The sequence below is a fragment of the Athene noctua genome, chromosome 8 (assembly GCF_965140245.1).
Source record: "Athene noctua chromosome 8, bAthNoc1.hap1.1, whole genome shotgun sequence".
In the NCBI taxonomy this organism is placed as follows: Eukaryota; Metazoa; Chordata; class Aves; order Strigiformes; family Strigidae; genus Athene; species Athene noctua.
Window position 1 is genome coordinate 12876010 of NC_134044.1, and position 120133 is coordinate 12996142.

General features: G+C 36.6%; 3 protein-coding genes across 17 annotated transcripts; 2 read left to right on the plus strand and 1 right to left on the minus strand.

The window, feature by feature from the left end:
- Positions 1 to 763: 763 nt before the first annotated feature.
- Positions 764 to 42599, minus strand: ATR (ATR checkpoint kinase). 4 transcript variants are annotated; one of them, XM_074912236.1, is made up of 47 exons: positions 42465 to 42599; positions 41411 to 41502; positions 39935 to 40078; positions 38459 to 39348; positions 37275 to 37459; positions 35820 to 36014; positions 35376 to 35602; positions 34420 to 34572; positions 34075 to 34273; positions 33219 to 33478; positions 32622 to 32812; positions 32416 to 32516; positions 31920 to 32091; positions 31115 to 31282; positions 30034 to 30228; positions 29504 to 29689; positions 28990 to 29082; positions 27402 to 27532; positions 27067 to 27210; positions 25811 to 25904; positions 24952 to 25077; positions 23285 to 23491; positions 22964 to 23077; positions 21894 to 22009; positions 20855 to 20975; positions 19775 to 19912; positions 18486 to 18693; positions 17887 to 18065; positions 16834 to 16998; positions 15532 to 15623; positions 14836 to 14927; positions 14264 to 14441; positions 12904 to 13080; positions 12348 to 12507; positions 11620 to 11799; positions 10146 to 10288; positions 9627 to 9724; positions 8425 to 8657; positions 7542 to 7676; positions 6772 to 6972; positions 6312 to 6455; positions 5419 to 5569; positions 4399 to 4555; positions 4114 to 4267; positions 3036 to 3187; positions 2683 to 2788; positions 764 to 1353 (listed from the first exon to the last, which is right to left on the minus strand). In XM_074912236.1, exons 1-47 carry the CDS (start codon positions 42521 to 42523, stop codon positions 1180 to 1182), a joined length of 7980 nt encoding a protein of 2659 aa, XP_074768337.1. In that variant the 5' UTR covers positions 42524 to 42599; the 3' UTR covers positions 764 to 1179. The 4 variants fall into 4 exon arrangements, 3 of the variants coding, with proteins under 3 accessions (XP_074768337.1, XP_074768339.1, XP_074768340.1); XM_074912238.1 differs by lacking the exon at positions 35820 to 36014 and having other exon boundaries at positions 37302 to 37459; XR_012634056.1 differs by lacking the exons at positions 764 to 1353; positions 3036 to 3187 and adding an exon at positions 3259 to 3343 and having other exon boundaries at positions 2682 to 2788.
- Positions 42600 to 43286: 687 nt separating this feature from the next.
- On the plus strand, positions 43287 to 93369 carry PLS1 (plastin 1). 4 transcript variants are annotated; one of them, XM_074912070.1, is made up of 17 exons: positions 43287 to 43410; positions 66410 to 66518; positions 70479 to 70642; positions 71914 to 72043; positions 73735 to 73867; positions 74802 to 74883; positions 76200 to 76365; positions 76466 to 76608; positions 78099 to 78194; positions 79730 to 79925; positions 81631 to 81651; positions 84975 to 85053; positions 86134 to 86248; positions 87891 to 88024; positions 88987 to 89110; positions 91616 to 91740; positions 92205 to 93369. In XM_074912070.1, the coding sequence occupies exons 2-17, from the start codon at positions 66449 to 66451 to the stop codon at positions 92338 to 92340; spliced, it is 1914 nt and encodes a 637-aa protein (XP_074768171.1). In that variant the 5' UTR covers positions 43287 to 43410; positions 66410 to 66448; the 3' UTR covers positions 92341 to 93369. The 4 variants fall into 4 exon arrangements, with proteins under 4 accessions (XP_074768171.1, XP_074768174.1, XP_074768173.1 ...); XM_074912072.1 differs by lacking the exon at positions 43287 to 43410 and adding an exon at positions 52183 to 52203; XM_074912071.1 differs by lacking the exon at positions 43287 to 43410 and adding an exon at positions 52450 to 52825.
- A 1465-nt stretch (positions 93370 to 94834) lies between these two features.
- On the plus strand, positions 94835 to 118049 carry TRPC1 (transient receptor potential cation channel subfamily C member 1). Of its 9 annotated transcripts, none has more exons than XR_012634019.1 (13): positions 94839 to 95203; positions 96896 to 97050; positions 98283 to 98384; positions 99246 to 99448; positions 100857 to 100988; positions 102290 to 102485; positions 104161 to 104497; positions 107912 to 108051; positions 110027 to 110170; positions 114040 to 114215; positions 114375 to 114576; positions 115110 to 115906; positions 116122 to 116234. XR_012634019.1 is itself a non-coding variant. In XM_074911638.1 (13 exons), the coding sequence occupies exons 1-13, from the start codon at positions 95068 to 95070 to the stop codon at positions 116347 to 116349; spliced, it is 2346 nt and encodes a 781-aa protein (XP_074767739.1). In that variant the 5' UTR covers positions 94841 to 95067; the 3' UTR covers positions 116350 to 118049. The 9 variants fall into 9 exon arrangements, 8 of the variants coding, with proteins under 8 accessions (XP_074767743.1, XP_074767742.1, XP_074767741.1 ...); XM_074911638.1 differs by having other exon boundaries at positions 94841 to 95203; positions 115110 to 115304; positions 116122 to 118049; XM_074911642.1 differs by lacking the exon at positions 116122 to 116234 and having other exon boundaries at positions 94835 to 95203; positions 115241 to 115333.
- The last annotated feature ends 2084 nt before the right edge of the window (positions 118050 to 120133 follow it).

A 120133-nucleotide genomic window follows, 5' to 3' on the forward strand; every position in this document is an offset into this window, starting at 1 on the left:
TAGTTCCCCAGAAAAATGAAACCACTCTAACTAGTTGTAAACTCATGATCTAGATTTAGTCTCTAAAACGTCTGGGGTTCAGCTGAACTAAAACTTGAGTCTTATGCCACAGCACTGTGATCAAAAACTAAGGGTATGGTTGGTCAGTCAGCAGAAACAAAAACACTGTACAAAAATTCTCATATTTTACTGTAGGGTAAAAAAAAGTTTAATTTTGGTCTCCTCACTCCTTTCACTCCAGTTCGGAGGCCTAGAGAAGCAAGCATTACTGTAAGTTAGTATATGCCCTCTAAAGATACTTTATTTCTACTCTTGTCAATGTCAAAACACTTTTTCTGAAATAGTCTGAAAAACATTCACTGTAGCCACATTTTTACAAGGGAGGTAAGAGACCGCCTGTCCAAAACACTCAGGAGCTTGAATGTGTTGTACGCTGCAGTCAGAGTGCAGGCAGACCCTGCACTGCTGTTACAGCCATATTGGCAGGGTCCTCTAACACACAGCTTTGTGTCATTTCCTTCACCAGGGTTTCTTAGCACAGGGGGTAAGGGCTAAGGAAACATTTTCAGAACACTGTCATACTTAACCAGTTTCTTAATGGTAAGATTTAAGATCCCACCTGCTTTTCTAGACATAGCCAGGCCATACAGAAGAAAGCCAAAGGAAACCAAAATTCAAGGTCTACTGCTGAAAAGAAATACTAATTATTTTTAGAAAGCCCTTCTGAACTAGAAGTAGAAAAAGTTGATAGAGCCACTTTATATCATATTGGTATAAAAACTTTAATGTAATTTTCTAGTCTGCAAGTAAGCTGAATGAGAAAAACCTTTACAAAAAGATACAATGCTTTATAGAATGCATTCTTTCAACAATGGAAAGTTTTCATATACAGTAAGAAACTTTTAGAGACTTGCACAGTCTAATTTGTAAGCAATTCCTATGTACTATCTTCTGTATGTATACAAAACATGTCATAACATCTTACACATCTGCAAGTGCATTCATAACATACTTGCAAGTGTATTGTATATTTTACATAGATTTCAGGTTGATGTAAGACTGTTCTGCTGCTCACAATCAGAAATCAACAGAAGTGACCAGTCATCACTGATTAATACCTTCTCAAGAATATTAAAGCTAGATCACTTGCAACTGGTATCATTCCAACATGAAAAAATGTTACATATATGGAGCCCAGCCCATATACATCTGGCAGAGGAGGTTGTCATCACTTGCTTCTTGAATAAGGTAATGAACATGCCCTTCAATAGATAAGGGTAATCCTTTTATTCTGTTTCTAGTCTTAATGACACCTTGCAGCCGTTGTTCTATATCAAGGACATGGGTTTTGGCCTAGAAACAAAGAAAAAAAAAATGAACTTCCACTTCTGAAAATAAATAAGTATTTTTTAGGATGTGTTTGAAATCTGTATGCTCATTTAATACAAAACCCAAACATCTGCGCTAGTTACTCTGAGAGTAAAGGATACTCATATTTTAAAATCATTCTTTAAAATGGATAGATTATTGCTCCAGTTAACTGTTGCCTTACATTTTTACAGATCAAAATTTATCAGAGAAGACTGAACAAGCTATGCAAATGTACTTGAAAAAGTTAGAATGCTTTATTTCATACAATTGCTTGCAAATAAATGCAAAATTTTCCTAGCCTTTTTCTTGGAGTTCTGGATAAAATTAAAGAAGTTAACTAGCCTGGAAAATTTAGGCTAAAATGATGAACAACTGAAAATGAATAAGTCTAGTAACAGGTTTTGCTGAGCAACTCAAAATGAGCTGTTCTGAGGCCCACAAGAGTAGCTAGTTCATATCAATTATATTCACACATTTTCTTTTAAAGCTCAAGCATAACATTGGCACCCATCCAGGAAAAAGTTAACATATACAGCTACGTGGGTGGTCTTGTAACTAAAATGTTATGTAGACACAGCCTGGTTAGTAATTATTTGAAGACCAGGAGATTTTCTGTGCTCAAGTTTCTTGTAATATAGCTTCAGTACTGTAGTTTTTCCTCATCTTAGTTGCTGTGTTTATCAGTGCTCCCTAAGTTTTATCTGCTATTACACATATTTATTTTCATGAAACATTCCTTTTAAAGCAAAAAGAGACAAAACAGAATTTTTGCAAAGAGGAAAGAGAATAAATATTAGAAGTTGTGCAAGCTATATTTTGGATGAACAATATAGTATTTATCAGCAGCGACAAAAGAAACAGTACATATGAAATCTTAATTTTAACCAAGTATTTCTTGCCACGTAACAAGGCACGTATTTTTTCAATACTAAACATCCAGTCATGAAAAGCACACAAATACGCATGGAAAGGACTCCAGATGTAAATCTGGAGGACTGTGCAACAGTCAGAGTGAGGGGTAGCAAGAGTCTCACCTACTCTATTGCTTCTGTTGAAGTTGTCCTTGATTTAGTAACACTAATAAGAGAATTATGGGCTCTATTTTGTTTAGTTCTTTAGTAGATAAGTTACATTTTCTATCAATAAAAATAGTCTCTTTATGGGCTCTTTATGAACACAGAGATTAATCAGGAAGAAACAATTGAAAGAAAAAAACAAAGACAGCTAACGTTTCAATTAGAAAATATAACTTGAAACAATAATGGACATTTGACATTTGAATACCTTATGCTCCACTTGTTTTAAACTAACCTTTTCATTGACAACTTCTCCAGTTTCGTTCACCTGCGCTCTTGTGTTCCCTTTAACAGGTTTACTCCATTCCACGAGAGGATCATGGAGAAAAGTCTTTAAGACACTAAAATTAAAAATAGAAAAAGGATAAAATACATATAATACATTTAATTTTCAAAACAAGAACACTGACAGGAGTCTAAAGATAGTGCTGAATATTTATACCGTTTTATATTTAACTGCATGTCATAGTAAGACTGAGCTGCATGCTAGGCATATGCTGGAACTGGCATATTCACCAGCAGTTACTGTTTCAAATGTTTAGGCTACAAACAGCTTTTTCAGAGTCTGTAGCAAAACAGTTGCCATACCTCATTAGAGGCTCCCTTTGATCACGCATAAGCCTCATTGTGACTTCACAAGCTCTTCGGAAGAGACCTTCTGTTCCCATTGGACCCATTCCATTAACCATGTTGTGAGTGAGACGAAAAGGAACGATTTCCGGAACTTCAAAAGTTTCTCCCTTTACATTAATAAAAAAAGGGTATGCCCTAAGCATTTTAAATATTATTGAACTAAAAGGGTAACATTTACCTTGTTTTTTGCTTTTTACCCATCTTTGTCAGTGACAATTTCCTAGCTGACAAGAGACGTGTGCTCAGATCACAGTCCTTTTCAGCTGTTAAAGGGAAATTACAATGAATAAAGGATACCAATATCCAAAATATCCTCTTTTTCCCTGTTTTAATACACTAACACAGGGTATAAAATTTTGTTCTAAATATATATTTCTGGTCTGCAGACTCATGCAGAATGCTAACTTTTCTGTTATAATATGCAAGTTAATTACCAAAATAATTCTTTTTAAGCTAACAGTTATGTAGGACAATTTAGGGTTCCTCAAAAGAAAACAGGAGAAATTAACGAACAATCTCTCTATCTTGTTATCTGAATTAAAAAGGAGACATGTTCCACACCAAAAGCATCTTTCAGGAGAAACACCAAAACTCCAAATCCAACTCTGGCCATGATCTTTGATGTTTATTTTTACAGAACCAACAGAATTTTTGTGCTGCATTTGTGTAATAAAAGTGAAGAAACTTCACAGCAGCAAAATTCTGAATGTAGCAATTACAGATTTGTTTGGAGGGTGATAGTGGAGAGAATCACAAAATACAAACACTCCAAAATTTGGGCTATTTCAGCGTATCCACATCAACTCACCTGATACTGGCTAAATCAAAAAGCTGGCTTGCATTAATGCAGTATACAAGACAATCACGCACTCTACATATCCCAGACTGTTGCATATAAATAAGAAACAAAGTGAGAGAGATAACACAACAGGCATGCTAAAGTAAAAAAAGTGAAAAAATCCCAAGACAATAGAATTTTATAACTTACATGCATGTAAAATAAAAAGGAAGTTCAGCAAGTGGCATTTCTCACCTTATTGAAAAGGCAGTTGAAATCCACGTGCACACATTCACCAGTCAAAGAATCAAACAGGATGTTTTCACCATGACGGTCTCCTAGACCAAGTATGTAACCTACCATTGACATAACTGCAACGGAACGACAATAGGCTGACCTACTGTTGTACCTGTGGAAATAAGAATCAGATATGTCAAAGTCACTTCCTCGTGTTACCTGTCTTTACTCAGTAGTATCATTAATGTTTAGTGAAATACACAAAGTAGATACTCTCGACCAAGCCCAATCCCAGACACTCACCATGAAGTAGGATCAGGAAATGTTCTAAGAAACCATTCATGAAAGAGAGGAGGATGACGAGGCAGAAGGACTTCTTTGAACATTTTCAGCTTTTCAGACAAAGGTGCTGACTTCGGAAGCATATGCTGACGCAATTCTTTTCCAGTCATGTAGATACCTGTAATAGACCTCCTCGATTGAACATTTGCTTTGCCTAAATAACAAGCCTTACATGTACTATTACAATATGGTATTTCAGAGAAGATAAATCTCTCCATGAAGTTGAAATAAATGAACAAATGGAAAATAACCCATAGAACATGTTGGTGGCAGGGTACTAGAAAGTAAATTAAAAAATCATAATGTTAACTGAAAGGGAAGACCTGGCAAACAAGACATCATTTTTACCAAACACCATGGGGTGGAGTGGGGGAACACATACACACAAAACCACCCCCACCCTCACACAGCCATTCATTATACTCAGCTGAGATGTCTGGAGTTCCAGACATTATGTACAGATAATGTGTGAAATTTTCCCCCCAAATTTTATTGCACTGACCAGAAAGTTTCTTTGTTAACAAGAAATTCAAAAGAAATCTGGTCTTTACCCTGGAAAGTTGCTGGACCTTCAACCTTGATTCAATTATAAATCATCTTAATTATCTCACACAAATGTAACAGATTAAAAGCAAGAGATCAAATCTAATGAAAACATGCAGTCTTTCCCATCATTCAATGCCGCACAAATTCCCATGCTGCTGGCACTGCTTCTGAAATGATTTACAGCATTGTACAAAGTATGCATTAAGATGAAGGTGTTATAATTTCTCACAGCCACCTTACTTATTACAAGCACCAATTCTCTCCCATTTAAAAGTCTACCACACATACAAGTAATAAGATACTGCAGACAGTTAAAAATACACGACTGCATCTTCCTAGAATTTAGTCTGACCCTTGCTGTTTGTTTCATTAATTATTAAGATACAAGTCCTTTACAAAAATAAAATATCACTACAGTCTAATACATTTCTTTACCTTTCTCCTTATAAAGTTTTATCAGGATATTTCTTAAACCAGCAGTATTGTTCACCCATTCAATTATGCCACATTCATCATTTAATGGAATAACTGCGTAGGTTCGAATATGGAGCTCTCGCCTACGTGACTCTGCATCTTTTCTTAAGCACTATTCACAAAAGAAGAACAAGATTAACAGATAACATAGATAGGATCAAAATGTATCAATAACATTAACCGTTCTATCTACTTTCCCATCAAATGACTTAGAAGTTAAAATTCTAAGCTTCACTATCTGCAATAGGTCAAATGCAAGAAAAGTGTTTATCTGTTCTTCAAAGTCAATTAAAAAAGAGAATTTTGTAATAAAATAGTCGAGCTGCATAATTTGTACATGGCTTAACCCCTTAAAAGCAGTATTTGAAATAAGTGTTCTAGTGTTTCAGAGATGCTATCATTTCATTTAACCTCATGGAAAACACGGTACCTTAACCTTAAGCATATTGTTGAGAAACAAAATATAACTAAAATAACAAGTATGGCAACACATTTAGTATGAAAAGATTAATTTATCTATCTCTCCTTAAAAGTATTAGAAAATCCTGAATGAGGAACATGAAGCATGACAGCAGGAAGTTTGCTGTTGTTTATTTACTGTAAACAACCTTTCCTGTAGATTTTTGCTGGAATAAGCAATTGTTTTGGCAAAATGTTGATTTAGTTATCATTTTCACAAGTATATGAGAAGTTATACAGTATTAATTGCTATTGACTTCCGCTGAAATAAGATATTTTGCAACACTATTCTTCTAGTAAGCTTTATCTCAAGGCAAGTTGTTTTTTTTGTTTGATGTTCAGCATTTCATTCTGATCAGCAAGTATATTGCCTCTGATTGTCTAACTCATCAAACCTTATTAATAAGGGAGTTGAATTCCATGAGCCGACAGTCTTTTCTTAGGTCATCTTTTGGCTTACACATCATAATGTAAGATTTCCCATCTGAACCTTTTAAGGTGATCTTTTTTGGTTTTTGAAGTGAGGCAAGAATTTCCACCTAAGGAAAAAATTAAATTCTTTATTAACACCTCTATCAGTTTGTACAATATAAAGTCTCTAAGTCTAATAAACCACTGCAACCAATCATGTTAGCACTTCCATGGTGCTACAGCATATCAACCTCAAGCCAAATCATAATCTAAGTACCAAGAGGCCATATCTGTCTCAGGGTGTTATGACAGAAGCCACTCATTTTCCACAAAAGTAATTATTACATTTCTTACTCACTACTCCATTTCTAGGGAACTAAGATGTATTTGCAGCTACAGTTGTTTAACATGAAGTTTAAAATGAGGTGCCAACTAGATGCTTACCGTATCATCAAAGCCTGCAATGTAGGCCCAGCAGCCCGGAAAAGGGTCATGGTTAGCATGTGTACCAGGAATTGAAGGAAGAGTTGGTATCATTACAGATTGTAAAGGAATGAGAATTTCACTAAATGTGTGCTCTTCTACTAATCTCTTAAGTGTTTTGAAATGAATATTCATGCTTAATGTTGAGCTGTTTCCATCAACCTTGAAAAAAAGTTGTTCAAAAGTTAACCGTAAGTACTTAAAATATTACTGTTATTTCACATTAACTAATGAACAGAATTGACTAATAAATGCTTAGGGAAATAAGAATTTCAAACCAAATGGGAGTGGTCAAATATATCCGGCATTTATGGCACATGTATTTTTCACTCAATGTCAATACAGAATAATGAAATAATTTATTTGGTCTTACCTTTATTATCAAGTTCATTTATTCATGAAAACACAACCAACATATTTTTATAGTGAAACTTTGTGAAAGTTACTGAGCAAGAATCATACAAGCAAACACAAAACAATGTAAAAAGCCCATCCACTGTGAAATATACCATTATGTACTGAAATGTTTTACAATGTGCTCAATTTAGAGCTATTCCCTATTTTTTTTAATAAATATTTTTATTAAGGTTAAAAAAGAATAAATTTACAAGTCAGTGTAATTTCTGTTAAATTGCAATAATGAATTGGCTAATAAAAGATATCAGAAGCTTTTATATAGCATTTCTGAATAATCCTATTACATGCATTAAGTTGTTTAATTGTGTAAGTACCGTTTTGTTGCATAGTTCTAATAGCTTATCTGTAAGGCGTGTTGCGTCTCCAATAAATTTTCCTAAAGATTCCTTCATGTGAATAGCTTTGTTTAGAATTTCCTTACATCTGTTGACACGCATAGGGTAAGAGGACTGTAAATAGAGGAAAGTTAAAATGTATTACACAACAGTCAAATCAAGTAAAGAATCCTAAAAAGCCCCACAGTAATTAATATATTATTTTCTCTACTTACTGCTTGTCATATTTAATATCTGGAGAAGGATCTTCTCCAACTGCAATTTGGTACCTGAACAAGTACTGAATTGGTCCAGTGCAGGGGGGTGTCTGGAGGGGCAATTCTTGGGAGTCCCACAACAATATTCAAAAATATGCCAGTGTACCCTGAATGTTATTTCACCAGCCTTAAAGAAATAGTACGCACCATGCTTTCCAATTTGCATTGGAGTGACCTTACTACCAGGTAAGTATTAGGACTAGTGGTATATCTATCTCATTTTAATCAAGGCACAAGGTTGATTATTTGACTATAAAACTGCAAGTACTATTACAATTACTAAACCCAGCAAAATCTCTTGTCCATAACTATCCAATTAATCAGTAATTTGTTATTCAAATTTCCTTTCCTAATACATCATACAAGTCAGGACACATGTTAGCATTCTATTTTGGAACACTTAAACTGCAATATCTTAACTTTAGACTACAATAATATCTTTTGCAGTGATAGCACTGATACCCTGTTCTACAACAGTATCACAGCAACTGAAACTCTCAATTACTTCTTGTCATCTTAAAGTAAAAGATGTTATATTCACATTTCTGTCTGATGAAAACAGTTTTACAAACTTAATAAAGGTGCAGATATACTTATCAAGGTACCTTGGACACAGCAGTCATCATCCACATTGCTTGCTGTGGATAGGCTAAAAAAACTTTAGCAACAATCACCATCAGAACTGCGAAGACTTCATCATGAGAATGGCAGATTCGGGAGATTAACTGAGAAAAAGCTGTCAGAAACTGGTAAGGTGCCAGGTGATTTGTGTGCTCTGTAATCACCTTATTTATTTTAGCTAAATCATTTTTCATTTGAACACGTTCTGAACGACTTGCTGAAAAACACAAGAGGACAAGATGATGTTTCTTTTTTCCAATCTGAAATGTAAAGTAATTTAAAAGAAGCCTACAGAAACATATTTTGTTGGTAATTTTTCATAAGCCAAAAAAAAAAAAAAAAAAATCAAGGAAAAGTTTCTACTGTAAAGTTTAAAATAAACACAGCATACAATGACTTCATATGCTATTTAACTAACCAGAATAACAGGAAATAAACAATCACAGACAACAGGAACATGGAACAGACAATATCAGAAAAGCTCTCCTTGTACTCTTAAAATATCTCTTATTCCTCTCAAGTAATGCAATAGCATAGAACAAACCAAAAACACTCCATGTATTTCTCTGGTAAAAAGATTCCAACGTTCTTTAGTGGAGAGGAAATGAAGAAAGTCTTTACAAGGGATGAAATTGGCACACCTGTGCATATCTCTGCCCCTGCAGACCCAGCATGTTTGCAATTTTCATTTGTACAAAAATCTTTCACCCAAAAATGCATCTATGGTAGTAGTTTCACATGCCTCGATGCTGCCTACAGGTTTTCCCCCTAGTTAAATGTCAGTAAAATTCCTTCAGCAACTGGAACCAAGGCAAATTGGAAAAAAGCCCCAAAGCCTAACACTTTACTATAGTAAGTGCATACAAACCCAACACTCATCGCTCATGAGGCATCTTAAAAGAGGTGACAGGTGACATAAAAGGATTTTCCCTAAATCTGTTTATCAACTTAAGTTACCTGAGGAACAATGCTATCTCATGATTTTTTTTTTTAAGTCCATTATAATAATTAATACTCCCCCGCATATTAACATCCTGTAATTTAAAAGAATAATATTACTTTATTGTTTCCATATAAACTCAGGCAGTAAGTCTAAACAAAGAACTGCAAGTATACTTCACTGCTCTTTCAATCATATATTCAGAAGTATGACACAGGAAGTATGTACTGAGAAATTATGTTCTACCTTTATCACATTCATATGCTTTTGCTCCGAAGTCCAGCCATAAAGATAGCATTCTTGGCATTGACTGATAGATGAACTGGTTTCCATACTGTAGAGACCTATGATTACATGTTTAAATCACGGCATGTTAGTAATAGGTATTAAAACATTACAAATTTTATATCCTTAATTGTTTCACATTCCGTTCTGGACTTCAGAAATTTCTGTTCAGCATTTTAATATATCTACAACAACTAAAACCTTACTTATATACAAGGGGTTTGTTTTTATTAAATCAAATCTGCATATGAAATAATTAACTATCTTAGACAAAACAGACAATTGCTTAGTCAAAAGTCAGAAGAAAAATTAATTAGGTATGAAACCAAAAAGAAAGCATGCTGTATTTTGATTTACAATACTGCGTAGAAATTTCACTGAGTCTGAATTGTAGAAAGAAAATATATTCCTATAAAATGCTTTTTCAGTATAATAGTCATCCTTCTACAGAAACTAAGCAAAGTTCCCCTAGAGTCTAACCTCCCAAAATGATGAACTATGTATCTAATCAGATCTCCTTGTTTTTCCATCTTATTGTCAGTTACCATCGGCATTAATTTATCATAGTATTTAGCAAGATAGAAATGTCCATCTTCCCATTCTGGCAAGAAAATCGTAACATCCTGCAACAAAATCAAAGAGAGAGAATTATTTTTGAGAAGATGCTGAATTTCAAATAAAAAAATAAAACAATAATAAATAAAAAGATTCTCAAGAAACAAGAACTTCGTATTAGTTACCTTTGTGCAAAGTACATGCAAAAAAAAGAATTAATTGTAACTTTGTAATTCAAAAAAACTATAATTTGTCCCAAGATAAATGCATGTACAAACTAGAAATCCATTTTTAAAATATCTTTCGGATTTGGAGACAGCAAGATAATTCAAGACAGGATTATATGGATTTCCTCAACTAGGCAAGAGTATAGTTTCATTGAAAATACTACAATCAAGTTCCCAATCTTGATAAACTCAATACTGGGTTTCTTTTAGGTTTTTGAAAAGTGAAACAGCAGGATGTTAACAGTTGGACTTGATGATCTTAAAAGGTCCTTTCCAGCCTAAATGATTCTGTTTTTCACACTTCTGTTTTCCTTCTAAATAATGATATTTAAAAAAATTGTGTGATATATATTAGAAAAAATAACTTGGCAAGCAGCATGTCCATTCTCTAATAATACTGGCTTGTTTACAGTGCCAATATTTAGACAGCATTAGTATTTTAATATAATCCACCAAAATTTCATTACGTGCCATAATTCGAGCTGTCATTTCATTTGATATATCTGTTAAATTTTTCTCTAAATTACTGTTACAGAAGTATTTTCACTAATAAGACAGCAGTATAAATTTGGATAGGAGACATACTGCTTCTAAGGAAGCATAAAGATCCAACAGCTACTGGTTTAGCAGGCAGTGTGTTAATCAGTGCCAAAACAGTTTTTCACTGGCATAGCAAGATGAGGCAGCGTAGTGCCGTGTTGTTGAAGAAAACCATACCAGTTGTCCCTTTTTCTAGTTCTTCAGAGACTATTAGCATATTTAAAGCATGCTTGCAAGTCACTACCAAAGAGAAGTAACGCTGAGGAGTAATGCAATGTGTCATCAAGTTACCTCACTGCCTAGAGCAGCCCACATTTTAGTGAGGTATTCTAGTTTGTGCATGCATAAGAAAAAAACATGCTCCTATAATTTGTTTTTTTAAAAGAGTTATATTAGGTATTCTTAGCTCCCACTGTTGGGCACTGTAGGCTTCCCTGTATTGACATGTTATATTAAAGCTAATTCAGAGAGTTAAATCTTTACAAGAACAACTACTTCCTTTCTATGCATTGATACAGTATTTAATCCCACTGATGTTATCCTTGGTTGAAATCATCAGGAGCATTACAGCAGCTAACTTGGATTATTATTACTCAAAGTAGTGTCTTGTTAACACCAGTATGTGAAATTACCTTATACTTTTTCATAACTGCATTGCTTTCAAAGTTAGCAGTTTCTTCCATAAATCTGCCCACTAGCAGCATTGCCCGGCCATGGATGAGCTGATTTTTGCTATTGCACAGTGCTTTATTTTCAGGGAAACATAACTCAACCCCCTTCTGAAGAACAATGAGTGCTTGATGAACCTCACCCTAAGGGAAAGAGGAAAACATTTTATATACTTTAAATAAGAGAGATGTAAAACTTCCATCTTACAGCTGTTATTAAGGCAAAGCTATGTCCCCGAGTGTGTTCTAGGCCATTCCAGCTGTGGTAACAGATTATTACTAACTTCAGATGCTTCTCATATTCTGTTGTCATCTCAGCATTATTGTCCCTTAAGGTTTACCACAATAATTGCTCCCATGTTTGCTGCCTGCCTCTATTAGTTAAAAAGACACAAGTTAAGGAAAAGTCTACTATTAAGGTGATTTAAATTCGCCTGGGCTGCTTTGACAGAGGCAGGTAATCCACCAGTTGTATACAAGGCTGCCAGAAAAGTCAATGGATATAGAAAAGGGCTGACTAGCAGCTGGAGGTAAAAACTTCTTGTGGCTCAACTGCAGTCACAACATGTTAATAGTCCCAGTTGACATATTTTGTTTTACATATACTGACTGTGTGCCTTTTTTTCTTGAAGAAGACTAAAGTTTATTTTCTTACGTGTAAGAAAGTAAGCTCCATTTTTTATTTTCTTTACCTTGGACCAGAGCCACTTTGCTCTTTCTACATAAAGTTCTGAGAGCGTAGATTCCCCAGCATTCAGAAGAGCATTATACGCAGTCTGGTGATGACCAGCTTTTCTTGCGACTCTAGCACTCTGGAGCCAACACTGACCAACGAGTTCACTGTAATCCTGGCTGCAGAGATATTTTTGCAGAAAATGAAAGATTTCAGTCCTGAATGGTACTTTACAATCTGAAGTAAATATCACAATGTATTGAAACACACAAAAAAATTCTCAGTAAGCTATATAATACTATAACCATCACTTAAAATTATTTGTAATACATCTGTCTCACCTTCTTTCTATTTAGACCTAGAAACAAATATTCCTTCCCCCTGTTTCTCTCTTGTCTTTCCTACAGACACCACTTTTCCCTTCTATTTTGAAGGTACACAATATTGGAGAGGACTGCTTTTGTCTACAACATACATTTCCAGAGTTTTATCTTCTCTCTTCTAACACACATATGGAAAACCAGAATATTACTGAGATTATAACATAAACAGACAAGAAATAGTCATGTTCTCACCTTTTACCGAGACTAAGCAAAGCCCTTCTCACTGCTAAGATGGGTTCTTTTGCTCTGTAAGAGTTTTGGGTCATTTCAATACGAGCACACCAATTCAGGGAATCTCTACTGTGGTCACCATCTGGTTGCTGAAACATTGGTCCAATACTATGTTCCAACTCACACAGCATATGCAACCTGTGTTAGTGAAATAAAGGAAAAAAACTGTTGAAAATTGGTTGCTGTGTGAGATATATGCAACTTTGATAAACCTTTTGCCATTTTCTTTCTAAAAGCTGGCCATGTAAGTACTTCCAATAGTAAGACTTTTTAAGGCAAAAATGAAGCAAACCCACTCAAGATCAAGGATTTGTAAACTGATTAGTCATTTTTCTCACTCTTCCTTTGCCAAGCAGCTGAACGCTGAGACAATGAAGAGCACTTTGGGGAGGAAGTCAATCTTTAGAAAGCGTATTTCTGTCCATTACTTTTAGCAATAACTCTTCAGAAAGTCTGATATTTTGAACAAATATCATTTTAGAGGCAATACACTGTTACTTAAACACCTCCTTTACAAAAAAGTTACTCTGTTTATTTAAGAACATGACTATTATTAACTTTCATTGTAAAGTTGCAAAGCTGAGAGCTTGTAAATGCCTAAGTTCTCACTGGCAGAGCTCATGTGTAGTGGGTATATCTGACAGAGAAACAGTAACTGAAGGCTTCCAAGTAGCCCAGATAAATGGCTAAATCAAGCTATTTTGAAACACTTCTTAATATTCAAACTCTCTTTCCTGAATAAAATAACACCGCAAAAATTAACATCACAAATAGAATTAAGAAATAATTAATATATACTTCAACTAACTAATTTCATGCAGTATCTTGCCATAAGAATGCATTTACAGTGCAGAGGAAGTATTAAGCCTTTTTCCTTAAAAAAGGCTACTTACTTTTTAATCTACTACAGCCAACTTCAATTTTTACTGCTCTTTGTTGATAAAAGAAGGGGGTGCTTTTAGACCACCATATAGATTAAAAGCAATGCTGTTTAGTTAATGGAGTTACTGGCCTATATGTACTACTTTAAGCATGGAATTAAATAGTTGATTTTTATTACCTGAAGTTTACATAAACTTGCTTGCTGATTTTTGAAAGATTATGCTCAACAGTTTCACTGTGAATATTTTTCGTGGGGGATAAATATAAACTCCCAATCAATCAAAGGTTTCCAGTTGTCTGAGTATTTTAAAAAATTTTAAAAAGAGGTGACAGAAAATGCACATCAGTACCATTTATTGTGGAAACAGAAAATTCTTGCTGCTGCATACTTGACTATGTGATTTCTGGATTTTAGAAGAGTGACATGAAAATCAGAAACCTGATAATGTGCTCGTATCCTCGCTGATAAGATCCTCTTTCAAAGCTTGCTGCTGAAAGGGGTACAATCTGTTCTGCTCGAACAACCTTGAGTGTTTCATAAAAAGCTGCTTCATTTTTCTTCTTGGCTGATAATAATAAATGTCCTAGTCTGACACTCCACGTAGTGGACTTCACATCTTTGGGGAGAAAAAAAAGCATCTCAAACTCTTTCTTTAAGCAGCTTAATCTGAACATACTAATTTGTCTTAACATACTACTGGAAAATAAGTTTCTCAGCACTAATTAATTGAATTTTAGAAGGATTGTATATTTCCACCCCACAATCCAACCGCCTACAAACCCAGAAGCAATTTGGCCTTACACTTGTTTGAAATTTCTACTTGAAAACTACACAGTTTACCACCAAATACATTTACAAAATCTGGAAGACTGTCAGAACCAACCTCTTAGTAAAAACCAAGACCAAAAAAATGACAGTAGCTGCCCCTTGATTCAAGATGATTAGACTAAAACACACACTTGTTCAGAAATGTAAGGAAGTATTCATATTTTGTTATCATAACAACTTACCTGAAGCCAAATAATTTTCCAGTAAATCCCATCGTGACAGTTTCCAGGCTGCTTCCACTCTGTAAGTGTTCAATTCAGAAATCCATTCAGACCTATTAAAAGAAAACAAAGACAATAAATTTTGTACTGAACTAATTTTATTTTTTCCTTTCCCCCTTCAGTATATGTTAGTTCCTACATTATATCAGCAATATTCCTTATATGAAATTTCTCTCACTTGAAAAGAAGCAAGGTAAGCTTCCTCCTAATAAGACTCAATAAAACCAAAGGATATGCATTGATAACAAATAATAGCTGTACAACACAATCCCACAAATTCATTTTCCAAGTAGCATATTTAACTTCTATAGCACATTTTAAAAATTACCTCTTCCAATTCATTTATCTTATTAGACTACAGAATAGCTATAGAACCAGAAACATACAAGACAATAAATGAAAGATTCTGTTTAACAAATTAAAGCATATATCAATGCTGCACATGATGCAGACAAGAAGTACTAGCATTTCTGGAAGTCTTGAAATAAATAACCTATAGACAAAAACCTTCAAGTTTTCTACCTTCATATTGCTAATTGGATACGCTTGCTAAGCCTCAAATGCTTGATAATGCACAAAAAATGGCTACTGAGACACAGGTGTAACACAAGACCTTCATATTACTCAAATAAACATTGTATTAGATGCTCACAGTACCTGTTTGCAAGCACTCCATTGACCTGAGTGATTACAGTAGATAACTGACCAAGGCCTAACATGGATTTCACTACACCATGATAATGAATAATCTAGAAATAAGGGAAAAGAAAAAAAAACAACAAAAAGAAATATTGAAAAACCCACACACATACACTAATGAAATTCATGGCAGTATGAGGGAGGAAATACATCCATTTGGATGCTTTTTAGAATATGAAAAGTCATAACCAATTGCACCATAAGCTAAACGAATGTTGAAAATTAAAAAACCTCTATGATTACCAAAGAACTATGATCACCATCAGCAATTTTTGAAAAACACTTCACCACAAATATAGTTTGATGTTAATTTATTAATACTCATATCAAAGTTGTGAATAAAATTTCATTTAAAGAAATTAGTAACAAGAAGAAAAAAGTCACAGGAAGGAAACAGCTCCAGAAACCAAAGCAATTTCACTCTTCATAAAAATGTTTTCCATACTCTGGGAATGAAGTAGGGCCTCTAAAACACTTTAGTTACTGTACCTGTTGTGAACTGTGCTAGATAAGCTCTGCTTCATAGGGAAGGGCAAGAAACCATAGGGATATCCTAGGCTAGGAAACTTTTTACCAATTTCCATTAAAAGAGTATTTCAAATACAGAAAGAGTAATACATGTCTTCAACTTTCTTTTGGCATTTATCATCACATCTCTGGATATTCACTTTGGTATATGAAAAGAATGATGGTTTTCCAGTACTGCTCGCTTTACAGTACCTTATACTTCTACGTTCCAAATAAAGGAAGGGGAATGGAAGACAAATAATTTCAAGTTTTCTTTAATTGATTTCCTTTTGATCTTACATGATGAACATTTTCCCTGGACATCAATAATGAAAAATAGTAAGTCAGAATTACTTTGAATAAAACCTATGGTAACTTGCCTTAATAGTTCTCTTGGCATGTACCAATACTGACTGATACTTAAGCAATCCAGTTTCAGGCCTTCCCAGACAAAGGCTGAACTTTAAATGGTAAGCTGTCCTAGCAAAAACCTGGGCATAAGCATCCAACTATTAACCTAAGCCTTCAAATTACAGTATAAACCCAGTAAGAGATTCGTTTCAGTTCATAAGACACTTCCAATAGCAATAATTATTCAGCAACTGCCACAGTAAACTCTAATGTTCCCATTTTACTTAAACATTCTGAACAGGCAATTTCAGCTTAGTCTTTAGCTAGTGAAGAAGATTAAAAAAATAATAATTATACGTATTTTTTATAAAAATAAATGTAAAGAGTTCGTCTTGTATTTACCTGATCAGGTTCCAGTTGGATAGCCCTATCATAACAGGCTGTCGCATCTCTTAACAAGCCAATACTTTCATGTTCAAGGATTTGTTCTTTGAGAGATGGTTCTGCTTTCCGAATTGCACTCACCCCAGCTACTCCATCTGGCTCATGCATAGCAGCATACAATTTCTTTATTCAGGCAGAATTGGAAACGTACATTAAGAACATCTCCAAGACAACAAAAGAATACATTTTATATATAACATGCTCCGAATCACACATCTTGAAAATGGAGAATGAACTACTCTGTAGGACTTCTTGTCATTAAGCTTTCATGGAAGATGTCAGTTTTGCTGCGCTACTTCCAAAGTGGAGCCCTACTTTTGCTTAGCATACTGTAATGATCCCATAGTATAGGAAGAATAAGAAACAATAACACATCGTCAACCTGAAATAATCTGTATAAAGGGCAAAATAAATATCCTATTATTTCACGATAAAAATGTATAATGAAGCTGCAGATTACTTAAGATGGAAAAGAAACATACTAAGGTTTTCAAATTTGAAATGTTACTGAGGAGTATAAACCATAAAGAACTACAAACAGGCTCATCCCAGTTTAAAATACGTTTTGGAAATAATTTAAATAATTTTAAACACCCTTAGCATTAGCACTTTTTCTACTTTAGAACAAGACACTTAGCTTTCCTTCAAATGTGTTTTGTCGCTTTTTTTTTTTAATTATAGTTGACTGTGTTTTCTCTGACAAAAGGCACAGAATTAACTAAAAGCAATAAATGCTATACTTGTAACAAACCCAAATTTAACTGTTTTCAGGATTCTACAATCTTTTATTATACACCAGATATTTACTCCTTCCTTTTCATAGAAGGAGCATAACAAGCAAGAGGAAGTACTAAGTGTTGCTTAAAGACAGATGACTAAACACTTGTATCCAATACCAAAAGCCTAACTGCATCTTTTCTTCTCATTTCAGAGAAGAATTTGACAAAGCTTTATTCATCTATGTCTATTTTCATTTTAAAATAAAATAAAAAACAAAAAGAACTTCAGAACCTGAAGAAATCCAAGATGTTCCTGAATATTTTGTTTCTTCTCTGTAATGAATGATTCAAAGTGCATCACAGCCCTTGTGTAAGCCTTGGAGCGAAAGGAAGCCACAGCTAGTGTATCCTGAGGTATGAGGTCTAGAAAACGTGTCACATTTTGATATTCTCCATAGTCCTCACTCGATGCTATAGAAAAAAAAGACATTTTTAAAAGTCTGTCCACTGAGGTTTCATTTATAAGAATTACCTTATGCATCAAATTAGTTCATTTCACAATTTAATGAGATATTCTTATTAATTCAATATCACATTTTTCTGTCAACAATAATTTATTTAAAACAATCCTGGGTGAACTTCCTGCATCTTGTAAGACTGCATAGAATATGTTAACCTTTAGAAAACTAACAAGAGAATAACATGTAATTTTAAAATTTTGAATCTGTATTTTTTACAATAGGCATTCAAAACAATGCATTTGGGGTGGGAAGGGGTATAAATCACAATACAATAGTAAGAAAACATAAAGCAGACTAAAATGAAGTGGCAAATTTAAATACTTATTTGAAAAATGTAAATGCCACTTGAAATAAAATAAGCATCACTCACTTTTTAGATCACCTCTGTCTTTGCTAGACTTGCCAGTATTTTTCTCAGCCATAAGTATTTGAAACTTATGTCTAGACCACTGAGTTAGATGATCAAGCATGGAGAACACGGTCTGTGTGCTCAGCTGACTTAGATCAGATGCACTATCTTCAAGTCTCCTGGTAGACTGGTCATCGTGTTTCAGAACAGCCATAATCTCCACATAAACCTACACAAACATTAATATGATAAAAGACAGAAGTACCAAACAGGCATCGAAACAGTAGGAAACAGTAATTAACACAAAAATCACACTAAAATACTATATATTCTAATTGTATATTTTACTAATTTTCAGCTTATGATCTTGAGAGGAAAAAAATGACAAACCAAGAGCAGTAGTTGTCAGGAGAGTCTGCACAGGGAGAAAGTCTTTGAAAAGCAAACCCTTGGATTCAGAATAACTATCATGGTTACTGGAATTTTAGGTTTCAAGATACAATGAATGCTACTGCACTTATGCTGCAAATACAATACTTCAAGGTTTGATAAAGTCAATTTATCTACTGGCTACCAGATCACAGATCTACTTTTTTGTTATATTTAAGTAAATGCCATGATGAAAGACCTGCTTCCTGTTTGTTTTAGTCAACAGAATATGTTAACATAATTAACAGATGCTTATTGTGGATGTACTTTGTTCACACAAGAAAACTCATCACACCCCTCTACACATGCACAATGTTTAAACACAGATACCTTAGCTGTGAAATTTCAAATTAATAAAATATAAGTTGCATTTTTCAGCCTCTTCAACTGCTGCTAAAGCAAACTGAAGAAGACTGGATGATTCTTTTCCCTCCTATCCCTGTTTTGTTACAAGACATCTATGAATCCTGCTCCGCATAAACCTCATAGCCAAACAGTTTTTCCACTTAAATTGTTAAGTGTATGCAAGAGAGAGAAAAAATTATGGGTCCGAATTCTTGGAAGCATACAAGTTCAATTTATTCCTTGTTTGTGTTGCACTCTCTTCCTCTTTGTACCACTGCAGCTCTTGATGTTACTGCAGCCATAATTAACTGCATAATATCTCATCCTAGGTCCTGCTGAAGAAATAGATGGAAAACCACAGAAAAGCAATTCAGCACAAACTTGTATGAGTATATTCAAAACCCTGGCAGAAAACTTACACAGGAAAAGGAGTTTAACACCTATGCAATTTGTTCATGTAGGTCTACAGTGAATCCACAGAATTGAACAGCTCCTGAACATTCCAAAGAAGAACACGACCATCTTATACATCTCACCTCTTGTTGATCATTTTGACTGCATCCCAACAAAACATAGACAAGGATGTGTGGAAGCAGATAAATTGTCACTTTATAGTCATTCTTCATCATAATACTGCAGCAATCAAAAACTTTTCTGGCAAGATCATGTCGCACCTATTTCCAAGAGAAGCATCATTACAAAAGTGCAAATTCCTGAACAATTAATAAGTATCTTTTTATTGACAAATACAATTATTTGACAGAATTTGTAAGATACATGTCTCCTACAAGAAGTTCAGCAGACTTATACCTGCAACAGGGATGCCAGATGGCAGCTTCTATTACATGTATCTATTGCTGATACCACAAAAAGACAGGCAAGCATTGTTAACGTGTTCCACTTTTCCATGTTTTCTACACCACTGTGAAATTGCACTGGCCATAAAGAAAAACTTAAGGCCAAGAGTCTACTACTGCACTCAGCCTCTCTTCTGCCCTTAAAAGCCTGTTGTCTACTACTGCACTCAACCTCTCTTCTGCCTTTAAAAGCCTGCAAAAAGTAGGAAATTATGAAGACACTAAATTCTTATGTCTGAAACAGAAAGAGGACAGTGTAGCTACTGAGTTCATGTGATTAAATTCACTTCTTAAGTCGTTGATTTAGAAGTTAAATTTTCAGTGGGTCACTTCTATGTTGGAAAGGAGAAAAGAGAGGAAGAAAGAGACAAGTGCTTTTTATGTGCCGGGACTGTGGCGCTATGGGGAAATGAAAGAAATCTTTCAGAAACTGAGAAGGTAAATGTGAAGTTTTCCAGTATTTCAAACACTTTTCAGAAGCATTTGTCAGTGCCTTCAGATATACAAGAGTCTCTGGTCAAGGGCAAACTTTCTAGACTTTTGGCTTTGACACTACCTGTGAAACATAACCAAGAAGCAACGATGCTGGGGAAGGGAAGGTGCATGGTTACCTTGATGATCCAAGAAGTAGGGATGTGCTTTAACAGGCCTATAGCAAAGAGGCATCTTTTCCCCCATCCATCCCTGACTTTCAGAAACCAAAATGTGGTTCAAGAACTGTTGTGTACATCAATACAGAGAGCAGATTTAGTCTCTTACCTTTGTTATAAGATAACCTGCCCAAGTTGCTGACCATTCAGCAAAATTATCCCCTAATTTGCTCAAGTAAATTGGCTTCTTCATCTTAGACCAGTTTACAGCCTTTTGAGAACTCTTGTACCTGTAATTTTAAAATGCCCATTTAATAAAACTAACTTCTTTATTTAATATAGTAAAAACCAATAGCGTATCGTTAACTATGAAGTTCCCTAACTGGAACCATATTAGGTTTCATCTTCTGAATCTTTTAAAAAAGGATTAAGAAAATATTTTCAGTAGTCAATATATTTTATTTTAGAGCTTATTAAAATGAAACATGAAATACAAAGAACCTAACACATTCCTAGAATTTTAAAGTACACCTCAAAGTGCTGTTCTAATCAGTTTTAAGAAATGCAGTTTGATTAATATTTGAGTACTATGTTTGTGACAGCAGAACCCCAAAACAAATACGAAAGCCAAAAAATGCCAAAATATTTGTTTTCTAAATAGGTCAAACTTATCACAGATGACCATGACTGTCTTCATGAGGGAACAGAAAGGAAAATGTAGATTATTTCAAATTAAAGTGCATATTCATTTGAAGTTTTCTTCACATTATTCTTATCATTGATTCAACAAAATGAAAAGTGAAAAATAAAGCTCAATGAGCTCCTCCTACTTCTATAAAGGGTAGCAGTAAAGGAATATTAATGGATTTGAGTACAAACTCAAATCCTAGTGAGAGTTTGTACAGAGGAAAGAAAACAGAAACAAAAGCTTCAAGCCGTTGTATGAGACAATGCTCTAGGGACAAACAGGCATATCTGTGCAAAGTATGAGCTCAGAATTTTGCCTGTTTGATTTATAAAGAATTATATTCAAGGAAGTGCTAATTCAGTTTTACACAGAAAGACCTTATTTGAATTTTCTATGTACACATAACACTCTTCACAGAAGAATAACAACCACAAAACCAAATGAAGTTATTGCTAGCCTGGAGAAAAACAAGAGTTTTTTAAAGCTGTAACGAAAAGAAATTGCTAAAGTTGTCATATACCGTGTATTTAAGTGAGGTTCCAAAATCTCCTGCACATGCTCAGGAAACCTCCTCCAAAGCCTGGAGCCTGGGCAGTCAGTGTTTGTCTCTCTACAGTCATAGATAGACAATAACTCCTGAAAAGGCATGGTTTACATCATCAAGTTAGCACTGAAAACATTTCATGACCACAATAGTAACAAAAACTGGTATATATATAGAAGTAACGAGATAGAAGTTACAGAATGTTTAATTCATCATTATAACTGCAAAACAGTCAACACTGTTCATCCCCTATTACTAGACAGTGTTGATTTCAACAAACTATTTATTCCCAAGATTCTCCACTTGGTGTTTGGACCATGATATCTCTTATTTTTCATATCTGCCAATAAATCAGGCTTATAAGTTAGTCTGATCCCTTCTTGTGCATAAGCTCATGAAGTTTTCTTATTCTGCTAACTATATGGGGCCACTTATTTTATTCTGGAACAAAAAAGTGTCCCAAAGTTTTCACAAACATATTAAACAACAACAACAACAACAACAACAAAAACCCCAAACCAAATGACAACAAAAAACCCCAACCACCAGCCAAATCAGCTTAGAGCTGGCAAACCAGCTTGGGGTTGGTAAACCAGCACAGAAGACTATAGAGCCTGAAAACAAGGGTGGGCTCCCCTTCAGTTGTTTCTTAAAAGTGTAAGCATTGAACTCCTAGGAATACTTACTCCTTTTTATTTCTGCCTATGGAATCAGCACCATTTCTAAGTCAGTCTCAGGATTACTCCTTGTATGGACTGGTAAGTTACCTCTGAAACATGAGATCTCTCCTAAAATATCATGACATAAAAGCAAACAAATCTGCCTTTATTTGACAACTCCCCAGAATTCAATGTGAGCACTGAGGAGTTCAAAAAATAAAAAATCACTACCCTGAATAACCTTTTACTTAGTAATATAAAGCTGCATAGGATGTAGTTTCAAATACTTCAACATGTACTTCAAAATGGACATTTATACTGTATAATTCTAAATTCAATGTGATAGAAAACTGTGAAGAAAAACTAGGATCTAACCAAGTATCTTACCTGAATTGCATATGCTGCAGAATCCTGAGCACGAACATTATCAGCATAAGCAAGGAATGCTCTGGTCAGTTCCATTAATAATCCATAAGCAAAATTTGGATCCTCCACACCAGCCTCAGTCACAAACAGAAGGTCAGTTTTATTAAAACTGAATAACAGCTGTATCTTTAATATCTAAATAATCACTTTGAAACCTGACTCTAAACTATTGAGAAAGCAAGTATAAATTTTCAAAGAGTCTAAAGATAAGATGTTCCCTATTCTCAATTACTTTTAAAATACCCTTAATGCTAAGTGAAACACTACAACACCACTTCTTACCACAAATGTAAAATGTTTTCCTTGAGTTTCACTTGTTGAAAAATCGAGCCTGCCAGGATCTATGGCTCCCAGTTCACCCAAACATTCTCCACAAAGTAGTCGGGCTTGAGAATTTGCATCTTGGCAGCCAATTAGAAGTACAGTTACCAACTGGGAAATGACTGGCTCCACAGTTTCACTGTCTGTTACATACTTAATCAATTTTTCCTAGGAAGTTGAAAAATAAAGATGAGTTATTAAACAACCATGTTTGTGGTAAATAATCTCAGAAATTTGCCATCTGCGACTCACCCTTAGTTTGTACTTTATTTGCCCATGACTTTGGATTTGTGATTCAAATACTGTCATTTTGTAACTGTAGCCCAATTGTCCTAAACTGTTTTTACCCTAAGAAGGATTAAATAAATGAGTAACAGTGAGGGATTTGGGCCTCAATTAATAACACTGTCATGGCCAATACTACATTTCATTATCACACACCTCTCTACTAAATTTTCTTTCTTTGTCTTACCAAGAGCCTCTCCTTTTCTAAATTATCTTTTTCACTTATCTGTTCCTTTTCTTCAGACGTTCTGATACTTCCTCTCAATTTCTTTCATGCAGCTGTTGTCATACCTTCTAGTTTCACTGCCATTTGTACCCTTATGATTCCCCATTTGTTGGCCATTTCTTCGCTCTCAGTCCTACAAAGCCCACGCTTTCAAGTCCTTTAAACAATGCCCATCATTTTATTGGATGACCTTCCTTCTTCATTTTGGCCCAGTGTTCATTCCCCAGATCCACATTTAGTCCAAATATAGAAAAATCTTTTTTGTTGATCATGCGAAAATGTTTGCCATTGTTATGTTTAATGAAAACTGAAACAACAGCCTACATAAAAAATACAGGTAGTTCCATGAGCTGTGGAACTAATTAAGCTTGATTTGCTTCAATTATTTTGCTAGACTTCTAAGCAAGGCATGGCAAGATTTTGCTGACCTGAGCTGCAAGAATTACTGACCGGCCAGGAATATACACAATGATTGTTGTTTTACGTAGGATTTTTTTAAACTTCTGACTGAAGAGTGTCCCATAGTCTCATAGCTACTAAGGGGACAATTTTAATTTTTTTTTTTAATAGGTCAGATACACAGATTTGGAAAGCAGTATCTGCAATTTGTACACTATTTGAAAATAATCAATGGATTCAAATTTTTGAGGGTGGAAGGCAAAGAAGGAAGAGGAAAAAATAATTAAAGCTGTGAGGTGGTCACACACATGTTAATTCTTTCAGGTATTACACTCACACACAAAAAATGCTCACTTTAATGTATTAGTCTCCTGATGCAAAAGTCATACATGTTCTAACAGAGAAAAGCCCACACACCAGACTGCTGAAATAGACTTTAGACACATCTTTTCTCAGCGTTGAAGAAAAGGTAAGAAATGTACCACCAGCCTTGCTGAATCACCATCACACAGATTTGGAGAATTTGAAAGTCCTATTACAAAGAGACATGATGAAAGAGAATCCCTTCTCCCCATTATATTAAGCAACAGATAGCTTAATAAATCGAGGAGAATAACACAGTTCATGTGAACACCCAGCAACAGTTAGGAGTTTCAGATTATTGGTCCAGATGCTACTTCGATTTATTTTTAATTCTGCTGAAGGAGGTTTTCTATACCTGATTTCTATACAGTGTTTCTTTCAGACTGGTAAGTGCGTGAATACGAACATCCACATTCTCATGCTGAATAGCTCTCATAGACAGCTGCAGTGTTGTCTGCAAGTCAGTGCTTTTGGAGGATTCCTGAACAAGACATGACATAAGAAGTTCAAGTGAAGTATAACAGGAACAAGGTTAAGCAGCATTTCAAAGAACACAAGTGAGAACACATATGGACAACTATCTTTCTCACTATATTCTTGCCTTTACCTATATACCAATGTCTTCCAGTCTGTTTTTTTAAAATATTATCCTCAAAAAGGTGCTATATTTATGCTTTTGTGATCATGTAAATAAAATTTATTAAATCAGAAGAAAAGGCTTTGCTTTGAGCACCTAATTATCTAAAATCAATTTTTACTTTTGTTACCTCATTCCCACTAAATAACTGCTGCTTCCCATCTGAGTGCAACCTAACCATTCTGAGAGCAAACAAAAGAAATTGAGTACTCCTAAAAATAGACATATTTTGTTGCTTTTAAAGAGAATACAGAAGAGGGATCAAATTGAAAGTAGCTTCTCTGGTAACACAATCATTGTCATAGCCAATACTACTGATTTATAATCTCTTTAGCTTCAAAAAGATCAAAAGTCAGTGTCCAGGAGATGCTACAGAAACAAGCATGTTAAACATAAGCATATTTTTGTTCTAAAAAAGAATCAGGACCTGTTTCAAAGCATTCCTGCAATACAAATTCTGTTTTGCTGGAGACAGGTAAATACTATTTCCCTAATGATAAACTTGACATGTTTTCCTTACTTGTCATGAATTCATTTGATGCACTGAAAATAAAACAATAAATAAAAGAAGCTATACCTTTCTGTATTCCTGAAGGACAACTTGAATTTCTTTTAGTTCTGGGAGGTCAGGCAGAAAATATATTTCATGCAAAAACTCTCGTACTGCATCCCTAAGTTACAAAAAATATATTGCAAAGAAAAAAGGAAAGCAATAAAATATATCAACTAAAAGAATAAAGGCTTGTAAAGCAGAGAAAAGTAAATTCCATTAATTTTTAATCTAATTAAGTATACATATTAAACAATTTGTTGCTCTCATTACTCAACTAAGCCACAGGTATTTCTCCTCTATACTTCAGATTACTTTGTCTTTTAAAGGCAGTTCTTTCCAAAGCTTTCAAAGTTGCTTCTTCTCTATCAGGATTTGCAATCCTTATTTTGGGCCCTGGATTAAGAATGGTGAGAATAATCCCATTTGAAGTGAATACAGTTCCAGTTTTCCATATAAGAAAAAGACCCCACAAAACCAAAAAAAGAATTCTGTGTTCCTAACATGAAGGAATCTTTCAGTTTCACTACTGTAAGCTTCTATGAAAGCCTTATTATTTCTATTGTCACCTTTAAGTTTGAATACTGTTGGTATGATCAGCGCAAGAAAAATGAAAACCCAACAAAAGTAATTAAGATATCAGCTATCACCATTCCTTAAAAAAAAAAAAAATTAGAAGTTTAAGCTGCAAAACATAAGATGAAAAAGAACTGACTCAACATGGTCTTCAAAGAGGTTAAGTAACAAAAATGTCAGTCTTTTGTATTAGACTTTGATCTTCAGTTGTGACCACTTGTGAAGAGGATGTATGACATCTTACTCAACATTAAATTCTGTGCACTGCATAACTCTAATTATCAAATGGAACAAATAAAGAACTTATTTCCTCCCCGTTTTCAACGCTATACACTTCTCTCTAGCTTAGAGCAAAGGTTAGCAATCAGTTATTCTGTGTGCTCTGTAGAGGGAAGTCATTTTTCGTACGAGCAGAAAAAATGCAGTATCAGAAAACCTGGCAGGTGTGTCTGAATGGGGTGTACCTTGGCCATAGCATCATATATTTTTACAAGAATGATATAAAAACACCTTTTCAGATGAGGTTATCACTTGTCAAATTTGAAAATGTCATTGCAATTTAGTGAAGTAGGAATTCAATAGAACAACATACTGTTTTGCAGAAAAATAAGTTCTCCCATCTCAGTTCTGGACAACTTTAATTTAGGGTTATCCCCATTCTTATTGCAGGATTTAATCCACATAACTGAAAATATTTTGTACAGTACCTGTTCTCAACTATGAGAAAGTAAAACACTGCTGTAGTTTCCTTGGGCTGGATATGTATAAGGGGCAATAATGCTACTATCACATGACTAAGCAAGGACCCAAGGTATGAATGGTCCAGACTTCGGACGAAACAATCCCAGGCTCTAAACAAGAAAAGACAACAAAACAACAGTAATTAATGATTCTTCTCTACATAAAGACATTTTAACAGAGTCATGAAAAGCATTTTAAGTTATTTCAGCTCTGTGGTTTAGACTGTTGTCTAAAAAAAAAGAAGCGTATTGAAGGACAGAAATAGCAGGTATGTCACTGTTTGGGTACACTATCAGTTCACCTGCAACACAGTTCTGGAAAGTCATCCTTGTATCTTAGAGCTGTTCTTAGTGTAGTCATCATCTTCACTCTTACTGAACTGATGTGTTTGGGACCCATGAGCTTCATTAAGGACATAAGACTGTTTAAAGCCTAGACAGAGAGAAAAGTCATTTTAGTGTATTAGATACTCAGTAAAACATACACAAACCACATTTTCTAATAAAACCTGGCTTAAGAAATCATACTACATAAGACATCAAATTCGGTTTGATGTTGCAATAAAGGATTTGTGCATTAAAGGAAAAGAGAATGAAAGGGAATCTTTAATGACATTATTGTAACGAAAAGTCATTATTTACACTGTTGACAGATTGACGAGGGAAGAACTGTGAACCTAAAGGAGGTAACGGTTATAGAAGTCTGTTATACCAAATGATTGACTGTATGTCCAGAGGTTTAGAAGCTAAAAATAGCAGGTTTTGGAAATATAAACAAATAAACTTGCATTTAAAAAACCCCAAACCAACAGAACACCAACAACAGAATTGACATACACCTTCTGGCAGAAATGATTGGTAAACCTCAGGGAACAGGTAATAGCTCAGTTGTCAGTGGGACTGACAAAACACAGAAGAGGAAATAATGAGATGCAGAAAAAGCAGGAGATATTTCAGTCACAGTAACACTGGACCAAACAAGGTAGTACAATGGCCAGCGTGACAGATCAGTAACACAAAAAGAAACCTGAGCTTGAGGAAAGGTCACAAAGGGGAAATGCACCACCACCAAAAAACAGAACAAGAAAAGATAGAAATAGCAGGTGCAGCAGAAGAAATGCTATACAGATGAAGAAATTCAGAAAGCGTGAAGATATAGGACTATGAAAATGAAATCATCTCAATGTGACTATCAGAGAAGCAAAAAGCTTGAATTAAGACCAGAGAAAATGCAGTCCACTGATGTAAGGGTTATATACATTCTACCACCGAAAAATTCCCTACAGAAATCATCTGCACTACCTCTGTGAGGTGGCTAGAAGGCCTGTCCTGTGGTCAGAAGCACTGCCTCAGTAGAGCAGAACTTTCAGACTCTGTCTCAAGTTGTGAGCTCTAATTTCTCTAAATCCCCTCTACAGTAAAAGCTGAAAGGAGCTATTCTGTGAGAAGCAAAACCAATAATGTCTGGCTTCTTTTAGATTTCATCTTATTTTCTTTAGCTTTCCTTATGGTGTCCTTACAACTCCATTCCCTGCAGTAACTGCAGTTTTCTCCCGCATTCCCTCATCCTCCACTTTCTTTTACACATATAAAACATACACTTGAATTCCTCCTCTGTAATTACTTGTGGATTGATTTGTTACATATACCATATATGCCATGTCTGACCAAAACATATACACTAGCTGACCATTAAAGAAACAGAACAAAAACTTTAGAGCTTACACAGAAGTCCAACCCACAGTGAGACCATCAGTTTTCAAGAATCATGTCTGAAGTTTAATATCTTTGAGACTTCAGTGACCATAGCACAGTCACATGAATAAGTCTATATTATTAAAATAGCTCTTGCTTATCTTTGTTTTAATATTCAAAATTAAGTTTACGCACCATTTTTTTATCCTCAATGCCAACACTGGAACTCAGTAACTGCATGTTAAAAAAAGCCAAGATACCAAGCAATTTAGGTTGCAGATAATCAGCCTGTGGAGGGAAAAAGCAAAACAAAAAAAATGTCAACAAATCATCTTATTATTAACACATTCCTAAACTTAAGTAATTAAAAAGGAAGTATGAAATGCTAATTCTGAAAGCCAAATGAGAAGAATCCCAAATATATGCACTGCTCCTTAAGAAATATCAGTGTTATGAAAGACATCCCTATTAGGCTGTAGGATTTTTTGTCCTGGTAGGAATTTGATATGTGTGTGCACAATGTTTGAGGGGAGGGGGTTTATGCATACTTGGTACATATCTCCCTATTACAGAAACAATATGAAATGTCAGCCTTTCCTCCACTTTTTGCCTCAGATAAGAGATGTTCAGAGAACATCAAATTGTCTTCACTGTCAGACTGGAGAAAAAAAAAAAATTATCGAACAAAACTGAACATGAAAATCCTTACCATTTGTTCAGGTGATGTTATTTCTCTAGGTCCCTGATAGGGATCATCATGAGATGCAAATGAAGCCAATATTGACAAACCATTGAAGACTTGTTGATAGTGTTCTCCTATACGCAGCAATAATTCGTTATGCAGTCCCTGGTAGTCCTGTCTCAGCAAGCTGCCCAGTTCTATCTCAGTTTCATTCTATAATCAAATAGCAAAGAGACACCAAATCTTCATTCCACCACAATAAAACTAGCACACTGAGACAGGAGACACTGGACCCTGGTTAATTTACCATAGAAATCCAAAAGAAGAAGCTTACAATCAGCTCAATGTTAGATAAACCAAGTTTTTTGGTTTGCAAGCTATCTTACAACAGTTCCTCAGGGCCAACAGAACAAATTATAAACAACAAGAACAGCAAAATTTCTGCATATAGAATTTTCCCACGTATGTTTTACAATACTATAACTTAAAGCAGAAAGCTCACTATTCATCAACTGTTGCTCCAACTCTGCATGTATAATAGAGCAAATGGAATTTACCTTGAGGTAATGAAGTGCCCGCTTAAGCTCATCCTTGGAGCAGGAACAGACCAAATGGGAGAAGATGTATTTGAAGTTATTGATTAAAATCTCTCTTCGGTTTACATTCAGCTGTTTTGCTATGGTTCGAATAAGTGTGGAGGCTGCAGGACTAGCCTTGGCTGCGAGGTCAGGAAGTAAAACTTGTAGGGTCCTCTGGTAAATTAAGAACAACACTTAATGGAAAAAGAAAAAAAACAAAAAACCCCTCCAAAACCCCAGGGTTTGACTCTGTTCTATGTGTGTCGGTACAACACCACACATACGTACGACCATAGGTATGCATAAAGAACAGATTTAATAAGATGGAAATACCTAGTAAAAATACAGATAAAATAAAAATAATTACTTAAGGAGGTGCTTCATCTAATCAGTACTGAGAAACATGCAAACAAAATAGTGAGCAAGCATTTTTTGTGTCAATCCAGATTCTCCACAAAAGGAAATCTTAAAAGGAAAAATAACACCAAAAACCACAACAAAAAACAACACACCCACACACAACAGCACTCCTCCGACCTATCAGTCAACTAGAACACTGCTTACTTAATGGCTGTGCATTTCTCATCTACCAACAAGCAAAATATGAGTATGAAGCTACTTAGGCTGCAAGTAAAAGAGTATCTAAGTAGATCAAAAGGTCTATCCACGGAACAATAGCTTTCTTCATTTGAAACAAGAAAGCAGACACCATGCCAAAACTATGCCTTACAAAGGAATCCTCCACATGCAGTAAACCATTAATATAGATATACTCAGTGAGTACTCTAGACCTTCGTTAGTTCACCATCTGTCATACTTGAATTAGCACTATAGCTATCACTAACTCCTTGATAAAACTGCTCCTCTGTATTTGAGCTCCCAGTTGCAGCAACCGCAAAGTATTCTATATTATAACAAACAATAGCAACTACAGAGAAGAAAAAAACTCAGATCTGTGACATTCACAGAAAAACTGTGGACTAAAATGAAAATGCACAAGCACTCCCCCCTCAGCCCTCCCCCCCAAAAAATCAAAAGTATAAAGGACTGACCAACTTACTGAGAGAAAGCGATTTAGATCTGGAAAATCAAATACATTGGCGATCTCAGATAACATGTCCAGAGCCATTTCTCTCTGGTGAGCAGCTGTTTGTTTCTGTAGCTCATTACCCTGGCACGGAGCACTCAATACTGCCATCTGGCTGGAGTGCAGGGATTCCACTAGAAACTAACCATGAAGAAACATTTAGTGCTATTTTTCCCTTTTTCACTCCCTAAAAATAAACACAAGAGTTTCACTCCTCTTTCTATGCATCTGTTTTTACTTTCTCATTTATTGTACATAGATCTATGATTATTACTTTGCTATAGAACTGGATTATCATCCACTTGATAACTGCATTTAATTTTGCAACCCTGGATTCAGGTATTGCATTATTTTAAAAAATATTCAAAATTAGAAGTCTGCTTTTGACAATTTTCTTTTAAACAGAACTTCTGTCTTTGGGTAATGGGTGTAGCAAACAAACAAATCAATCATGTCAGTATTATGCCTGTAAAGCACTGACTTCAATTCTCATTTTAAATCATAGCCTCTTGTCTCAATGGTACCACACAATGCAAGAAATTGTACAGTTCCTCTATTTCAGAATGACAGCTACTACGGGATAACAAAGAAAAACAATACTGTTGAGGGGAGAAGATTATGAAAATCTTCTTTGATTCTTTCCTGAACCCTTGTGGAGGTGTTTTGTTTTTTAAATCCAGTGAGATTTCACCTTGTAAAACATGTTGAATACCATTTTCAAAATACACCAAAAGAACCTAAACATGTCTTTCTAAACTACCAATTGTTTTCTTTTTACCTGACAGATAGGCTTCTTGTACTGACTGAAAAAAGCTTGCAGTTTTATGGACTTTGCTGCTGCAAGGGATCGAATTTCTGTGTATGCTGCTCCAGCCACAGAAGCTGACTTGGACAACAAACAGTGTAATAAATGCAAGAGTGCAAATGGTACCAAATCTCCTTTTGATGCCCTTACAAAGTAAGCAGAAGAAAAAGAATTAAAAAGGAAAAAAGAATAGTTGCATTAATAAAATAACTTAAGAATATACAATTACCACAATGCAAAATGACTCATCATTGTATTTGCATAGCTTATCTCTATTTCCTATGACAGGGCAGAAGAAAATGAGAAATATTCCATACGAATCAACATCTTAGTACAGTTGCAAAGGACTCTGGACAAAGGCTGAGCTTGAAATAAGTAATTTAATCTTACATTTACACTTGTACAAAAAAGTTACTTTGCATCACAAACTGACACTACTTTACAATTTTCAAGATACTATCAAAAATACCTTCCAATATCTCCTGTTGTGAGAATCAAAGTATCTTTAAGGTCATTATTCTGTGATATTTTGGCATTTGTATAGGCTTCTTTCATCCTTGAAACAAACAGCTGGAACACACGAAAACGAAACAAAAAAATAATTTTAGTGTGACATTAGTGAAACAAAACCCACAGTAAGTTAGGAAAAACAACAAAAAAGAAATATAAATCCACCTCTTTTATAAATCCTTCTTCAGAGTCTAAGGATTCTAGTATGTTCTTTATGCAGTCACTGAAAGCCACTCTCACATCTTTGTCTGGATCTTCCATTAGATTTAATAAAGACCCAACAAGAATCTTCACACTGGACTCATCAGTGTTAAAATCCAGATGTTTGCAAAGATGAGGTATATTTTCTATAAATGCTGGTTGGCGTGGGTTGGAGGACAACAGAGAAAGATTTTTTTAACACTTGTTAAAAATCTATTGAAGTATACAGAACAGTGATGCAAGTAAGCCATAGAGCTTAATTTTTTTATCAAAAGAGTAAATATTGTCAAACCATCAAAGCTATTCAAAATTCAGATTTTATCAAGTATTACATTTCTAGATATAGCCATAGACCTCAATTAAGCCAAGGTACTTTAAAAAGAATATCAATGACAACATCAAACATTAGTAGTGATATCAACTGAAATACGTATTTCAAGCACTATTCTATCTATTAAAAGAAAAACAATATAGAAAAAGAGGTATGGAGAAAGGTACAGTAGTAGTGACTTAGTACCTCATACAGAAGTGCAAAATGTTAATAAAGGTAAAGTCACATACCTAGCTTTACTGAACTGGATACTTTGTTCTTGAGGAGAATAAGAAATGGCTTGAAAACACAGGCTTGCACAGAACAAGTTTTTTCACCAGCAGAAGTCACAGTAAGGCTGCTACATAAAATATCGTAAGTAACATGCTTAATAGCAGGGTCTGCTAAGGAAGGCTGTACACTGAATGTACCAGAAAGACAGCAAGATAATTTCCCAATTATAGCAGCACAAGCCTCCTTGACTAGCTCAGACTCATCTTTGATTTGATTTCTGAAATGGGAACAAAAATGAAACCATATTAATAGATCGTTTGCCTAGAAATGTATATTTCTGCATTGTTTGAATTCTCTAACTATATTGAAGGTACTACGAGAACAATTTAAGGATCTGTTTCACTAAATTATCTTTTTCCTTTTCAGATTACCTACAAGTTCTATTAAATGTCTGAAGCAGCACTGGGCATGGTGATACAACATGCTGGGCTGGCATGTTATAAAGTAACTGACAACTATAGGAAAGAAGACATCAAGATGTATATACAAAAGGCAGAGAAATTGGAAAGATTTAAAGAGACATATGGACAAATACCATTTAAGATATCTCCTTTCCCCTCCTCAGTTTAAATTTGTTACTTAGAAATGGTATCTTCAACTAGAGAAGTAACTTGTACACTCACATGGTAAGTGAACACTATTCTGTCATACAGACATTGTCACACCAATCCTGTTGATATCTAACAATTTCTGAAATTGAGATCTAGCAAATTTTGGATGAAATAGAAACAAATCTTTATTTCTGTGCTTATACTAAATTTCTTATTCTCCATTTTTCTTGCATGGAGACAGAAAAGCAGCATTAATACATACAAAAGAGCTTCAGGAATCATACTGCAGGACTGCACACTTGGTGGATGAAGCAGGAGGGAGAATCCTTTGACACAAGTAGCCCGAATTACTTCATGGGGACTTTGCAGTGCCCAATGATAAATGGATTTTCTCCAATCCAGATGAACGTTGCTTGGGAACAGAGACAGAAGGAACACACAGTGTGACTGACTTTGGGGTGCTAAAGGGAAAAAACAAAATAAAGCAGATACTTACTTGATTTACACTTTTGATATCCTCAATCAAGATAAGAAGGCCAAGAAAATAATTTTACTTTACAAGAATCATTCCATAGATATTTGGTTTTATATACTTTAACATACTTACAGAAACTCTGTGCAGTTTTTTGACTCAGAACTAGAGCATCAAACCCAAAAGCAGATGGCTTAAAAGAAGAATCATCAGGATGGCTGTAAATCCAGGGCAGAGACAGCAATCCACATAAATTACCAAGAATTTGATCACTCAGGGGAATTTTCACTAGGGGGAAAAATCAAAATGAAACAAACCAACCAAAAACCTCATACTTTTACAGCTCTGTATAGCTCATAAAACAGATGCACATTTTATGGTCTTAATTTGTTACAAAATGTTATTTTTCTATCAACAAATATTAGTATCACTATTCCCACATGCTGGATATCCTACATTTCAGGCATATCATAATAAATTACCTAGTGCTACATCAAAATAACCTAAAAATTTCATTAAACAGTTGACAGCGTGTAATACACCAGCAGCAGAATTAACACAACTTCTCTGGATTTGTACAAAGCCTCTCAGGTGGACTTTGGGATGCCTAGTAAGCTGAACTTGTAAAGCTTCAGTCTTAGTAGAGTCTGTCCTCCATCCTACTAGCTACTTTGAAAAAAATCCACGCAAGTACTTAGTATTTTGGTATGCTTCCTGAATGCCACATTTGCTGAAGCTGGTCAGAGACAGTTAAACAGATACTGTAAGGCATGCTGCCTCTCTGTGTGTGAAAATGAAAACTGCTAAAGTTAATTTCTTCCTTATGCATATTCACTACCCCCGTGTAGTCTCTTGTTAAGATAAAAATCAATAGTATAAAGACTAGCAAATCATGTTCAAAAAGGAATGGAAAGGAAGCTCTCTAATCAGAGAAGAATGCTTTTTTTAATTTAACCTTTTTTGTACAGAAATTTGAGTTCTGACACAAGATCTATAATTTCAGTACCTCTACCACAACAGACCAATTTAGTCAGATGCATTCCTAATTCACAAATCCAATAAAAGACATGCTAGTTTAAAGGATTTCTCACCTTGTGCATACAGCAAAGCATCAAAGATTTTCACTGTTCTGTCAATTACTTGTTCTAGGTTAACAATCTGTGTTGCAGCCTCTAACAGGTTTCTGCAGACTTTCACTACACTTGTGATAAAATCAGAGGAAATCCATGTGAAGTGTATATTCACCAATGAATCTGAGGAGCTTGGAGCATTCTTAAATATCTCAGAGTTACATGGATGATTTACTTTCTGATCTGTGCTGTTAAAACATAAATCATATGATCAATACAACAGACTATAAACATTTAATATTGTATTGCTTTTAAGCAAAGTTACTACGAAAATGTACTTCTTCAAAACACACAAGACTTATCCAACACTTGTCCTAATACATGGACAAGCATTCAAGTAATCTACACAAATCATAATAACAGTTACAAGAAATTACTGCTCTCAGTTTCACCTTGGTACCTTACCTGGTAGATTTTGTCGGGGGAGAACAATGAACTATGCACAAAGCAGCTAGTCGCAAAATTACAGCAATCCCTTCTACAGTCTGAAGAATATCCGCTGTCAGAATGTCTTTCTCAAGGATAAGTATTAAGGATGCAGCTTTCTTCGTGATGGCATTCCATAGAGTGCTCTTCAATGTCATGTTTACAGGATTAAGTCTGTAATTTGATCATATTATTTTCTAACACATTTTTTTTTTCCAGAAAAAAATAAATTATAGCAAAACCAGAGCTAATCCATGTTGGATACAGGATTTAAAAAATACCAAATGAATCTTTAGCTTAAATGTGGCCTTTGGGAGAACAAGCTACTAACTCTGAAGTTAAGTATGATGGAAAATCAGACTTATCTGAAAGGCTGTAAAGGTGTAACACTATAATCCTCGTAAGGCCATGGTGACCAGGCTGGTTCCTGATAATTATAACAAGGCAAACATTACACCCATCTTCAAGAAAGGAAAAATAGAGGATTCAAAGAACTGTAGGTCAGCCAGCCTAACCCCAGCCCCTGGGAAGGCTATGGAAAAAGTTTCCTTGAACTCATTTCGAGCCACATAAGGGACAAGAAGGTGACTGACAACAGCCAGCACCAAGGGTAAATCATGCCAGACTAACTTGATGCCTTTCTACAATGAGACAGGTAGCTCTGTGGATAAAAGGAGAGCTGCTTATTTGGAGGACCTCAACTGGCTGGAAAACTAGGCTGACAAGAACTTCACAAAGATCAACAGAGACATATGAGAAGTCCTGCAACTGGCACAAAACCCCCCCCGTGGAATAGAACAGGCTGAGGGCTGACTGTTTAGCAAGCAGCTTTGGAGAAAATGACCTGGTGGACTTGTGGAAAAGTTGAATGTAAGAGCAATGTGACCTTATTGCAAAGAAGGTCAACAACATACTTGGCTGTATTATCAAGAGTGAAGGCTGATTGTGATCCCACACCTGGAATACAGCATGCTGGATCCAGTTCTGAGTGCCCAAATACAAGAAAGAGACCAACATCCTGGTACAAGTCCAAGACAATCAGGGAGCTGAAGCACAGCACAAGCAGAGGCTGAGAGAACTGGCTTTGTTCATCTGAGAACAACCTGACTTTAACTAGACCTGCTTTACACATCTAGTGCAACAGCTTAGCCACATATGCTATTCTGTCCTTCTGTATGTATTTGCTCAGCTTTTCTGGTTTTAGTCTGTAAAAATGCAAAACGTTTGCACTGAACATACTAAAAATACAGTCTCTTTAACTAAAGTTTGGCTTTAAAATAATTTGTAGGTTCTGATCCGTCAAAATATTGTTTACATCTTTTCCCAGAAGATCTTCATGTGGCTGTTATGAAGAAACTGCCTCAAATAAGTTATAATTTGTTATTATTTACTAGCCAAATTACTATACAAGTAGCTACTGAGTGAGTGTCATACATTACTGGTTTAGATGACTTTGGATGCTTTGTTGGCAGGCTTAGTCGTCGTCTTTTCTCTGGAACTTCATCACTGCTGCTGCTCCACCCATCAGTATCAGAAGTATCTACCTGGTTCTGATGAAGCTCCTGAAAGATTTCTTCTGTTTGTGTTTTTAATGCTGTGTAAAGTGGACTCAACAGATACTGGGATGGACAAACAAAGGTACCATGATGTATGCTATGCCTTACTTCTCAAAGACATGATATTATTGTTTCTGACTTAAAATACAAAATTCCAAAATATTATGGTAACAGATTCTTAAAAATCTTTCTGTTCAAAAACCTTAATCACAAGATTAAAGCTCTCATAAGCAATGGAGTTTCCTGTATTCCAGCCAGAGAGAATGCAGCTTGTATAGCTGTTTCCCAGTTCTTGCCATAATACCTTGCTCTACCAAAGTCATCCAGACACACTAAGTTTAAGAGACAATACCATAAGCATGTGGGTCTATGGGGTAGAGAGAACACTCAACATATCAATACCTCATTATTAACACCTCATTATGGTTTTAAACTAAAGGAGGCTAATTTAGATTGGACATAAGGAAGAAAGGTTTTACGATGAGGGTGGTGAAACACGGGAACAGGTTGCACAGAAAGGTGGTAGATGCCTCATCCCTGGAAACATTCAAGGCCAGGTTGGACAGGGCTCTGAGCAACATGATCTGCTTGAACATGTCCTTGCTCGTTGCAGGGGGGTGCACAAGATGACCTTTAAAGGTCCCTTCCAACCAAAACTATTCTATGACCCTATTTTAATTCAAATCTTTCTGTCTGCCTGTCCCCAACAAATATGACTAAAAGCATAAGATTATAAAGTAAGAGCAGATCAGATGAAGGGAAATTACTTGTAAAGCTGCCCTTATATGAGCATACTCTGTGCTTTACCCCCATTTTATACTACGATTACAGACCTGTCTGCCTGCATAGCTTCTCAATAGTTTAATACATGTAAAAAACACAGGGTCCAGCTACATGCAACTAAAGAACTCTGACCTGTACAAGTATATGAAACAGTTGAGAAACAATGACTATCAAATTATGCAACTAAAACCAACATTTCTTTGATTTTCTTCTTTGCACAGATGTAGGCTTTTGTACGCGACCTATTCACACAAACAAGAGTTTTTAAAATTAACCTACCTCTTGTTCTTCCTGAGTTCCAAGCACATCCACAAAAATTCTGCATATGGCACTGATACGGACTTTTCTTACTTGTAAGGCAGACTCATAGCCAGTTGGAACAAACTCCAGAAAATATTGCAGTATATGGCAAAAAGCAGCTTTCAGCTTTTCGGACTGAAGACACCTAAACACATCACCTTCAAACAGTGCACAGAGTTTCTCTAGTAGCATATTCAAGTAGACAGGTTCAATATGTTTGTAAGAATCTGCTTCAAAAGGCAACAATGTCCTCACCAACAGTAACAGTGGTTCTCCAAAGAGTTCTGATTCTTCAGTATCCATTTCAAGTGCTGACTGTAAAATTCCAAAAAAGACTGTGAAGAAAACACTGGCCAGCTGTTCCGGAGGTCCTCCTAAATGAATTAATTTTACCAAAAACTTCACTGCCAAAGGTTTAACTTTCAGACTGCCATACTCCAACAGAGAGCAGCCTATCCCCCAGAGAATAATATCTTGTCTTACAAAAAACACATCTGCAACAATATCTGTCAGAACAGACATTAATATAACTTCTAAACATTCTACATTGGGCATACCCATCAGCTGTAATGGTGCCAATCTTAAATACCCAACATTGTCACTTGTATTGCTTGAAAATCTCTTTACAGTCACTGGCCAGACCAGTCCGTCTCCCCAGAGATGCTTTTGTGCATCTCTTTCATGTAGGAAGATTAAGTCTTGGAAAAGCTGTAGCAAGTCTTTCGTTAGTACTTCAAAAATGGAGCAACTTTTCATTTTAAACAGGAAAAGTAATGAGCAAATGACGTCACAAATATTCTTGTACAACGTGTGGCAGTTTGGAGTTGCAGCAATTCGGAGAAGCCTTGTTATGATCCAGTTACTAAATTCTAGGACAATAAAAAAAGAAAGAGTGAACAGAAAATTATTAAGATAAAACCCAAAACCTCCTACTACGAGCAGCCCTTGAGAGCAGGCTGCTCATCAGTAAAACAAAGGAAAACTCCTTGAGATAAATGCATGTTGGCTCAGTAAACAGAGAGCCTTCACAGAGACATTCCTTCAGCAGATCTTATTGAAAAAGAGGAAAATGGGAGGGTGGGGTGGGGAAAGACAGACATTTTACACTGGGTAGTTCCAGACATTTTCCTCTGTTGAAAAAAACTCTCAGGCAATGAAAAACCTTCAGGCAATTAATATGTGTACAGGATACACCTCATCAACATGAACCAGGTAATATCACCAAACAATGATAATGAATAAGGTCAAACTCTGTCCTGATAAATTTCCATTATCAAAAGTGCAAGTCAATTCAAAATATTAAAAGTCTATCTTAATATTCCCTTACTTATAAATATGTAACGCTGATCTTACAAACCTGCCTTTTCCCTTTTTTGTTCTCTTCTAATAGCATTTTCACAAAATTTAAATCCTGAAAATACCAAGCTTCAAGATAAACACTTTCAACAAACTCACCAATGCAACTGCATTCGGTTTCCTCCTGATTTCCATCCACATTTACAAACATAAGCGGGGAAGATTTCATTATGTGTTGAATAAAATCAAGCAACATTACAGAACTTGGCTGTGAATCTGATTTCTTAATCAGTTCCAAAGCAACTTTAAAAAAATAAAAAAAGAGAAGACATATTTCTGAGTTAGCATTGCAGTAAATCAACTTCACAAATTTTGTTCACACCTAAAGAGAAAAAAAGAAATTTTTAATGTAACATACTATGATATGGTATTAAACCTGTATAATTATCAATGGGAGTGTGCTTTATTAATGCATGAAGATGATTTTGTGCATATTGTAAACCCTCTATGTGACACCAAATTGTACGAAGAAACATGTACATTAGCTTAAAATTATTCATTAACACTATATGCATTAACATTTATTATTATATCCAACTGGTTGATGAGTGAAGACTATCGAATAGTTAATATTTTAATTTTTAATTACACAAATTTCCCTAGGTTTATGATCTTGGAAGAAAAAAAACCTCTAAGAATTGTTTTAAATCTCCAAGAAATAAAAATTTTTAAACGGTCAGTTCAGCTTCCCGAATCAGAAAGTTTAGCAAAATACTAAACATACCTAATGCTGCTGTATAGCTCCATTGAAACAGGTACCTGAATCACATCAGATTTATCCAAATTCCACAGAGTTAGTTAGCACAAGAGGAAAACCATCTCAGATTCAGATAGCAATTAACCAGCAAAGTTACATGGTAATGATAAAATGCAACACTTATGTAGTCAAAAGCAGATTGGCTTTTTGTTTTTATTTTTATAACCTTGCCTCTCAGGGCTCTAAGAGAATTAACAAGCACATCATCTATAGAGTAACATGGGTATGATAGTTAAGTTGATCAATTCACTAGGCAAAATACCGGTCTGAGACAGCTACATGAAATTATACCATTACTGTGATTCTCCTTGATGCAAATGTACAGATAACTACAAATTATAATTTTGTAGTATATGTATTTCATACTTACCAAAATGTTCTTAAATTACTGTAATAATTGGAACCTCAACATGACTTAAGGAGTACTAAAATAAGGTTTTGTTAGAATTCTAAAATTAAGAATAAAGTTGTTTACATGAAAGTATTTCAATTATGAAAGACCCCATGAGTATTAAGACTTGCAAGCTATATTATTTGATGAACAATCACATTACATGATACTCCTGATTTTCCGTGTTGTGAGCATTCATATCCACACAAGCCTGCACTGCATTTCCCCCACTTTTTTTTTCTTAAGTTTCTTCACATCATAATAGCAAATACTTCACCATGAAAGTTATTAAAAACCAAGTCATAAATGGTATTGCATTCAACTACTAAATCTGTGTTGAAGTAAGAGTTGTAACATTTTCTTTGGCAGGAAATACTTAAAGCATGAAGCAGATAATAGTTTTAAAAGATAAGGATGTAATACTTACCAACATCTACATCTGTAAGAATTCTGTCAATAAACTGGCAGAGTATTTGTCTTGGTTTCTGCACAACTGTATTGTAGTCTTCTGGACTAGCACTAGAAGTATATTATTTTGACATTATCCATTTTAAAATGCAAAATACTTATTTGAAGCCTATCTCAACAATAAAATGTTAAATGTTGACTTTTTTCTTCTAGAAGTCTTCAAAAAGAAATACAAATTGATTTCTCATTTTAATGACCAGCATATTGCCTGTTCCTCTGCCTCCTTATTCTTCAGAAGTACAAAGTTTTATGAAGTGAAGATAATTTAATTTTGTTATGCAATTATGTTTGATATATATTAAATCCACATCTGGCAGACTAAGGGATTTATCTGCATGCTACCAACAAGTAACAACAAAGCTTTAGTGAAGAAAAAAAAAAAAAAGAACACGTTTCACTTCTGGAATTAACCAAAATGATTCAACAGATTAGTTACCGATACCTTGGGTAAAAGGTATAAATAGCAACTGCTGAGGTGACTAAGATATAATCTAGCACTCCTCAGGTCAAGTCTTCAACGTACAATAGTACCACCATGTCAACTACCTGCCTACCACAAAATAAAGCTACAGTCTTGATGCTCCCATTAAAACTTTAGAGCAAAACATTTTCAAGGTCGTTTAATTCTCAGCAAAACCACACTACAAACACAACAGAAGCCCCCAGGACGCTGGGTGCTATGCAGGCCAACACACCTCTCCCATCAGGTTCTACCAGCACCACCAGCGAGGTGGGGAGCAACCCTGGCAGGTGTCGGGAGGGGAAGGCAGCCAGGATGCGGGGAAGGCGGCCAGGATGCGGGGAAGGCGGCCAGGATGCGGGGAAGGCGGCCAGGATGCGGGGAAGGCGGCCGCCCAGGCCCGGGAGACCTCTCAGAGCGCGGGGGAAGGCCTCCCCCCACTTTACCACCTCCCCACACCACACATGATGCCGAGGCCGGGCGCGCTTCCCGCAGCGCAACCCCCCACCCCGCCCACAGAGGCTCTAGGAGGCGCAGGCCGGGTCCGTCCTACCTGGCCAGCTCCCGCAGCGCCGGGATCATGGAGGCCATCTCCAGGCCCTGCTCGGCCATGGCTCCCGCTTTGAAACAGGCCGCGCGCGCCGCCGAGGCGGGAACAGCGCGACGGCGGCCGGCAGGAGCCAACACCGCCCCGATGTCGAGCGGCGGCTGCGCTCCCCAGCGGCGCTGCTGAAGTTTAACCGCTTCGTCACCAGACGGCGGCTCTGTGCTCGAGTTCTACCGGCCTCCCCCAGGGACCTCGCTGTCCCCGCAGGGCCTCCTCCGCGGCGCAGTGCACAGACAGGTCACAGCCGAGCACCCCGCCGAGCCGCGGCCGCTTCCCGCCACGGGCGCTGGGGGATTGCCGGGAGCGCCAGCCGGAGCCCGGCCTCGGCGGAGCACGGACCGCGGCTCCAGGGGACTCGCCGCGCACGGCGGGGCGGGAAAGTGCGGCAGTTCTGAGGCTGGATTAAAGTGAGGGATTGGAGAGGTGTGACTAAGAAGGAGGAGACGAGGAGGAAACTTCGGTGCCAGCCGAGGACCCCCCTCTGGAGCGTGCCAGCCCCCGAGGGTGGCGGTGGCGGCACTCTCCGCAGGGCGCAGCCCGGGCTCGGCGGCCCGCAGCTCTGCCGGGTGCGCGGCCCGTCCCTGCGGGGCAGAGAACGGCCCCAAGCGACCCCCGCCTCGGCTCGGCCCGCCCCTGCCGCCGGCCGCCCCGCCATTGGCCGCCGGCGCTGCCCGTCCGCTGGCCCCGCCCCGCCGGCAGCAGGTGGCGGCGGGCCCCGGCGGGCGGAGCGGCACTGCGGGAGGCGGCGGCGGGCAGGTGGGCGGCGGCCGGGCCTCGGCGTTACCGCCGCCGCCGGGGGAGCGGGTGGGAGGGGCGAGCTCCGTTCGCTTAGCGGGCGGGCAGGCGGGCAGGCTCGGCACCCGCCGGCTCAGCGCTCCCCCGATAGGTAGCGGTAAGGAGCGGACTTAATTCTTAAAACATTGGGTTGTTTAGGTTTTTTGGTTGGGTTTTTTTTATATACTTTTAGCGTTTGTTGCTTTCTGTTTATGTTTTCTGAGGGAGTGAGCGCGTTTAAGTGCATGAAGTACGAAAAGTTTTGAGAAAAAAAAACCAAAGCAGGCTATTTAAGCGTTAGGTGGTGTGTGGAGAGTTCCGCCGCCCTCCGCCGGCGCGGAAGGTGTGCGCTGGGAGCGGGGCGGGACGCGCTGGGGAGCGGCAGCTTGTGGCCCGCGGGCGCTACCGAAGGCTGCGAGAGTGGCGAGTGTGAGAGGATGAGTTCGGGGGGTAAGTGCAGATGGGAGCAGCAGGGAGAGTACGTGAGGAGAAGCCGAAGTCTGAGCTCGGTTTTGCAGATTAGGGCGTGTAGCTCCTTCTGCACTTGTTTATGAACTTTGTCTCAGTGTTGTTTCTGGGCTGAAATAAAATCCGCTCAGAAGCCTCTAATTCTGTCGCCTGTTTCCATCGCCTTAGGGCTCTGTCTCTTGCATGTAAAACAGTCCATGAAGTGGGTGCATGTGTGTATTTCAATTACTCATTCACTTCCGATGGATGCTTTTGGGGAACCTATTGCTAATTTTTCATTTATAGATGGTTATTTTTGTTCTGCAAAAAATACGTATGCCATTTCATTTAAAAGTTTGCTGACCTTTCAAAGGTTGCTAACCTGGGAAGGACCTGGAATACTTAAAGAAACTTTACAAAACATAACTGGGTTTTGTTTTTCAACATGTTGTGATGTTTTTTGTGAGCTGACTTTATTAAATGTCTTTCAAGAGTCATTCCTAGAGAGAAAGCAGAAACTAGGTGGCTTTACATGTTTTGCGAAGTAAACTTTAGTGGTACAGGAAGACCAAGTATGTTTGGGTTTTGTTATCAGTGTTAATTTGAGCACAAGTTTCTACATATTTTCAATTTTTTAAAAAAATAGTTATTGTGAAAACAACATTCTGAATGTAAATTTCCGAACCTAAGACAAGTCACACCAAGAAAGGTGTCTGCTTGTTTGATGTAGAGTTAAAATTCTTGTCATCCCTGAAACTTAAGAAGGATAGCAAGTTATGTGTTGGGGTTTTAGGAGAGTTTGAACAGGCTTTATTATTCTTTAGCTTTCAATCCTAAGAAATATTATGTTGAATGGAATATTCAATTGAATTATTGGGTGATACTTTCATTATTGTTGTTGGTAAAGTGTAAGTGGGGCACATGAAGTGCTTAATGAAAAAAAATAGTGCTTTGGCCTGGAAGTCTCCTGCGTCAACAGTGAGATCATGTTAATACAGGTATTGCAGAAGTGCTTTCATTTGTTACAGGTAGAATGGTATATAAATTTGTGGTGTGGTTTCTTTAAGCATTTACCAAGCATGCAATCCAGGCTTTTTTCTTTTTTTTTTTCTTTTTTTTGTTTGTAATAAGTACTTATAGCAATTCACTAAAGAGAGTTCTGCTGTTCCCCATTCTTCACTGCGAGCGAAGTTAGGAGACTTTTCTTGCTTCCCTGTTGCAAAGCCCTATCTCCTGCCTTCTGACCATATCATCAAGTTTTTCCTGCTACCGTGGTTTTATAAGACCCTATGTAAAGCTGCCTATAATAAGAACTTCATTGTACTGGGAGGATGCGAGAAGCCTTCTAGGTGCTCCCCATAAAAACATTTTTATAGCCACCCACAAAGCCTAGCACTCCCCAGCCTCTCTGAACACCAGTGGAAACACCTGACTTTGTTACTTGCTTTTCTTAAAGCATGATAAGCAGCTCAATAAACTCTTAATTTATTTCCTTTTTTCTTCCTTATCCCATTATTTTATACTTTTATGCCTCCTGACTCTCAGGAGGAGGAGCAGATATATTATCATCCAGCTGGAGAGAGACTAATTACTAATGAAAATAGTGGGCTTTGAGACTGTTCTGTATTTTCTCTTCCAGTCCAGCATTTATATTGGTGAAATGAGTCTTAGGTGTGTAGAACTCAAGGGGAACATACAGCTAAGGTAGAGCTAAGTATCAAATCTGATGTGTGTGGCACTACCAAGATTTCTGCCAAAACTGATGTTGCCTTTTTTCCTTTTTTTTTTTCTTCTTTTCCCTACTTGGGCAATCCTCTTGCTATATAGTTGCATGATCTTCCACACCCAGGCTTCTGTCTTCTTTGGCTTTCATTGCTTCTCTGCCACACACCTCTACAGGTCAATGTACTTCTGTTAAGACACTGAGTGACTTTGCTTTGGCCAGCAGGTCCTAGAGCATGAGAGTGTGTTATCTGTACTTTTATTCCGTCTGTTGTTTAATTCTGAGGTAGAATTGCTGTTCTTCTTGGGACTTATCCACTCTGTGGATGTGAGATGTTCCCCCATGTGGTTAGCATGACTGCGGTTAAATCTCAGCTGTCTCTCGTAGGCAGACACAAGTGATTGTACTAAGATATTTAAATGCATGTGTATTCCTTGATGCCTTCATGAACTATGAAATATGAACATTATACAGGCTGATATGATGGTCAGAGGAAATGTGGCTGAGATGGTGCATGGAGGTCTTCTGAACTGTATGAAGTAGTTTTGTGTAATATCAAGGTGTGCTTATCATTTGCATGGTTGCTGTAATAACACATGATAGTCTGTATGATTATGTGAAGATTAATTTCCATATATAGTCATGAAAGTGGATGTCAGAGTAGTTGCCTGACCTTTGAACGCATTTCATTGTTCCTGTACACCGTAAAATTGTATATTCTGGCATGCCCTGTTTTTATCAGTGCCCATGTTGCTTAGTCAACTTGGCTGAAGGGGCACAGATTAAAACAATCTCATCCTGAATACTGTTTTTATGATTTAAAAAAAAAATGAAAATTGAAACACTAAATGGTGGTAAGGACAACAGGAAAGCCGGAAACCTAAAGGCTACTAAGCAAAAGTTGACAGGTAAAAGAGGAAAAAGTGAGGAAAGAAAACGTATAACAATAAAATCTGCTTTTCTCATGTCTTATATTTCTATATGTAATCTAGACAGGTCATAGTCCTGCAAGCATTTATCTATATTTTTTTGTATGAATAAGCCTGCTTACATACAGAAGACTTAAAAATTAAATGTGAATAATTTGGAGAGATGGCATGTTAGATTATACATTCTTTTGGAACTTGACATTATTATTTATATAGCAGCAAAAATATTTTTTGCTTATTTACAACTTGTTTTTTACTTTTCAGTATTTCTAGGCAAGTGTTCTTGAGACTAGCAGCTGTGGAGGAAATTTGCAGAAATGTATTTACTACCAGGATCAGTGTTATCAAGACTTTTTCGGTTGATAATTTTTGAATGAGAGTTAAGATGATGAAATCAAGTTCCGTAAGGCAAAATCTGCAGGATAATAAATGCTGATTTTTAAAAATTAAAAAAATGCAGAACTAAAGAATCTAACTGCCATAATGATTTCATAGTAAGTCTTTTTCCACAGTTTAATTTGATTTGGAAAATACTTTTTTTAAAAAACTTAAAGCAACAATGATGCTTAAATATCCCTTAATAAAGTGCAAAACTCTGTAGTAGACATGTTAAGAGAAAGTTGTTCAGTGTTTTAATTTAAAACTTCATTTAAACTACATTTGAAAATTCTGGTTGTTGCAATTACACAGATTCTTCTAATAAAATATTTCTTCAATGAAAATCTGAATAACTGTTCTAGCTACAATTTTCATAATGGAAAATTCTTTATGTTTTCTGAAATGTGAGGATAAATTTTTCATCTGGTTCTGTGATCTCTACTGATTATTAGAATAAAGACTATGCATGGGAATATTGATAAAGGTTCTACTAAATGTCAACTTTCCTCATTGCATGGCTTCTACAGAAACCAATGCAATGGAGGAGGGAGGAAAGGGGTTCATGGTTTTGTCCTTTTACCCTCTTTTTTATTTTTTTTAGAAGTCAAATAAATTCAACCTATGTATGCTGGAACAGTACTCGTTATGTTTTGGAGGGGTGTATGTTCCTTGGTGAGTGTTTTCCCAGTACTTGGAGCTTTCACTGCTATGTGAGGATTGTGTCAATGGAATAGATATCACCTTAACAGCATATAATGTGGAAATACCTGCAACTAAAAAGGCTGTACCTTTGTTTAACACTTCACATAAAGTCTGTGTGTAATGTTTAGTTGCCACCTTTCTTATTGCAGTAGTTAATAAAATATTTTTATAGCATTTGCCATGATGTGTGAAATACTTCACATCCATGATAACTGTTGCCATAAAACCTCAAAAAATCACTAGGTCTACATAAATTAATTTTAAAAATGTACAACTGGAGTACCAGTAAGTAAAAGGATTCGATCCTAGTAAACAGAATTATTACTGGAGAAGACTCCACTGTGCTGTGCCATGCAATAGGGAAACAATAAATTGTAAATGTAGTACTTGGAAAAGATACCTAGCTAAGCAATGCTTTTCAGTCTAAAACCTATGTTTTAAGATCTTTCTGTGTGAGATGCTCTCTCATTAGTTCATTTCAGCCTTGACATTCACTGAGGAAACAGTTGACTAGGGGTCATGTTGTGATATGCAAAGGGATATTAACAAAACCAACAACTAGCATTAGTCAGATCTATATGGATCAAGAGTTCCAGGTTACTGATAGAACCAGTTTTTTGTTGGCCATGTAATACTACTTTCTTAAGGAGTTTTTAAGCATCACTGTTGCTACACCCTCTAAAAAAGGGCTGCAAAATGAAACAGTAATGGTGATTTCTCTATTTTCCAGTATATTACATTTGTGATCAAATTACTAATTAGATTATTTCAGCTTTGATTCAGCTGGTCACACAGAGGAAATACTACAGGTTAATCATGACCTTATTATATACATAATTATTTGTTTTGGTACTTCTAAATGTAGATTACTTAATGAATTTCTAGTATTTTATGTGGAGGTATGTACTTTGTCGCTGCTATCACATACAGGTGTCCAAGGAGAATAAAGGTAGTACATGACAATAGCTCATCAGTGAGACTGGTACTGCTAAGCTTCAGAAATAAATTATGCATAAAGCAGATTGGGTGCTTCTGCATGCATGCTTTTGGTGGGAAAAGGATTATCAACCCACTTTCAGGGCTCTCTTGCAGATGTTACCTTAATAATAATAGCCACTAGCAAAAAAAAATTAATGCTGTATCTAGCATTACCCACTTTAATTCACTTAGTGTATTCATCCTTTCATCTTGTTAATAATCCATGGTAGAATGGACTGATTAAAAACATTGACATGTAGAACAGCTGAAATATTAGGCTGTGTGTTATCAGCAAGATTGTATTTACTTGAATGCTAATTTAAAGGATTTGTCTGTGAGCTTCAGAAACTAGCTGTTTCTTTTCAGACCAGATGTTCCATGATAGGTTTTTCTTTTCCAAAATTTTTTTGGTTTCGAATGTTTTTGTCTGACTGATTTATCAAGCTCCTCTTCTAGTTCCAAGTCTCCCTTTCTCCCATTCAGTTTCCACCTCCCATCATTTCTACTTGCACTAGTTTATCCCCTTATGATAAAGGGAAACTTGATCCTGTTCTTTCATATCCTAAAGGTAGGTCAATATAAAGTAGTACGAAATTCTCCTTTTCTGTTCAGATGAGTATTTTACTTCTGTGATGTTTCTAGTCCTTCCAAGCTTGATACTTAGAGTCAATATATAGTTAATTGCAACTAATGTGGATTTTGCCAGTGATATACCTGGCATCAGGACTTGACTCTGATTCTAAAACTTTTTTCCCCCCTTAGGTAACGTGATGTATTTAGTGAGAAAACAATTCACAACTGAATATAAAGGTGTATTTTGCTTTACTTGTTATTGCCTATATCAGCCTCTTAATGGTATGGGGAAGAAGAATTTTCACATCCCAAATGAGCAAAATATTATAGCACATAAATTAAATCTTATAATTCCATTGATTTAAAGGAGAGTTATTATGTGCGTAGAGTTGTATCCACAGATAACTACTGCGCTAGTTCAAGGCATATTGGACAAATTCTTCTAAAAGCTGATATCTTGTTAATGTAAATCATTGATACTTATGTATCTTTGATCTTTCCAAAGAGATTTCATTAGTCTGCTATTACTATGTGTCTCCAGATATCTATTGCTAAACATACATGAAAAATCTGTGCCATCTGTAACAGTGTTGACAACTCTGTGACATTTTGAATAAAGTAAAATATAACTATCAGTATTAATTAAAATATACATGTGGGTACACCATTGCAAAGTGGGAGTTTCTATTGTGTATAGGGAAATTACTTCAACTTTTTTTTTTACTTCTTTTTTAGTCATTCTAATAAAGCCTGGTAAAATTTTGATTGCCTCTTGCAGTTCAATAATGTTGTATGTGTCGGGGTGATTGAGACAGCTTCTGGGTCAGCCATGCTGGGCTCTTTAGTAAAGTTCCGTCTGATTGACTTGACTGCCTTGGGGAAATTGTGAAATGATCTGTAGTAACAGAAGCCCATATTTCTGTTGCATTCTAAAATTTCTGCATGCTTTCCCTTCTGAAATATTTTCTGTGATGGTTAATCCATAGAACAATATTTTTTGCCATGTAGGTTATTTTTTAAGCTATGGTTCTGCTTTTTACTAAGTAAATTAAGATTAAGGCATTTAAACTCAGTAGGATTAATACATATCAGACCTTCTCACCCAAATAAGCATATGTTGGATGAGTAATTGAGTGCTACTGTAGTCTCTGCGCTACCTAAGCGCTTCATTAAGATGTCACTTCAGTGGTATTGCTGGGCTCCTCAACCAGAGGGAGACAGACCAGTAATAGTGGGAAAGCTTGTCCCGCATTTGAATGAGTATGGAAGTTATGTATAGCGTTGGCTTGCTAATTGATAGTAATAGCACAATGAATATTTCTGTGCCATGTTTAGAAATTTTAAATAGGTATTTTAAATATAGGTTACTGTTTAGTGCTCAAGAGGATAAATTTTGGAGAGTTGGAAACAGGAATTTTTTCATGAATTGTCAACTGTGTAAGGTGACAGTAAACGACATGACAGGGTTGTCCAGTTTTTGTGAAGGTCAGTGATAGGACAGTGAACCCCTTGGTGCAGACTTGTAGCTAACTTAAAGTCCAAAATACTTGTTTATTTAGTTAAAATATTATGTGAAACAAAATATATAGCTTGTGAGATCTCCTCCAGAGATATGTTTTGCCCATGTAAAAGAGGTGATTTATCAACAAGCTGATTTATCTGATAGTTGATCATCAGAGAGGCAGTTCTTAGCTATGTATTTCATTTGCTGAACATGTGGAAATCTGCTCTCAAAATCCTAACAAGTGTTAAGATTTACAAATGGTGTAAGAAATACTAATATTTTACTTTGAAAGTGTCATTGTTTAGAAAGACTTTGGACTGTTATCTGGCAATTTTGGAAGACTAGCATTTACTGCAGAGTAGTCGCATTACTGTGAGGCATTTTAAAATGGCTAACGCAAAGCAAATGTAAATACATACTAAATTTAAGAATACTCAGAATTAACGTTTAACTAAGCAAAAAGACTCCTTACAAAGGTAATCTGTGTGACCAGACACAGGACTTTCTGTGTAGTAAGCATTGTGCATTATAGTTACTAGACTGTAGATAACTGTTTAAGTGTATCTTTCTCACTTTATGGGACTTGAAGTAATTCATTTTAAAGCAACAAATACTTCTTTAAAAACCATGATTTTTACGTTTATAAGGTTGTTACTAGCCTAGCACTATTTTGTAAGATGATTGTTTTTATTACAAAAAAAGGAAACAAAATTTCTAGTTAACAAAATCATGTATATCTTTATGAATAGTTTTGCAGAAGGTGAATAAAATGTTATGTATATATTATTTTAGTAGAAGTGCCTGGCTATATTTTATATTTGGACTCATTTTTTAAAAACTTTTTTTTTGCGAAGTTGCAATGTATGATTTAAATGTTTAGGGATGTCTGCTCCTGGTGCCAGCTCAAACTGTTTAAAAAAAAAAAGTATTTGTCTAAACCTAAGATTTTTATGAAGTGTGTTTTTAAATTTTGATATCTGATGGTTTTTAAGACAGATGTTAAAGTGTTCACCTAAGCACCAGAAACAACTTTGTATTCTTAAATGAGAGCTGTCTCCTAATCATATGAATCCTAAGGCTGAAGCTCTTAATAACTTAGTTACAAAAAATGTGCTCAGAAATTGCCTCCTTTTTTCTCTTGATTAAAAATGACAGTTGGTAACAACAACTATAGATGTTTTCTTCTGGTCTAATTACCAAGAGCAAATGAAGTTCATGTGTGCCTTCGATAGTGTTTTAGTTTAGAAGCTACAAACAATACTCTATTTAGCTGTAGTTACTCAGATTTATCAATGTGCTCCTTTTATCCTCAACACTTCAGCAAACGTAGCTCCTTAAGGCTATGAACTGGCAAATGGGTAGCACTTAGGCAGCTGTGGATTTTGCAGAGACTTGGTGGTTTTGAAATGCTGCCAGTTGCTTTTGCTGTGTGTTGTAGAAGACCCTCCTCTTTCCTCTAGCTTGACCAATGAGAGCAGAAAAGCAAAAATAACCTGTGAATTTTCCATGACAGAAAATCCTTGCTTGCTTGTAGTATAGTAGCTGATCAGTCTAATCTTCTAATAATCTTTGGAACCATGTAGAGTTGAATGAGGAATTAGCAGGTGACAGAAGGTCATACTGCCATCTGATAATTAATGACAACTCAAAAATACTCTGGCAACACGCATCTATTTGGTATGACTTGGTAACTGCAATTAGCTAGAATATGAAGAATATGTGCATGTAAATTGAATTGCTGAGGGCAGGAGAAGGAATGTGCATTTCTGTTGTTACTCTTAATGATCTTCACATGACGAACTTCTGGGATGACCTTAAAACTAGGTTCATTAGCAAGAGTTAGCCTGTGGGGCTCTGATGTAGTTTTAGTATTTGTACCAAGCTGAGGTTTCCTACTTCAGACTACCAGAGTGCAGACACATGGAAGGATAAAGGCAGTAGCTTTCTGGAGTGTTGCAGTTGTGCAGTTTTAAGATCTCCCTCCTTTTCTGCCTCCTCTGTTTATTCATCAGTAGCTTTGTTCATAGTTTTGCTTTTTAACTTACATGCTACCTAAATGTTATTTTCATGCTCGGAGAAGAGAAAAATGGTGCATAATGTTCCAGCTGGTTTAAGAAAAAGATACTGTCCTGAAGTTGTGAGTGCCGTAGAAGGATGAATTCCTTAGCAAAGTACACAGAGTACAGTATCTCCTACCTCTCAAGCAGCACTGAATCTGGAAGTAGTAGAGGCTTGGGACAAAACCTGCCAGCCTTGCAATGGTGATTAGTGATATTGTTAACAGATTAAACAGTTGAAGGTGAGTACACTTTGGCTGTAGTAGATGGAACGCAAAATTCAGCAAACTGAAAAACTGAAGCTCATAATGTGAAACTGTAATTTGTGGATAGCAGCAGAATTTTGGCTGTGAAACTGGTAATAACAATTGCTGTGCTAGAAGCTGATAGATAGTGAAAAGCTGTGTTATTTGTTGTATTTTAATGTTTCTGATTACTTTTGTTTCCTTACTATAGATACTGGGGTGGAGATAACATTGCAATTACTTGACTTAAGTAGCATTATCACTTTTAGAAATGTTCTATTTAAATTGTAATTTAGAGACAGAAGATGGTAAGTTGGTGACTTCCACAATATCATGAGTTCTCATAGTTTAACCTTTCCATGAAAACTGAAGATGTTCTCAAAAGTCACAGTTTGTGGAGTTGAGAAATTATGTGAGGATCTGTTTAATTTTAGAACAAATTTCTGGTCCTTCCAGTTACAGAGAAAAGCTTGAAAAGTTAATGTGAAAACAGAAGACAGATGTCATTCCATATGGTTAACTTTAAAACCCTTTGACACTTTATATTTTTTTTTTTAGTTGGTTAAGGTCTGACTTGTGATTATTTCTGGAAAGTTGGGATAATGACTATTGCTTCTGGTTAGCTTTTCTGTTTAGTAATTAACTAGTGGTGCTACAGTTTAATAAAGAAGTAGAAGAATAATTAAAGCATAACCCCCAAGTTGTGAATCTTACTTGTAGACTAACGGGACACCCAGAAAGCTCCTCTCTCAAATTAAGGTCTTGTCAACACATCATAAGCTCTGAGCATGAGTTTTGCTGTGTTCACAGACAAAATTCTTATTGATGAAAATGTTTAATTTATTTTCTAATTAAGATATATATCAGGGAATATTTATATCGAAGTTACCTATTAAAATAATGTAGTTTTTATTTGTCATTGTAGTTGCATGCTAACAAAAGCTGTATGTGCATAAACCTAGACAGAGAAATAAAGAGATTAAGTATCGTTTGCTGTTGTCTTTTAACTCACTCCCTTTTTGCTGTTGTAAACTTGATATGTAATGTCAGCCTAGGCACAAAAGAATCACTTGAGGATGGAGTGCCTGAATGAACTTGCTTTTATTAGTGTAGGCTTTCCATTTATATTTTAGTATGGTTTGCTTTAAGGAAATCTCACAGAGGAAACAAGTTTGGACTTAAACTGCTGTGATATTTTGACCTTAGTAGGCATTCATCTTGCCACAATTTCTGCGTTTGGCACTCTGCGCTATGGTGGCTGTGGCATTGGTTCAGCCCGTATTTTCTCCTTACTTTTGGTGGCAGCATCCAAGGCACCAGCTTCCAATGCTAATTGGAAAGCATGAGCCTTGCCAACTCTGTCCATCCAGAGACAGGGCATTTGCCTGATCACTGGGTGGATGCATTTAGAAGTAGTATACAAGCAAAGACATTCATATTGGTCAAGATGGTGGATAGGGAGACAAGGTCAGTGAGGGAAGGGTAGCTTTGTAGAATAGGAAGAGCAGAAGATGTGCTTGATGGGAGCTTGCAGAAGTTCTCAAGGAAGGAGGGCCTAGCACATTTGTGTGTGGGGAAGCCAAATGACTAGTCAGCATGGGACATAATAAACTGATTTTTGGAGAGTATCAAATGATCCATCCAGAGGGCAAATGATACTGCTGGTGTGAGGAGATAAGAAAACGTCATATAAAAGGAAACAGTATATTAAGTTAATAGAGCTTGTTGAAAGACAGACAAATCTGGTTTCTGTTCAAGGCTCAGTCAAACGCTTCTGGACCAGTGTAAACATTATGGTGTTTACACTTCTAAAGACGTTTCTTCCATCAAGTCACCTTAATCTGTCTTGAGCCCCATCCTAACTGTTAATACCTTGCTAATTAGTTTGAATATAGCTCTGCAGCCATAGACACTCAAATACAGATGTTGCCATGTGTAAAATGGAAAACCAAGATTTTTGCTTTCAGAACAGTGCCTTTAAATGTTTAATTTATATTCAAAAACCCAAATTCAGGTTCTTGCATAAAAAGATGAGATGGGCTTGCTTCACTTCTGTTACCATTATTATTTTGAGTTATAGTGGGCAGACTTGGTAGTGTTCTTGAGTTGTCTAAGGAAAACATGTTAATGCTTAATGTGAATAAAATTTTTCTTTGAAAGTATATGTGACTTTAAGTGTGCATAGAAGCAGACCTGACTGTAAGTATGTTATGTATCTGAAGCATAGAGGTGAAAATGGGTCTCTCAAGCATAAGCCACACCACTCTCAGAAATGGGCTGCAAGTTTCATGAGTTTTATACCAGGACTGGGATATTTCCTTTGAGCACTAGTTTTAACTGTATCAGTGAAAGATAAAAATTATACTAGACTCTGGAGAGTATGGTGGAAGCTCAAGCAATGCTTGAGATGATTTATATTGGGAAGGTTAGTGCCACACCCACAAAGATCCCATGTATTACAATTCTAGTGGCTTCTAGGAATGTACATTTTCTAATAGGCTAGAGGAGAAAATTGTAGGGTTTGCTCAACAAAGGGAAGGTGTTCTGCATGATCTCTTGTTTCCCAAGGGAGTTACCTAGTCCCACTTTTCCTGACACTGTTTTTGCCTATTCTTTCCTGTCCTTGTGTGCTATTAACAGCATGCTGGTTTTATTGCTGGATGCAAGAATTTATTATTGTAAAATCAAAATGTTAGCAGTGATGTCTGACTTCCTGTGTGTGTAATGAACTATGGAACTGAGACCTTGAGGAACCTTTCTGTTTAGGCTAACATTTGCATTTCTATAGCAGCACTAAAGAGCTGCTTCCCTCTCTGGAAGGAATACTGTTGCATTGTACTGGAGTTACTTAATTCTAAAGTTATTCACTAGTTTATGGCATGATTATTAGAGATGCTGAAAATCCACAAATTCTGCTGACTCCTGTTTAAATTGTTGGAATACAACTGGAAAACTTCTCCTTAAATATGGTACCTTTGCTGTGGTAGCATCTGATAAGGTGTGTTGTGAGCTACAGAACACCACCTAGGAGCTGAATGCAAAAGAAACAAATCTTCTTTAGACCAACTATAAGACTTGATTAGGGTGTTTCAGAGCTGAATTGCTATAGGCTGGTGGCACATCTTTCTAGCTGAAGTCACCCAGGCATTTAAACTTGTGTACCTTTAGCTCTGTCTTCAAGCTGTTTGCGTGCAATTTGTAGGTTCAAACTTATTTAAAGGGCATAATAGGACCCTTCTTTTCTACTGTAGACTGTAGCAACTCTATTATTGTTTGTTCTATTTCATTTCCATGAAAACATAAGCTACTTGTATTTGCAAGGAGTTCTGAAAACAATTTTTAGTGGGAACAGTCTCATGTTAGTGGATAGTTGGTATGTTTAACATAAAGTTCTTATGCCTTTTCTTTTTCCTGATTAAATATTTATGTTGTTGAAATGCTGGGGTTTCAACCCCAAGCCCCAAATTAAGGTTGACATATGGGTGATTCCCACAGCCCTTCCCAAAGGGGGGGTGAGTTTGCCTTTAGGCTTCCCTCCAGGGTGGGGCCGGCCTGGCAGGGAGAGCCATTGGGTAAATGAGCCCAGGTGTCTGCATTCAGTAACCCAAGGTCAGGTGTCCACTGAGGGATAAAAGCTGGGACCACTTGCAGGCAGGGGCAGTGTCTGTCTGTGAGGGGGATGCCCTGTGCAGAGTTCCCTGTTGGGGAAGGACCTCCCGCCTCCCTGGGACTGGGCTCCAGTCAGGTCTGGCTTTTGTAAACGTGGGCTGTGTAGAGATTCAGTGTGTGGCTTCCTTGGTCTTATGTGTTTGGCTTGTTGACTCGGTTGTCTCCCGTCCCTTCTATGGGAGACTGCATTTCACCATTTATTCCCCCCCTTGTTGGTCGTGGGGTGTCGTTGTTGGGGTCAGTGGGATTGATGTCCATTATGTATAACCTGACTGACTTGTTTGTACCCCCAGCGCTCACCCGTGTACTGACCCTTTTGTATCAAATACAATTTGGTTATTGGTTCATCTTTATGCTGGCTGTGTCCTTTATGCTAGGCCTGATAATTGGCAAAGGAATTAAATATTTGAAATTGATGAAAGATGTTGAGATAGCATAAAAAATAATTAAGATTTATGGTTTGAGTGTGTTCAATTTCCTACTGTGCTGTCATTTTCCTTACATGTCTGTACTTCTCTTGACAGTGCTTGGATACCATGTGCGTGCTGTTATTGAACTTTCACCAAGGCAAAGGTCATGCATAATAAAACCAAGAGCAAGTGCCACTTTAGCAGATTAACTCTATTCAACCTTTACTTTGGATCAGAGTTCTTTGAATTTAACCCTGTTAGATATTCTGTAGGGCAACTTGATTTTTGTGTCCCTTTCTTGACTCTTAAGGCACAACTGTTTAGTATTTTATAGTGTATATTTTGATTCTGTACTCCCTAATTTATTGGAAAGCTAATATGTTATATATTTTGAATTACATAAAATATATAGATAGTTCACAATACTTAATTTTACTTGATAAAAACTTCAAAATGTAAAGCCCATCTCAAAACTAGCATGATTTTGCTTCAGATTAAAGGGTATATTGTTTTTGCAGACAATTTGATTTTTGTATTCTGAAAATCACAAATGTTGTCTCTTATCAAGAGATGAATGAGAAAAATCTTGTTTCTGTATTTGCCATACTAATTTGCTTGGTATTTTCAAGTCCTAAAGAAAAGCTACTTGTTGCATGGAAACAGTTGTGTGCATGTATTTTTCATGTGGAAATGGTTTGCTAACAGGTAGGGAGCCCAGGATACGCTGTATTGCAGAAATACATAAATTTAATTTCCTCGCAGTTCTTACTTGCAAAAATGACACCTAACCACAACTAGTGTGTTATGAATGACTACATTTATAAACATCAGAAAATGCAGTTAGAAAGCAGTAACTTGTGTGTGCAGCTCTGCAGGGCTAGTGGTATTGTATCACCTCAGCATCCCAGTTTCATGGAGGATGTCGCTGCTTCAGATTTGCTCTTGATGACATGCTGACTAATACCACAGCTTGGTCTATTAAAGCAAATGAGATGAAGAGAAGTGGAAAAGTGGCCTGTTAATCTGTTGTGAGACTTGGAAGACTGAAGTTCACATCCCTACTTTCCCCTTGGTCTTTAGAACTGGAGGGGAAGGTGCTGTGCCTTCTCTTGGCAGCCACAATGAGCGATTGCAGAGGTGAATTCTTGCATATTGCCTGTTATTCTGGACTACAGCATGTGCAGTGCAAATGAAATGAAAGAGTACAGCCTCAAAGAATCAAGCAGAAATTTTGAGTTTTATAAATCAGGCAACGTCCAGGTTAATGTTGTATGAGTAGGCATGGCTTTGCCTGTGGATATGGGGTGGACAGATTTCATGTCCCTTTTACAGAACAGGCAATAAAGGGCTCCCAGCTCTGTGCTGGAGGCAGGTGAAACTTGTAGAACTCTTAGAAAAATAACTAATTAACCAGACCAGAACAGGTCACACATGCTTCAAGATAATCAGTTTGGGCAAATTCAGCCCAAAGTGTTGGTGTAGCTAAACTGTAAACAGGTTAGGTTTGCAAAATATTTTGGGAAAGGTACTTCTGTGAACTCTGCATGCAATAACATTTTTTCAAAATCAATTTACTAGAATTGGTCCTTCTGACATAGGTAAAGTTTCCATTAATGTTTTTTATTTGGATTGCTGAGTGCAACAATACAAAGCAGAGGCAGTCTGAGATCCTCTTGAATGATGCATGTGAAGGAAACTACGTGAAACTGATACTGTTGATGAATTTGCATGGCTATTCTGTATACTTGGCAGCCAGAGAAAGCTGGAGGCGTTTTGTTTGGATGGAAAGGTATCTTTCTAAAGTAAACTTGTATCTGCTTTATAGTAGAATTGCTCTTCATCCTCATTTAAGCCTCATTATTTTGTATTTATACCATAGTAAGTGAAGTCAGATCAGGCCCATGACCAGTTTAACAGTTAGGTATCTCAGCTTGTTTTACTGTTTGTTCTTGAGTCACCCATGTTTATCTTAAAGGCATAGTGGAAAATGTTGATTTTATTATTCACCAGAGTTTCTGTACTATGGTGAATAAATTCCTATAGAGTGAATAATTAACTTCAATGTAAATCATCTAGCCCTCCTTACATAAGATAGATATTTCATGGGCACAAAATATATCATGCTGGCTGATTTGATATAGCCTTCTTCTAGCAAAGATCAGTGCCTAGTTTCAGAAATTGTTAAAAACCCCTCAGTTTTTCCCTCTTAAGTTGTATCTTGTTCACTGTGTAATGCTGTACATAGAAGACTGAGAAAAAATTCCATGGGTTGTCAGTTTATCTGTTGAAGCATAACACTTCTTCATTGTTATCTTCTGACTTGTAATAATTAAATACTTTTGATGGTCATAAATGTATCCAGCCATGTTTATAAGCACAGGCTGAGAAGCATACTCTCTGACTTTTTCAGGTAGTGAAGCTTCAGACTGAATGTATGATATTTAAAGAAATTTCCACTTCATACTACTGTTAGTGACGGTACCTGATACCATAATTACACCCTGCCTTTTCTTTCAGAAATAAGCAATGTGCTTTAGCAGTTCCAATATCTTTTTTTATATATATACAGGTATATGTATTTATATAGCTAATTACTTTGACCTTTCCATGCTCTCCTGTTTTAAAGGTTTTCAAGCATCCTCTGTGCTGCATTAGGAGTGGACCTATTTTTGTATCTTCTTTCTTTATAAGACCCAGTGCTCATCATTCTAGGTGTATTAGATTCTTCCTTTCTATATTTAGAGGACTGGCCACACCTGCAATACTGTGTTCAGTTTTGGTCCCCACTATACAAAAACGATGTGGACAGGCTGCAGAATGTCCACAGAAGGGCCACAAATATGATCAAGGCACTGGGAAGCCTGCCATGTGGGGAAAAGCTGAGAAAGTTGGTTTTGTTCAGCCCTGAGAAAAGAAGGCTTAGGGGAGACCTTATGACCATGTTCCAGTATTTAAAGGGTGGCTACAAAGAAGATGGAGACTCCCTTTTTACAAGGAGTCACATCAAAAAGATGAGGTGTAATGGGTACAAGTTACTCCTGAGTAGATTCTGTTTGTGGACGAAAGAGGAAAACTATTCACAATGAGAACCATCAGGCACTGGAATAATGTCCCCAGGGAACTCCACCATTGGACACTTCTCGGATTCAGCTGGACAGGGTGGTGGGCCGTCTTGTCTAGACTGTGCTTTTGCCAAGAAAGGTTGGAGCTGATAATCCTTGAGGTCCCTTCCAACCTGGTATTCTGTGACTGTATTCTGCAATCAAGACTTCTTTCACTTTGGGTAACATGAAGTGTATTTCTCTCCTGTTAAAGTCTCCTGCAGCTTTTCCATTGATATGAGAAAGATAAGCTATCTTTCTGTATCCTATACCAGTGTAAACTATAATAATAAAAAAATTGTAAAGTCACTGAACCCTATTGATTATTCATTTTGTCATAAAGATTAAAGGATTTATCACAGTAAGATAGAAGTTAATCTCCAGTAAATTAAAAAAAAGTTAACCTCCAATGCTATTTTGTTACAGACCACCTGAACATAGTTTGTCCTTTCAGATTGTTAAAGGATTGATTTTTAGTTGGCTTCTAATAATATTTATATTTGGGGATCAAGAATAAGCATAAGTAAAAAGATCTTTCAGTATAAGCTAGGGAGGAACACAAAAAACAAACAGCAAACAAAAACTTGGGCAGTTTTATCTTCTTGAAAAGACATGAGAAAACTGTTTGTATTCATATAAAGCTAATATTCTGTATATCAATAGCAGTTATAAAAATTTTGGCAATGGAACTGATATGCAAGTTTTTTCTCTAATGTTCAGTTAGCATTTCATCAGTTAAAATACAGCAGCATTTTCTCTTCCCTCCTTTCTAAAGGGAACATGTTGCATATTCTTGTTTTAACATTCCTTTCATATGTCTTACATCTTACAATGCATTATTTTCTCACTGAGGGTAGAACCTGTTTAATCTGGTGAGATCTTAAAAGACTGACAGTGCATGAAGGCTACCCTGTTTCCACCATATTGGTTTAAAGAATCCCAGATAAACTAACACAGGAATGCTACAGGTTAAACCATGGGGTTTATGGGGGGTTTTTGCATTAAAATCTATAGCAGTTTGATTCAAAGCCCAATAAGAGAAGCAGAGTTTTCATGTTTGTAGTTGTAGACAGTACGTACTAATAATCAGCTGGTTATTGATATAAAAGCACAACCTGTACTTGTAAATTATGCTAGCCTGGCTGTCATTAGAAACAACGGATTTAAGGATGATGCAGCAATAGAGTGGTATTTGCATCAGGGACAGAAGAGGTGTGTCCTTAACGCCAGACAAAAAGAACAGCAACAAAAGAAAATAAGCTCTTAAGTCAGCATTTGTAATGTCCATTGTTGTTGCGGAAGCAGCTGCTTGTGGAAACAAGGCAAATAGAATTTGAAATTAAGAGCTGGATAAGAGATTGCCAGTTGCCTGCAGGATTGGAGAAAACTATTGGGCCTGATTGCCAATTAACTGCTCTGTTTTTTCTGACAGCTTTGATAATGGGTCAAAAAAGCTGCAGGAGCTGCTGTCTGGCCTCTTCACTTTATCCTTCATGGCTGCTCAGCCACAGATACTCCTCTATGCACGAAGAAATAGCACGATGGTATAAACAGTAGTTTGTATTAATGTTGGATGTGAAACATTTCCAGGAGACTCTGGTCAATTGTCTTTAGATACAGAAACCCTTCCAGGTGTAGAAGGCAGGCTCGGGATGGATGAATATTGTCAGTTCACGTTAAACAGGTTGGCAAGGACTGAAAGGAAGATCAAGGGCACTTTCTCAGCATAAAAACAATGTTTGTATCTACTCTGTCCTGGAGCAGCAGGAGATGGTTTAATGTAAGCATAGGTGGCAGAAAATCCAAGTGTCATATGAACGCTACCAGAGTATAGAGAGAAATGTGTTCTTTCTAAACGAATGTATCCTTCAGCAGGTAGTCATAGTTCCAATAGACACGTGTCTTTGGAGGGTTAATGCTAAACCTTGTCAGAATTGCCTGTGGACTGAGTCATCTTGGATGCTGATAATACTATATGTGCAAGGTATTTATTAGCTTAGATAGAAGGTTCCTGTTTCTACATTGAAATTGTCTGAAATGTCTGACTCGTTTAGGTGTTGTTTCTGATTGCTCAAACTAGATCTCTCCTGAAAGCCAAAACCATGATTGCAGCACTTATGGCCATTCAATTGACCAGCTAATTTACCCTGTAATTATATAATAGGGTATTTAAGACTGTCTCTCTAGAGCAGAGTATTAGCTTTATTTATCTGCTTCATTCAGGAACAGATGTTTCTACTGTGTTATTGAAATAACCAACATATTTGGAAATCAAAGATTGCTATTTGCTGAAATAAAATATGATGAAAAATCTAAATTGTAAATCATAAAAGGGGAGGAATGACACTAATTGCATTGCAACTTTGCAGAATTTTTTTTTTATAAAATCTGACTCATGGTAATGGTAAACAGTTAAAAACATTAACAGTGTGACAAGTGGTGTTGTCTTTTGCACCTGCGTGTCTAAATATTTCACTTATGCCTTGACATGCTGGTTTTGTATTTCAGAGGACTGTCTTCTGGGTTTTTTTGCAGCTTCAGAGTCCTTAGTAATTTAGATTTAAATGTTTTTAATGTTTTTCCCTATTTTTTCCACAGTTTATTATTTCTTTATTTTCAATTGCCACATCAGGTTTCCAGTCAGGGTACTTGCACTTCCAGAAACATCTGTGTGTAAAATAATTTTTCCTGAATATGTATTTTCAGTGTTAGGGTTTTTTCTTTTCATATGAAGACTAGTACATGCTGTTAGTGAGCTTAGCAAAATGGATGAGTAGGATTTTAGTACTTAAGATAGAGTGACATGAAGGAAGAAGGCTTAGCTCACCACCCGCATTCAAGGCCATATCCTGTGTGACCCAGAGGAACAGTCCCAATGAAGACACAGAAAATGCCAACGCAAGTACAATAGACAAGATCTCATTCAAAGAACCCACTGTTGTTTAAGAACTCATTTTATATAGCGTCATGGAAGAAAACTAAATTACTATGGAAATGTTATATAGCATCAAGGAAGAAAAGTGAAGGACTGCCTTAAAAGAAGCAGAAACATTTGCTGAGATGATAATCAGTTACATAGTGCACATAACTTCTTTCTTCTCTTATACAGCAGACTAAGAGTAAATAAATAAATGCTTATGCTACAGATAGAGCCCAAATAAATATTTTCACTTTTTGTACTTTGAGACAGTAGTCACATACTCCCGTGACAAATTTTCTTGTATTTTCTTGAATGGTCTGGCAAAACAGTTGCTATCTTAAAAGGTTTCACCACATCTCATGTTATTTGTTTTCCTTAAAACCCTGACTCTCAGTTGAAGTTTATTAACATGAGAATAACTTTCAAGTCATTTTGTTTTTGAAGGAAATATCTAGCGCTCATTTTTTCAGATAAGCACAAACCTTAAAACATAAGCCCCAAAGATTTAAAAAAAAAATAATAAAAATTAAAAATGTTCTTTAAAACAGTCACAGTATTTTATAGTATTTTGAACACATAGTTGCTTTGTTTATTTAAAAATAGTATTTTGAAAAATGTTGGGAGCTACTCGTTGCTAGCTCATGAGTGTTACTTGTGTCATTATGCATACAGGTTTAGCTACATGCAGGATACCTCGTTCAGCATTTTGGTTTTTACTCTAGATACCTTTCCATCATTTCCTGCAGAGTATTTTTTTCATTGCAAACAGATCAAGAGTTCTTAGCAAGTATTTCATAGTATAGGATAGTTCATTCTCTCCCATACTGAGTTGTCTTACCAACAGTAAAAACAGTAGCAAAAAGATTGTCCCATTGCTTGTTGTGTTAGAAAATCAAAGGTAAAAACTTACTTTGAATTTATCAAAATGGTATTGAGAGAATCAAAATCATCTTATTGAAAACCGCTTAGCAATTTACGTGTGTTGCATTTAAGACACAATTTACGTGTGTTACAGTTAAGAAATCTCAAAAGCTGAGTTTCTCATTTAATAACATATAGAATATGAATATAAATGACAAAAAGTGTATCATTCTGGGTTCAACAAAAGGCAAAATAGTATGAGGAGGAATGCCGTAATACATAGCTTTGGGCTGGTAGGTTTGAGTAAAATTGTCAGTCCCAATATCCTCAACAAGTTCATTTCTGGTTACCTGAGTCTCCATTCAGCAAGGTGCTTTTCAACATAGTGTCCAAATATGTTGAGTAACTATGTTTCTTAACAATTTAATATTTGCAAGTCAATTTTGAATCCAGATGGGGTTTTTTGACAAGTTGTATCATGTCTCCTTTTTCTCCCGAAAGATACTTTTTAAATATGAGGACATTAGAATATTGACAGCCTTAGGCATTGGATACAGTGGGAATCCCCACTTCTGTATAACTGGTGGTAGCTACAGAAGAAAGACAGACTGACCCTGTGCTCTTCATCTCCAAGCAAAGAAGGACAACCTGTGAATACTATGCAAACCAACAGGTTGTGCTATACTTCTTGCTTGGTCCCCTCTCATAGGTAGGCAGGGAAAGCCAATTTGATAAACAGACATTCCACCCGGTTGCAGAATGTGTCGGGCTTTGACATCACTAATACAGAAGTTTGTCTTTCTCAGTGAAATAATCTCCAGCAGTGATGTCACTGCTTATAATTCTGAAATCAGGAGATGCTTCAGTGATTAATGTAGTTAGGCAATGTTATACCTGTCTGTGGCTGACCACAACTATTTGATTTTGTATTAAACCTGTTTTCACAGTTGAGTATGTATAACTCATATCAGCAGTATTGTATTCACTCCTTAGTAAACCTCCAGCAAACTGCAGCTGATGTAGTGGCCTGCTACCTCTCCTCTTGTGTGCTGGTGACCTGTTCAGTTGTTTCATTTGTATTTTTTCTTGATGTGAGATTGTCAAGGATTGAAACAAAATGGACTCAACCATAATGGGGAAGAAATTATTTTCTAACAGAAATTCAGATCGATAATGTTTTATCTCTTTTATTGTGAACCAAATTCTGATTCCATTATTACAGTCTTACAGAAGATCCCCTTAGAGGGATCCTGTTGTTGCAAGCATTGTGGAACCATCTAGTTATGGGACAGTCCCTGAACTGGGAAGGTTTGTAACCTGATTAGTCAGGATTTATAAAGGTGGGAATCAAAGGTATGGTCTTGCCCATGATAAAACCAGTTGTTGAATTCAGGTTTTTTCCCCTTCCAGTGTCTCACCCAGTACAGTTCTGTTTATATGTATGATTTCTGGGGGAGAAGCAGCTGCATATAGCAGATCTGAATATAATTATTATGAGCAAATAATAACCTGGCCATTACAGGAATATTTTTCTTGCGCTAAAGCAAAAACACTAAACCGGAAAGAAGAACATACACAAGTATAGGACAACTCTGATGAAAATACTTATGTATGATGGATTTTTGCCACTTTATACTTACAAAGTAAAACCAAAGACAAAACTTCTACTTTATGGTAGGCACAGCTCCACGTGTAGTGCGCTGTGCTCTCTACAGCCCAGTGCTGTTCAGAGTTTAGCACACACAGATGGATGCTGCTCTAAGCTGGCTTATTGTGCACAGTGGAAGGTGGCAAATGCAAACACAAGCCTGCGAATTGAGATGATAGTGTGCGACTTCTTTACAAACTTGCACTTACTAACAAGGGTCTGAATCATTCTGTTGTAGTAAAGCTTCGATAGGAGGAAGTGGGCAAGGATCTGTCATGGGGGTTTATCAGCCTTCAGTTTTGTTTTGCTTTTTTATGGAGTTGGGTAGAGAAAGTAGATTCACATTGAGACTCCAATCTGTGTGCTCAGCAAAAGCCATTATTCAGCTCTTTGACAGTGTTACGAGACCACAGACTTGTCAGAAGAGTGGAGTAAAGGTCAGGAGGTGGTAACTTCTGCAGCAGCTGTGGAAAGGCTCATCAGCATTCACCCACTGATTGTAAGCAGGTCCTTCAAAGTGTCCCACTGAGGTTCACTACTGCGCAAATGTTGGAGGGCTCAGTGCTTTGCGGGACTAGGTCCTATCACTAACCACGAATCGGCAATGATACTGCGTTGCACTTTAGAAATTAAGTTTTCTAAAGCTTGTTTGTTGAAATGTAAGGTGACAATTTTAATGTTGGAAAACCACTCAAGCAATGGAGGTCGACTGTTGGTCAGTGCTTATTCTATGCAAATGAAAGCATTAAGTGGATGAAAACAGGTGCTGCTGTTGTGGATTCTCAGTCACTCTTAGAGCGAAAATAATTGCTAGGTGTTTGATGTGCTTTAAAGTGTTGTTTGTAATGTTTTAACTGTGCCAGGCCTGGAAATGTCATTCAGGTCTGGTACCCTGTATTGAAAAGATCAATAACTTGTATTTCTGTGTGCTTGGAATTAAAGCCTTATATATTTCCTGTTTGTTATTATTAGGTATAGGCAATTGAGGACAACACGTCTTGCTGTCCAGAGATGGAAAACAACATAACTACTATCTCTCGTGAAGAGCTTGAAGAACTAAGAGAAGCATTCAGTAAAATAGGTATGTTTTAATTAAGAAAATAATAAGCATGCCAGTAACACTGCAAAGCCATGTAGGATTTGTGGAAGAAATCCTTTATGGATCAGTTAATTTTGGTAGGACAATGTTTTCCTTCTCTGTTGCCAGTAATATCGAAGAAAATAAGAATGGTTACATAAAATCTCTTTATTTTCACTGAAACTATGTGTTTATTCATTTCTTTCAACTTCATTAATGAAAACAGATACATTTTCTTGCTGGGCAATGGCATTATTTGTGCCATTGTATATGCAACATCATAGGTCTCAAAATTCAGTTTTCTGAACTCCTTCAATCTGAAAAAAAAAAGTTTGATTAAACCTCAGTTGTTAAATGTAGTTTCATGTTTTATTACTGACACTTTGATTTTGCTTTACTTGCATGCTTTGGTGAACTAGTAATTTCTCTTTTCATTTATTGGATTGGATTTCATTTTAAGTAAGCTAAACTTGGAGATTTTTTCAATCTTGCTTTTGTTGCTAGCAGATATTAATAAATGTACAATTTTGTATGCTTGACAGAATGTTTGCAGATTAATCAGAGAGTAAACAGAGTGAGAAATTATATAGCAAGTAACCCTTATTTCCAGATTGCAGTAGTGTTGTTAAAGTTCATCCGATTTATTTCTTATACGCTGCAGTTCTGAGAGGGTGATGTGTAACTGTGCAGCTCAGCAAATCAAACGTATTTGTAATCATTCATAATGGAGGAACAGGGTCTCTTTAGGCAAGAAGCCTTAAAAAGTAGGAGTCTCTAGCTTGGTAAAGAGACTATGGAAAAAACTGTAGTTTAAAGATCTGTAAGACCATGAGTATTGCAGGAAAGCTGAAGAGGGAATACTCCGTTTCTGTCAATATAAGTATCATGTGAGGCTCAGTAGAGTCATAAAGCTTAAAATAAAAAGAAGTAACTTCATGACACATAATAAAAACTTGAACCTATTGACTTGTGATGTTGCTAAGACCAAAAAAAAATAGTAGAAATGCTAAAGGAGTAAGTTACATCCATGGAAGGTAATTCATGAGTTGCTATGACACAGTCATCTTGATGTACATAGTCATATTCAGCCGGCTGAACAGGAGCCAGCAGTGTGCCCAGGTGGCCAAGAAGGCCAATGGCATCCTGGCTTGTGTCAGCAATAGCGTGGCCAGCAGGGACAGGAAAGGGATCTCACCCCTGTACTCGGCACTGGTGAGGCTGCACCTCGATTCCTGTGTTCAGTTTTGGGCCCCTCACTACAAAAAGGACATTGAATGACTCGAGCGTGTCCAGAGAAGGGCAACGGAGCTGGTGCAGTGTCTGGAGCACAGGTCGTACGGGAAGCGGCTGAGGGAACTGGGGGTGTTTAGTCTGGAGAAGAGGAGGCTGAGGGGAGACCTCATCGCCCTCTACAGCTACCTGACAGGTTGCAGAGAGCTGGGGATGAGTCTCTTTAACCAAGTAACAAGTGATAGGACAAGAGGGAATGGCCTCAAATTGTGCCAGGAAAGGTTTAGACTAGATATTAGGAAGCATTTCTTTACAGAAGGGATCGTTACGTGTTGGAATGGGCTGCCCAGGGAGGTGGTGGAGTCCTCATCCCTGGAGGTGTTGAAGAGTAGAGTTGACATAGTGCTGAGGGATCTGGTGTAGTTGGGAACTGGTCAGTGTTAGGTTAATGGTTGGACTGGATGATCTTCAAGGTCTCTTCCAACCTAGATGATTCTGTGATTCTGTAGTCTGTAGATCAAAAAGTCTATAGCCTGCAGGAGCTAGAAAGACAGACCAAAGAAAAGAGCACTGTGTACATGTATCTGTCTGCTGGAAATTTGGGTTTCACCATCTGCATTCTTTCTTTTCTGCACGTTTTAATGTTTCACCTATAAGAATTGTCCGTACTGCTCCTACTCACTGAAAAGCATTTTCTTCCTTACTATGTTATGCTTTCTGTAAAATACAAAAATTAATCATAATTAGCTTTTTTCATTTTTTGCATTTCCAATGTCTTTATGGGTAAGCTGCTCACAGCTATGTTGATAAGCAGAGAAAAGGCATGTATTTAACTCTCTGCTTGTCATCGTGGAAACTTACACTCAGTGAAAGATGAACCTGGAGAAATAAAATAGCTGGTAATCTGAGTGAGTTTGTGAGCATGTCCTCTGCTTTTTATACCATCCCTGTTATTACATGTGTTACATGTCTGCAAGCCAGACAGTGGATGGAATAATACACGTGCAAAGTTTGTCTATGTAGTGATTTGTGAATTGTTGGTAGTATCAAAACCACAAGAAGTGGTTTTTTTAACAGCTGTTTCTAGCCTTTTGTCAGCAGTGAAATGTGGACTTCTTATGAAGCTGTATAGAGGCTACATAGTGTAGTGTGGGTTACAGGGAAATTACTATATAGCAATCGATTATGGCTAGAGATGAAAGCATGTTTCTCTGCTTGCCCTTCTGTAATGTGATGCGTATACATCCACTCTGGTATTATTGGCTGAGTTCTGATACTAGAGGCAATATGAAGAAAGGTGTTTCAACTAGTAAAAGGAAAAAAAAAAAAAAAAAAGTGGCAAGTCAGAAAAGCGGCCATGCCATTTTGCTTCTGTTTCTGTGTCACTGTGTTGGTTGTGATGTTCTCTTAACTTATCTTGGATGCATCATTTATAGAACTGGGAGAATACTATTGATTCATATTTTTCAGGAGCTTTTGTATGACCATGAAAGAGACTGAAAATTGTTGTCAAACATGGAAAATATTAGCATTAAATATATAAAATGGTGGGCATTATATCCAGCACTAGTTATGCTGGATATGATTTCTTCTATTTGATTGGGCTTCATCTATACCACATATGGACTATAGCTTTTCTCCTTTTAAAAGTACTTCTCTCCACTGCATAGACATTGCAGTACAGGAAAGACTATATCAATGGACATTCTCAAATTCTGCTTGTATAGATATGTGTATACGTATATATGGAAATATGCATAGGTGTTAAAAAAACTGAGGAACAGTTAATGTTACTGATTCATTTATGCAATACATTGGATAAAACCATATTATAGGTGTGTAAAATGATGCTTCTTTTATACCAAGACAAGAATTCAAGACACCTTTCTGCACACAGATTGGCCTAAAGTGGAAGTACAAAGAATATTTTTGATTACTTCCATGCTGCTCTGTATTTCATCATAAGTAGCAGAAATTATACTGAATTTTTCTCAATTTATTTTTATGCAATACAGCCATTCATTTCTTTCCACGATTGTGGAGCTATACCATACCTCTTGTTGAAAAAAGCATTCTGATACTTTGTTGTACATGGATATTCCTGACGTGTGGTCTTGGGAGCCAAGTATAAATGAAGGTGGCAGTACAAATTGCTCCCAGCAGAGTTAGTTAATAGATTAAGGAAGGTCACCTTTAATAAACAGATACATCCCAGATTTATTCTTCACAGGTAAGCCTAATCACAACAGAAGTTTAAAGAACAGAAAATATCAAATTAGGATAAGAAAAAATGTAGTCAGGCAGAGTTCCTGTGTAAGTAGTTTTTCTTGTATAAGTGTGCTCTTCTAATAACTTGCATCAGATTTGAGTTTACTCATTGCAAATGGTATAATATCAACAGTAAGAATATAATAATTGATCTTCCTTTCACTTAAAGGTTTACAGAGGATTTTGTTGGGAATCCTAAAAAAAACTTAAACAGATTTGTCATCTTGCTATAGGTGTGCTTTGGGATTGTAAGAAAGTTCCTGAGAAAATACATGACAAGATGGCACAACTCCTGGCCAGTGGTGCCTCTAATCCACAAGTATTCCTTCATGCTTGCTTACTTACTATGTCAGAAGAAAAAATACTTGTCCCCTAAAGTTGTATTTCTCAATACTTTATTCTTCACATTTACTATACTTGGTTCTTCACGTAACTATAAAAACAGCTTGTGCTTTCATTTTACAGATATTGACAACAGTGGGTATGTCAGTGATTATGAGCTTCAGGACCTGTTTAAAGAAGCAAGTCTGCCCTTGCCTGGTTACAAGGTCCGTGAGATTGTAGAAAAAATCATTGCCGTGACAGATAGCAACAAGGATGGAAGAATCAACTTTGAAGAATTTGTCTCTGTAAGACATTCCATTTGGATGTTTTCCTACTGTCTGATACCTGTTAAGAACTAGGATAGAAAACTGAATGAGGTGGTACAACTCAGTACTATTTTGGTACAAATAACTAATATTTTGAGAATGGGAAAGTTTTATGTGACAATTTACAATATCCTTTATAATTATTTTCCAGTCTTTATGTTTCACTCTCCTATTTAATTTAGTAGATCTCATTTGGGCAGCATGTGAGACCACAGTAGTTTTAATCAGTCCTACTTTCTATTTCCTCAAAGATAAGGGGATGGACTACATATTTTAGGAACTGTTGGGTCAGTGGGTCAGCCCTTGCTATGACAAAAGAGTAGACAATTAGATGCTGGTATGTGAATTTTCTTAGTGATAAACTAATCCTTGTGCTGCTATGCTTAATCTCTATCCTAAAGGCTATTTTATACTGGGAGCGAGGTACAGTTTTTCATTTTTAGTGAACAAATTTGAAAGTTTAGACATTTTAAATGTGGATCACTCACTAGTGTGCTTTATTTAAGAGAAACAAAAACTTCAGGCTTTTGGTTTGTGTGTGTGTTTGGGGATGATTGGGTTTTGCTTTGAATTCAGAGTACTGCTGCTAATTGCAGCAGGTTGCTTGTTGAACTAGTTACTGATCTTTCTTTCTAAGATTCTAATTTTTCAATGGTTCGTATGTGAGATGCAAGTATTTGCATCCAGGTATGGAACTGTATCTGTTACTTATACTTCACTGTCAGTTTTGAGACCTCTACAGTATTTGGGTAAATCTAGGATGTATCAGTATATCCAGCGTGGTTTACATTGCAGGAAGGTAGAAAATGGTATCAGCTTGCTTAAGGGCATGTGTAACTATCATACAGTAACCTTTTACTGTAAAACATATAATGAAGTGGAAGAAATATGCTATAGTCATTGAAAATGTGTATATCTTCAGTTGTTTTCTTCAGTTTACCAAAATATCTGTGGCAAAATTGTGTAGATTGTTGAATGTTTACTTTTTTAGATTGCATGATGGCTTAATAAACATAGCACTTGAGGTACTCACTGAGAAATAATATATTAGATATCCAGTATGCAAGTTTCATGAAAGGATTTAAACAAGTTTTACCCATACAGTAAACTTTTTTCAGAACAGAAGTCAGTGTAAATACCAAAGGCAGTCATGTTAACTACTGACTCTTGAGTACTTACATGAGTTAACGCTTAGTTATTTGAAGGTATGATCAGTCACAAAATGTGTTCTCATTTCGGTTTTATTCCAGATAATTCAAGAACTGAAAAGTAAAGATGTTAGCAAATCTTTCCGAAAATCAATAAACAAAAAGCAAGGTATTACAGCAATTGGGGGAACATCAGCAATATCTAGTGAGGGGACACAGCACTCTTATTCAGGTAAGACATAATTAAACACAAGCAAATTTTGCATGGAGGAAGACTTGAAATTTGCACTGCAGATGAAGAAAAAAAACTGAAAAGTGTTGCTGTTGAAAGCAAATTAACATAGAGAAAGCATGTGGAGATGGACAAGATAAGTGTGGGTGATAGTTTAATATGTGTGTTCTTGCGTTGTTGCTAGTTTCATGCTGCCCTCGGAGTTAAGTTGGGCATCTTTGTGAGAGAAAAAAAATGAAAACAAGCACTGATAGCGTGTGGTGGTGGTGAGAATAAATGGCCCCTTTGGTGTACTTCTAGTAATGCTAGTCAAGTTTTTGGCCTCATTACATGCTAATCTAATCATTCCTATATTCAGATAAAAATGAATCCCCATTCTCTTTTCCACAATTTTAACTAAAATGAAAAAAACCCAACACACTATATAACCTTTCTGGATGAAAGGACCTCCTCAGTTGTCTCTGTGCAGTTACAGAATTGTTCACTCCCATATGATTTTTTGCATAGCCTATCTCATACTTGAGAAGTGGCTTTTAATATTTAATCTCTGTTTCTTTCTACCTTCACCTGCTGCATGTCACCTAAGTCGGTAATTGTGCCTAATTGCATTGCAGCTCCTGGTCAGAATGGTAACCCTCTTCCAGGATCATATTGCAATAAGTGTTATTGCAACTTCTTTGATTGACTCAAGTCTGGGATTTGCTGTGGTTCCAGAAGTGTGTTAAGATTCTATATATAGGAAGATTCACTTCAGTTAGCTAAAGGTGGTGATACCCTCTCTCTAGGTATCATCCTTATAGCACCAGCTGAATTTAGTGTATCTCCAAAGCAGGGAGTGTGTTCCATCTCAAAGGGTGCCTGTAAGGGGGACACCATCAGAGCTAATTGTTTAGACTCCCTTTCACTTTTGGTGGAGAGAAACTGACCTCACTAGAGTGCAATTCATCTGACCTGGCCTCATCACCCATCTAATTTATGATGAGATGAAGCATGCACTAGAATTTCATGTTTCTTCCCACTGACTATGAAAGAAGGGTAATGAATCAGGGGTAGGTACCTGTCTTGTATGCTTCTTGAGGTAAGTGAGGTGAATACCACCTGTACTGTCTGGGAATTTGGATACTGATACTTGATTGTTGTCCCAATAAGCATTCTTAGATACATAGTAATAAAACCTGCACTGAATATGAAAAAGAATTTAAACCTGAGGTACTAAACTTTTAAAGTTTCTCAAAGCTAAATACAGCACAGTAATTCAGATTATAGTCTCAAAAGTACCACTAGTCTCTGAAATTCTAGTAGAACGCAGAACGAAATGCTGCATTTCAAACCAAGGTGTATAGACTGAAATGTTGCACACCTCAGACCACAAATTTCCAGCTTTTCACTGTAATTGCTGAGAAACTGAATTTGAAGTCTGCCATGATGATATCTTCCCCATTATGTCACTATGATTTTTATGTTGTCCTTCAGAAAATCACCAGATTTTTAGAGGGTGCAGTAGAGAAAAGATCAATCTCTACTGACCATTTTATGTGTTCTTTGCCACTGGTCTGATTCTTGCCATAACTGGCCCCTGTGAAACTAAGGGGTTTTGTTGCAGATGAACCTCTTTGACCCAAGTCTGATGCTTAGTAATTTATGTTCGTGGAAGAGATTATAGATTATTTCAATGATGTTTTTCTTTTCAGAGGAAGAAAAAGTTGCTTTCGTTAATTGGATAAATAAAGCTCTACAAGATGACCCAGACTGTAAGCACCTCCTACCCATGAATCCATCAGATGCCAGTCTTTTTAAATCCCTTGCAGATGGCATTCTCCTTTGGTGAGTCCAGGGTTGTGAGAAAGGAAAGAAATTAACCTCAAAGGTTAAATGTTGATCACACTGACATGAACTGGAAAATTTCTGACAGGATTTAACATCAAAACTGAACTCTTAAATATTTCAACCAATGTGAAAGATAGGGAAAATCTCTTTGCCCAGAGAAATGTTATTTTTAGTAAATTTTTTATGTAACTCTGTGCATATATTACATAAGTGGGTTTCCACTTCAGGTCCATAATTATATACATCAGATATATGCAGGCTGTTTATAAAGGAGGTAATTACACAGTTCATATATTAACTAGCTGAAATAATTAGAAAACTTCACTATTTCAATTATTTTTAAGAGTTACTAAATGTAGTTACTAAATCATGGGATCGGAGGAATTTAAACATTAACATTTGAATTAAATCTGTGGTAAAACAGAGAGCATATAGTAGTTCTTTTAAGTTTAGTCTGCTGTAACTTGCTAGTTAAAGTAGACTAATAGTGCTTGTTCATACACCATGGTAACAAGGAATTAGCATATTAGTATTGATGTGAATTAGTCTTTGAGATCTTTGTAGATGCAGGATACTATAGAAATTCAGTGGGGAAATACATTGATTATATTACAAAGACTTCAGTAGAGACTGCATTACTTCAGTTTACAGTTTTAATCTTCTCAAGAACGTTATTTGACAGCACAAACTTGCTCTGTTGCTTAACTATAAAACCCAATTGCTCAAGTTTCTTATAATTACATTTATCTAGGGTTTTCTGGATGAACATGCAATTATTTAACAGGGAGAGGAGGTTTAGAGGATGAGGTGGTCCTTTTTTTTATCTTGTCAGAAATATTTATAGCTAGTTTGAAGTATTAGGAGTTTATTCAAACTTCCATTTGACATAAAATATATTATTTGATTATATACTCTGACTTTTCTTCCTTAGCAAAATGATCAACTTTTCACAACCAGATACAATTGATGAAAGGGCTATTAACAAGAAGAAACTCACTCCTTTCACCGTTTCTGTAAGTACTGCACAGAGAGGAACTTGCCACAAATGAAGAAGTAAAATATTTTTCTATAGACTTGTTTTAATGACAGTTCTGGTGGATAAAAAAAAATAAATTTCTATGTATTAAAAAAAAAAATCAAAGCATGAAATTGTATTTTCTGAAATTGCTGAATTCTCCTGTTTCTTAGATGATTTACAGGAAAACTTGTAAATTTTGTGCTTTCCTTAGTTCTTTCCCTATTTTCTGTTCTCATTTTGCTTTACTAACTATTGAAGAAAATAATTTTAGACTTCCGAGTGGATGATCAGGTCATATTTTAGCAATGCAGAAGGTATCTGCATCACTGTATACTGTATGGTAGGGTGATGCATTTTCAGTAGTGGAGAGTACCTTGGACAGAAGATGAGACTTTCAGTTGTGTATGAAGTCATGAAAATATTTGAGAGAAACAGTTTTTAAGACTGTAGGTTTGGATATAAGAAAACAGGTCTGGAAGAGGGGAGTAGATCCATAAATTACCTGCCTGATGAGGAGGGGGAAAAAAAAAATCCTGATTAAAAACTTAAGTTAATTGCCAGACGTTTCATTTCAGGCTGTGACATGAAAATATGAAAAGTTAAAACATACCATGTTCTAAATACTTCAAGTGGGTTTTGTAATCTCTACTTAAAGATGTGTCAGCAGACATGATACTACATGTGTTTATGTTGTCTCTGTAGATAGTTAAAATATGACATGAGAAAAGAGAGAGTGATATTTAGGAGAGCTGCCAGGTATTTTTTTTTGAGTGTGTTGTCTGTGACAAATCGCTAATTTTATCTTCAGTGTCAGGATGTTGAATTGCCATGGGTTTCTTATACTGTCTGTTCAGTTACAGTTTAACAGTTGCTTGAACAAATGTGTAAGCCTGGGTAAGATCGAAGATGGGATGACAGTCATGTCAGTAGACTCCTGCACAGGGCAGAATTCATATGAGCACATTTTTCTACAGGATCAAGCCCCTGATATTTTAAGCAATATAATTTAATTTGTGTATGTGATACTTACGAATTACAAAAAATATTTTTGTTAGAGTATTCCTCAACAATACAACCTGCAGAAGATGGTCCACAATTTTTTTGGTGAGTCCACACTGTCAGTAATGTCCATTAAATCTTGATAACATATGTGGTGGTTCACAAAAAAATTCCAGAGTGCAGTTTTCCACTGGGAATCATTGAACTAATGCATTATTTCTTATAACTTCTGAAACTTGAAAAATTTAATATTAACAAAAATATTAAGAATTACAATCTTATACATTTGTTAAACAATGATATTCCAAATAGGAAAACCTAAACCTGGCTCTGAACTCAGCATCTGCTATTGGCTGTACGGTTGTCAATATTGGATCACAAGATCTGCAAGAAGGAAAACCACACTTGGTGTTGGGACTCTTGTGGCAGATCATTAAAGTTGGTCTTTTTGCCGATATTGAGATCTCCAGAAATGAAGGTAAGAGTAATGCCAGGTATAGCAATGTTGGCAATTTGGAATTAAGTGAGACCACAACAGCAATGATTTCAGCTTTTTTTTTTTTCAAACTTGCTTTTAGCTCTTATTGCCTTGCTAAATGAGGGGGAAGAACTAGACCAGTTAATGAAGCTTTCCCCAGAGGAGCTCTTGTTACGCTGGGTGAACTACCATCTGGCCAATGCAGGATGGCAGAAAATCAGTAACTTCAGCCAAGACATTAAGGTGTGTAGTTATTGCTTTGATAATTGAACACAATGGTATTTAAACACACTATGCATAGAAACAAATTAGTCAGATCAGAAATATTTAGAGAAACAGTATTCATCTACTTTTTCCAGCTATAGGTTCATCCTGCGTTTTTCAACACTGAAAGGTGTTTGTTTTGATCTCTCATACCCTGTTCAGATGCTCATACCATGTATTCCCACATCACAGTGTAAAGAGAACATTTTGGAGAAGCTCATATTCAGGGAAGTTCTAATGTTCTAAGATTGTTATTAGAGTTATTTAGGACAATTTGTACTACCCTTATTAGTTATCTTTTTCCTGTCCATCCTCCTCTGCTTATGGGTCTGCAGATACCCATTTTTTCTTTCTTTTGTTGTTTTAAAGATGTGTATGGCTTTAAACCTCTTCCCAGTGCCTATTTGCTCATGGTGATTGCCCTTCCTCTACCTAACATTCCACAGAGGAGTAGGAAACCTCTTGAGGAAAGAGCAGTTATTCAGAGGACTGTGTGGAGTAGCTACTGATCCTTGATCCAAGGAGAGAGCAACCCCCCTCAATCACTGTGCTTTGCTGCTGTGCTGATTTACTGACCCAAGGGGACTGAAAGGCATGCTGGTTCCTTGGGGCAGATGGCAGATCTCTGTATTTCTTCTCCTTCAGTCATTCTGCATAAGGTATGCAGAGTACTGCAGAAGAGAGAAAACCCCAACTTTTTAAAACTAAAAGCAAAGGAAGAACATTCCCTAAGGTGATAGGTCCTCTTTTTGTTGAAGAAAACCATGTCATTAATTGCTAGTTCAATCTTTTGAAATACCAGAAAGAAGGCTATTATTAAAGCAAACCTTTACTTAGAATTTTATATGAAAACTGTTACTATGGTAAAAATGTTACATGCTATTTAAGAAAAGTATTAAACACTTCTAAAGCTAGCAGTTTCTTGATTTATTTTCCTAGTTTCTTAGTGGGGAAAAAACCCTAGAAGCATACTGAAAACTGCATCAAATAAATATAATTTCTGTTGTCACTACAGATTCACCCTAAAAAAGCCACTTTGCTCTCCATTTTTAATTCCATTACCCTCATGAGTTAAGACAAATACATTTTTATAGAACAGTCTGTTTGGAAAGGATATTGAAGGAATAAAATACTAACACTGAAAATAAGATCCATATTGGGGTTTTTTTGTGGATAACCTGTATAAATTTGCCTTCCGTATCTTAACTACAACTGTCTAGTTCATATTCAGCAGAATAAATTTAACATTGTCCGGAATAATTAGCAGGCATTCCTTTTCTCCATCAGCTGGCTAAATAAGTTCTATGTGAAATAGCATAGTAAAATGGCTCTATGACCTTATCCATATTCACTGAAATTACGGTGTCATATTTTTTACTTCTATGGCTTTTGAATTGGACTATAAGCAGTAAATGGCTATGAAAGTCTACATACTTGCTCTTTTTAAAATATTACACTGCTTGTTTTAGGATTCAAGAGCATACTACCATCTGTTAAATCAGATTGCACCCAAAGGAGATGGCCTTGATGAATTGTCCATTAAAATTGACTTTTCAGGATTTCATGTAAGTATCCAGAAATGTAAAAATAGACTGGAATTATTGGAGACCTCTATGTATGTATGTATCCAACATTCGGGTTACAAGGCTGTCTCAGAATCCTCTTTTGTACTGTAAAGCATAGAAAAGACCAGTCAGATTCCTCAAAGTCACAAAAGCTTAAATGGATTAAACTTCAGTAAAGTTTCAGAGTGCTGCTGAAACAGGGTAATGCATCCTGCAGTCTAAAATTTGGAGCTATGCTTTACTTGGAGTGGTGTCTAACTGCTTTTTTATTTTCAGTTGGATCCTCCTCCAGTTTTGCTCTTCTGTAATTCAGACAAGGAAAGAGTAGACTTCACAAACCTTGTGATCTTTCCTCAAACCAAACAGCATTCAGACATAGCATGTGGACTGTTCCAATATCCAGCAGGAAAGTGTAACATCCATGAAGCCTTAAGTTGTAAAGGGATAGAGGGTCTAAAATCAGCCTAGGTAGATGTGAAAACACTTTTCACTAAGCTGCTATATAATGCTTGTTGGAAGGATTCTGAGAATGCGTTTAATGCAAAATTGAACTCCATGCCTGGGATATAGATATCTATATTTCAATCAGAATCTTAAATGGAATCTTGTTATTCATTTTAATAATGAAAACCCACATGCAAAATTGCATTTGCTTACAAGCTTTAGTTCTTCTGGACTCCTTCACGAGGACAGCTCTCTTTTGTTTGTTTGCTTTTGTTTTGGATGCTTTTTTGGAGTGAGAAAGGATAGTAGTTAATTTTTTTTTAATGTAATTTCCTACAGTTCATATGTTCATGTACCGTAAAGGGTTATAAACCCGTATCAGTAACTTGCGACAACTTGTTGTAGAGCAAGTTTCTGGGTGAGTGTACCAACGTTGAATTACTGTCTGTTGTTCAATTCTAACAGCAATTCAATTACTGACTCATTTCCATATAAATAGTAAATCTTAGTGTTGTGAAGATTAGAGGCAAAAACTATATGCTACAGAGTTTTGAACACCAATTTATTCTGCATAGATTAAAAATAATATAGAAGCAGAAACAAAATCACACATAGGTTACCAATTTAAGATGATTTAGAAGCAAAAATATTAAAAGGAAAGCAAGGCAGTGAATTATCACATTCTGAATATTTCAAACTCTTACTGAGGGTTTTGGGCATAATTTTTAATTACTATGTTTGAAAATATCAGTTTAAAACAGTGATGGTGAACCTTTGGTACATGTAGCAGAATATGCAGTGTGGGAATCAACAGCCTGGAAATAGAAATAGAACCACTACACCTCTGGCTGCTACTGCTGTTGCTGCGATTCATGAGGAAGGCTGGACAGGCAGCCACAGAGGCAAAGGACAGAAAGAAAGTGTAAGGAAGATAGGAAGAGAGGAATTGCTGTAGTCTGTCAGAGCTAGCTCAGGCACTGGGGAAATGAGGGAGGAACTGTCATGGGTCATTCAAGGATTTGCTGAACTGAAGATTCAGTGAAGAATGGAAACATGCTAGTATTCATTATATTTATTTTTTTTTCTTCTAGGATAAAAATGACTTGAGGAGGGCTGAATACATGCTTCAACAGGCAGATAAATTGGGCTGCAGACAGTTTGTTACTCCAGCTGATGTGGTTGCAGGCAACCCTAAACTCAATCTGGCTTTTGTTGCAAATCTCTTTAACACATATCCAGCCCTACACAAGCCTGACAACTCATCTTACGATTTCAATTTATTAGAAGGTACTCAACTTACTAAGCATTCAGGAGACAAGAATATTAGTGATTTCTATTTAATTATTGCTTCTGTGTTGTAACATAGGGTGCCTGTGTTAACACCAGCATATAGAGCTTTCTGGCTAGCTTTCAATATAAGCCTTAGTAGAAGTCCCTGTTTCTGTGAATGTTGTTCACTTGTGTTAGCCTGACCAAAGGCTGTTCCTGAATAACCTTCTATGATTCATTTGCAGCAGCAAAACTGATCCTCTTACTCCTTTTCCAGTTTTCTGTGCTTCTTTCCATGCTGTTGATATTTTAGCTGATACACAAATCCTAGCTTTCCATAATTTGCAGTGCTGTACTATGCAACTGTAAATAGTCAAAGTACTTTTCGCATATTGTGTTTATATATGTGTGTGTATGTGTATTAGTTTGTTGCCTTTTAAAACAGGAAACATTAAAAAAAAGGCTTCTGTATCAGCAACCTATATTAATCTATTGCATCAGTAACCTATATAGACCCTAGCGTATCAGCAAGTTTGGGCTTTAACTGTTCAGTTCGGATGCCTAATGCTAGAGATAAAGGGATAATTGGTAGCAAACTTTGGCTGTTACCCTTTCTGTGGACCAGCTAATCTAGGATAATGAAATGGCTCCTGCCAGTGTATTTCACAGTTGTTGACTGATCTCAAGGGAATGGTGAGAATCAGGGATGCCGCACTGGGGAGAATCATCAGCAATGTTCACACATTCCTCTGCACTGCCTCCTCCTGCCTTCCTCTTACTGTTCCTATCAGGTTTCCTTTCCATCTAGGTGAGTCCATCTTCCTTTGCTCCTCTTTTTTTCATATTTTGTCTGCTCTGCTGCATCCCTGTGTCACAAATCTTGTATGCCTCAGACCACTCCTGTTTCAGGCTTCCTGCTCTTCTAGTTTCAGTTGGGTACCAGCACTGTGATAGAGGTATCTGAGCACTGGAGCTCAGAGCACTGAGCACTTCCTTTTCAGCTGTGATATCCCTAGTCACTGCAGTCCCTGCTGTCCAGGAAAAATGATTGAAGGAAAGGCCTGCTCTTCCTCTGCTGCAATTTTGTTAGAAATGTACGCTCTTGGAAATGTAAACAGGAGCTGTGTGGAGGGGGAATATGTTCACTTCAGCTTCTCTGTTCTGAACATAAAGTTGCAGGTGTGATTCAAATTACTGAAAACTTGGTCAAATTCAGAAGAGTTTTCATTGGCATAGCAAAAACCAGCTGAACTACTTTCTGAACTTTCCTAAAATACTTACATGAGATCTTATTTAGTCTTAGCTAAAACAGTTTGTAGAAAGTTACAATCATCTAAATCTTGATTATGATTTTGTAATGATAAATACTGGCCAAATTTAACTTACTGTTTATAGTACATATTCTAGAAATGGATAATCATGCCAATGTTATCTGTTCAAAGGCAAGTAGACTCCTCTCCTTTGCCCCCAAATAACTCCTGTGGTGTCATGTAAATCTAAACTGTTAAAAGAGTTATTTCAGCCAAAAGACAATGTTGTTAATGTGGTTTTCTGTTAAATTGTTTTATTTTTTTCCCGGAAATCCTGTGTTTTTACTGATGTTTTCTCAAGATAGTAATATAAAATGTAAGACATTCATTTCTTTATAGTTTCATCATAGATTGTCTGTTGAAATCTGACTCATAATTTATAATGCTTTCCTATTTTGCTTCATGAAATGCAGATTTGACCCCTCCTAATGTAGGTACTGTATTTAGTACTTTTCTGTGCTCCATAAAAGTGTTTATTCTGGGGTTTTTCTCCCCCCACCCCCATGTTTTAATCATCTCTGTCCCTTTCTGGTCGATTTTTGCATTGTTCTTGTGTTTTTCTATTGCTTTAATATGCCGTCATAAGTTAAAAGAGAAGAAAAAAACCCAAAGGTCTAGCATGATGCATATAAAAGGGGAGCAGGACTTGCAGTAAGTCAAATGCTGTCTAGTTCTTTCTGTGGGTTTAACCAGTAGGGGCTTTCCATGAACCAAGATGTAAAGCTCTAGGCATGTGTGGGTGATTTAGATCTTTCTGAAAGTCTTCATCTTCCTGCATAAATTCCGTATTTTCAGTGACTGTTCCACCCAAAGAGTATGATGTGACTGTTCTCTTTGATTTAAGACAATGAACATCATGCATATATTGACATAAATGTCTGCTGATGTGCACTTGTATAGAGAGAGCATTTCTCTCAGGTATACTGACATAGAAAAATGAACATTTAATATTACATAGGGATGAAGCAGGGAGTCCTGACCTCAGCCAGTACACAACCTTTAACTGAGTGTTGCTGGTGCTCTGAGGAACTTCTCAGGGGAAGGCAGCAGAGTTCGGAGTCTAAGTCACACAGAAAGCTGAGTTCCTGGAGAGAGGAAGAGGAGGCATTTCTGTCTACCTATGTTTCCTCCAGTGTAGATGACCTCTGCTGCTGTTGCTTAGTCCACTGGCAGCCTTCAAGGCTGTTACCACAAAAGGGTTAACTACTCCTGCTTGGGCCAGCTGAACTTAGGGTGCAATTTGCATCTTGAGCTCTGTTGTCTTTCAGAGAGAACTGTAGATATTTGGAACCCTTTGGATTCTTGACCCCATCACTATGGCTGCTCCCCACTCAGTCCCACAGTATAATGATCTCAAAGAAAAAGATAGCAATAAATATAAAGGATACTACCAAATTTGCTCCTCTCTCTTTTGTGTAGCTCTGCCCCCTTTCTGCAGTTTTCCAATGATTTTGGCTATCTGCTGCACCACTCAGCAGAAGATATGCTCCTGATAGGATCTCAAGGTATATTTTGAATAAGAGAATAGAGAGAAGAAAATCAGTCAGTTCTCAGCCATCTGGAAAATTTATGTGTTGCATGATAAAGGGATTTGTTTAGAGTGGCATATTAAATACAGTATGCTGGGTTTAGTTCCTGGATTCTTGCTATCCAAAAGGGTGCTGCCCGACTTGCATGCTCTTGCTCCTGCTTGGCTCCTTTGGATTCTTTCAATAGTATTAAGCATGCATTTTGAAATTCTCAGTCTGAGTGCAGTTGCTGAGTATCTGTTTTTGTAGGTATGCTTTGTTCAGTAAGAGTTCGTGAGATAATCCTGTTACTGCCTTTGCAATGAACAAGTGTTCCTAAAAGCACTTTGTGGTCAGTATTTTAGATATTGCAAACCTACTCAAATCTCACTAAGCCTGAAAACTTCAAAAAAGAAAAAAGCAAAAGGGACTTGTTTCAAAACACTATAACCTCTTAAGTTACTCTTTATAAACTTAAATTATATATCATGCTTGTATTTTGTATCTTTTTTAATGGAAAAACACTGATATTTTTAATAACTTTGTCACAAAATGTGATTCTCCATTGTCTTCTAAACTTTGTTGTGGGAAGAAGTATGTGAAACAAAGATGACTTCCTGAAGACTTTGCAGAATAGTATTTTTCTTTGTTTCAGCATGTGTTCATCAGTGACTCTTTGGTAATTTTTACAAGTACATTTTTGAAACAAATACTAGTTTGAATTGCATATGAAAGACCTCAATTTAGAAAGAAAATATATCAGTAGGATGAATATCATCTATTTCATGATAATTAGAAAGAAAAGTAACTGGTAAGCTGCTTGAAACTTTTAAAATAAAATTTATTCTGTTGGAAAACATTCACTACAGCTGAACTTCCTGAATTTAGTTTCTTTATAAATATATGTTGAAGTCTAGAACTTTCTGTATAGAAGTGGAAGAGGCCTAGATTAAATTTGTAACCTCTGTCTAAATATTGATCTTATGACAGAGGTTTGTTTGGTGGAAAAATATTAAAAAGTTTTCTTTCTAATGAGAAATACTTCTTTTGAAAAATGAAGCTACGGTATAAATCATTCATTGTTCTGTAGTCAACACAGAACTGCAGTACTAAATGAGACAGTTTTCATGCTACGTAAACCATGTTAGACAAACTTGGTACCCTTATTCTCTAAGGAACAAATGAAAAAAGCAAAGAAAAATCTCACTCAGATTTTTAAGTGTTTCAGTTCTGAAAAATCTGTTCTTTCATTGTTTGGGGAGCTTTTTTGCCTCTTCATTGTTCCTTCTGTTTTCTTAATTGTGGATGATCAGTCCAGGGGAACAGAGTGATGAGGTTATTCCAAGCTCACATATTCATGCTAAGTATTTTCTTAAATGCTTTGCCTTGATGCAAGAGAAAATGAGTTTATGCAGCACTTCTTCACGTGCAGTTGTCCACAGATACATTGTTAAAATTTAGGTAATGTCGTATGTAGAATTTAGGTATTACTGCAAACTGTAACTTTATAGAGAGAAGGTTACTTCAGGAACTCTTGATTACAACAGATAAAAAAACTTTAAGTCAGGAAAGTGAAGGTGTGTTTCTTTTTTTTTTTTTTTTTTTCCTACTGAGTTGTCTTAATTTCTCATAAGCAGAGTTGGTATTTAAAACTGCAAGAATAACTAGACCCCTTGGCAGTATAAATAGCATCACAAATTTAAACAATACACTACTGCCTTGCTAGGTCTCTGGTGTTTAAGAAGGTGAGGTCTGTTGTTTTGGGGTGGACCTTGGAACTTCAGTGTGGAGAGAAGTAGAGCTGTAGCTTCTGAAATTTGATGCAATAAGTGTGTTAGTACTTAATAAAGATATGCCATTTCAAACAGACTTAAAGATACTGTTGAATGCAGTTTCCACTGGTTTAGGGTTTAGGAAATTATTACTAGTCATCACTATTTTCTCCATGATATATTAATTATCTAAAATATAACCAGTGAACTGTCTATTTCTGTATTTTATGAAATTGTATTTACACAGAAAAATGCAGCCTAATAGTATTCCCTGTAGTGCCTCTGGCCTTGTGCCCAGAACTGAGGGACTCTGAGTTTAATAGGATTACCTTGATTTATTGGCCAGTAGACACTACTGCTAGGGAAAGGACGAACTCATTTTTGGGGGGTGGGGGAAGGGATATGAGAGTCATTTAAACATTGCTTATTAAAATGTTTTTTCCAATAATTTATATAGAATTATATTTGTGACCATAGGAGAAAGTAAGGAAGAAAGGACTTTCAGGAACTGGATGAATTCACTGGGTGTAAGCCCATATGTTAATCATTTATACAGGTGAGGCTTTTCTTTAAAACAGTAATTTGATTTCACTTGGATGACAGGGAAGAAAGGAGGAGGGAAGAAGAAAGGGAAGTTGTGTTTCTACTAAAAGAGTGATTTCTAGGTTTCCACACAGAGTGATAGGAACTTCAAAACTGGTCTGCAGAACTACATTAAGCAGTATCTGACTCAGATAATCTACTCATGATCTAGAAATACTAGAAAACCTAAAAAGTTTTGATGTGCTCCCCTCACTCGTGTACTTTGAGTTATGTTTTTTAAAAAGGTGAGAATTGTATTTTACAAAACATTTTATTTCTCTCATGACAGATAAAATGACTACAAACCTATTAAAACAGTAATGTAATTCTAAACCATAAGAGAGGATATATGTCTGCTGAGTAGACTGTAAGAATCTGTGCAGTGTGGTATTCCCTCAAAATAAAGGGGTTTTTAGCATGTGTTTTAGATGCTTTTGATCACGTTCAAATTGTGCCAGCAGTTGATTCAAACCCTATCGATAAAAGATGGGCTATAGGGAGAAACTGGGAACATCTGCTTACATGTATGCTTTGCGGTTAGGTTTCATTGTTTCTGTTTTCAGACCTCTGCAAAGTGATACCATCTGTAGATAGCTTAATGTGAAGGATTCCATCTAGCAAGTAACTGATAGTGGTTTCGATTATTCTTTACCAAAATACGTTTGTAGGTGCAGATAAAGCATGAGTATTTAATATTTTGGGAATTCCTGAGGAAACTAAAACTAGATCAGTAAATGAAAACTCTGGTTAGGTGTTTCATCTTGACCTACCCTATGAAAGCAATTATTTAATTAAAAGTTGGTAAAACCAGTGCCAGTGTTTCCTTCACTGAGATTTGTGAAAATAATGAAATTAACTATACAATTTAATGTAAATAATCTCAGAAATCAAGCAAGGATATAGGCCACTTTTTCTACAGAACAACACAAATTTTTACTTATGTGACTGGAATTTTTCAGCAACTTAATTACACTTGGGGAAGCCTGAAGTACTTAACATTTTCATTATGAATATGAGCTTTTTTACTTAAAAACGTTGTTTTACTCTGGTTTAGTGACCTCTCTGATGCTTTAATAATCTTCCAATTGTATGATATGACTCGTGTGACGGTTGACTGGAACCACGTCAACAAACCTCCTTATTCATTACTTGGCGGTAATATGAAAAAGGTGGGTAGATACTCTGTAATATAGTCCAGTTTCACTGTCTCCCATTGTGCTGTTTGTAGTAATTTGGGTTGTCTAGATTTGCATGCAAAAAAAGATCTTCCAGATATTATCCCAAGGAATAAATAGCAGTTATAGCATATACCACTTTAGTTTCTAAGTATGGGCATCTTTTGGCGGTGTTTAATTTTGGGTCTAATTAGGGCTTATAAGTAAAAGTTTCAGGCCTGACACAGACATTGTACAGCCTGATGCTTTTATATTGTGAGGTGTTTCCTTACAGAGTAGTTTTATATGCTGCCAGGACAATTTATGCGAGACTTGCAGAATCCAAGCTTTCAGTTAGTTTTGTGATCATTATGAAACCAGAAATGTAGATGGGAAAACAGTTACTGTCTAAGGACAACACATCTATTGATGATCTAGATGAGGGGATCAAGTGCATCCTCAGTGAGTTTGCTGATGACACCAAGTTGGGTGGGAGTGTTGACCTGCTCGAGGGTGGGGAGGCTCTGCAGAGAGACCTGGACAGGCTGGAGCCATGGGCTGAGGCCAACTGGGGGAGTTTCAATAAGGTCAAATGCTGGGGGCTGCCCTTGGGCCACAACAACCCCCAGCAGCGCTACAGGCTTGGGGAGGAGTGGCTGGAGAGCTGCCAGTCAGAGAGGGACCTGGGGGGGTTGGTTGACAGCCAGCTGAACAGGAGCCAGCAGTGTGCCGAGGTGGCCAAGGCGGCCAATGGCATCCTGGCTTGTGTCAATAATAGCATGGCCAGCAGGGACAGGGAAGGGATCTCACCCCTGTACTCGGCACTGGTGAAGCCGTACCTCGATTCCTGTGTTCAGTTTTGGGCCCCTCACTCCAAAAAGGACATTGAATGACTCGAGCGTGTCCAGAGAAGGGCAACGGAGCTGGTTGCAGGGTCTGGAGCACAGGTCGTACGAGGAGCGGCTGAGGGAACTGGGGGGGTTTAGTCTGGAGAAGAGGAGGCTGAGGGGAGACCTCATCTCCCTCCACAACTATTTGAAATGAGTAGTAGTTCTCTTTAACCGAGTAACAAGTGACAAGACAAGAGAGAATGGTCTCAAGTTGCGCCAGGGAAGGTTTAGACTGGTTATTGGGAAGTATTTCTTTCCAGAACAGGTTGTTAGGCGTTGGAATGGGCTTCCCAGGGTAGTGGTGGAGTCCCCATCCCTAGAGATGTTTAAGAGTTGGGTTGACATAGCGCTGAGGGATCTGGTGTCGTTGAGGACTGTCAACGTTAGGTTAATGGTTGCACTAGAGGATCTTCAAGATCTTTTCCAACCTAGATGATTATGTGATTTTGCGATTCATTTCAGTATTTTTCTGAAATCAGTTTGGATTTAAGCATAAATTCATTGACTTTAGTGGAAGTGAACTTTGTTTTCTCAAGTGTGAAAAAAGATTATCGTTGGAATCTTACATACTTGCATTTATATTAAAAATTTACCTGTGTTATCTTTCTACACTGTGTTAATCAGAAAGTCTAGAAATCTTTCTCTAGGTCCAAATCTCACCACAGGTTAAAGTAAATCAAATTAATTCAAAATACACTTAGATTATAGGTCTACCTTAGAGAAATACTAAGATGTTTTCATAATTTGCACACAACATTTATTTTTAGATTGAGAATTGCAATTATGCAGTAGAACTTGGGAAGACAAAAGCCAAATTCTCACTGGTTGGTATTGCTGGACACGATCTAAATGAGGGTAATCCAACTCTTACTTTGGCTTTGGTATGGCAGCTGATGAGAAGGTAAGTTAGGCCCATTATGTGATGTGTATGTATATGTATCTGTGTATGTCTGTATATGTGTGTGTCTGTATATTGAGGCAAATTAAAGCTAGTATTCAGTTCTCTCAACAGGTATTTTAAAGAGCCATCTTTAAATACCCCTCTTCTCTAAGATAAACTTCCTTTTTTTTTGTAGTTTTCCATACTGTGTAGTAATTGAAACCACAATAGTGTATGTGCACACATCCATTTATAGAGACAATTAAAACATTACATACTAAAAAATGTGATTAAAACTATAAATCCTGCAGCAAGTAAAAAGAGCACAACTTATTTCACGTTGATTCTGCGTATCTTTCCATAAATAGAGAATAATTCAAATATTTGTAAAACAAAAAAAGAAAGATGAATAGGAAGAGATGATGTATACTATAGAAGTTTAAAATGGGAAGAAATGTTTAGGCCATCACAGCTCCAGTAATGTAATTATCATAAAATCAGTATCTTCCTAGGGCATTGAGCAGGAAAAAAAAATACTATAACCTGATTTCAGTAAAGAGTATTTTATTGCAAATATTTTGCACAAGTCAGTTTTCTTACACCTACACAAAACCACTCAATGCTTTTTGTTTCTCATACTATTTTGATTCAGTTGTCAAGGTGACTTGGATGGTAGGGAGCCATTTAAACTTAAAAAGTAAAACTAGTTATGATGTGCTGAGTAAAACAAATATATGAAGAAGATGTGACAGTAAATATTATAAATTTGTGGATGTTATTTTATTCTTGCAACAACCAAAAAAGCGATTTTAAGTGTTCAATAGCTTATAAAGTAAGGGTACCTTATGAAGATATGAAGCTGAGTACTTGGCATTGCTACTGTGCTGAAGTAATATTTTACTTTTGCTTGTAGCTTTGTACTGTTAGCAGAGTTGAGTTCTACCATTCACTTTAACTTGGAGTCTTTATTTTCGTTATTAAAGGTATACTTTGAATGTACTATCAGATCTCGGAGAGGGGGAAAAAGTAAATGATGAAATTATTATTCAGTGGGTGAATCGGACACTTGCAAATGCAAATAAGAAAACTTCAATTACAAGTTTCAAGGTAATCAAATTAATTTACTACTTTCCACATATTATCAGATCTGGGATTTTTAACATGATCTGTAACAATTTGGCTTCAACAGGGGCTCTCTGAAATGCTGGGGTTTCAACCCCAAGCCCCAAATTAAGGTTGACATATGGGTGATTCCCACAGCCCTTCCCAAAGGGGGGGTGAGTTTGCCTTTAGGCTTCCCTCCAGGGTGGGGCCGGCCTGGCAGACAGAGCCATAGGGTAAATGAGCCCAGGTGTCTGCATTCAGTAACCCAAGGTCAGGTGTCCACTGAGGGATAAAAGCTGGGACCACTTGCAGGCAGGGGCAGTGTCTGTCTGTGAGGGGGATGTCCTGTGCAGAGTTCCCTGTTGGGGAAGGACCTCCCGCCTCCCTGGGACTGGGCTCCAGTCAGGTCTGGCTTTTGTAAACGCGGGCTGTGTAGAGATTCAGTGTGTGGCTTCCTTGGTCTTATGTGTTTGGCTTGTTGACTCGGTTGTCTCCCGTCCCTTCCATGGGAGACTGCATTTCACCATTTATTCCCCCCATTGTTGGTCGTGGGGTGTCGTTGTTGGGGTCAGTGGGATTGATGTCGATTATGTATAACCTGACTGACTTGTTTGTACCCCCAGCGCTCACCCGTGTACTGACCCTTTTGTATCAAATACAATCTGGTTATTGGTTCATCTTTATGCTGGCTGTGTCCTTTATGCTAGGCCTGATAATTGGCAAAACACTCTTCCATCAGCTAGCATAATTGTGTAAGGAAATATTTCTGACAGTCTGTGAATCTTCAAAAGTATTTTACAAGCATGTTAATAAACAAAAAGAAATTTTAATTGCTGATGTAAGATTCAAAACAAAAACACCATCACCACTGAAGCAACACTTTCAAAGGGGTTTCTGTCTGAAATTACCAATGTTTGGACATGGCATGTCATATATCTTCCAAATTTTTGGATATAGGCAATATTATGCTTGTACAAATGTGAACAATTGGGGGGGGGGGGGGAATCACCATTTTTAATAACAGATGGTCAAAAATATGTACTTGTGTGTGACAGAGCCAGGAGAGGGAGCCCAAATTAACCAGTGACATCTTTTGTCTTCATCAGCACTGCTGATGTGCAGCAGACCTGTACAAAACAGCAGGTTTTCCCATTCAGCAAATATGAACAAAATTGATAAAGGAAGCTTTCCTTTCATGTTTTTGAAGTGTTAAACATAGAAGCAGTCCTGTATGTCAGGTGTGTCATGCAGTGTGAAGCTCATCTTTTAGAAATGGTAGATCAATAATTGCACCTGCATGCAAACATAAGATCCTTATAGAGGTGCACTGTATACTCTGAAAGGTTGTGTCTGTGGTTCACAACAGGAATGTAAGAACCTAGCAAGTTAAATATTTGAGAGCTCACTGCATTATGAAATTGGAATTAGGTAAGCATTAGGCCAAAGGTAATATCAAATAATTTTATAGAACAAAGTATTTTTTCCTCTAGAAGGTAACTTAGGTCTTCAAGGAATTGCTGCCTTGCTTATTTCTACACAAATTGTAACAAGGGTGGTATAAAGATGTTGAAAGTATTAAGAGATCTGTCCCAACATTTTGCTTTTGGTATGCCTGTGGTTTTTGGGGGTCATTGGTTGTGTTTTTACGGTAATTCAACTGACAGTAGACCAGTGAGGAGCTACTGACTTAAACTGACATTATTCAGCATACCTTTTTTTTTACTACTGATTTTTGACAACGTTCATGTATATATTGTCTATCACAATTTCAATTTTTGTTTATACTTTGAGGTTACTGCAGCAAGCAGGTTTTGAAATGTGTAATTAATGTGATGGGTGTATGGGACTTCACAGAATTTGAAATAGTTCTGACCTGGTGGCGAGGGCAGCCATGTCATGAGGCTCATGTGCCAAGCCCCTGCAGGGACAGAGGCAGCCTCACTGGCACTGCTGCTGACTCTTGGTGTGACACAGTCAGCTGCTTATCTGCCCTGACAGTTGGGAAGAAATAATTGCAGCAATAGCACTTGCTGTTTTAAGAATAGAAGAAAACACATGTCTATGCATTAAATACAGAACACAGACTGCTCGTACTAGCTCAGAATACCATCTGAGTTGGAAAATTATAAAAAGTGAGTCACAAACTACTGCAGAAAATAGTTCCATTACTAGAAAAGGAGGAAAATAAAAGTAGTTGGGGAATGTAAGTACCTTTTTGTTGTCTTTAACAGTTCCCTTCCTTCCTTAGGGAAGGGGGGGAGTTTTACTAAATAATTTAAAGCATTTGTGGAATAATAATACCAACACTAAGTGTGAACCTTATCATTCTGATTGTGAAAAAGAACATTAGACCTCATAAAGAGGGAGAAAAACCTTCACACGAAAAGTAACAAAACATGCTGCTATCTTTCAATAGGTATGTAAGATGTGCTGTAGGGTTTTTTGCATGTGAAGACAGAATAATTAACACAAATTCCTTATACTAATCTTTTGAGTCTTCTCTTTTAGGACAAATCAATTAGCACTAGTTTACCTGTCCTAGATTTAATAGATGCCATTGCACCAAAAGCAGTTCGTCCAGAAATGGTCAAGAGAGAAGATCTTTCTTACCAAGACAAATTGAATAATGCTAAGTAAGTTTTAAATGAATGCTTTGTGTTTTCCTTATGTGCAGGAAATGCATGAGTTAATTGTGTAATGAATGATTTACTGATTTGTCAATAGAGAGATTACACTAATATTAGTTGATCTGTTTCAAACAGAAATATTATAAATGTCATATTCTAGAGCTATTTTTCTAGCATATTTAAAATATGAACTCACATTCATGGCTAATATGACCCACCACTACTGTGCTGCAATTGGTTTATTAATAGCCTGCCATAACTCATACTGGTTTTGACAAAAAATGCTTTGATAACCAGTAGCAAAACGTCTGCCAATACAATTGCTAATTACATCACAGTAACATTCATTTTCTCATAGAGTGTAAGTGCTGACTGAACGGGTGTATCCTGCTATTAAAATCTGTTGTTTTCAATCTTGTCATGCTGGTAGATGCAAGGAAAATAATATTTATTTTCTCTTGTTTTCCAAGGTATGCCATTTCAGTTGCTCGAAAAATTGGTGCTCGTATATATGCTCTCCCAGATGATCTGGTTGAAGTGAAGCCAAAAATGGTGATGACAGTGTTTGCATGTTTGATGGGAAGAGGACTGAACAAAATAAAATAATGAAGACATGTAATTTAACTTTCTGCCATGTTAAACACGATGAATGCCTCATGGTTTACAGAGTTCTGAAGCTTAGTATAAAAGAAGAAAATTTATATGCACAAATATACTCATTAATTATGTTTTAATAATGTGTTTATATTAGTTAAAATTTTATTCAATTTCACAATATGCTGATTATTTATGGATAATATTGTTTTCAGAACATGTTCATAACCAAATTAACATCACAGATTTGTATTCCTTAAAAAAAAAAAAACAACACAATATTAATCAAGCTTCATTTGTATTTGTTTCCATAGCACTGTAAGAATCTGCATCATTTTACATATGTTATTTCAGGACCTATTGTGAAACACTGTTTGATTTTTGTGGGTGTTACTTACAGTCCTACAAGTCTCAGAACATAAGTTCTCATCATTGCACAGAAGTTATCATCCTTGCCTTATTGTTTGAGAACAACTCCTGTTGAAGCCAATGGGAGTCTTGTCATTGACTTCAGTGAGAGCAAGTGAAGGCCTATGGTAATGTCTGGAACCTAATGAATGTTCATAAAGCTGATGAAACTTTTTGTGGGCATAATCTTTAAATATATGCAGTAGTTATTGAGCAGCAACTTTTACGGTCTGTGTGTTAAGAAAAAACAGCAAATAGAAAGCAGAAATATAATTGTGTCATTAGGTCTGCATATGCATTAGCTTTTGCAGTTGATTTTTTTAAAAATTTCGTAAAATATTGTATAACAAAACAATAAAGAGCTGGTGTCCAGTTTGGGGTTCACATTGATGTATTGCATTTCCTTATAGATTATTATGATTTTCCTAAAGTGTATATCATGTGTGCAGAGGTTGTGTCTAGAAAGACTGGTGCATTGTTTGGATGATATAAAGTCTATAATTTATTATTTTAAAGTAAGTACTTGTACTCCTTTCTCTGCCACTGTAAAATTTCACCACACATTCTAGAGCTGGATCTTTCAGAAGCCTAACAGTGAGAAAAAGAAAACTAAATAAAATATTTTTTGTTTAAGTATGAGGCTCCTACTTTCTCCCAGCTCCTGAAAAGTCATAAATGTGGCAAAACCCAAGAAATTTGACTAAGCTTTACATCTTCACTATCTTGCACAACATATTAATAAAAAGATGCATCCATTTAGTTTCTATTATATAAAGGGATACTGGGAGTTGAGAGAATTAAGTGCTTGGATTTAGATCAATTTCTCTCTGTTTACTAGTTTGTATTGTCTGGATGAGAATAAATTATTAATACTTCATAGTTATTTATTCCCAGTTTCAAAAAAATGAGTGTTGTAGAGAATTTGAGTTACTTGCCCTGAGTCTGGAGACAAATCAGTCTAAGTCCTCATTCAAGATAGGCTAAACTAAGGCTTACTTCATCTCTATACTGCAAGAATAAATGATCTCTTCTTAAGATACGCAGTTCTAAAAGTAGTGTATTTACCTACCCCAGCACTTGGCAACTTACTCTGTAAGGGTCAATATTTCCTGTTGTCTTAACTATTGCTATAGTGTTTGGTTCCCCTTAAGAAAAAAAATCTGCTACAATTATGTGGCTCATTATTATATGTCTGGAATGACTTTAAATTTTGATCAAATTGAAATGGGTTTTCAGGGGCAACCGTCTTAGGCTTCTCAGTATAAAAGCTTGACATACATACTAAGAGCTATGTGTTGAAGGATAAATGACCACTCACACCATCTGAAAAGAATTGCCTCAGGATAGTGTTTGTTCTAAAGACTCCAAGTGTTAACCAATCACTATTTTTTGTTAAAGCAGATTCTAAAAACAGTAAGGCGGACTTGCAGCTTCCATTAAACCTTATAGTTCAGCTGAAGTCTGTAAAGCCATGAACTCTGGTTCTGTGTGTCTACGTGCTGCCAGCATGTGCCAAGGAAGTAAGCGGAAAGCTCCTGTCTATCACGCTGAGGGAAGGCACAAAAAATTAGTTTGTGTCTGGTAGCTCATATAATGTGTAAATGTCTTTTTGAACTTAAAGGACAAAATGGCACGATTTTAATATGAAAAGGGAGAACAAATAGATAGGATTTCTAGAAGTATTCACAGGAGAGGAAAGTGGATGAGAGACGGTTTAGCAAGTGTCTGGAAATCGGCCTCCTGCAGCACTCAGCCTGATGCTGGGGCGAGCAGGGCCGCAGTGACTGCAGCAGCTGGAAGGAAACCGGGGCGATGGGAACACGCAGAGACCGGGCACCCAGCAGCTGGTGCCGGGCTGCGGCGGGCGCTCTCCGTGCCTCGTCCCGGGGGCACCAGACGCGCTCCCTCGAAGGATGCCCGCGAAATCCTCCTCCCCGCTCCCGAGGGACGCGGGCCCCAGACCCGGCCAGCCCCGGCCCCCCGAACGCTGGCGGGAGGGAAGGGAAAGGCGGCGCCGCCGGAGGGCAGGGAGACGGGGCGGCGGCCGTGCCCGCCGGAGCTGCCTCCGGGCCGGCCGGTCGCCACGGCCCCGGCGCCGCTCCTCCCCGCCCGCCTCCCGCTGCCCCTGGCAGGGGGGACGCCGCCATTGGAGCCTGCGCAGTGCGGCGGGGAGCGGTCGCCCTCCGCCCTGCCCTGCCCGCCCGCCCGCGGGGCTGACAGCGCCGGGGGTCGCCGCCCCGCTCCCTCCGGGGTGGCGGCTGGCACCGGGGGTCGCGCCGCGCCGCGCCACCGCCCCGCCCGCGCTCTGATGGGCCTGGCGGAGCCGGCGCCATGGCCGCCTTGTACCAGAGCGCGGACCCGTCCGCCTCGGCCTCGCCGAACAAGCTGCTGGCGCTGAAGGACGTGCGGCAGGTGAAGGAGGAGACCACCCTGGACGAGAAGCTCTTCCTGCTCGCCTGCGACAAAGGTACCGGCCCCGCCGCTCGGCTCGGCCCGGCCCGGCCGCGCCCTCGGGGAGCGGGGCCCGGCCGCTGGCTCCGAGGGCCCGAGCCCGCCTCCGCCTGCGGCAGCGCCCCGGCCCTGGCGGTTTGGGCGGAGGCCGGGGGTAGATCCTGCGGCTGCCCGCGCCTCGCACCGCGGGGCCGGCGGCTCCGCACCTGGCTCCGAGGAGGCCCGGCCTCGCAGCCCCGTCGCCTCCCGCCACCCGCAGTGCCAGCGGGCGCCGGGGAGGGGCGGCGAGGGGCCAGCTCCTTCTGTGCTTGTGCGGGAGCTCGCTTTGCGCCAGAGGAGTTTGTAAGATATTTGCTGCGTGCACTGTTAAAGAGGCTCTGAGTGTATCCCTGTTGTAAAGTTGGGGACTTACCTGCACATCCCCGGAGTGAAGGAGACTAGTTTCCTCTGATTTGCATCTATGCTGGTGGACCGGAGGAGATTTCTTTTCTGAAATATGCTGCTTACTTTAAGCTTATATTTAGTTCCCCTTGAGTAGAACCATGGTCTTAAACTGATCTTAAGGTGTCAGAAATGTTGGACTCTGCGATAGGCTTTCAGTCGTGCTGGACGGTTTTGTGTCCGGCAGGACATAACCACGGTTGTCGGCGCTGGTGTGTTGCGGTGCGGAGCTGCGGTCGTTCACCTCCGCAGGAGATTTTCGGGGTGACGCTCCGGCGGGCTGCGGGGGTTGGTGCTGGTGGGTGCCCTGCTCATGGACACTGCCCTGCCCTGGAGATCAGTCTGAGCCACAGCTTCTCCTCTACGTATAAACAGAGGCTCAGGGAACTAAGAGGATGCACAATGAAAAATGTTTAAAAAATGTAATTGTGTATATAACAGCTGGTTTAGTACTCTTGTAGACTCTCTACATACTCTAGAAGTATTCTATGTATACTTCTGTAAGTATTCTACACTAAAGTCTGTTTTTGTCATGGTCTTCTATGTTGCAAAATAATTGGTTATCCTTGAGAAAAATTATTCAAAGTTTTTATCTTTGTCAGTAAGAATCAATTACCCAGAATAATACTAAACAAGGCAGCCTGGTGTGTCTGTACATCAGTCAGATAGGAAGGTACAGTTTATGTACATCTTACTGTAGTTAGCTTTACTTGTTCATCAGGCATGCTATCTTGAATTCTATAACATTGCAGCATTGTATCATACCTGCTTTGATGATATATACGCTAAAATTGGAGTGATACAGAGAAGACATAATGTGGTTTCTGCTGAAGGAAGATGCAAGCCTGTTTGTAGCATTATAGAGAGGGGTTTGTCTGAGCCTATGGCTCTTTGGAACTGAGAAGCCTTCTCTGATGTAGTTGAACTTGATGCTTCTTGTGTGTCACAGGTTATGTATGAGCTATTGCCCCAGTTTTGAAAAGTACCCATGCTTTTCTGTGTCTTTGTTTTCAGTACTGGAACTAAAGCAGTGGATTAAAGTACATGTCTTAGTGCTTTCCTGAAGGAGACATCCCAAAATACCTTTAGTTTCCTCCCTGATGAGAGAATGCTTATCTACCTTGACTTCTTAATTGTCTGACATGTTCGGTGTCTGTTGTCAGCTATGGAACGTTGCCTTGTTTTGATGGTAGCTGGTGCTTGTAATGTTAACGTGCTTTTAGTGCTTTAGAATAATACTAAGTGACATTCATACTTTATTGTGCAGGTGACTATTACATGGTTAAGAAACTCTTAGAGGAAAACAGCTCTGGCGAAATGAACATAAATTGTGTGGATGTGCTTGGACGAAATGCTGTCACCATAACCATTGAAAATGAGAACTTGGACATACTACAGCTTCTTTTGGATTATGGTTGCCAGGTATACAACACATAAGTTATTGAAAATTTTCAGTGTAGTCATTGATCTGTGTATTCTACTCTTCATATATCATCTCTGTTAATCTGTCAGAATTTGGAAGGAAATAGAATCTGTCTTTATTGGCAGTTCAGTTCTTTTTCCATTTAGTAATTGTGAAAGTGTTTTCACTAATTTACTTTTTTAGTGGGATTTTATTGACATGGTAAATGTGTAGTAACATTTTCAATTATATTATTAAGTCTGAATGTTGTTTTAAAAGTTATTCCTGTTGTAGAGATAACATATACATTATCTTCAAGCAAAATAAATAACATACAGGCAGTGCATTATATTAAAAAGTTTAGAATGCAAAGATGGCTTTGGCTGTGGAGTATGACAACTTTAAAAATGCTAGTATAGTTAGAAAAATGCTCGTTATATTAGATGATTTTAAATTAAGGCAAGAATGTGTTTCTGCAGTGCTTTCTTGTTAAACTTGATCTGTGCTTGATGGCAGAAACAGTTTCATACCAACAGTACTTCATTAATTGAATACATCATCTCTGCTGCTGCTGGGAGAGTTGTAGCTATGATGGCTTAAGTATGTAACACAGGGAAAAGTAGTATCTTTTGTTAGGTTTGATATTGGATGGGAAAAAAACAATAAGCTTTTCTCTCATTTGATCTCCTTTTTAGTGATGGTAATAAAATCTGTGTCTTTTATTTTTAAAGAAAAAATTTGAATTTTGTCAAGTAAATAGAAAAGAGTAATATCAACTGTAGGGAAAAAGAAAAGCTGTGTAGCTCAATTTAAGAGAAGTTGCAGAAGTAGTTACCAGCCCAGAATAAAACCCCTTGTATTCCTAGCTTTACCACAGAACTACGAATGCGGGGCTGAAGTATATGCCTGAGTTTTATTACACAGACACTTGCTTTTAACGTTTTTAATAACCTGGTAAATGGTCTCTTAGAACTTGATTTATGCAGGTATCCTGCATCATCTTTACTGGAAATTAATTTCTGCAATTGGTTCTTCTGCTGTTTGTGCAATGAAACGAATTGTCAGTAATGTTATGCTAACTCCTGGAATGACAGCCTGAATTTTTATTCTGCTCATATGCGTGGTGATAATACAGAACATGGTTTTAGTACTTTAAAAATAAAATAAAATTTAAAAATGCAGTTTGGGTTCAGGTTGACTCTATGCTGTTTAAGTTACTGCTGTCTTCACACGACTTATTTTCTTTCTTTAGTCATCGGATGCACTTTTGGTAGCTATTGACTCAGAAGTGGTGGGGGCTGTTGACATTCTACTTAATCACCGGCCAAAAAGATCCTCCAGACCAACCATTGTAGTTGAGTGTTGTTATCTCTTGATTTTTGGTTGGGGAGTGGGGGGCTGTGCTATTGCGTTCTGGGTAACCATCATATTTAAAATGTTTTTAAATTAAATTCTACATCTCTAAGGTGATAGAATTTGGACATTAGAGATTATTTTCATAGCCTCTTTTGTCTTAAAGGATAGAATACATTATTTTGCTTTACTGCCTAAGGAATCGAGTGATTTATGCATACCAAATGCTAACAGATGCCTAGTTAGTCCAGAAGAGAAAAAAACAGAGTTGTTAAATCTTCTCTTGTAGACTGCTGCTAGGTAGTTAACAACCTTGACCTATAGTGGGTATATTCATGTATGAAGCTTAGTACATTTTTTGAGCAAATCTATAAACATCAAATCTTCACCTTGAAATTAATGAGTTGAAACTTATCTTGGCAATGGTCAAGTATCAAAGAAGTTTTAAAAGTTCACAAGTAGGGGTGGAGGGATGGAAAAAATAAGGTATTGTGTAACGGAGTATGATACAATCAGAGTATTTTTTCATGCATTTAGCTAGTAAATATAATTTTTTTCTCAAACTAGAGGAAAATACATATTTTAATATCATGCATGAATATTGGAGGAGGTGGTCACTGAATGTCAAGTTTTCTATGTAAATAAACAAGAAACATGTCTGTGTCCATTTTAATTTTTCCAGTATTTATCTGAGAGGTGTTTGAATGTTGTTACAAATTTTTCCTTATTTTCATGTTATAAAACATAAGAAGATATTTTGAAGGAGAGATTCATTGTTGAACAGTCAAAAAAACCCTTATATGTAAACACTGTAGTAGAACTGTATGTAATAAATTTAGATACTTCCTACATTTTATTCCAGAAACTAATGGAACGCATTCAGAACCCAGAGTACTCAACGACCATGGATGTGGCACCTGTCATTTTAGCTGCTCATCGTAACAACTACGAAATTCTCACCATGCTGTTAAAGCAAGACATATCATTACCCAAGCCTCATGCTGTAGGCTGTGAATGCACACTGTGTACTGCAAAGAACAAAAAAGATAGTCTACGACATTCCAGGTAAGACTTAGCAGTCATAGACAATAATAAAACAAATCTTGTCTTAATTCTCAGTATTTCTTTGGTCAAATTAATTTTATTTTCTTTTTCTCTTTAAGGTGAGCTTTAGGAGTGGATTCCTTGAATATATTTTAGCCTTTATTGTGGGAGATGGTAGTTCTCAGGGATGGGTAGTGCTTGAAAAGGCTGGTGGAAGGCAGTAGCTTTTTTTTTTCATTTTGTTTTTATACTCTTAGTCACTGTGCATATTAAGCTAAGTGCCTTTCCTTTCTACCAGTTGTGTCACAAACATTCTAGCTATCTTTGGGTTGGGACCATAGGAACAATGCAAATAAAAGTTTTCTTAAGTTAGTTAATACTTAGGGGGTTTTGAGCAAAAATAAGGAGGTGAATGATTCTGTATTCTGTTCCTAAAAGTACGTAGCATGGATTGATGAATGCAATCTTAAGACAGTTTTTTTTTTTCTTTTTTCTTAAGTATTTTTGAAAGTAGAAAGCATTTTAATAAAGGCTCAAATGAGGAGAGGGATTTACCAATCTTAACAATATTGTTTCTGGTTAACTTGACTATATTTGAGGGTTGAATACGATTTGTGAGAGTTGGTGTGAAAAATCAGAGCTCAAAGATAAGTGGACTGCAGTTGCAATATACAATTATTGCATAATTGCTTCTCTACGTATCCATACTGAAAACTAAGGGAAGTGAAAGAGTAATTGTTACTGGTATTCAGCTACTACAGGCCACATTCTGGCACCTGTAATGGCAACATCCATCTGATACCCCATGTCATTGACTTCAATATGAGAAAAGGTGTCAGGGTATCCCAAGCAAACAAACCATGGAAATGTGAGATAACAGCTCCTAGTCTCTTATCTGTTCTAGTTTAAACTTTCTTTCAGTGTTCATGAGTCTCTAGTTTTACAAGAGGAAAACATGCCTTCAGATGCTTTCCCTGATTTTTTTTTTTTTTTGTATTGCACATTAAAGCTCCCCACTGTTCTTAATTTAGTTTGTTAAAATACAAGACTGCCTTAAATGCTTTACTTCCCTCTCTTATTTCCACTTGAAGAACGATAAGAGCTACTGTGTGACACTTAAAATGTTAAAGTTTTACCAATACGGTTACCTTAAGTGATGGCCTTCTGCTGATGTGCTGATAACAGTTGGAAGTAGTGAAGAAAAGAAGAGGGAAGCAATTTGGCCTATTTTTGATACTAAGAATAATAGGGATTTGAAGTATGTGAAGGACAATGTCTTGCATGACACATCATATTTAATGCATGTAGTTTTAAGAAACCGAGTTGTTTTGTCTTTCAGATGAGTGTTTTATGCAGACTTGGAATAGATTCTGATTTGAAACTGCTTATCAAATGAAACATCTTCACTTTGCTTGCTATTTTGTCACAGGTTTCGTCTTGACATTTATCGGTGTTTGGCCAGTCCTGCTTTAATCATGTTGACAGAGGAGGATCCGATCCTGCGAGCTTTTGAACTTAGTGCAGACTTGAAAGAATTAAGCCTTGTTGAGGTTGAATTCAGGTGGGAATTGAAAACACAAACCAACTTTAATACTATTATGAAATTACATGTATAGAAATCTGTATGCATTAGAAAAGGTTTATTTTGGTTTATTTCTATTTTTTTTTTGTAATTGGAATGTTTAAACTGATAATTAGACGTAATAAGTTATAATATCATTTATGTCTCATTAGCACTCATTTTGACAGTTTAATTACTTGAAATCCTTTTAGATCTTGATAGTTCAATGTGTATAGTTGAACCAACTGTTCAAATTTCAACTGTACTCTGGAAAAATAAAGATAAATTATGCTAAATGATGACTTATTTCAAGATCATACACCTGTTAATCATATCAGTTTCTCAGTACTCTGCACTTTTTTTCTCCTTACATCAGAGTAGAAGTATGCAACACCTTGTTTATACTGACCTTCATGTTAGGAATTGTTTTGGATATTGTTTCTTTATTATATTATAAGGCTCTCAACAGCATGTGTGCCTGTAGATAGATATAGATGGATATAGATATAGATAGATATATATATATATAAAATGCATATGTGTGTAAAAGATTTAATGCAGAAAATGCCTTATTTAATGAACAAATTCTCGATATAATTTTATGGTTAAACTATGCAGGTTTCTACCATTTTGAAACTTACCAGCACAAAAGCATGTATCTTTTATGAGAACATGAAAGCAGTTGTTTGCATGGAGTAAAATTCTACTTTCCTAAATAACATATGAATTCTCTGTTTTTGTAGTTATTTGTCTTTCTTAATAAGAGTTCAACTGTTGCTTTTTTGTGATACAGCTTGGCACTAAAACAGACTGTGTGCCAGGTGAGACAACCGAATAGTGTATTTTCTTGTGTTTATTATATTAATAAATTAGTGTTCAGTGAACAGACTTTAATTTTCAGATGACAGGAATAAAACAAAACCCAAACCAGCTTCCTCTCTGGGAGAAAGGTCCAAATGATGAGTTGCAAGTGTCATATTTTGTGACTACTACACTTTCTCCTGAAAATAATTCAAAGCTTTAACTCTTTATATGGAACGTACAAGAATTTCTATACTGTAAGCCTGTTTCTCAATTTTTCTCTATCTAGTGGAGTTGAAGCAAAGTGTAATTGCCATGTTGCATGGAGAAACCTACTCAGAGTTGTCTTCAGAGTGCTTGGATCTTGACATATGACTGTTGGGTGTTTTTTAAAAATTTGTCTTAGCATAACATACAGTCCCAACCAAGAATGGATAGTCAGTGATTTAATGGAGAGTATGTGAGCAGTGTAATAGTGTTTATGTTTCTGTGTCTTTCAGAAATGATTATGAGGAGCTAGCTCAACAGTGCAAAACCTTTGCTAAAGATTTGCTTGCACAAGCTCGGAATTCACGGGAGCTGGAAGTTATTCTGAATCACACATCTAGTGATGAACACGTAGACAAGAGAGGGTTGTTGGAAGAGAGGATGAACTTAAGTCGCTTGAAACTTGCAATTAAGTATAATCAAAAAGAGGTTTGTCTTTGCAGTAATTTGATGGGCTTTCCATATCATATCTTACTATTAATTCATTTAATTTATTGTTCTGCCTCTAGGCATAGAAGTAGAAATAAATTTGCAAGAGTTATAGAAGAGAAGGTAATACACAGAACAGCTGCATGTGAAATGGAAACGATGTTGCAAGATACCAAGTATTTCTTCAGTGTTTACTGTGGATTAGTGTTTTCTGTATTGGAGTATAGACTACTGCTCTTTTATGAGCAGCTCTGGTAGGGGGATTAATTTGTTCAGATCGTCATTAAATCCTTGTTTAGGGAAGCATGGATCCCTAGGTGCCATGCATGATTCATCATCTTCTCATCTGTCATTAGCTGTTCAGCGTTGGCTCAGGCCTTGTCTGTGCTGTTCAGAATTACATTAGACCTGTGCTGGTATAACTGAATAGCACCCCTATTCCAGAATAGTAGGGCCCTTTCATGCCATCATTCCAGTATGGAACTTACTTCATTCAGTAGGTCATTACTGTCTTCATCCCTTAGGCAAATGGTATTTGTGGGATTCTAGTACAAGGACCAGGGTCAGAGAGAAAGTTTCCTTTCCATGCAAAATCCATTTTCAGGTAGCATTTTATTATAAATACATTACAATTCTATAATGTATTTATAATTATTATATAATTATAAAGACATTATAATTCTGTCCATTCTACGTATCAAGGCTTAAACTCTTTGTGAAACTGTTCAAATACATAGTGTTTAGAAGTCATAAGGCATAGTTATGGAATGTCCTAGAACCAGCATTACACATTTCTGGTTATGTGTTAAACAATCATACTGAAGTATTTCAGATGTTCTTCTGGTTTTGAGCATAGCTTGTTTTTTCCACAGTGGTTGGAGAATAACAAAATTTTTTGTGTGATATGAGGAAAGTACCTTTGCAGAATATGTTTTATTCCTGGCAAGTTTATTATAGAGACAGTTTTCTGTGGTGATTTCTAAAATGTGATGATAATATTAAGGTTCTTTTTCCTGGTTTTTTTTTTTAATTAAATGACAAAGCGTCCTCTAGTGAAAAATATTCTTTTGTAACTCCATGCAAATATGTACCTGAGATTTAAAACTACATTTGCGTAATCTAAATAAACTTCAGACCAAAATAAAGACTGATAGAACATAGGTTACTCTGATTTAAAATTAACTATGCTGAATAGAGCCATAATGATTTTAAGAACTGATGGGTATAAAACTGCTTGGCTACTTTAGTCGTCATTTTACATGGTGTGTTTTACAGTGTGGACAGCACTTTGCAATAACAGTATCTTAGTCTTCAGATAAGATCACTGTGTTTTGTAATAACAGACAATGAAGCTGTCTAAGGTATGATGCTACTTACATGCTAGATTTCTAAATAATTAGAAATTAAAACTCATTCTTGACCTGAAAATCTTTAGAAGTCTAGTGTGTGTAATTTGTGTTTAGTTGCTTGTTTTAGGAGGAAATTAAAATGACGGATGTTTATAGTTGTAATGGGTCCGTAGCACTTTTGTTCTCTTACGATATAATTATTTCAACTTTTTCTGTTCACTGGTAACTACACATAGCCTGAAAATGAATTTTAGTAATGTAAATTAGTAATCTGTATTAAGAAATCTGAGACTGATTTCTTGTTTGTTTCTTTTTTCCCCCCCCAGTTCGTTGCTCAGTCTAACTGCCAGCAGTTTCTAAACACTGTATGGTTTGGGCAGATGGCAGGCTATCGACGCAAGCACACATGCAAGAAAATTTTGACTGTTTTGATGGTTGGCATTTTCTGGCCAGTTCTGTCCCTGTGTTACTTGTTAGCCCCTAAATCTCGAGTAGGTCGAATAATTCATACTCCTTTTATGAAGTTTATTATTCATGGAGCTTCATATTTCACGTTTCTGTTATTACTTAATTTGTACTCCCTTGTCTACAATGAGAATAAGAAGAATACAATGGGACCAGCCCTTGAGAGAATAGACTATCTTCTGATAATATGGCTAATCGGTAGGTATGATTTGAGTAGATTGGATGACACTTGCTGATGTTGATCAAACAAAAATTATTTCTACTGTTGTCTTATGAAATTAGTGTGTTACTCATTGCTTGACTGAAGTTTACTCAACAGAAAAAAAACCAAACAGGTTTTGAGGAAGGGATGTGAAGTGTTAGAACAATCTCTACTTATCACAGAAAGGGAAGTATCAGAAACAGAATGTTGTAGGATCTAACAGAGGAGGAATGTGAATTTTTCTACAGAAGGACTGGTAGCATTCAGAGTGATGCAAGTGAGATTGAGTTGTGCAGTAACAAATTAATGTAACAGCTGTGTCTCTTCCTGGACATTTTAAAATTCTGATCTTAAAAAAATAATAACCTGAAAGCAAAGGAAGTGCGTGTTCCTCAGTTTAATAGTTTTGTAACAGATAAGAGCCTGTCATCAACTGGTTTTCTTTGATGGAAATTATATTGATGATGACTGGTTTCCTAAGTTGATGAATAAAACTAATTCAGACATCAGTTTTGATTTTTTTCCAATATTTTTTAATTAATAGGTAGTATTATTTAGTATGTAGGTGGTCTAATCAAACTTGTTTTGGTTTTTCTATCAGCCAACAATGCACGAAACACTGAATTTCTTCCAGCTCTTTATTTACAAGAAGTGTTTGGACAGCACCCTTAGATACATGGTTTGACTTTTAGGTTGCTGTGTGTGAAGTCAGTAGCTTCGTTTGATCATCCATGTGGGTCCCTTCCAACTTGAGATATTCTGTGAATTCTATAAAAATATAGTGGGAATGATATGAGCTTCTTAATTGCTTGTGTGTCTGTGTATGGAATTATACTAGAATCTGAATATTACTAGTAAAGTTATTGTTTCTTTGAAAATCTAGCTAAGATCTTTATGTAATTATAAAAGAGATTAAAAGTATTTGTGCATTGTATGCAAGTTAATTATTAATTTTTATGGATTGTAAATAGTTGGAGTAAGCATGCAGTTACGGTCATAAAATCAATTTCTGCGCTGTTTTCATTTTTATTTTAATATGTTCGAAAAAGATAGAACAGGAGGAGTCTCTACATTTTTGTTGGACTAATCCAACTTTAAACAATTGCCAAAATTCAGTCTTCTGCAATATCTCTTTGGTAGTTGGAAATGAGAAATTTTTATAGCATTCTGCTCAGCTCAGGGAGAGGACTTTGAATATGTACAAAATTGCCATCAACAGTAAGTAACAACTCAGTCTTTCATGACCAATTCTGTAATGCTTAATTTGAAAGTAATTAATAATGGGATTTGGGCTTACTGCAGGGTTGGCATATTGTTTAAAGAAAAAAGTATATGCTGTGTTAGTTTATGCATACTCCATCTTAGCCTAATAAATTGAAGGTGTGCATTTACCGCATCCATGTTTTAAAACATGGAAACAAGTATTATTTTGCCCTGTTTTAAGTTTCTGTTTCTGTATGTCACTGTCACCAGTTATCATAACTGTACCTGAAAGGACACATGTTAATTCTGGTTGTTGCAGTAGAGGGAGCACAGGTATAATTTTTGAGTACTCGTGAACTTTTGGTTGAAAATTCATAAAACATTTTAACATGTTTTTGGCTGGTTGCTCCATGTTTGTTTGTACATTAAAATTTGTTTGATAAATTCATGGCAACTTATACCTTAATGTAAGGTAATTAGATATGTATCATTTAGCTGACTGGACTTTTAAAAAGCAATGTTATAGTTGAAAACACCACAGTTTTTTTCTAAGTAGTTGTGGGTGGTTTATTTGGTATTTTAGGGTGGGGTGGTTTAGGGTTTTTTTTTGTAATGGTGATTCCTTTCGTTGTTTAGCTATATTAAAGCTGTTGAGTAGTTCATGCAGGTTTTGGAGATACCCAGTACCCCACATACAAATCATGCAGGTCTTAAATAAAACCTGAAAGCTTTGAATGTAGAGGCCAAGTCAGTGTTACAGATTCCTCATTTGTTTTGAGATTCAATATCTGATTGTTCTATAAAATCTAATGTAGACAGAAAGTGTGTCATTAGGTGGTCTTGGAAAGTTTAATAAAAGACCATAGAAACATTTTATTTCCTGCATGTAGTATTTTAACATGTGGATTTCAGATAGGGTTGGAAAATGGGCTATAAATAATATAAATCATTAAAATCAGATTATTTGATATTTCACATTATTGAATTTTAAGATTTTTTTTTAAAGTAGTATTTGCATTTATAGCTTAAATGCCTATTTTTTAATCACATATTACACTGTTTCCTTAGAAATGTTCAGTAAGTTGAAAAGAAGGTATTTTGAAAATGTGTGACAAAATCAACTGGAATAAAAAGAACCAAGTAACAAGGATTTATCTGCATTATTGTCTTCCATAGTCCCATTAAAATAATTTCTAAGAATCAGTGTCAGAAGGGCAGCTGCAGAATTTCTAACACTTTAAGTTAGCAGCTAGTTTTGTGTTCTACTACATGAACTTTGAAAATCAGGAACACAGTAATTCTCTTTTCCAAGTTATTGAACCTAAATCATACAAGTTTCTACCGCAAAACAAAGCAACAGAATTCAAATTCTTGTGTGAGTAAGTAACATCAATTCTAGCATTTTTTTTACTTTTCCAACTCCTTTTACTGATTCTCTAACAAATTTGGTGTAATATATTTCATCTAATGATCCTTTCAAGTTTTTATAAAAATGTCAAGTCTTTGACTTCTTTGGTTAGTTAAATTCTTAGCGACTGTATTTGTCTGTACAGCCAGACATGGCTAACAATGATAAAATTAATTTTGCTGTAAAGATCCTGAATACTTAAATGTGTGTTGCTCTAAGTTAAACGTCTGATCTTTGCAGTCTTAAGTTGTGGTCTGTTTTCTCTGCTGATGATGTTATTTAATATCAATTAGGGTAGGAAGAGTTTCCACTTTTTGGATCTTTTCAGTAACAGTTACTGAGCTGATTATTCGTAAAAAACATGTTATAATACTTAGGCGCTTCCTAAAAGTACTTGATACTTTATATAGCAGTGTGTAATGCTTTCTATGGTGCTTTTGGAAAAAGGTGACTACTTTTCATTCAGAAAAAGCATTTGTATTCTAGCTTTCTACCTTTATTTAAATTTGACTTTTCCCGTCTAATTTTTTTCTTATTAATTTCCTCTTGTGCCCTTATTATTGGAGAATGTGTTTCTTAGTTGGAAAGTAGGCTTGAAAAGGTTAAACATCTTGTTACCTTATGATTAATGCTTGTAATCCAATGCAATGCTTTTAGTAAATTTACTTGATTACTCCACTTCTTTTTCTTTGCTAAAATAACATTTGCAAAAGCCAGTCAGAAGTGCATTAGTTATAAAAGAATATTCAGTGCAATCACTTGACTTCCCTGGTGGTGTTGGTTCTTTTTTTTCCTGCAGGAATGGTGTGGTCAGATGTTAAAAGACTCTGGTATGATGGTTTAGAAGACTTTTTAGAAGAGTCCCGTAATCAGCTTAGTTTTGTCATGAATTCCCTGTATTTGGCAACTTTTGCTCTCAAAGTAGTTGCCCATAACAAGGTGAGCACCCATTTCATGGATCCAAAGCTCCCCTGGGACTGACTGGGCAAATACAATTTTAGTACATTGCTGCAAAATATGTAAAGATATGTTACGTGTGGTATGTTAGTAGTAGTATGTTGTAGTTAAGTGTATGACATTCATAATAACCTACTATGTGAATACAGTTTAGGCTTCCAAGTTAAATATTCTGTGTTGTATATGCCATGTAGTTGTCGAGATCTTTGGCCTTGTTGCTTTTTGGGCTTGAAAGAGAAGTTGGTGAGGTAAATGGGAGTTAGAAAACACATCAAGACATGTCCAAGTACTCAAGGACCCCAAACAGAGCTACTGTCTTCCTTGTAAGAACTGACTGGTCTAAATGGCTTGATTTTCATTTGGGGAAATCTCCCCATATAGCTCATCTGACTTGGCATTTGAGCTCACCTGATTCCATAGATCAGTAATATGCAGAAAGCTGATGGTAATCTCTGTGTTTAGATTGCCTAATGCTTTTTTTTTAACAGAAAGTTTTATTTAGATTTTGATTACATATGGTCAAATGTCATAAGTGGTTGTGGGATTTTTAAATTATTTTGTGCTTGGTGGGGTTTCTGTTGGTTTGAATTTTTTTTTTTTTTTGGTAGTAAGGAAAAAAGCCCCAAGACCATGTCTTTTCTCTGTGAAAAACCATCTGGGTTTGATTGAAGATGTAAGTTTTGAAAATGATCATTCCCATTCTGTTGCATGTGTTATTAGCTGCACAGCATATGGCAAGCTGCCAGACCAATTGAATATGAATATTTTAGCAAAATTCAAGCCAATGCAGTAGCACCATTATTTTGTATTGCAAACTATGAGTTGACAGCTGTCTGGCAGTTGGGAGGAAAATAAACTGATTCAGTTATTCCCAATTTGGTGTTTGGCCCATTTCCCTATCATTGCATTGATTCAGAGGCTGGTAATCATTTGGAAAGGAAAGCATCATTTCTTGGAAAAAACAGAGAGAGAATGCCATGTTGGGCTGCCTTCCCAACCATTTACTTTGCAACCAGCACATGTCTGGAGTAGTAGTTCCTTTGCTAAGATAAGAGCCCTTTGCTGCTATATATAAGTAGTGATTTTTTTGAAGATGCGGGACTCCTGTCCTATGGAACAGGCACATAATGGCTTTTTTTTGCCACTTTTATACGGCAGAATTTATTTTAATATTTTATAAATTATTTAGAAAACCAAATAAAAATGTTTGGTTTGCCTCTTAAGTCCTTATTATAGGTGCAAGTTATTTTGAAGCAGCTTTGAGTTCCTTCATTTTTGAATGTCCATTTTCAGACAGCAGAAGCTGGTAATAAAAATGCTGGATGTTTTCAGTCAAGCCAAAAGATAGGGATCTGTGGATATTCTGTAAATAGTTGAATAGTACCTAGTGGATGTACTTTAAGGGTGTGTTTACACCTACAGTTCACTTGTGACTTCTATTCTCTGTAGTCATTCATAAAATACTTTGAAGGAACCCCAGGTCCTAAGTCTTTTGAAATCTTTATAAAACCTGTTAAGACAAGCTGTCACCACATTGCAACAGCATGTGTACATTAGTTTTCTTTGTGGCATTTTAATGTTGTTTTTGACTGAGGCCTATTACACTAGACAATGCACATGATTATAAAGTACACGTGGCCCTGTTTCAACAAACCATGCAAAACGGAGTAGAAGGAAAAGCAGAACAGAGGAATAAATGGCTTGCTGAGCAAGTGAGTGGCAGAGTTACATGTTAAATTTAAATAATCTGATTTCTGTCTCCCTCTGGAATGGCTTTTTAAATGCCTTTGTCTAAAAAGAGTGAGATGTCTGACAGAGGTAAGCCATCTGTGAATCGTATGTGTGAATTTCTTTTATGCTATTGCTTGTGGAGGCAGAAGTAGGAAGAGGTGCACGGGTGCATTTCTGTATTTGTAATGTCAGTGATCTCTGTCATTTTTATATTGCATGTTTGCAGTTTCATGATTATGCTGAAAGGAAGGACTGGGATGCATTCCATCCTACCCTAGTCGCAGAAGGTCTTTTTGCTTTTGCTAATGTTCTTAGTTATCTGCGTCTTTTCTTCATGTACACAACGAGCTCTATTCTGGGACCGCTCCAGGTGAGTATCATAACTGCTTGAGAAAATATTAAACTTGATCTTGTTTTACTATCTTCTTCTCTTTTCAATAAGATTAAGAAACTAAAGAAATTCAGAAAGTAAAAAGTAGAAAGAAGTGATATTGCATTAAAGTTTGTGGGTTTTAATCTTTTGTGTAAAACATACTGATTTAGATGGAAAAAGGTAAGAAAAAGAATGGAAGACCTAGTGCAGTTCACTTTCTTATAATACTTTTTCCATGATAACTGTACCTATACTGTAATTTTTTTTTCATCTGTTAGCTAAACATATACATAAGTGCCTGCAGTTTGAATACTCTGAGGATCAGGTTGTTCCTGTAAAGTTGATCGTCCTAACTTCTTATCTCTAAAAGATAGATGAATGAGATGTGTAACAAGGAAGAGTAATCAGAAGCATTTCTGTTTATGTCTGTGACCTTACTGAAGTTGCACGTTGAGTTGAATTGCAAATTACTTTGGTTTGAAAAATATAAATCTATCAAGAGTATTGAAATAGTCATCTATTTGTAGCTAGTTATAAGAAGAGAGAGCAGGTTTATTTTTACTTGAAATTTCTGGAACCTTCCAGTGAGTAATAATGATTAAAAAACCCCCACATTTTAATTATGCAATACATTGAATTCAGTATCTGGAGATGGTGGGGGGGAAGCACTAACAGTCTTATGTTGTGATGCTGGAACAGTAGACACCACAACAGTTCTTAAGCTACGTTAAAATTTGTCACTTAAAGTTGGAATTTAGCCTGGGTTTGTGCAAAGAATTTAATTTTCTTTTCCTGATTTGAGAGCAGACATGGAGTTTTCTGTTGAGTTTATGCCATTTTGTATCTTTTGTTAGTTGCTTGCTTTCTTTTAAGAACAGACTCTCTCATCTTAGTCTTTGTGCTATTCATCGTGATAAACTTCAGATAAACTTGAGTAGACCCAAGGGTGCAATATGGCACTATACAGAAGGTCTAGTACCGCTGGGGGTAAGGGAGGGAACCTGGACTATTATTATGACATCATATTTAGGATGCAATTACCTCCCTCATTTTTTTTTTCAATTAAAAGGAGAGAGAAAGCGTCTTAATAAAAAACTGTGAGTAGAAGTCACCTCTTCCTCCATTAGCAACATTTTTTTCTTCTGTGTTTTTTGGAGGTTTTTTTTGTTCAGCTTGACTTCTCAGCACTGCCTGATTTTGTTACTTTGCCAGTGAAAACCCTTAGAAACTAAAGCACCTGTTATTAAAAGCATAGCTTACTGAAAAAAGCTTTGCGTAGGTGTACTTCCAGAATCTTTGGCCTTGCTTCCTGGTAGATTTATGATGACAAATCAGATCAGACAAGTCACTGCTTTCTTGTACCTATGATTTTATTTTTTTTCTCATTTATTTATTTTTCCCCTGACAGTGATAGGATTTAATTAATACAGCTGGTTGTCAACAACATCAATGAGTTTGCAAGTGTCTGTTGAATAAAGACATTTGGAATAAGTAGCATAGTCATCCACTGATTATACTGATGCAGTTTGTCCTAATAGGTCAAATGAATTCTTTGTCCTCTCCTCTGATGAACAGGACTAGTTTTAAGAGCTTTGTGGCAGCAGGATGACCTGAAAGGATCCTGCAAGAAACATTATAATTATTAAGCATAAAGGCAGAGTAAATATTTGGGAGCAGTGGATTTTTTTAACTCTTCTCTTCAACTAGAGCTATACCAAAGGAGGTTCTGAAGGAAATTATTTTAGCTCGGATCACTAGGTCTTGTGTCAAGGATCTAGCTAAAAACCTGCAGTGTGAAGGTTCAGCTAATTTTAATGAATTAGAGTATTTAATTTCACTGCATAAATAATTATATTTTAGAATATTGTTTCATACAGAATCACTTGTTAAATTGGTATTTTTAAAATCCTTGTAAAAAGTGCTTTAAAAAGAGTGTTCATAGTTCTTGTAACCAGTTTAATATTGGAATATGCCTGTTTCTTCTCTTAAGGTTTTGTTTGGTTTAGTTCTTGCCCTTTTCTCTGTAGCTGTGACTAAATTGCTGTTAATTATTTTTCTTTTTTTGTTTTGTACACTTTAAAATGGAAATGTACTTGCATACTTTGAAAAAATATTGAGGTCTTGATATTGCAGTAAGCATTAGGCTTGTTATACAAATTGATTGAACACTGAAATCTCTCCACATTTTAAAGAGATTCACTGTTTAATGTGCATGTTTATTTATGTATTAGACCTTTCACAAGTTTTTTATTAGAGGCTATGTTATGAAATTTTCCAAGTAAATAAAAACAGTCGACAGTCACCCCATTCAGTGACACACTGAAGCTTATGTTATTACTGTTGGCCAGTACAGCTTGTGCAACAACTCTTACAGTATTTTCTAAAAGTAGGTCACAAAGTTCAAATGGTGGTAATCAAATATAGCATGGAAACCCAGCAGTGGGGGGGAAAGGCAACTACTGTGTTCTCTTGGCTATTAGAGTTATTTTTAAGTATTCAGTTACTTATTAATTAATAAAACCTATTTTAATATAGATTTGTAAGCTGTCTGTGTCATGGGTTTTTATTATTGACAGAAGATAGACTAATATTCCCCTACATTAGGTCATTAGATTTCAAATGCTTAGAAATTCTAGAAAGCAATAGCATGATTATATGAAGAAAGCAACTGGTATTTGGACTGTGTTATTACACTCTGTTCCGAACAAAATAGTTTTAGATGGTTTGTGCTTTGTGTGCATTCCTATTTCATCTGCTTTTTCTCTCTCTTGCTTGCAAATATGTTTCAGTTAAAGGATAAATATTTTGTTGTTGGGTTGGGGTTTTTTTCTTTAAAGTGTTAGATGTGATGAAACAGTGTGATGGGGATTACATTCATCCTCTGACCAAACATACAATTACTGCACAGCTCTGCCTGCAGTTGCAGATTCTCCATGTCAGTGGCAAACTGTGCAGAGAATCAGAGAGCATCTGCTGTGCAACAGGTGTACTCAGTGAGTTTCCAGCAGCATGGGAAGGAGCAGGAGCTGGCACTTCTTCTCCCAGTGAACTTGTAAAACCTGACCAGTGATACAATTCTGGACTATGATTTGGTACAGATTGTTATTCATATAGGATTAGGCTTTCCACACACTGATTTATATAGAGGATTAGATTTACCCAGCCCCGTTTTATATATTTACATTCTTTATAAGAGTGTATTGTTCTCTGAAGAAGTTTGTAGGAAGAATAAATTATGTCAACAGTTTATGCTGTGTATGACAAAAGCAAGTCAGGGTCTTTTCTGTGTTGGAAAGATGTGTGAGCATTGGGGTTTTTTTTAAAGACGCTGTATTTGTACTGTTGCAGACTTCCATACAGGATATGTTGAAATGGAAACTGATGATCTGAATTTAGTGTCATATCTTCTATACTTTACTTTGTGTTCTGCAAATGGGCTTCAGTATATTAGTTTTTGATTAGTGATGAATTATGGTTCCAAATGTTTTGATTAATTCAGTGTCCTTATTGAGTGTTATTAACTTTCTATGATGGTATGTGTTCAAATGCATTTCATTTACTGCTTTTATCTATACTATTACACATTTATACATACTATTTACATACTGTTGCTTATGGCTAATTGAAGGATATGAATTTATCAGATTATATGAAAACTACTTAAATTTTCTTTTTAACATATAGAAATTTTCACTGAAAAATGGTACTAGGGTACCTACTGATTCTGAGGTCTGATTAGCATCTAAAATTTAAGTTAAACATTTGAAATGTAAATAGATCCTTTTTTGTTGTTTAGAGACTGAAGGAGAGAATACAAACAAATAACTACATGTTTTACTAAAATTGAAAATAAATCTATTTCACAGATTTCAATGGGGCAGATGCTACAAGATTTTGGAAAATTTCTGGGCATGTTTCTTCTTGTCTTGTTCTCATTCACAATTGGATTGACACAACTTTATGATAAAGGATTTCCTGTAAATGAAGAAAAGGACTGTGCGGGTATTTTTTGTGAACAACAGAGCAATGACACATTCCATTCGTGAGTCCGATATCTATGAAATAGCTGTATTGTTCTAGTCCTTAATTCCTAGTAATTAACCAAAACTGAAATATTTCACTGAACTTGAGTTTGCATTAAGTAAATCCACTTTTGGTGTTTGCTTTACCTAACCAGCTTTTTTTTTCCTTGTTTTTTTAGGTTTATTGGCACATGTTTTGCACTGTTCTGGTATATATTCTCCCTGGCACATGTAGCGATCTTTGTCACACGTTTTAGCTATGGTGAAGAATTACAGTCTTTTGTGGGTGCTGTTATTGTTGGTACCTACAATGTGGTGGTTGTGATAGTATTAACTAAGCTCCTTGTGGCAATGCTTCATAAAAGTTTTCAGCTGATAGCAGTAAGTGGTTTCTGATTAATTACCAATAATTGCTAGCTTTATCTTTGGATTTTATACAAAATCCTTTCTATGATGTGTAGACTAATCTACAGACCTCCAAGGATGAGCTCGCTCTGATCTCACAAGGGGCATCTTTCCTTCAAATATGAACTTTTTATTTACTTTGATCCACATAAAATGGGTACTTTTCATGTTGAACATGTGCAAGGCTTTAGTCCTCTGGGAATTGAAGATTTTATTGATACAATGGCTGTTCAAGTCAAAATGCTATTCTTGATAAGGTGTCATGCTTGCAGAGTTGATAGGCAGTTTGTACCTGCATAGCTGAATTTTGTATTTACGCTACAGTATATAGTGAATTGAAGAGATAGTTTTTTATTTTAATTATTTCATATTAGTATATCAAAACGTTTCTTAAAATACTATATCTTCATAGTTAAATAACAGTTTTCTGGGGATGAGAAAATAAAACTTATGAAATACCTTGTTAATATTTTTGCTTCTGATCTCTGTTAATGTTTCTGATGCTTTAGAATCATGAAGATAAGGAATGGAAATTTGCTCGTGCCAAGCTTTGGCTTAGCTACTTTGATGACAAATGCACGCTACCTCCACCTTTCAATGTTATTCCCTCTCCCAAGACTATCTGTTATCTTTTCAACAGTCTCAGTAAATGGATCTGCTCTCATACATCAAGTGGCAAAGTGAAACGTCAGAACAGCCTAAAGGTAAGAAGTGATTGGGAAAGCTGTAGGCCCTGAAGCTGGAAAGGTGCTGCTTGCTAAAATTAATCAGCAAATTGCTGCATGAAGCTGCCTGTCATGTGGTGAGTGCTACTAAGATAAATAGGAGCTCTAGAATAATGTGCGTTGCATCCAACATGTAAATAAATGTTACCTATTTCTATTTCAGTAAGATTCTGTTAACTTTCAGGTTTGGGATTTTCAACCCCCTTCCCTCCAACCCCCAATTCCCCTGGAAGTAGTCTAGAAAAATGCTTTGATTGATTGAAAACTCATAGAAACCTCAAGGAAGTATGTGCTAATCTCAAAAATGATGAGGTTAGAGTGTTCTTTGGGGAAGGTAATGGGTTTTAAATGTATTACAGAAGTGTCAAAATAAATAACCAAAAAGGATCACTGAAGCCTCTCATTGATGGGGGAGGGATCTTTTATTGTACCCTGTAATTTTGCCTACTAATTTTGCATCTTCTTGCTGACAAAAATAGCATTAAGTAAGCTAAATTCAAAGACTTTATGGAATGTGCACTGAGAAACATTCAAGATTATGGAACTCTTGATGACTGCTCAGAGGACAATTACCAAGCCAGGTGGACTAAACATTTTCAATTTTGCTGGTACAGCAGATTATAATGTAATTTAAATTTTGTTGGCAGTTTACATGCATTGTGTATTTGTGCACATCAGCATATATCTATAAACTAGCTTTGTTATTTTGTTCATATTTATTCTCTGTGTCACTGTATAAAGGCTTTAAGGCGCAAAAATAATTTTTCTATAGTAAATATGTGATGTTTGTTTAAAGGAATGGAGAAATCTGAAGCAAAAGAGAGATGAGAATTACCAAAAGGTGATGTGTTGCTTAGTCCACCGTTACTTGACTTCCATGAGACAGAAGATGCAAAGCACAGATCAAGCAACTGTGGAAAACCTAAATGAACTGCGACAAGACTTGTCAAAATTCCGAAATGAAATGAGAGACCTGCTTGGCTTTCGAACTTCTAAATACGCTATGTTTTATCCAAGAAACTAAGGCATAACTTTTAAATGAAAACTGTGTACTTTTAGATATCTATAGGTGAAAAGTGTTGACTTAATTCTGTTGCCAGACCAAATAGAAAATACTGTTGCACAAAAATACATCTGAATATGCGTTTGCATGAGTTGCAGCTAGATGCAGAAGTGATGGAAACAAGTGCAAAAACAAATATAGTAATTTTCTTAAAATCTTAATCTTAGTGTGTATATAAAATTTGTATATAGGAATTTTTTTAATGTTCCTCAGACTGTGGCTGTCAGGTGTCAGAGCTTCATAACTAGCACAATGTGTTTATTTCTTCTATTTTTGCTGTTTATTCCTTTTTGATACTTGTTTTTCAAGTTGTGGGAGAAGATAGGCTTTTTAAAACAAAAATCCAGCCTATGTTTATTTTTAATAGAAAAGTCAGATATAGAATAATAGAAAATTTCCAGCACAGTTGGAAATTATGTTTGACTGTAGGTTACAGTGCATGTGAAAACTGTATGACTCTGAAAGAGGCAGTTCTAGTGCCAAGTTTTGTATGTTAACGTTGACTGTATACTAACATTTGTAGAATACAGAAAATCATCAAGACTCTTCCCTTTTGTGGGAACATTCAAATTTTGAACTCAAAATAGACCAACCATTTCTTGAATGTTTATGGTTACGTGTAAGACAATCAACTCCTGCTTGGATTTTTCAGCGGTGCCTCAAAAAAAACCATTTTACTATACATGTTAAGATTGGGAACAGAATTTTAAAACTAACCTGTGAACTTTTAGTGTTTAGTAGCTTGAGTTTTTAAAATCTGGATAATAAATTATTTGAATTATTAAAACCTGTGATATAACAAAAATGAGGTGGAGCATGTGGGTGTTGTTGTTTGCAATGCTGAACAAATCCTGTGAAACACTGTACACTTCTTTGTATGAGAACATACTCTGAATCTGGTCATTGGTCAGATGTGGTTTAGAAGGGCCTGCTTTAGACAGGTTTTCCTTATTCTACTTTTAAATTTGTCTTTCTTTTTTTCCTCTTACGACAATTTTTGCCAAGCTAAACTTTTTTTTTTTTTTTTTTGGGTCAGGAATATTATGTTTTGTGAGACCATGTGATTTGACTTTGCTTATAATGGACAGTAAGGGCTTTGTGGATTTTCTGTGCTAGAGGGTTCTATATGGCTTTATATGCTTATATATAATTCACATTGACAAATTGTAATTGAAAAATGTGAGATTCTTGTATTTTTAATTACGAAATAAGTGTATTTATGACAGCTGAAGGATTGACTGACAATTTTACTGTTACGATGGTGCTCTTCTAAAATGGTCTTATGTCCAGAAGGCGCAGGTAGCCATAGTGGTCTTTGACTACAGTATTTTGGGAGGTTGTTAGAGTGGAAGCTTACATGAATGTTTACTTTTTTGAAGGAATTCTTACAAAACTCTTTCTTGTAAAGGTAATATATTTTCTTTACTATGAAATTATGTATATGTGAGCTAGGGCTTAATGCTCTGCTTCCAGAAGTCTTATAGTATAGAGGAATTCTGGAAAGTGTTGGATTTTTATGTGGATAAGAAGCTAACCTCTTGTATTCAAAGCAAAGAGGATCACAGAATTTTGTATTTGGACTCATGTTTGAATAATACACCAACATAAAAACTATGTGCTGTATATGTTACATATATCCAAGAAAGGAAGCAGACAAATAAAAGTTCTTTGAAAAATATGGTTGTATTAGTATTAGTCACATCTGAAACAACATCATATCAGGTACCATATTGAAAGTAATTTCTTTGCCATGTTAAGTTTAAGGAAGGTAGCTGATGTTAATGTGTTACTGCCTTTTTTCCTTGTGACCCATCCTGTTAACTTTAAGTTCATTCAGATGGCTTCATGCAGTGCCATGAAGTGATACCTGAGCTAGTCCCAACAAGCTAGAGTGGATTTTAATGCACTATATTATCTGCTTGACACTTGGCTCACACCGATTAGTTCTTCTGAGAAGCTGGGTGAGTTTATGAAACAGCTCAGCTGGCCATTTCTAATTGCTTTTTGATACATTAAGCAGTCACTCAGAGCTAGCTTGGTTTTTGTCACGTGCCACTGTGTTCTACTAGAGTGTAGACATGTCCTTAGGAAGAACTGTCTTACTCCAAGGCACTTTGGGGGGTGGGGGTGGGGGGGTGGTGTTGGAACAGAGGATTCCAGAGTTTTTATTTGTCCCTGGGATACATACCTGTAAAGAGAGATACCGAAGAGAGAGGTTTGTTCTTCGTAGTACCTTAGTTGTATGGGACTCTGCATCTCTGCCTTGTTTGAAAGCTGCTGCAACCTTCCAATCTACTTGGCTACTAATCAGTACAGAGTGCTTTGTGCTATTTAGTCAATCTTGCCTTAACATTTAGATTTTCCTAGTTCACAGGTATTAAACATGCTATTGCTTTCTCATTTGGCAACTTAATACTGGCTGTTCCAGAAGCAGTCTGCAGATGTTGGGGCTCTGAGATCTCTCTTATGCACACCCACAGAACAGTTCTGGACATGCACAGAGACAAAATGTTAGGTGGCTGTAATAATCCTTTAAACTGGGATGTTAAAAAAAAAAAAAATAAAAGAAAGTTTGGAGAAACTGCAATTTACTTGGCTATATGAGTCAGTCTGTTCTTGCACCATGACTTGCACTAAAGTTTGCACAAAGAAATTCTAAGTGGGTTTTTAAGACTACTGAAAAATGTTGATTGTTCATTCTTTTCATGTTAATGTCTGTTTTGTCTTAGAGCAAACTTTGACCTGATGACTGAGAAATCAAGATGGAAATTTTCATGCTACCTCCATGTGCAGCAGAAAGGTCAAAACCATTCATGACTGAAAGTCAGCTTACTTAATGCTCTTGCTTAAGATATGGTTTTGATTATTATTTTCTGTTGAAATTGGTTAGATAATTTTGATTCTGTTTACAGTTTGGATTTTAAATGGCTGAAGTTTACAGTCATTACATCTGCTTTTAAAAATTTGTAATAGTTGTTACCTGTGTTTTGTAACCAATTCTTACTTGAGAAAACTGGCACTGCTCCATGTTTCTTTTAAGTCCTGTATTCTGTTCAGTGTTGCAGGGCTACTGCTGTCAGTGCTTTGATTTGGGAAAAAAAATGGTCTAAAGGGAGTGTTGAGAAGAGCAGGCAGGAGCTTTCCTTACCTACCATTTGGGAGATGAGGAGCAGGCTGCTAGACTCTTCCTGCCTCACTGAAAAAAGCTGCATGACAGATGGTCATGTCATCACAAATAAAAATAGATTATTGTAGTTCAAGACAGTTCCAAGCATGATTTCCACATTGCTTCTTCCCAAGCTGCTGCTGAGAAATGCGGAGTACCATGCATAAAGCCTCTTAATCTGCATAGGAATCAATACTGGAAAATTAAAATTGCAATTTAAAAATTGTAAAATTACAAAAATATGTCTGCTTTGCAAATGAATGTTGCTCTCAGTTCCATAGAGAAGTGTTGTTTGATTTAGTCAGTAAGACAAAGGCCTAGCAATCTGTAAAGTGTGGTTCCAGCACTGAGCTGTTTGATGTGAGCTGCCAGCACAGCCTCTTTGTACCTTTGTGCATCCCTCCGAGTCCTTTGTCTCCTGCCTAGCTACCCGTTAGGTCTCCAGAACAGATGCTGCTGAGTTGCACTGTACCTCTTGGCATTACATATGAGAATCAATAATTGGAGAAGAATGGTAGTAGCTAGGTAGTAGAAGAATTCAGTTGCACATTCTGCTACTGAAATAAGCAATGAGTACTT

What these genes read in the sequence shown, in the direction of transcription:
- ATR (XM_074912236.1), bottom strand. Translation starts at nt 42,523, where the DNA reads ATGGCCGAGCAGGGCCTGGAGATGGCCTCCATGATCCCGGCGCTGCGG. An exon ending in ATCCAGTTCAGTAAAGCTAG is followed by an intron (nt 32,813 to 33,218) that starts GTATGTGACTTT and finishes CACGCCAACCAG; the next exon opens with CATTTATAGAAAATATACCT. An exon ending in TCAACTCCCTTATTAATAAG is followed by an intron (nt 5,570 to 6,311) that starts GTTTGATGAGTT and finishes TTTTGTGAATAG; the next exon opens with TGCTTAAGAAAAGATGCAGA.
- PLS1 (XM_074912070.1), top strand. Translation starts at nt 66,449, where the DNA reads ATGGAAAACAACATAACTACTATCTCTCGTGAAGAGCTTGAAGAACTA. An exon ending in GCAGATGGCATTCTCCTTTG is followed by an intron (nt 73,868 to 74,801) that starts GTGAGTCCAGGG and finishes TTTCTTCCTTAG; the next exon opens with CAAAATGATCAACTTTTCAC. An exon ending in TGAGATCTCCAGAAATGAAG is followed by an intron (nt 76,366 to 76,465) that starts GTAAGAGTAATG and finishes ACTTGCTTTTAG; the next exon opens with CTCTTATTGCCTTGCTAAAT.
- TRPC1 (XM_074911638.1), top strand. Translation starts at nt 95,068, where the DNA reads ATGGCCGCCTTGTACCAGAGCGCGGACCCGTCCGCCTCGGCCTCGCCG. An exon ending in CCTGCTCGCCTGCGACAAAG is followed by an intron (nt 95,204 to 96,895) that starts GTACCGGCCCCG and finishes TTTATTGTGCAG; the next exon opens with GTGACTATTACATGGTTAAG. An exon ending in AACGTCAGAACAGCCTAAAG is followed by an intron (nt 115,305 to 116,121) that starts GTAAGAAGTGAT and finishes GTTTGTTTAAAG; the next exon opens with GAATGGAGAAATCTGAAGCA.